The sequence below is a fragment of the Cricetulus griseus genome, chromosome 4 (genome assembly GCF_003668045.3).
Source record: "Cricetulus griseus strain 17A/GY chromosome 4, alternate assembly CriGri-PICRH-1.0, whole genome shotgun sequence".
NCBI lineage: Eukaryota > Metazoa > Chordata > Mammalia > Rodentia > Cricetidae > Cricetulus > Cricetulus griseus.
Genome location: NC_048597.1, coordinates 214,170,118 through 214,289,483, shown reverse-complemented (window position 1 = coordinate 214,289,483; position 119,366 = coordinate 214,170,118). Strand labels below are relative to the sequence as shown.

The 119,366-nt window shown below is 44.2% G+C and overlaps 1 protein-coding gene across 1 annotated transcript; it reads left to right on the top strand.

The window, feature by feature from the left end:
• Positions 1-1,761: 1,761 nt before the first annotated feature.
• Positions 1,762-96,702, top strand: LOC100770413 (collagen alpha-4(VI) chain). Its single transcript, XM_035444236.1, has 36 exons — positions 1,762-1,837; positions 5,201-5,800; positions 8,390-8,977; positions 10,408-11,013; positions 12,901-13,533; positions 16,206-16,751; positions 17,407-17,961; positions 23,281-23,615; positions 25,104-25,182; positions 29,243-29,388; positions 29,553-29,645; positions 32,245-32,298; positions 36,805-36,876; positions 38,383-38,409; positions 39,726-39,770; positions 42,567-42,620; positions 45,131-45,193; positions 45,643-45,708; positions 57,549-57,602; positions 57,737-57,772; positions 60,919-60,981; positions 62,662-62,724; positions 64,684-64,746; positions 65,472-65,534; positions 68,211-68,261; positions 71,737-71,772; positions 71,875-71,937; positions 73,976-74,038; positions 75,609-75,644; positions 76,560-76,596; positions 79,043-79,054; positions 79,140-79,633; positions 89,357-89,447; positions 91,225-91,908; positions 95,444-95,540; positions 96,456-96,702. Exons 1-36 carry the CDS (start codon positions 1,762-1,764, stop codon positions 96,700-96,702), a joined length of 6,891 nt encoding a protein of 2,296 aa, XP_035300127.1.
• Positions 96,703-119,366: the final 22,664 nt, after the last annotated feature.

Here is a 119,366-nt window from a genome sequence, read left to right as displayed (position 1 = left end):
ACCTTTATTAGCCCCTGTGTTAAACAATATTGAAGTGCAACCTTTATTTTCCTTCCTTCCTTCCTTCCTTCCTTCCTTCCTTCCTTCCTTCCTTCCTTCCACAGAATCTCAATCCATAGCCCAGGCTGTCCTGGAATTCACTGTATAGGCCACGCTAGACTTGAACTCATGACTATCTTCCTGCCTTAACAACACCTGGCTATTTATTTACTTATTTTGAGACAAGGTCTTGCTGTTAGCCCAGGCTGGCCTGGAACTCTGCTCCTTCTGCCCTAGCCTCCTGAGTACTGGGATTATAGTACATGTGCTACCATTCCCAGCTGAAATGTCATGCTATTATAACTGGGAGGCATGAATTTATTATGGCTTACTTTTTCTTGCCATTTTCATGGATAAAATGTTTTACAAGGATGGACTCGTTCAATTTTTATCACAGCACTATGAGGTAAATACTATTGCAGAAACTAAGGCACAGAGAAATGATGTAATTTGCCCCAGATGCACTATTTAGTGGATTTCTGATTCAAACAACCCACATTCCAGAGTTCTATGGCTGTCAGCTTGATGACCAAGATCATAAAGATGGGATGTCACCTGTTCCACTTGGAGACTCACTCTCAATGTGATCACTACACTGTTCCTACAGTTTTTACAAAAACAATTCAGACTTGATAATTTTCATGGACGCCTTCAGAAATAGGTTCAAGTTCAAGGGCAAGAGGTATTTTAGATTCCTTCCGGGGGAATATAAAATATGCTCAGGCTAAGCTGATCTTACTAGGCAAATGTGTTCCAAGACATTGGACTATTTCTAGATGCTGCAAATGTTTATCGGGTCATCTAACTCTTGTATAAAAGCACAAGCAAAATCACCCAGCAATGTTTATGTTCTACTAAATGAATTCAGTGTGTGAAGTTGGAGTTCTGTCCCCGGCTCCCATATGCTCTCCACCCACAAACCACATCTGCACAGATATCAACAGCAAGTCTGAGGTGTACACTCCAGTGTTTACAGAATTCCCCCAAGTCACACGAGTGGGACACTTTCCTAACATCATTGAAGCAGTGTGGCAAAGGTTATCATCATCATCATCATTTTACATGCATGAATGTGCCTTATATGTGTGGGTGGGTGTACTCACATATATAGGCACGTGTAGAGGCTAGAGATGATGTCAGGCTGTCTTGCTTAGTCATGTTTCCACGTTATTTCACTTACCTATTTACTGTGGATGCATTTATTTATTGTGTGTGTGTGTGTGTCTCTGTGTGTGTGTGTGTGTGTGTGTGTGTGTGTGTGTGTGTGTGTATACACATGTGCTATAGTACAGCTTTGGGGTCAGAGGGCAACTTGCAAGTGTTGGTTTTTCTCTTCTGTAATGTGGGTTTCGGGGATCGAGCTCAGGTTGCCAGGCTTGGGAGAAAGTAGCTTCACCCACCGAACCATTTTGCTGGCCCTTACCCTTTTTATTTTATTTTATTTCTTTGAGACAGGGTCTCTCATTGAACCCAGCACTTGCCATTTTGTCTAGACTGGCTTGGTCAATGAGCCCCCAGCATTAGTCTGTCTTCCTCCCTGACCCTGTGGTAGGGATGAGGTTGTAGGTTGCATGCTTATACTCAACTGCATGAGAACTTGTTTTCCAAATTTTTCAACATTACTGAAGTATAACTTATATACTACACTCTTTGAATAAAGACACAATGTTTAACCACAGGGTTTCCTTCTTTTCTTTTTTTCTCTCTAGGATCACATCAAGAATGGGGACTTGGAAGACATTTTGGTTGATCATCTTCCTTGCAACTAGTTTGGGCTTCATTAAATCACAAAAGACTGGTAATATATGGAATTCTTAAACTCCAAATGCTTGCTTTCTGGGGACCTGGTAGTAGTGGCAGTCTTAAAGGGAAATGAAATGGGAGCATCATAATTAATAAAACAAAAGAGATTCCTTGAAGGAGAATTTCCTTGGAATCTGGAAGCACTTGGTGAGGGATTTCTAAAAAATCCCTTGATTCTTAAAAAACCTAAATGGTAAGACAAATAGAATTGCCGTGCTTTTGAATGGATTACCAGGCTCTAAAAAGCCTGTGTTATAGGGCTTTGTAGGAGTTGTGTAGTCTGCTTTGTCTCCATGACAGAGCTGTTCTGATGGTAATTGTCCTCATGAGATGGGGTACTTTTGTCCAATGCTAGTGACACCTCTGCAGTTTTTGGTTAGTCTTTATATGTATAGCGTGTATGTGCATATGGTTATGTTCACATAGTAGACAAACAGGTATGTTCACATGTGTTTTTGGGTGCTTGTGCATACATGTGTGCATGTAGATGCTAGAGGTGTGACTTTTTCTTTTTCTTTTTCTTTTCTTTTTTTTTTTTTTTGGTTTTTAGAGACAGGGTTTCACTGTGGCTTTGGAGGCTGTCCTGGAACTCGCTCTTGTAGACCAGGCTGGTCTCAAACTCACAGAGATCCACCTGCCTCTGCCTCCTAAGTGCTGGGATTAAAGGCGTGCACCACCAATGCCCAGCGAGGTGTGACTTTTTCAATCACTTTCCACCTTATTTTTTTGAGGTAGGGGCTTTCACTGAACCTAGAGTTTGATTTGGATGGCCTGGATGACCAGTGAGCTCTCTAGTTCTGGGATTACAGATGTATGCTGCTGAACCAGCTTCTACATGGGGGCTGAGGATCTGAACTCAGGTCCTCATGATTGCATACACTTTGCCAAGTCATCTCCCTATTAAAATGACCCATTTGGCAGTCATTTTAATAGATTGTATGGACTTTCCAAGATGAAAGTCTTGTCAAGGAAACATTTTTTTTTGAGTGGCCTGAAGCCCCACTGAGACACTATTGAAGCCCCACTGAGACACTATTGAAGCTCCGCCCCATTGAGGTTTAAATACTCAAATGCACAGACTGTCATTTGTTGGTAGACAACCCTAAAGCTCTCTATCTTCCCCTTGGCTCTGTCTTCCTTTCCTGTGAACAGAGAGGTGATAGCAAGTCTTGTCATGTTTCAAATACTTTCTAAAACTACAAAGAACTAGGAGACAGTAGGATGGAAGCATGAGGTACTTCTGTGGCATCATCTCATGATAGAACCAATACTTGCTGGAAAAAAAATAGGCTACAGCTGGGAGTGGTTCTTTCAGCTTGAGAGGCCAGGGAGAACGCCATGGCTGTGTTTGCTCCTGTGAGAGGTGTGTATTAGTCAGTGTTCTCTAAAGGAACAACTGATAGAATGAACACACACACACACACACACACACACACACACACACACACACACACACACACACACTAAAAAGGGGAATGTGGAAGAGTGGCTTACAGGTCGTGGTCTCAGTAGTCCAACAATGCTGTCTCCTGATGGAAAGGCCAAGAATATGGTAGTTGTTCACTCCACAAGACTAGATGTTTCAGCACTCCCAATCTGGTGCTGGAGCCCTGGAGATTCCTAGAGAGCTCCTGGTCTTTGGTCTATTTTGGAATTCTGAAGAAGATTCTACATTCTAAATACCAGGGAGAAATGACTCAGCAACAGGACAGATGAACTTGCCAGTAAGAGTGAGGGCAAGCAGGCAAAAAGCCAAGCCTCCCTTTTCCATATCCTTTTATGTAGGCTGCCACAAGAAGGCATGGCCCAGATATGGGGTGGGTCTTCCCACCTCAAATGATCCAATCAAGAAAGTCCCTTCACAGGCATGCCCAGCTTCTTGGTTTTAGTTGATTCCAGATGTGGTTGGGTTGACAACCAAGATTAGCCATCACAAGGGCAGAAACCAATTAGCCATTTCTGGACTAGTCACCGAATTTTCTCTTCACAATGGATGAGTTCAAGAGCAACAGATTCTGTGTGTTACCTGTATGTCTTTCCTAGAGTTAGACTCCACTTGGCTTTATGGCCAAGGTCAGCCAAACTTCTTCGAGGCGGGTCCCAGGATTCCAGAAGAGAGACAAGGGTTTCACATCCCTGGCGTTTACCACGTTCCCCCAGCCCTTCTCTGTTTGCGCCTGTATTGGGTCTTCCCTTCATACAGCATGGGCTCATAATTTAACTTTTATGGGTTGGATGTTGGAAGATCTGGGCTCTGTCTAGCTCTTTGAAGGAATGTCTATGGGGTGCTATGCTGAGCAGTTTTATGGCAACATGACACAGGCTACAGTCATTTTGGAAGCAAGAACTCAGCTGAGAAAATGTCCCTCCCAGATTGGCCTGTGGGCAAGCCTGTGGTACATTTTCTTCATTGATGGCTAATGTGGGTGGGGCCATTCCACAGTGGTGGTGTCACCCTTGGGTGAATGAGGTATCTTATTTTATACATATATTTCCAATACAGTGGCTACTACCTGCCTGTGACTATTTGAGTAGTCTGTTTTTAGTCTACTGTGACTATTTGAGTATGAAAATGCTATAAGATCTATAAGTCCTGTTTCTCCTTCACACTAGCTATCTTTCAAGAGCTTGATGACCACAAGTGACTAGTGGCTACACTCCACAGGTGACAATGATTTCTCGATCTAAATTCAATTTCTTCCTTTGTTTTCATTATTGTTCAAGGGTTCCATCCCTGGTGCAGCAGGATGGCTCAATGGGTAAAGGCTTTTTGCCCCCTTGTGAGGCAAACCTGATGGCCAGAGTTTGATCCTCTGAACCTGTGTGAAGGTGGAAAGAGAACTGACTCTATGAAGTGGTTGTCCGACCTCCGCATGCTGTGGCACACACACACACACACACACACACACACACACACACACACACACACACACACACACAATATGATGATGATAGCAACAGTCACAGAGTTCCTTTCTTGTAAACGCTACCTTCTCTCTCCCCCTTCCTTTCTTCTTGACACAGAACTGTCAACTGGAGCCATTGTGGCAGCTAGGGAGAGCCAGTAAAAGAAATCTGAGTGTTTCTACTAGTAGGAAGTGGGTTTTCTTATTAAGGATGCAAGAGGTATGGAGAACCTAGGTTTGGGACCTAACTGAAGGGTCAAATGTCTGAGAAGAGGAAGGGAAGGTGGCAGATGAGCAAGCATGGCTGGTAAGCATGGGGCGGGGCAAAGGAAAGCACAGTGTGTCTGGGCTGTCTACCATCAGACATCTGTGCCAGCACACTGAATGAGGCTGGCTCTCCGCCAGAAGCTGTCCACTTGTACTTTTTAACTCAAGGTCATTCTCTTTCGAAGTCTGCAGGGAGGCCTCTGTGGGGGATGTCGTGTTTCTGGTCCACACCAGCATCAACCCCCAGCATGCCCGCAGCGTGCGGAACTTCTTGTATGCCTTGGCAAACAGCTTCCAAGTCGGCAGAGAGACCATCCGTGTGAGCCTGGCCCAGTACAGCGATACACCGGTTTCTGAATTCCTGCTTTCTACCTACTACCGCAAAGGTGATGTGTTGAGACACATCCACCGGCTTCAGTTTAAGCCTGGAGGCAACAAGATGGGCCGGTCTCTGCAATTCATTCTTGAGCATCACTTCCAGGAAGCAGCTGGGAGCCGGGCAAGCCAAGGGGTGCCTCAGATGGCGCTGGTGCTGAGCAGTGGCCCAGCGGAGGACAGCATCCGGGAACCTGCCGAAGCTCTCAGGAGAGCAGGAATCTTGCTATATGCTGTTGGTGTCCGAGAGGCAGCTCAGGCTGAGCTCAGGGAGATCGCAAGTAGTCCCAAGGATAAATTCACCTTTTTTGTTCCCAACTTCGCTGGCCTGCCTGGCCTTGCCCAGAAGCTGCGGCAAGAGCTCTGTAGTACTCTATTAGAGGCTCAACCCACTGAGCACCAGTCTCCAGGTACCCTTTCTTTCTTTCTCATCTGGATACCGAAGAACCCCAAACTTTGTCTTTCTTGTGTCCCTTTACTGCTCTCTCATATATATGTGGGCATATTTAAGTCAGAGATTAGAATTTTACCAGAGAAGGCGCATCTCTATTTCTCCAGCACCAAGACATCTCACTCATCCTGTGGGCCTTTTCAACCATACAATTTTGTCTAATGCTTCCAACTCTCTGAGACAAGTACTAACGTCCTAGGAAGAAAATTCAGATTCAGAGAGGTTAAATGGCTGTCCAAGATGATACCAGAAGTGAAAAACTAGGAAAAACTTGTGGTGGTGCCACACACTGGAGGAGCGTGAGTTCGTTTTTGAATGAAGAATTATCTGTTCCTAGAGTGATATTGTTATTCTGGGTTTAACTGTCCACCTTGCTTGGCCAAGGGGACACAGGAAGTGAGAGGACCAGGATGTCCCCAGGATGTTTGCTTGTTTCATTGTCGGCATGTTGGTTAAGATGACACATTTAAAGAAAAGACCTAGGCTTAGATCCTAGTTTTTCACTTCTGGTATCATCTTGGACAGCCATTTAACCTCTCTGAATCTGAATTTTCTTCCTAGGACGTTAGTACTTGTCTCAGAGAGTTGGAAGCATTAGACAAAATTGTATGGTTGAAAAGCCTGGCTCAGTGGCTACAAAACCAGAGGTACCCTTGTGCATTTCCTACTGTTTTGTCTGTTGGCACCTGTGAGAAGATGTACCTGTCTTCAACTGATGAAATTCTTCATGTTACTTAGCTTTATTAGAAAGCATGTACCTTTGCTTTTAAAAATCCTCTCAATGGCCAGCTCTGGTGGTGCAGGCTGGTAGGATTTGCTGGGGAGGCAGAGGCAGGCGGATCTCTGTGAATTTGAGGCCATCCTGGTCTCCAGAGCGAGTGCCAGGATAGGCTCCAAAGCTACACAGAGAAACCCTGTCTCGAAAAACAAAACAAATCCTCTCAATGTACTCATTTTAGATTTGTGGATACCTGAATTGAATTTCCTAAAGCATGAAACTTAAAGTAGAGAAAGAGACGATTGTGTATGGTCTCCATCAAAATCCACAGGAGGACAGACCTTCATTGTTTTGATATTTTCCTATGAGCATGTGAAGCAGAGAAAGTGCTAAAAGTTGATCCCTCAGTGTAGCAGTGTGTGGCATTCCTATGGACAAACAGATGTTATATACTTTTAAAACAGCACTTCAGGGTTTACAAAGACATCTTATGTATGTAATCATAACTACCATCTGCTGTTGATGTTCTAGAGCAGGGGTTCTCAACCTTCCTAATGCTGCCACCCTTTAGTATAGCTAGTTTCTCATGTTGTGGTGACCCCAACCATAAATTTGTTTTTGTTGCTGCTTTGTAACTGTAATTTTGCTACTGCTATGAATCGTAGTGTAAATACGTGTTTTCCTATGGTCTTAGGAGACCTCTATGAAAGGGTCATTTGACCCCCAAAGGGGTCTTGCCTCACAGGTTGAGAACTGCTGCTCTATAGTTTTCAAGCCTTGTTTACATTACTCATCAGGCTGCTACTATCTCAAATTTGTAAATAAGCAGGGTGATTAGTATCATGATTTTTAGATTTTTCAGATAAGGAAATCAAGGTTAAAGGTACCACAGGTATGTGGTAGAGTTAAAGATCTGGTTCCCAGGACTGTTGGACCCATTGGCTACAGGACACATGTTAGGGGGGGGGGGCAGTCAATAAGGCTATGCTGGACAGAGAGCAGAGGAAAGTAAGGACTATGCCAAAAATTTCCACAAAGGCTAGTGTTGTCCTGACCCTTTGTGGGAACTCAAGAGCAGATGTTATGTCTCTGGGTTGTCTTGACCTTGAATCTAGGTCCAGCAAGAAACTGGCTTTTGTAAAACTGAGAAAAAGGCAGTAGGTGGAGGGAAGTCTTCCAAAGAACAATGCTTAGAAATGGTCAAAAGGACGCAGCAGGATCTGGGCAGAGTAGTGGTGTCTGCTAAAGTAGATGATCCTCAAAACACCATGAGTGTGTAGGGACGGGTGTAAAGATGACAGCGGACAGAGAAGGAAAGTCTCAAAGAGGTGAGTGACAAATAGATCAGGGCTGCTAACTGATAGAAGGGCAGTGAGACCTACTACAGAAGATGTGACAGATTCCAGCTCTCCGACCCAGTAGTGCCGGCACATGCCTGGAGATGAGGTTTTCATCAGAAGAGGAGAGAGGTGGCTCACTCTGACTGGAGAGAAGGCCATCCCTCTTGCAGTATGCTGTTAACACTTTAAAAGGTTTAGCTTCTTGATGTGAGCCTAGGCATTGTCCAGTGGATTTCAAGGCTGGCGGTGGAAGCAGCAGTAGAGCAGTCCTGAAGCCTTGGAAGACAAGAGGGTGGAGGGAAGGGACACAGGTCTCTGAGCACACTGTCATTGTCCTTTCTTTCTGGTCACCATTCTGCTTTGCCAACTCTTTTTTTTTTTTTTGACTTTTTTTTTTAATTGAATTACAAACAAGATTGAATTACATGACAATTCCAGAGTGTTTAGAACAAAACCTCTGAGTCTCCATCCCTTGCCTTCTCTCTTGCAGTTTGCACAGAAGCATCCCTGGCTGACATTGTGTTTCTAGTGGACAGCTCAACCAGCATCGGACCCCAGAACTTCCAGAAAGTAAAGAATTTCCTTCATTCTGTCGTCTCGGGTCTTCTCATTGGCAGTGATCGGGTCCAAGTGGGACTAGTCCAGTATAGTGACAGCATCTACCCGGCCTTTCAGCTGAAACAGTCCTCTCTGAAGAGCACGGTCCTGGAACGGATCCGGAATCTATCCTATAGCACAGGAGGCACAAATACAGGAAGTGCCCTAGAGTTCATCAGGGCCAACTACTTGACTGAGATGAGTGGCAGCCGGGCCAAGGATGGGGTTCCTCAGATAGTTATCCTGGTGACAGATGGGGAGTCAAATGATGAGGTTCAGGATGCAGCTGACCAGCTGAAAAGAGATGGAGTCTTTGTGTACGTGGTAGGGATCAATGTTCAAGATGTCCAGGAGTTGCAAAAGATAGCCAGTGAGCCATTTGACAAGTTCCTCTTCAACATGGAAAACTTCAGCATCTTGCAGGAGTTCTCAGGGAGCCTCCTTCAGGTTCTGTGTTCAACACTGGAGAGACAGATGACAAGTAAGCCGTGTTCAGCTCACCACTCCAAATCTACCACTGGACTGCAATGTAGTGATGTGTTTCCAAGGGGGAAGGAAGGCCTACCATCATGGCAGCATCTGGGAATGCTTCCTGGAGGAGATGAAGTTTGAGCTGGGCTTGAAGGAGGAATAGTGTGTTCATGGTTAGGAACCGGGGGGGGGGGGCAGGATTTGCTGTTGTGCTGTTTAGAGGAAACAACATGGGGTTTGGAATCCAGAAGACATGCTTTTTAAATCTTGCATCTGCCACATTTTAGTTACTGTCAGATCCAAAGGAAACTCCAAACTCCAAAGGGCAGTCCATATATCCAGAATGAGTTCAACCTGCACTACAGGAGGACGTCTGGCAGTTAGATAAAAGCCAGTGTTCTCCAGGAACTTGTCAGCCCATTTCCACCTGCCCAAAGAAGTCATTTCCCTTATCTCCAACAGAAGGGACAGATGGCCAACTGTAGCGCCTATCAGCACATCAAAGGACACATTGGCCTCCAGACTCCCTTAGTAACACAAGTACCTGCTACATTTTTCAAAGTCCACGCTAGCATCAGCCTTCTCACCCCCTCTTCTACCTAAACTCCCCCCAGCTCACAGGCTCCCCTCCCACAGCTACTCATCCTCCTCATAGCCCAGCTATCCCCTTCTCTGGCTGTTCTCACTGTGCTCTCTCTATTCTCTATCTCTTGCTATCTCACTATCTCTGCTATTCAATCCTGCTCTCCTGCTTCCCTGGCCCTGGTCATGTCCAGGCTGCTGGCCATGTTCAGTCTACTTCTTTTTCTGTCTTCTCTGGACTCTTCTCTCCTAGATACCTCCGGATATTTGATCTCTCTTAAGTACAATAAAAAATAAACAACTCCTTCCCCTTAACCATACCATGCAACAGTCATCAGAAGTTATATGGTCACTGCAGCAGCTCCAATTCTCTTCAGTGCCTTCACTTGCAGGATGGGTAGATATCATGTAGAGCAATGGTTTATGATGGATAAAGTCTATAAAGAGCTGTGGCTCACAGAGGCCACTTGGCAGCGGTTAGTTTCTTGCCTTCTCCATTGGTGGAAGAAGACTATGAAGTAGACAGTAAAGAAGCAGGCCAGAGAGGAGGAGGAAGAGATGGAGAAGAAGAGGTGGAGGGAGATAGATTGATAGATAGGACAGAGAGACATAGAAAGAGAGAAACAGAGCGAGAGAGAGGAAGAGAGAGAGAGAGATACAGAGAGACAGCTAACCAGACAGACAGAGAGAATGCCTGTGTTAGAGTCCCAAGTAGCAAAGCGGCAAGTCTTAGGTGTACAATTTTGTGTCACTATATTACCTGTCCTTGTTATTGCCCACACCAAACCATCCTTGTACTCCTTTTTTTTCATAAGAACTTGATTTGATTTATGTTTTCCTTCCTTCTTTTACTTCTAGAGTCCACAAAGACCTATGCAGATGTGGTCTTTCTTCTTGACACCTCACAGGAAACATCACAGGCCAGTTTCCAGTGGATGCAGAACTTCATTTCTAGAATTATTGGTATCCTGGAGGTTGGCAAAGACAAGTACCAGGTTGGGCTGGCTCAGTACGGTGATGACGGTTATACTGAGTTTTTGTTTAATACCTACAAGACCCGGAATGAGATGATCACACACATCCAGGAGCACTTGGTGCTCCGAGGTGGCTCCAGGAAGACAGGCCGAGCCCTTCGGTTTCTTCACCAGACTTTTTTCCAGGAGGCAGCAGGAAGCCGGTTCTTACAGGGTGTCCCCCAGTATGCGGTGGTCATTACCTCAGGCAAATCTGAGGATGAGGTCCGAGATGCTGCACAGACCCTGAGGAAGAGAGGCGTGGACGTCATGTCTATGGGGGTGCAGGACTCTGACAGGACGGAACTGGAGGGGACAGGGCCTCTGGTGTTTGTGTCTGACCTGTGGGGAGAAGATGGAGTCAGACAGCTAATGCAGGATGTGAATGTGGTGATCCAGGGGACTGAACAGCCTGAGGTCAGGACTGAGGTTGCAAAGGATTCTGTAGGAGGTAAGCTACATGAGTTACCAGGAGGTCACAGTATATGAAGAAAATCTGGGGGCTTGGACGCGTAGTTCAGTTGGCGGAGTGCTTGCCTAGCAAGCATGAAGGTTTGGGTTTTATTCCCAGCACTGCACTCTAGGCATAGAGGCAGGAGGATCTGAAGTTTAAACTCATGCTTTGTTAGTTACATATTGAGATCCCCCCGTTTTTTTTTAAAGGAGGAAGAGAGGAAGAAAGTGTTGGGAAAAGACTTACTGAGGGCATTCCTCAGTGTTAGGTCACTTGTCCCTGTAGATAGGGGGAGAAAGGGGACATGGAGTGCCTCAGTTGTCATTGTGTAGCATCTCCGGTTGCCACTAACACGCTGCTGAGCAAACCATCTGCAGTTAGTGCTTGCAATAATGCTTTATCCTCACAGGTCTGGGTCGGCTGACCATGGGTGAGTACCACGGCATAGATTTGCTGCCCTTACCTGGGCTTGTTCACAGATCTGAGGTTTAAGCTGGGGCTGGCTAGCTAAGGATGGCTCTGCTTCTGAGGTCAATCCAGCTACTCTGACCAAATTCTCCCTGTGGTAATTGCAGAGATCCAAGAGAAAAATCCAATTGTATAAATGCTTTTCAGATCCCTACAGCACCTGCTGGTATACTGTTAGTCAAAGTAAGTCACATAACTGTCAGCATCAGTGGAGGAAGGAAGTATAGTGTTTGCATGGGCGTATGAGGGTCAGGGAGTAACTATTTCTAAATGTTAACCTAAGCTACCACATACCTTTCTAGGCTGGCCATTAGCCCCACCCCCCCAACTTAAAAAAAATTTATGTATAAGGGTGTTTTGCCTGTATGTATGTTTATATACCACATGTGTTCCTGGAGCCTGTGGAGGTCAAAAGAGGAAGTTGGATCCCCTAGGACTGGGGTTACAGATGGCTGAGGACCACCTGTGAGTGCTGGGAATCAAACTCAGATTTTCTAGAAGAGCAGCCAGTGCACCAAACTGCTGGGCCATCTTTCCACCATTTGTTTATTGTTTTTACATGCATGTGTGTGGGCTTGTGTGAGTTTGTGTGCACTACATACATGAAGGAGTTCCCAGAGGCCAGAAGAGAGCATCAGATCCCTGGATTTAGAGTCACAAGTGATTGTGAGCTGTCATGTGGATGCCTGGACCTGAGCCCAGGTCCTCTGTAAGAGCAGAAAGTGCTCTTAACCACCGAGCCATGTTTCCAGCTCTTCAATTTCTTTTTTGAGACACAGTCTCACTCAAGAGACCAAGCTGGTCTTTGAACTTGTGATCCTCTGCTTCAGCTTCCAAGGGCTGGGATAACAGGCATGCCTCATCCTGTCCACTTAGCCTAATATTTGGAAAAAGATGTTCACAAAGCTTTCAGAATTTCATGTTGTCTCTGTTGAAATGAGGAGGGGAGAAGTGATTAAATAAAGTGTTTCAGACCCATAAGGGGGATTTTGACCCAGAGTCTTCTTGAAGGTAGAAAATGAAGGAAAAAGCCAGCCAATACCCAGAACTTTTAAGATCATTACACAAACTGGAAGGTGATCTTGAGTGACTTTATAATGGGTGCCTGTAAACTGAAGGAGCTATGAATACTCGTGTGTGTGTGTGTGTGTGTGTGTGTGTGTGTGTGTGTGTGTGTGTATGTGTGTGTGTATTTTGGGATAGGCATGACCCTCTTGATGCTCTTTGACTATCATGTTAAAAAAAAGACTTCCTCTAAATTCTAAAGCATGCAAGTAAAGTTAGCATATTGTAACTTAGAACTGTAAGCACATTATTGTGGCAGGTAGACCATGTCACAATGATGACTTTACATATGAGTGTTTTCTTTATCCCTCTGTTCTCATGCTGAAATCCTTATGTCTTTTTGGTTTCCAGCATGTCCGACTGCTGTTCCAGCTGACTTGGTGTTCCTTGTTGAGGAATTTAGTAGGGCCGGGCAATCCAATTTCCAACAAGTTGTCCATTTCCTGAAGACCACTGTCCAATCTCTCAACATCCATCCTGATGCTGTGAGAATCAGCTTGGTCTTTTACAGTGAGGAACCACGGCTGGAGTTTTCCTTGGATACATTTCAAAATGATGGCCAAGTCTTACACCACTTAGACAAGTTGACCTTCCAAGGAAGAAGAGGAAGGACAAAGGCAGGTGCTGCTTTGGATTTCCTGAGGAATGAAGTTTTCATTCCAGAGAAGGGCAGCCGGTCCAAGCAAGGTGTGCAGCAGATAGCTGTGGTCATCATGGAAAGTCCCTCTCTAGACAACGTGTCTACACCTGCTTCTCACCTCCGCAGGGCTGGGGTCACTATCTATGCAGTGGGCATCCAGGCCACCTCTGAGAGTAAGGACCTGGAGAAGATTTCCACATACCCTCCCTGGAAGCATGCTATCCGCCTAGAGTCCTTTCTGCAACTCGCCATTGTGGGAAACAAACTTAAAAACAGGCTCTGCCCTGAGACTGTGAGCAGAATCTATCCTCAGAAAAGTTTTACCCCACAAAGAGCACAAGAAGGTAGGAGCGCTTGGTGCATTTGGTGTGTGTGTGTATGTGTGTGTGTCCTTCCTGTCCTTTACCCATCATGAAAAAAATTGGGGTCAACTCATTAAAAAGCAGAAACCTCAACTTAGAAAAATCTTAGTTGCTTGGTTCTGAACAGTCTAGAGGAAGTACAGTTAAGATACCTTTTGACCGTAAATAAATAAATAAATAAATAAAAAGCTGGGTGCTGGGACTACAGTCTTATATTACCACACCTTGCCTAATATGTGAAATTCACATCTGTTTGGCTGCTGTGAGAGCTTTTGTGTCTGCTTTTGTGTTTTTTTTCTCCCCTGCTAGTATTTCTTAGATTCAACCTAGAATAATAGATTTAAATTCAAATCACTGAAATATAGATAATTGACTTAGAAATTCAAGCCTGTGATTATATCTTCAGGGAAAAAATCACTGAGGTTTTATAAAAATACTAAGTGATTTTTATATTTTCTTGATTCCTTGTACTGAGGTCCAGAAATATGAATTACACAAACGAGTCTCAGCCTTTCCCTTTGACCTGTGTTTTTAGTCCCTCTTTCTGTTCTAGGAATGAGAAATTCGTTAAAAATGGCTTTCATTTCCTGGTCCATTCCCTGCTTATATCCTATTGGGCAGAAGGGGAGAAAAAGAGCCCAGCTAAGTCACAAGTGATTTAAAGAATCTGAGGGCTGACTCTGTGCCAGGGTGCACAATGGCTAAGAAGGGACTTGGAATCAGGAAAATTGTCCCAGAGTCTGGAGTGTACGGGAGGCTTAGACATTAATAGAAGCTTGAATGACTTCACCAGAATTCTGCCTGGATGATCATAATGATCAGAGTATCTATCCAGTTATTGACCAATTGTGTACACACACACACACACACACACACACACACACACACACACAAGCATGCATATATGAATGCATGCATATGTATGTGAGCCTTTTAAACATTTGGTGTGTACAATCCATGTGGGTAGGGACTCAGTAGCGGCCTGACTGTAAGGGATGTCTTCCTTGGACCTTCTCCTGAACCCTATATCAATTTGACAAGATTGGCAAGAGTGTGTGATACTAGGCAGTGTTTAGAGCCCTGGCCTCTGCAAGATCACATGAAGAGCCTGGGTAGTGGCTTAGCGTGTTAGTCTGCTGCTGTGTGAGCTGGATGCAGGCATTTCTTCCTGCACAGTGGTCCTTCTCTTAGACTTCAGGCGGCCTCTGCTTGTCACCTCCCGTAGGGACAGACTGTTCTTTCTGTAAACCATGTGTCAACACAAAACCAAAATTCTCACCTCAAAGGTGAGACAGTCTGTTCTGAAGTCAAATATGAGTAACGATGACACAGTGTCTTAGTTATTGTTCTATTGCTGTGAAGAGACACCATGACCAGAGCAATTCTTATAAAGGAAAGCATTTGGCTGGGGCCTTGCTTAGAGGTTCAGAGGCTTAGTCCATGGTCATTATGGCAAGTATCATGGTGGCACACAGGCAGGTGTGGTGCTGGAGCAGTAGCTGAGAGCTTTTACATCCTGATCAACAGGCAACTGGAAGAGAAATAGAGAGAGACATAGAGACACACAGAGAGACAGAAAGATGTACACAGAGACAGAGAGACACAGACAGATAGACAGAGACAGATAGAGACATTGGGCCTAGTGTGTGGTTTTGAAACCTTAAGGCTCCCTCCCAGTGATACATGTCCTCAAATAAGGCCACATCTACTCCAACAAGGCCACGCTTCCTAATCCTTCCCAACAATTACCAACTGGCAGCCAAGTATTCAAATATGTGAACCTATGGTGGTGGGGGCAATCTTATTCTAACCACCACATATAGGAACACAGATACCCAAACTCCATGATCAAACATGGTAATAGTCTGATGAAATTTTTATAATAACAGAACAAAGAAAATCATAATAATTTCAAATACAATGGTGGAAACATTAGGTAGATAGTTTAAAGCAAAGTATAGGCTATAAGCTCAGATGTTATCTGATGACACTCTTAGGCTTTTGGTTACTGGAAGCTAGTGGTCTGAAAAGTTAGTACATTTAAAAGGTTTTAACCTGGGGCCTGGAGAGATGGCTTGGAGGTGAAGAGCACTTGGATGCCAGTGGCTTGTTTTCATGGCTGACCTTGGGGGACACCGGGAGGGGAGTAGAGTTTGAGAGTGTAATAGAATATAGAAAGCAGGGGATGAGAGGTAACTTAAAGTTTGGCTACAAGAAAACTCACACCCAGTTATGCTGGAGCCTCAGGGAAGTTGTGGGGAACTCACCCAAGAGTTTTTTTTTTTTTTTTTTTTTTTTTTTTTTTTTTTTTTTTTTTTTTTTTTTTTTAGACAGGGTCTCAGTATACAGCCCTGGCTAGCCTGGAACCCACTATGTATACCAGACTGGCTTTGAACTCACAGATATCCTCCTGCCTCTGCCTCTTGCATGCTGGGATTAAGAGCTGCCGTATTTAACCAACCCAGCCAGCTGTTGGCCAGTGGCTGCTACTAGTCTTCTTCCTGGCATTGTGGTCTGCCCAGCGGCCAGGCTTATGATGCCAGGGGATCATGGGAGCTGAGGGAGTAGGGCAGAGATTGGGATCAGTGGCTTTGGGTACACACCTCCTCCTGACATTCTGTCCTAACGGGTCGTGGCTTCTTCTCATTGGCCAGATTGCGTGCATGTGGAGAGGGCGGATATTTACTTCCTTATCGATGGATCTGGCAGCATCGGACCACATGACTTCACTGAAATGAAGGTGTTCATGAAGGAGATGATAAAGATGTTCCACATTGGGCCTGACAGAGTACGATTTGGAGTCGTTCAGTACTCAGACACAATTATAAGCCAGTTTTTCCTCAGCCAGTATACCAGCATGGCAGATCTGAGGACAGCCATTGACAGCATCCAGCAGGGAGGAGGTGGCACCACAACCGGTGAAGCCTTGAGCAAAATGACCCTGGTCTTTGAAGACACTGCCAGAATCAGTGTTGCCCGATACCTCATAGTCATCACTGATGGTCAGTCTTCAGACCCTGTGGCTGAGGCTGCACAGCGATTGAGGGACACTGGAGTCAACATTTATGCCATTGGAGTAAGGGACGCTAATACGACTGAGCTCAAGCAAATAGCAAACAACAAGATGTTTTTCATATATGAGTTTGATTCCTTGACAGACATTCAACAGGAAGTCATTCGGGACATCTGCTCCTCAGAGAGTAAGAATTAAGAAAATAATCATATATTAATACATACATAGCAATTGGGTTTCATTATGAAATCTCATAATAATATATATATATATATATATATATATATATATATATATCATATTCTCCCCATTATTTTCTCTTGCTCCCTCCTATTTTCCTATTTCTGCTGATCCCCCTCTTCTTCCTAACTGTTCCCTTCTACTTTCATGTTTTTTTCTCCCTTCTTTTTTCTTTTCCTTTTCCTCTGTGTGTGACCCAGTGAGCTTCGTGAGAGTTGCTATGGGAACATGGGTGAGAGGTTGCTTACAGGAGCATGGGCATCTCACTAGAGGCTCTTCCACTGCTGGAGTAAGAATCTTCTAAAACCTGTTTAATGGATCTTTAATTACTCGAATGGTTCACTGGCTGGCGAGTGGGTTTTGAGGACAGAGTGACAGTAACCTGAAAGAATCCAAGCTGGTCAAATTTTATATCTTTATCCCACGGCTGTGTCTTATTTTGAGGCTAGTTTGTGCTGAGTTGCTGAAAGTTTATGACTGCCCTTCCATCCCTTTAAAAATATTTTTGATTGTCAGCTGCAAACTTGTAATCCGCTGGCTGCAGGCTCTGACCAGATGTCCTCTTGTGTTGTCCACCCCTCCCCTCCCCCACCTCCCTGCAGCCTGCAAAAGCAAGAGAGCTGATATCATCTTCTTGATTGATGGCTCAGAGTCCATTGCCCCTAAGGACTTTGAAAAGATGAAGGAATTCATGGAGAGGATGGTGAACCAGTCTAATATCGGTGCTGATGAAATTCGGATGGGCCTTCTGCAGTTCAGCTCCACTCCCCGGGAAGAATTCAGGCTCAACCAATACTCCTCCAAGGTGGACATGCGCAGAGCCATCTTGAATGTTGAACAAATGAACGATGGCACCCGTACTGGGAAAGGCTTGAATTTCACTCTGCCTTTTTTTGACAGTTCAAGAGGAGGGAGACCCAGTGTTCATCAGTATTTGATTGTGATCACTGATGGCATCTCCCAGGATAGTGTAGCCGCCCCAGCCAAAGCCCTCAGGGACAGAAACATAATTATTTTTGCCATTGGGGTCGGAGAGGCTCAAAGAGCCCAGCTTTTGGAGATTACTAATGACCAGGACAGGGTGTACCATGAAGAAAATTTTGAGTTCCTTCAGAACTTGGAAAAGGAAATTCTTTATGAAGTCTGCAGTTCCCAAGGTAAGTGAGAGAGAAGCTGTTGGGTCTGCAAGCTCTCAGAAGGACCCTATTTGCTGTCTCAGTAATGTAGGATGCTGACCCTACTGTCTGGGCATGAGGTGGATGGGAAGATCATCTGTTGGGTCCCAGCTCTTGACACTCTGGCTCAGGTTTCCCTGGAAACTCTTAGTTATTCCTGTGCTGTCACTTCCCTGGTCACCGGAGACCTACAATTTCTGACCATGCGTCCCTTGTAGCATAGACAAAGCCAGTTAGCAATGTGAGCACAGCTTCCTGCAGGTTTGTGACTATCAACAGGGAATGAGCAGAAAGTCCATCACCAAGACAGTCTCTTGTGAAGCAGAGCACAGTGTCTTCTCTGTGAAGCCCTTGTACAGAAGCTTGCTGCATGTTCTGTTCTGTTTCTAAAGGGTCAAAGTTGACTTTAATTCCTTTCTGCCTTACCCCATAAGCTTCTCCTCCTCATCCTCTGCCCAAGATGGTGAGGTTCAGAGACAGTCTAACCTCCTCCTGGCAGTCTGAACCTGCTCTTCTTTCCCTAAGACTTGACTTCCAGGGAGTGATGGAGACAGAAAAGTACCTTCATGAATGACTCTGCAGTAGGTGAGAGGCTGTCACAAACACCTTCATCGTCACAGTAGCTAACACATGCACAAGCAGACACACACAGATAAACACAGGTACACACATAGATACACACACACACACTTACACGCATGTATATACCCACACCCTAGCTTTCAGGAATCAGTACAGGGCTTGAGCATTCAAGGCAAAGTATTGTGTCCTTATGTTCCGTCTCAACCCCCTTGGATAGATTTTATTTTTTTCAAATATGTATTTTTTATTTTCTGAAAGTGAAAATATGTTTTGCTTGCATGTATGTCTGTGCACCACATGTGTGCAGCGCAGAGCCCACAGAGGCCAGAAGAGGGTGTTGGGTTCCCCATAGGACTGGAGTTACAGACTGCTGTGAGCCACCTTGTGAGTGCTGAGAATTGAACCCAGGTCTTCTACAAGAGCAGCCAGTGCTCTTAACCACTGAGCCATCTTTCCTTTCTCCAGACTGCCCCACCCCCCTCAGTATCCTCGAGGCTTTGTGAATGCTAAGAAAATTCTCTGCCACTAACCACATCCTCAAGGCAGCTGGTTCCACGGTCTGTGTGGCACACTTTGTTTGTTTATTTATGAGACAGGTTCTCTTTAGGTATCCCTAGATGGCCCTGAACTTGCTATTTAGACTAGGGTAGCCTTGATCTCCAGATATCACCTGCCTCTGCCTCTTGAGTGCTGGGATTAAAGGCGTGTGCCACCTTGCCCAGCCACTATTGAGCCTTTTGATGCAGTATAACATAGCCTGACAAGGTCTTAAAAACGTACACGTTTGGATCATCTTGGATCTGGTTAAAGTGAAAAATCTAAGGTCAGCGAAGGAGTCTGTATTTTAAAAATGAATCCACTAATTATACTTTGAAAATTTCATCCCTGTCTGTAACGCACATCAGCCATTTTTATACCCCCTATTCCCCTCCCACTTTCGATAAGCCCATTCTTCTTCCCAGCAAATCTCTCTCTCTCTCTCTCTCTCTCTCTCTCTCTCTCTCTCTCTCTCTCTCTCTCTCTCTCTGTGTGTGTGTGTATGAAACCCACTGAGTTTAATTAGGGTTGGCAACCTGTGCATGGATAGGGGTTGCTTACTGTACTATGAGCAAGAGTCTGTATATCTAACAAGGTACCAGGTACTACTAATCCTACAAGTCTGTGAACTATGATTTGAATAGGGGAAAGTGTAACAGAACACAGTGAGACATAATATAGTCATTGAATAGTATGGGGTAATTTATAATACACCATGGCATAGAATCACGTAAAGGATGGATAATGAAACCTTAAACTCTTAATATTCCTACAAAAGATGCTATGTGTATAGCAGATGATTTTGCTATTTTATCCCTGAACTATGTGTTTTTACATATACATGGTTATGTGAAATATCCATTTTTTTTGAGACAGGGCTAGCCTGGAACTCACTGTATAGCCTGGCAGGCATGGGAGTCATGGTAACTAACCTTAGCCTTGAGAGCTGAGATGACAGTGCCACCATGCAAGGCATTGTAGCTTTTTAGCACTTTGAGGCCGAAGGGACAAAGGGAAGAAAATCATGTCTTTTCCTTAGTTATGTGCCTATTAACAGGTCCTGTGACCTGTCAGCCTCAGCAGGAGGCAGAATATGGGCTCTGGACATTTACAAAGCCCTTGGGGTCTCAGAATGGGAGAGAACAAGCAGTACTTAAAAAAATCCACTCATCAGGATGCCTCCCCAGCGGAAGCACTTCCACACCTGTCTCAGGTGATGTGGCTGTCAGGGCGGGGTGACTCCTGGGGCACAGTCAACATTCTCTCTCTCAGGTTTCTCACTCTGTGTACAGTGCTGCTGTAGTATCCATTCATCTGGTGCCATTATTAGGATATTCAATTCCTAGGTGAGAAAAACAGGGCTGAGAGTGGCTGCAAACAAATGGGAAACAGTGGGGGCAGGGTTTGAATTGCCTAACAGTTTGGTGTCAAAAGACAGACCAAGCACTCCCTGGCATGATGGTGCATGCCTTTAATCCCAGCACTCCAGAGAAGGAGGAGGTCGAGGTGGAGGCCGAGAGGTAGGATCTGTGAATTCTAGGCCAGCCATGGTTATACAATGAGACCTTGCTTCTGCCCCCGAAAAAAAAAATGTCAGGTCAGGGTCATTTTGGTTCTAGGTCAGCCTCAGCTATATAGAGGGTACTAGGATAGCCTGGCTACATGTGACCCTGTCTTAAAAACAAACATGGAAAACAAACAAGCTGGGGAGTTGATGTTGTCAGTCAAGTGCCTGCTGTGAAAGCGTGAGGACCCAAGTTCAGATCCAAATACAAGCATGGTGGTATGTACCTGTAATCCCAGGGCTGGGGAGACAGAAACAGGAAGATCCTCGATGGTTGGCTGGTGAGTCCAGCTGAATCAGTGAGCTCTGGCTCATCCAGATACCTTTGAGTCTAGCTGAATCAGTGAGCCAAAGGGCTTGAGGGAGACACCCAGGGTAAATAAACCTCTGGCCCTCCCTCACCATGCACACAAGCACATGCATATATACATACAGACTCACATACATACTCTCACACACATGAACATGTACATAGACACACATGCAAACCAGTCCCCCCCCACAAACAACAACAAAAGCCCATAAAAACAATAACCCTTATATAAGCACACAGAGACTTTGTGAGCAACTGGGACCTAAGAGGTGCTGGGCTTTATTATGGAAGACTCATTGGGGCTCCCTGCATCCTAGCAAAGCTTTAAAGTCTGTTTTGATGAGGTATTAAATTAGTGTCAAGATGCCTGTTGCTTCACAGTAGCCCAGTGAGTTTAGAAATCATTTGAAACAAACACACAGATACAGCTATTTCAAAGATGGAGGCTGAGCTGTAACTCAGTGGTAGAGGACACTTGCCTAAAATAAACCAAACCAAACCAAAACAAAAAATCAAGGATCATGGAATTCCCTGCATGTCTTAGTTCAAAATCTCCAGATATCAAAGTCCTGTGCTTTCTTTCTCTGCAGGGGAACAGTGCCCACCTTCTCTTTCCACTCATTTTCTACCAGGTGGATTAAGATTCTTGCTCACTCAGATTCACCTTTAACTTTTTGATGAAATTGGGCTAGACACTTTAATAACAGCCAGGAACTAATTAATTACAGAATTCTAGAGTCACAAAGCTGAAAAAGACCTTGGAGGTTGCTTGCCAAGATCCAGCCCTTTCCATTAACAGGAAAGAAAATGGTTCCTTGCATTTGTCAATTACTGAACAAAGCCAGTTGAGAAGTTCTGGGGAAATGTAAATTAGCAATGCAATACTATGCCACACCGATAAAAAAAAAGTTCTCTTGTATGAAATTGGGTTTGACATAGAAATGGGATTTACATCTGTGAAACTGCTATTTTGTGAACTTGAACTAGACTTTTAAACAAAGCAAAATCCAGTTATTTTATATGAAAATGGGAGAAAGACATGCTAGTTTCAGGAACATACCAGCTAGTGTGAATATGATCGCCAGGGGGCTAACACCTCACGGCCCAACCCTGGGTCTCAGATCTTTGGGAAACATTTCTACATACTTATTCCTTCCCAAATTTTGTCAACTAACCTTCAGTTTTAATTTTTCTAATTTGGAGTTAAGTATTGCAATGTGTGTGTGTGTGTGTGTGTGTGTGTGTGTGTGTGTGTGTGTGTGTGTGTGTGTGTGTGTGGTCAGAGAACAACTTACAGCAGTTTGTTCTCTTTCCATTGTGTGGGTTCTTGAACTCAGATCCTCTGGCTTGACAGCAAGTGCTTTTACCCACTGAGCCATCCTGCCAGCCTACAATGTGTGAAGACTTAAGAAGGAAATGTCCATATTCTCAGCTTGCCTTGAGTACTTTTAAGCTATGCATTGCCCCTGCTGAAGTAATTAATAGTACTAGCTCTTCTGTGGTTGCTCAGTTATTCATTCATCTTTATTCTAAATGAGATGTTATCTGTGAGTATCAATTTTTCATTCTCAATGGAATTTTGTAAATGGGCTTATTATACATTAATTATAGCCTGAAATACCAGTGGACCTTCAAATTCTAGATTAAGTCTCCCCAGAGGGCCTTATAATTTTTCAAGCAGAAGAAACAAAAAGCAGAGGCTACCATTCAGCTCTCACCTTTTCTAATAGTCTGCCATACTCCCCCAAAAGGCTGATGTATGGGCAGTAGCCGAGGAAGAAAACCCCCAGGGTGGAAGGTGAGTCACAAGTCCTCCTGAAAGAGACTCAAGACTTACTTATAGGTCTTCCTCACCTGTCAGACATCCAATGTTGTCTATATCAGGTCATGGGAGGATAGGATAACATAGCACCCACTCTTAAGGAACCCCTGTTTAGTAGAGGAGAAGACTAAGTAAAACCTTGGTGGATACACAGGACGTTATGTACTTGATCAGAGGAGGTGCAGGTAAAAATTGGAGAATGCTCAGAGGAGGAGGCAGGGACTTGAACTGCTACTTAAAGGACTTGAATATGTCAACCAGCTACATAGAAAAGGACATTCTAGGCAGAAGGAAGAGACTAGGATCTGCAGTGACAAAGGCATGGCAGACCCTACTTTGTATCAGTTAGCTTTTGCCTCCAAACTTAACCCACCACTCTTTAGACTTGGATTTGTGGGAGTTGCCTGGGGGAGCGTTCTTTCTGGCTTGGTGCACTATCTTCTGCAGCTGCAGGAGGCTGACACTACTTTTCCACTTTAGAAGGATGCCGCATGGATCTGTCTGTCGGAATTGACATCTCAACTTCTTCAGTGCGGGCTCAGCAGGAACTTCAAAGGTTGCTTCCAGGGCTGATGCTACAGCTGGCCTTGCTTTCTAATATCAGCTGTGACACTCCTGGCCCGATGGACTCAAGGTTCCGCTACGCAATTCCAGGCTCCAGTGGTCAGCTTGTCTTTGACTCAGGCTTTGATAAATACAGTGATGAGACCATTCAGAAGTTCTTGGTGCATCAGGGTTCCGTGAACAACCATATGAATGCAGACTTTCTGCAGTCCCTGGGAGAGACTGCCATCCGTCTGTCTTTTGCTAAAGTGAAGGTAATACATGCCTATAACCCAGGCTATGGAGCCTCAGGGCAGGGTAGGATAAAAAGGCTTTTGTAACTGAAACCAACAGAACTGACAAAAGTTGGGCTTTCATTTAACTGGCATGTCTTTATCAAGCCCTGGAAGCTCTGTGCTAAACAATACTGGGAGGGATCACAGAGAATGGTCCTGCTTCCAACTGTCCACTGCTTAGTGATCCAAATCCTTCCATGGCATAATTCACCCTTTTGTTTGTTTGTGACAGGGTCTCTCTATGGAGCCCAAGCAGGCCTTGAACTCACAGAATTCTACCTGCCTCTGCCTTCCCAGTGCTGGGATTAAGGGATGTACCACCACACCCTACCTGCACAATTCTCTCCTAAGATGCTCAGAGGATGCTGTAAGGCTTCCTAGTCTTTATGTTCACATATAGCCATTCAGAGTTCAACTATTATTTTTGTAATCATCACCTTGAGCTAGTCAAAGCCCACCCATGAAGCTTCTCCCTTCCTGATGCCCCTTGAATGGTGTATTTCAGGCATAACTTACACTTAGTTTTTCCTCCATTCACAATCCAATGTCCCCTACCTGCCTTCTCTCCTCTTGTTAATGGCACTTTGGTATTTTTTTAATGGATAAAGATGGAAGAGACTATTTTCTTCTTCTTTTTTTTTATTAGTTCAAATTAGGAACAAGCTTGTTTCACATGTCAATCCCTTCTCCCTCTCCCTCCCCTCACCCTCACCCTCACCCCTCCTACCCCACCCCGACCTACCCCCAGCCCATCCACCCTCCACTCCCCAGGCAGGGTAGGGCCCTCAACGGGGGCTCCCCAAAGTCCACCACATCATCCTGGTTTGGGCCTAGGCCCTTCCCCATGTGTCCAGGGCAAGAGTGCATCCCTTCACATGGGATGGGCTCTCAAAGTCCCTTCTTACACCAGGGAAAAATATTAATCCACTACCAGGGGCCTCCTAGAGTGCAGAGGCCTCCTCATTGACATCCATGTTCAGGGGGCTGGATCAGTCCTGTACTGGCCTCCCAGACAGCATCTGGGGTCGATGTGTTCCCCCTTGTTCAGGCCAGCTGTTTCTGTGGGTTTCTCCAACCTGGTACCGACCCCTTCAATCTTCATTCCTCCCTGGAAGAGACAATTTTTAAATTATCTTGGAAAAAAAAAGAGTTTAAATAGACTAAGAGGCTGGGCATACACACACGAAATTCACTTGTACTTTTAAGAATTGTAGGCAGAGGCAGGTGGATCTTGGAGTTTGAGGCCAGCCTGGTCTACAGAGAGCATTCCAGGACAACCAGGGCTATACAAAGAAACCTTGTCTCAAAAAACAAACAAAAAATATCAAACAACAACAAAAAAGAAATAGAAAAAGAAAAAGAATGTGCAATTTTTAGAATGTATTTCTGCATTTTCTTTTTTTCTCCTCCTTTTGGTTCCTCCATTCTTCCTGCTCTTTTCCCCTCCCTCTCTTCCTCATCCCCCAGGTCCTCTTAGTGTTTACCGATGGACTTGATGAGGACTTAGAGAGACTGAGGAGAACCTCGGAGCTCCTTCACAGCAAAGGTAAGTGTGCAGGTGCCCTGCATGGACTGGCTCCTTTCACCAAGGCCCCCTCCCGGTAAGGCCCCTCCCACCAAGGCAGAACTCCTTCATGACTCAGGTGGGGATGGACTCCAGTAGGTAGAGAGCATGGTTCCAATGGGCTGAGGCCCAGTCTCCCTCGTTTAAGTCGGAGGTTGTGGAGGCATCTCTACCTCCTAGCATCCCAATGTCTCAGAGCTGCCTGAGTGGTTTTGCAGATGCCACTGTACTCCAGTAGTGTCATCTGGTATTTTAGGTTTCTTAGACTCTCAGTGTGTCTTTTCTACAACCGCAGTTAGCTGGAAGCTGAGCCTTGCTCTTAGCACCCCCCCCCATTGTTACCAATCTTTCCCTCTGTTCTCCTCCACTTTTAAGGGCCAGGTAGCTACTCCAGGTGGCATATTTGTGAAATTAGAAGATGCCCATTGCCCGGAGTGGATGCAGCCGCGTGCAGGCTGCTGGCTGTGTTTCAGAGCACACTTGCTGCTCTTCTGGATGTCCTAGTGTAGGACAATTGGTTCATCTGCATAAAGTGGTTTGGCTGTTCTCATTTTGTGTCACACGAAGCAAAAGTGGGATGAATATCTAGTCACACTGACTTGTTCAATCTCTCTTGGGGCAGCATAAAAAGGAAGGGAGAATTCTAGGGACTCCAGGACACAAGGGAGAGCCCCCACCCAGGAATCTTGTTGGGGCTTCTCACCCACAAAAGAGCACAACTGACAACTGCTTAAGGTTTTTCTCCCTCCACCGCTGTAAACCTACGATCTTCTGGGAATCTCACCAGAAACCCCATCTACAGGGAAAGGACACGTGCAACCCTAGTGGTTCTAGTTCTGTAGGATTTATCAGATTCTAATTCCATCTCTGGCATCACCAGAGCCCCTCCAGTTATTTATCTCACTTATCATAAGTGGCGGAGGAGGAAGATGTTTCTTAGCAACCTTTTGAGATGTAACTTGAGAGCCAGCAAAACATACATAATGCTAATTTTAGATAATTCATTTTTACTCTCTCAGAGAAGCCTGGACCCATACTTGGGTCCCTCCTGTTTCCTGCTACTCTTTGTTTGGGGAGCCACCCCATGGTGGACACATCTTTCTTCTGAGCACCTCTCTTTTAGCCTTCTCGATTAAACCTGTATTAAAATATCTTTATTAAAATCTCCAACTCTGCTTCACAAACAGGCTAGTCACTGTGTTGACAACATGAACCCTGGTTTAGCCTGGGCCAGGTCTCTAACAGTTTGGAGGAAGTCCCCAGGCTGCTGAGGAAGGCAGTGTGAAGCTTTGTGTCAGTCCCCTCCTGGGTGACACCTTTGCCCTTGTCCTTTGATGGAGTGTATTCAAAACATCCCTATTGGTGAAAGTTTTTATTTTATTTTATTTTTATTTTTTAAGTGACAGTTTGCTTCCAGATGAACTTACTTCATTGATTACCCTGGAAGTTTATATTGTCACACTTTTTTTTTCTTTTTTTCTGGAAGAAATTTTCTAGTGTGTGACAAGAGACTGCAAACTTTGCTCACTTGTTAGTTGCCAAGAACATATTTTTAAGACATAAATTGGGAATATGTACAAGATTGTCAGCAGCTTGTTCAGAAGCCAAAAGCCAACTGTGTATATACTGAGAGTTTACTGATCAAAATGTTAACAGTAGTATTTATTATGACAACAAACATGGTAATTTCTGATTGAATTTTTAAAACATCATGTCTATTTGGTCTCCCCATGTGAACAGACTCCACTGATATTTTAGTGCCTGCTTCATTAGCTAGGTTCTGCCTAAACTCATGTAACCCCCAAACCCTAGCAGCTTGAGGTAGCCAGAATGTATGCACTTTATGCTTCCTGCTCACCCATCAAACTCCCTGGCACTTTTTAACTGCTGTGGCCAGGGAAACCGGGTGGAATTGAACACACTTCTGAAGACGTGTTCCTGGGAGTGACACTTGTCACTTCTGTTCACATCTCATTGCCTGGAGCAACTATATTATCACTTTGAACTTAAAATATTTTTTCAGTATTAGCAATTGAGGCTTGCTGAAGCTATGGCCTTCTCTAAAAAGTGAGGTCCTGGTACTAGAAGGACGGCTCCATGGTCAAGAGCCTCTTACAGAGGATCTGGACTTGATTCCCAGCACCCATGTGGTGGCCCACAACTCTGAAACTCTATTCCGGGGAATCCTGGGGCTACCTCTTCTGATCTCCGAGGACACTTGGCATGTATTGGATACACAGACATATGTGTAGGCAGAACACTCATATATACAAAATAAAATAAATCTAAAACAAATATAGAAGTGTAGTCTTACCATGCACCCTCAAGAAGGAGACCAGAATATTCATTAAACAGCCACATGATTGCCATAATTTTCTCCCTCCTTTCCTTACCAGGGCCAGGGGTACATTAAGCAAGTGCTCTACCACTAAGCTACATTCATACCCCTGGCCATTATTTATTCATTTGTATATGTTCACATGTGTGTGCACTGTCAGGTCCCAAGGAAGTTGGTACAAGTCTCAATCAGTACCTGTGACTCCTCCTAGAACTTCTCACCCTGCCACCTACCCCTAAATCACCTCTCCAGCCCAGGGCAGGCTCCCTTCCCCTCCCTTCTGATTCCGATATAATGCAGTCATTTTGGCCACATGCTCCAGGCTCTCCTCCCTTGGCCCCACTCTTGGTTCCTCTCTTGGTCAGCTCACCCTCTCTCCTCTTTCTCTTCTCTCCCTCTCTTGCTTTCTCTCCCCCTTTCTCCTCTCATGGCCCTGTTCAATCTGGCCCCTTCCAGATGCCTCTGGCTGTTCATATCTATAATAATAACTTTCTCCTCAACCATGCCTCGGAATGGTCACGTCCTCATTTTCATTCACACACATGTATGCGTTTATGGGATGCACACTGTGGCACATATGTGAAGGTCAGAGAGCCACAGGCAGGAGTCCGTTTTCTCCTTCCACCATGTGGGCCGGGGGATTGAACTCAGGTTGTTAGATTTGGCAACGAGTGACTTTATTGACATCTTACTAGTCCCTGGACATAACTTCCAAGGATAAACTTCAAGTCAAATTTAAGGACAGGTTTAGAAAGATGTGATAATACAAGAAAGGCACTCTAGGGCCTGGGGAACTGGCTCCATGGCAAAGAGCCCTGATTGCTCTTCCAGATGGACTCTAGCTCAATTTCCCGTGCCCACATGGTGCCTTCCAACCACCTGCTACTCTAGTTCTGGGAGACCTGATACCACCTCTGGCCTCCTTGGGGCCTATGTATGGTACATGGACGTATACTCAGGCAAACACCCATAAACATGGAATAAAAATGCAATCTCAAAAATTAAAAAATGAAGCCGGGCATTGGTGGCACACACCTTTAATCCCAGCACTCGGGAGGCAGAGGCAGGTGGATCTCTGTAAGTTCGAGCCCAGCCTGGTCTCTAGAGCAAGTGCCAGCATAGGCTCCAAAGCTACACAGAGAAACCCTGTCTTGAAAAACAACAACAACAACAACAACAAAAACAACAACAACAAAAAAACAAAAAAAAATAAAAAATGAAGGCACTTGAAGGAGAAGCAGGATGACCTTTGCTAATTTGAGGTTAGCCTGGGCTTTCTTCAGAGCTATGGGCCAGCTAGGGCTACATAGGTAGATTCTGTATGAAAGAAAGAAACCCAAACCAAACAGCCAGCAACAGCAATGAAGGCTAGTGTGTATTTTCTTTTACTTTTTTTTTTTTTTTTTTTTTTTGAGTTAGAGTCTTCCTGTGTAGCTCAGTTTTGGCAGCCCATGCAGCCAGAGTGGGCCTTGAACTCCTGATCTTCCTGCCTCAGTTTGCATGTTCCAGGGCTGCAGATGTATGTAAACCTCCCCTCCTGGCCCAGGAACTTGTTTTAACACGAATGTAGCTTGAGATAAGGAAGTCTGAGGTTGTGGCAATGGTGGAATGATGGGTAACCACCTGGTCTGAGACAGAGACAGAGACAGAGGCAGATGGTTTGGAAGACAGGTGAGTAACCCCGCCCCCCTTGATACTGTGAAGGACTCTCTGGACTCCTGTTCATTGGCCTGGAAGGCGTGCAGAAGTTAGAAGAGCTGCAGGAGTTGGAGTTTGGCCGAGGGTTCGCATACCGGCAGCCTCTAAGCATCAGTCTGCAGTCCCTCCCGAGTATCTTACTGAAGCAACTTGTGAGTCCTCTTCCAAAGTGTCCTTCACTTGGTCCCAATGATGATAATGGCTTTGAAAAACTTTGCAGGGGGTGGGGGTTGGAAATTTTGCTTGTCTAGTGTGTAGTATGACCCAGGCTGATACAGAAGAAAAAACTATATATGACACAGGTTCTGTGTTTCAGGATCGAATTGTGGAGAGGACATGCTGTCACGTGTATGCCAAGTGCTACGGAGATGATGGGCTCAGAGGTGATCCTGGAAGTCTTGGGAGGGAGGTAAGAATTCCTGGTGAAGGGAGAGAGGTGACCCCCAGTACCCAATGCACACCAAGGCTGACATCCCCATAGCCCCATTCAATTTTACAGTCAAAACAAACCTTTGAGGACCTCATTATTTTACAGATGTGACCTTGAAGTTCTGAGCGTAGACAACACTCTCCCCAAACTATATAGTATGAAAAGGCATTTGAGAGTTGAACTCATTTGAGTGTTTACCTGACGTCACCGTTGTCTATTCTTTCTATCACACAATGCTGCCTTTATGTTGATTTAAAATTATTGTTATTTATTTATTTATTTATTTTTGGTTTTTCGAGACAGGGTTTCTCTGTGTAGCTTTGGAGCCTATCCTGGCACTCACTCTGGAAACCAGGCTGGCCTCGAACTCACAGAGATCCACCTGCCTCTGCCTCCCGAGTGCTGGGATTAAAGGCGTGTGCCACCAACACCCGGCGATTTAAAATTATTTTTAATTTAGTTCTTGTTGCATTTACTTGTGTGTATATGTATGTGCACGTGTGCAGGCTACGGTGTTCATGTGGAGGTCATAGGACAATCATTGAGAGTTGAGTCTCTTTTTCCATGACGTGGGTCCCAGGGATAAAATTCAGGTTATAAGGTTTTCTGGAGCTTACCAATTTTGCTAAGCCAGCAAGGTGCAGAGTCCTCCTATCTCCACCTTCCCAGGGGTTACAGGCACATGCTATCACTCCCAGCCATGTGGGTACTGTCACCTCCCATCCCCCCAGCTGTGTGGGTGCTGAGGCTCAACATCAGGACCTCATGCTTGTGGGGCCAGTACTTTATCTACTGAGCCATTGTTAAGCTCCTCCCCTCATGTATAATTGACAAATGCAGCTATAGATTCTATCTTTGCATAGGATCCTTCACTTACCAAATATTTACCTGACCCGCATTCCGCGCCCCCCCTGCACCCCCCCACCCAGCTGTAAACGCCTTTTCCCTCCTAATGTTCTTTGCACAGTATTAGACTTCGAGAAAAGATACAGTCGTTGGCTTCATGCAGCAGTTGATTTTCATCTTTGTTTTAACTCTGACTTAACTGACAGGAAAATTTGTACTTAACTCGTAGAAAGGTTCCTCAGGTACTCAGGGCTGGCCGGGTTCCCAGGGACACCCAGGAGCCAAAATTTTGTGGCATGTGTATAGCCTCAAATCCGAGTGTGAGGTTGAGCCAACCCCACTGATGTTGACACTGTCCTTGAACTTCCTAGGCAGCTAGGGCAACCTTGAGCTGAGGATAATTACGGGTGTGTGCCAGGTATGGTGGCATACACCCATAATTACCCTCAGCTCTGCACCTCGGCTGGAAGGAGTTCTTTTTTTTATTTAAAGATTTAATTGTATTTTTACTCGCCTGTGTGCACCCATGCCTATGTATGGGTACGTGCAAGCAAGTGCTGGTTCCTGTAGAGGAGAAGGCAGCCGATCCCATTTGTTGTGGGTGTTGGGAACTGAACTTGGGTCTTCATGAAGAGCAGCCTGCTCTCTTAACTGTGGAGGCCATCTCTCCAACCCCTGGCTTTGCAGATCAGTTCTGTCAATTTGAAACAGAGCGAAGTATGCAAAGACTTTTTTGCTTTTTGTTTTTTGAGATCAGGTCTCATGTGGCCTAGCCTGGCCTTGAACAGCTTATGGAGCTGATTATGACCACGATGTTTTGATCCTTCTGGCTTCAGTTCCCAATTAGTAGGATCAGAGGTGTGCACTTCCTTGCTTAATTTATGCAATGCTGGGGATTGAACTCAGGGTTCCATGCATGCAGACAAACACTCTGCCGACTGAGCTACATGCCTAGCCCTATAAAGATTTTGAGAAAGAAGTTGAAGTTAGGCCTCAGTGACAGGTTTGTCTCTCTCATGTTCTTTAATATTAGACTAGAGGATTGAGTTTGGGAACCCTTACCGTGTGCATGGCAATTGAGTGGCCATGTCTCAAACGCCAGCAATGGGAGGGCTAGAAAATGGTGACTCCCCAGTGCAGTTAGAATTGAGTAGTGCTTGGTTATATTGAATTTTACAAATAAAACATATCTCACTGATCCTATCAGTGGATTTTAGGCTAAATAAACAAATCTACCTTTCAAAGAGCAAGCCAACATTCCTTTGGATGATACAGTTTACAAACTTGAAATTGAAAAAAAAAAAAAAAGACTAAACAGTTGAGTAAGAAATAAATCCTTTCTCATGAGTAACTGAAGGCACGAACTTTGCAGATTGTTTTAAACGAGAGCAAAGACCTGTTTAGGAACAACACTTTTTTTTTTCTTTTAAACTTTAAACTAGAAACTGGTGTCAGTTTGAGTTTTCATGATAGAATGGCTTAAAAATGTTTTGGAATCAAAGCAATAATTTGATGAGCCAATAAATAAGTGTTCATATCCTCCCTGTAATTCAGGTGGAGAATCTCCATTTCTGAGCGTCTTCTCCAGTAGCTACTGGATCTTTCGATAACATATGGACCTAGTGAGACAAGGCTATCTTGTAGCAGCGATTAATTTGTTTTTTGCATAGATTTGAGAAATGATGAAGAATCCAGAGTCCAAGTTACTTATTTGAGTTTCTTGTCTTCTCAGGGAGAGAGGGGTTTGGACGGGCTTCCTGGCCATCCTGGTGAAGAGGGTGACTATGTGAGTACTGGATCTTTTCCCTTCTCTTCCCTTCCTTTCTCATCCCCTCTCCTACTTGATAACTATCAGCTAAATTGAGGTGATTTGTTATGATTTTTGAGCCATTCATGATCATGACGGATGTGACAAGGTAAGTGGAAGAGAATCCAAGTCCTTTCTTCATAATGCAATCGCTCAGCTTTCTTGGGTGGCAGTGAAGGTTCTGGAGTTGTGGCAAACCACTAAAGGTTTGCATAAAACCCTGGATACATCACCCCACCACACCCCAGGATGTGCTGTGTGAGAAGTATGCACCATTTGCTTATCAGCGAGACAAATGTATATTATAGAGAGAACTGTGAGGAAAGAGAGCAGAATGCAGTGGAGACCACCTTCATCTCACTACAGAAACACCAGGGGGCTTTAAGAACGGTTTTCAGGTGATTTTTAAACAGTCCTTTGTCCCACGAGCTGCTTTAAAGTTGATTTGCATGTGCACCACTGGTTCTCGAGCTTTCTGGTCTTAAGATTGTCCAGTGTCCTGTGTTGTGTGGGTCAGTTGAAGAAAGATGGTCACTCCAAGATGAATTTTAGGCTCTTTGTAGCATGGAGGAACAGTTTTGAGGAACTGAATTTCAAGTAATTGAACAGCCATGCAGAAACATATTGATTGAAAGCTACACAAAAGTTGTTTTATTTTAGGTAAAACAAGTTCCTCATACCAAAGCCCCTGATCCAATCCATATGTTTTCTGAAGGAAAACATCACACCCTTGCAACCTTAGTCCTTATTGTGTACTATTTGTAGTAACCAATGATTCAAGACACCCCAGGTGTGCCAGGATAGTCTCGTGACCAAAGTCAGGCAAAGGCTGTAAAGTTCCTTCAGAAAACCAGCTCTATAGATAACAGAAAACAATCACTATTTCCCACAGTCATTTCCTCAAGTCTAAGTACTTCCAGAAAACAAGTATTCATTCTGATGTTTACCCTAGATATAATGAGAACAACCATTTCATTCTGATGTTTACCCTAGATACGATTCTACTGTTCGTTTGTCTTACTCTTTGTCACTCCAGCTTTATTGAGATTTATTTGACAAGTGGATGGTGACATATATGTACATGTTGTAAGACCAACATACAGTCCAGGCTATTGGCAGGTTGGCTACTTTGTGGTCAGCATTTTTTTCTGGTGTGTGGTGAGAACATTTAGGATCCATCTCCTTAGAGAATTTTAAGCAGCTAGTGCTGTGCTGTTAACTGTAGCTGCCATACTGTGTGTTAGAGCCCCAGACTTACTCACTTAAAATTGAATTTATACCTTCTCATCAATGGCTCTCCATTCCCCCATCCTTCAGGCTTTATGCTCTTAACAATTATAGAGGCTCCCAAAGACAGACCTTTTGTGTGTGTGTGTGTGTGTGTGTGTGTGTGTGTGTGTGTGCGTGCGTGCGTGCGTGCGTGCGTGCGTGCGTGCGTGCGTGCGTGCGTGTGTGTGTGTGTGTGTGTGTGTGGTGTTGGGGATTGAACATAGGATTTTGTTCACAGGCAAGAATTCTACCCCTCAGTCTTTCCCAGCTTTGGGTTTTGTTCTTGTGATATCTACTCTATTATGAGTTAAAGCTAAGAGAATTTTATTTACTTATTCATAATGACAAAAACCCACTATGTGTTAATATACATGTTATATTACTTTATGAAAAATTGATATATATTTGACAAAACATGAAAAGAGCAATGTTTTCCATATTTAGTTTTTAGGAGGCATCAGAATTTGCATGCCTGCTTCTGTCTCTTGCCTGCTCTGGTACCTTATCCCTCTACCTCATACTTGGGAAAGAATGAGAATTAAAAACAGAAAGCAACATTGGAATGTTGTTACACCTAGCCTGTTGTGCACCACAAGGAAGGAGAGAGATAACACTTATGAATTCCAAAGATTTTAATAAACCACCACATAAGTGGCTCACTGATTGATCAGGGCTGCAGGACTAGGACTTGGGAGCCGTGTTTCTCCTGACAGCCCTGAGCAGGGGCAGAAGTGGGGTTTATAATCACAAAAATCACAAACAGTTGTTGCAAAGTTACAGTTACAGTTTCACCAGTCAGGAATCAAAGATTAGGGACTTTCCTTGTGTGTTCCATCTTTGTCAACCAACATGCAATGCAAGCAACCAGATTCATTTATTCTTTCTGTTGTTAGGAACAGCTTTAATGTTTCTAGAGAATTAAAGATGCTTAGCGACTGTTTCTATGGTTTGGGGAGGAGGTGGGTCAGCCATTGGAAAGTTCTTAGCTCCCATATGGCTTGGGAACCTGAACTTTGTTTCACCCTGCAGGTAAAATAGAGTCTGAAGTCAAAATGGCAGCACTTAGGTCAAGATGCTTTTGCCTGCTCCTTTCAGTGTAATTGGAAAAAAATAGCCCTTGTGAACTACACCATATACAAGTATAGATAGTTTCTTTGCTCCAACTGTTTTTTTAAAATTTATTTATTTATATCAGTGTTTTGGCTGCAGGTATGTCTGTATACTACATATGAGCCTGGTGCCCATAGAAGCCAGAAAAGAGTATCAGATCCCCTGGAACTGGAGTTACAGATAGTTGTGAGCTGTCATGTGGGTGTTGGGAACGGAACCTGGATCCTCTGGAAGAGCAGCCACTGAGCAATCCATCCTGCCTTCTAGCTATTATTCTGAACATCTAAACTGTCTGAATGTAGAAGATAAACAGAAATTAAAGAAAAAATATAGCTGCCAAGACATTGTAAACCATATATATGTTTTGCAGTTTTGGGAGAATTGATCAACCTCCCACTTCTCTCTCTCTCTCTCTCTCTCTCTCTCTGGGTCAATCAGCGAACATGTATGTGTCACATGGAGGTCACTTTCGGGAGTGGGTTCTCTTCTTCCATCTTGTTGTGGTAGGATCTTTCTTGTTTATGTGTTACATACTTAGGCCAACTGGCTTGGGAGCTTCGACAATTCTATCTCTGCCTCCTGTCTTGCTACACTGGGATCATACCACAGCCTCTGGCTTTTAACGTGGGTGCTGGGGACTCAGATCATCAGATTTACACATCAGGTTCTCTTGCCCACTGAGTCATCTCCCCGACCTTCTATGTTTAATGCAATTTCTTACAAGACAAGATGACTTCACTGTGTGCTGTCTTCTGAACAGCTCTTAATATTGTAACTTTTTGTCTAAAAATGGTCAGGTTTTCTTGCTTAGTGCCAGAGGTATCTCTGTGGGTGGAATGCCATCAAAGGTGCGAGCATACATTTGTAGGCTCAAGTGGAACATGTCTTCGGAGCAGGCAATTTCTTCTTCCAGGTGTCTCTGTTATACTGATCATACCTCTCCCAAGCCACCCTCCATCTCAATGGTGTAAGATAACATCCCAAGGTTGGGGGATGGCTCAGTGGGTAAAGCCCTTGCTGTGCAATCTTGAGGACCTGGGTCTGGATCCCACAACTCACGTAAAGCTGCATATAGTAGTGGTGCACGGCCGCTCTCACAGATAAGAACAGGAAATCCTGTGTCAACAAGGTTGAAGGCAAATTTGTCTTCTGGTTTCCACACCCAGCCATGGGTCAGATGAACTTCATTTACACATGAAAACAGACGCACAGTCACACAATTCAAAAGAATTGTTACGTTCATTGATTTTGTGGGTGAGAAAACCAAAAAGGGCTCAAAGGCCAGGAATGTTCCTCCATGTTTGGGGTCTCAGCTGGGCTGATGAGGACTTCTGGGGCCCTAGAGACTGAGACTGGAGGACTCACTGCTGGGTGGTGTCTTCCCTCTTGTGACTGGCATCTCTGCTGGGATGCTGGGTGGACACAAAACTCAAAATATAGCAGGAGATTCTAATATATTTTTAAAAGTGGGCTGGCAAGGTGACTCAGCTGCTGAAAGTGCTTGCCATGCAAGCCTGACAACCCGAGTTTAATTCTGGATCCATAGTAGAAAGAGAGAACTAATTCCTGCAAGGTGTCCCCTGACTTACACACATTTGCTGTAGTCCCTTGCACCTGTACACACACACACATACACACACGCACACGCACACGCACACATACACACACGTGCCAATAATAATAAATTGCAAAAAAATTAGAAAACATCTACCAGTCTTTGTGGTATGTACTTATAATCTCAGTCCTTGGGTAGTGAAGGCAGGAGCATCACAAGTTCAGTGTTAGCCTGGACTACACAGCAAGACCCTGTCTTAAACAAACAAACAAACAAACAAACCCAAAACCTAAGTAAGAGACAGGTAAAGTTGATTTCCCAAACACTATAAGGAAAATAAGGGGACAATTAGGTGATCTCAAGAGAAAAATTTGCTAAAGTGAGGAGGTGATAAACAGGGACCTTAGGGACACAGGAAGGGTGTTTGAAGATGTAAAATGCTAGGGACCGTCTGGTTCCAGTCCCTTTGCTGGGCATCACTCCTGGTTAGAATTGCTTTGGTAGGCATGGAGACAGCTTGCTTAGTTATCTTCCTGTGTTTTCCTTCACAGGGACAAAGAGGTCCCCGAGGTCTTCCTGGACTTCGAGGTGAGGAAGGATGCCCTGGTGTGAGAGGTCCTAAGGTGAGTATGTCCTTGAGTTTTGAGATTCTTTGCCTTTCATGATTTTTGTCCCTTGAGTTGGAGAAAAATCTTGATTCCTCACCACAGCTATAGAATCTTAACTCCTTAGACTGAAGGTTGCCTGCAAGTAAAACCTATAGAGTTTTCAGGGAGGTGATCCCAGGAGGCCCAGGAGCGAAGTAATGATGTAAGACAGAGGGAAAGTGACATAAAAAGACAACTGACAGTTAGATTCCACACTATGTATGGGTAGAGCAGGTCCATGACCCAGAACTCTGGTGTTGGTATTGAACACAAACCTGAGCCATGTCCACTTGATACAAGGGAACTGGGGATTCTACTCCAAATCCCACCAGGAAGGAGTTTGGGGCTGGTCTTAAGAAACATTAACTCCGTAGTACTTTAGCCTAGCCTGCATTTGGGGAGAGCAGGCTCCTGTCCCAGAAAAAAAACAAAACAAAACAAAACAAACCCTCAAGACGAGAGTTGAGCATGCTTGCCATTGAAGTTAGGCTTGGAATCCCGAATTTGAACAACTAAGGGGAGATGACAGAAAGCCCCCTTTTAAATGGTTGCCTTAGATGGCCCTGAAGCTTCCAGGGTTGGAGGATCTCCTTCAATAAGCTCAGGAGGAGTATCTAAAGTCCTAAAGAGAGCTTTCCCAGTCATACTGATTGGGTCCTCCATGTGCCACTAAGGTTTTCTTTCAAGTGACTCTGTCCAGTTGGCTTCTGCATGCTTGTGCCCCAGTGTATCCTCAGCTTTGTCATGATAAATATAAGTAGCAGGCCACTGCGGCTCCCAGTACCCCCACTATGCAAAGCGTTCCAAGGTGTTGTTTTCCCCAGGCATGGGGGTGGTGGTGGGGGAGGGTAGCGGGGGAGTGGGGGAGGGTAGTAGTCATTCTTTGAGACACATTCTATTTGTTGGACACACACACACACACACACACACACACACACACACACACACACCCTTCATTTTGATCAAATAATTATATTTTCTTCAAAGTGAAGTGACATGACTTTGTAAATGAATCAAGAGTTTAAAAATTTCATCAAGCTCAATGTTTCTTCTCTCTCTCTAGTATGTGGAGCTACATCTAGGGTCTCACATGAGCTAAGCCTGCTATCCCATTGTCTCCCCAACCTCTAGTGATCTGTAGTCCACATTAGGGTTGGCTTTTTATTTTTACTTTTAAAAACTATAAATGTGTTACTAGCCTTTTTGTGTCTAGCTTATTTCATTTAACACAAAGCCTTCCAGTTCCAAATGACAAAATGTTTCTTTTTTATAATGGTTGAATAACATCCCATTGTGTATCTATATCACATAAGAAAAAAATCCATTCCTCCACTGATGGGTATCTAAGCTGATTTCCTAGCTGGGCTAATGTGAATATTGCTATAGTAAACACAGGCATGCAAGTATGTTTTTGGCATGGTAACTTCACTCTTTTGGATCTATGTATGCAGACTAATGATTTTTATTTCTTCATAACTTCAGGGAGCAAGAGGATTTTCAGGAGAGAAGGTAGGACCATCTTCTCTTTTCTTACCCTGGGTGGTAATACAGTACTGAGTCCATGCCCTGTTCTATGGCTTGAGTGAAATGCCAAATTCTTAGATAAGGAATTAGACCTTCTCAATTGACTGCCTGACTGATGGGTGACATATTTAAGCTCAAAGATCATGGCAAATATTGTTATTTTCAACTCTGTAATAATTGAGCTACCATTATTTATCACATGATGGAATCAGAAGAGTTGGCCCTAGTCTAGAGTGTGGTGGGGAGAGTGGGGTCAGGTTGTGCACACGGGGGGGGGGGAGGTAAATTGAGGCTGTCATAAGAAATAAGTAACTTTGCATCCTGATTCAGGATCCAAGTATCTATTTGTTCACTTATTTGCTCCAGAAATACACAATGCACACCCTCTGTGTTCTCCTCATTACCACGGAGGGGCATTTAGAAAATGGTAAGATAGACCAGGGCTCCTGGGCTGATCTTACTTGCACATTCTAGAACCTTCCACCTCTTCCTGTGGCCTGTGGCAAAAGTGTCACATCAATTCCAATTCAAGAGTTTGCTAGATGTGATTATTGTCATATGCTAATTCAATTTTACTTGGGTTAAAAAAAGAACTCTTTTAAATTTGATTTTCTTGTGTGGACAATAGGATAACTCCACTCTTTCACAGGTGTGAAATGGGTTTCATTTGGCGTTTGAAATTCTGACAGTTTTTCTTCAAAAGATGCTGTCTGTCTGTCTGTCTGTCTGTCTCTCTCTCTCTGGCATGTTTTGAGACAGCATCTCACTCTATAGGACATCTCATTTCTATAGCCGAACTCCCAATTGTTCTGTTTCAGACTCCCGAGTGCCGGGATAACAGGTGTGAGCTAGCTACAAGGGCCAGTTTTAGAATGTGGCAGCCAATGGGAACATTTGATCCAGTTTGGCAAAGGGCTTGCTCATCTTCAGTGCTGTGTTACAAGAGTCTTTCTTACCTTTTCTTACCACACACATGTGTCTCCCTTCTCCACTGTTTTTATTTCTTACATGTCTTCCTCTTTCTCCTTCTCCCCCACTATCCTACCCGGCTCCCTCTCCACCCTCTCTTCTGTCTGGAAGCATCTGGGAAAGCAGTAAGGAAGAGTAAATTGTTATTTATTTATTTATTTATTTATTTATTTATTCATTCATTTTTTAACAATTGTGTGTGGTGTTAACATTGTTTCAGAAGCTCTGTATTTTTGTCAGCTGAAAAAGTAACACTAGCAGAGAAATTAACATATAACAAACACCCCATCCTGTGGTCTCTTGTCTCTAACTTCTGCCTTTTCTTCTGGCAGGGCAGCCCTGGTGAGGAGGGTGCTGTGGGCTTAGATGGAGAACAGGTATGGAACTATCTTGCTTTATATTTCCTGCCATCACTCTGGTATTTATTTATTTATTTATTTATTTATTTATTTATTTATTTATGCATGTTTGTGTACCATTGCACACATGTAGAGGCCAGAGGTCAGGTTGTGGGAATCGGTTCTCTCTTTTCATGAAAAATAATCTTTTATTTCACAGAGTTCATAGTATACCTTAAAAGAATTTTAATTTAGTATGATGAAATTATGGCATCTTTATACATAAATGCCCATATTCTTTGTTCTTATTCATCTCTCCTCCTACCCTCTCTTCCCCCTTCTTGCTTCCCTTTCTCCATCACAAATAGTCCCCTCTCTGCTCTCACATTGGTCTGGTGTATGTACTCTTACAGCCAGGGCAGCTTTTCCTGATTAGTCATTTTAACATGCAAACTCAGGCAGGGTTTAAACTGATCTATTTGTCCTCACCCTGACATCACCTTGACCACACCATGACGGGCACACTTGTAGCCAGCCCTTAGGAAGCATGGTTACGGTGTCTCCCTACAGTCATCCCCCTCCCAGATTGCCTGTTACTGTCCCAAATTCATTTCCATCTTCAGTTTGTTACATTCCAGCAGCCAGACATGGTTTTTCTTTTAAAGATTTATTCTTGTGTGTATGTGTGAACATATGCCCTTGTGGGAAGGCACTTGTGGAGGCCAGAGGAGGGTGTTGCATTCCTGATAGCTGGAGTTAAAGGCTGTGGTGAGCCACCATGTGGGTCCTAGGAACCAAACCCGGATCCTATAGAAGAGCAGCAAGTTCTCTTAACCACCAAGCCATCTCTCCAGCCCCAGACTTTATTTTTAATATTGTTTTAAATAGCTGATATTCTTTCTCTTAGCTTTGCCCCCATATTTATAAACATCTCAGATAGATTCCTTTTAATAGCTGATACAAAACAAAACAAAAACAAAAACAAAAACAAGAAATTGTCTTGTTTCTTTTGCCTAAGGTACATCTTGCAGACTTTCCTTTAATTAGGGTCAGGCTCACTGTAAAGTCTCTTGGCTTTTGTTTCTCTAAAATCTCTTTGTTTCATGTTTGCTTTTTCCACAAAGGATTGTTGAGTGAGTAAACAATTCTGTTCTGAGAGTTATCCCTTCTTAGCGCTTGGAGAATGCCATTTCTTAGTCTCTGACTTCTTTTTGCCGTAGATCTTTCATTATTGCTATTTAGAAGCTATCTGTCAAAATAATTGTTTCTTAGCAAGCAACATTTCAAATATATATCAAGCTGCATAAAAATTCTCATTGCTGTTAGTTTTGACAGTTTCAATGTGATATATCCAGGTGTACATTTCTTTTTATTTATTGTCCTTGGAACTTGTTAAGCTTTTGGATCTATTTATTCCTTCCACAAATCCTAGAAAATCCTTAGAAAATTACCCTATTGAAATTTTTTAGCTTTGTGCTGTGGTCAGCTTCCCATCCCATATTGAAATACCCGAGATGATTTACATATAAAGAGAAAAGGCTAATTCTCATTCATGATTTTAAGAATCAAGTCCAGGACTGAGTAACCCCGTTCTTAAATCTCTGATGGGGGAGCCACAGAAGACAGTGGTGGGGAGCATGTACTGGAGAGCTCTGCTCACTTCATGACTGCGAGGAAGGAGAAAAAGAAGAAAGGACAGGAGTTCCAGGGTTCCCCTCAAGGGTTCAATCTAGTGGCCCGGGGACTCTCACCAGGTCCCACTCTTAAAGGGCGAATGCACAGCGTCTCCCAGCATTACCATACTGGGGCCAAGATGCAATATGTAGACTTTGGGGGACAGTCCTCTATTACAGTGGTTCTCAACCTGTGGGTAACGACCCCTTTGGGAGTTGACTGACCTTTTCACAGGGTTCATTAAGACCACCAGAAAACACACATACTTACATTGCAATTCATAACAGTAGCAAAATTACACTTATGAAGTAGCAACCAAAATAATTTTGTGGTTGGAGGGCACCACAACATGAAGAACTGTTTTAAAGGGTTGCAGCATCAGGAAGGTTGAGAGCCACTGCTCAACTAGAAATGTATGAGAACGTCCCATTTTGTTCTCAACTCTCTCAGTCACCTTCTCATTCTGGATGATTCTTCTTCTTCTTCTTCTTCTTCTTCTTCTTCTTCTTCTTCTTCTTCTTCTTCTTCTTCTTCTTCTTCTTCTTCTTCTCCTCCACCACCTCCTCCTCCTCCTCCTTTCCTCCTCCTCCTTCTTCTCCTCTCTCTCTCTCTCTCCTCTCTCTCTCTCTCTCTCTCTCTCTCTTTCTCTCTGCAGAGTCTCACTATATAGGCCTGACTGGCCTGCAACTTGCAATAAAGACCAGGCTGGCCCTGAATTCATAGAAATTGCCTGCTTTTGCTTTCCCGGTGCTGAGATTAGCAGTGGGAGCCACCACTCAAGCTTTGGTTCCTATTTTTTCTTCATTCACTTCTGTTTTTTTTCTGCTATTAACATATCATTGAATTTTGAATTCACTTATATTTTTTCCCCTTAAGGAATTCTGTGATTCTCCTAAAATCCTACCTGTATCCTGCTTTTTCTTCATTGAGAATCCTAGGAAATTCTTATTTGTCATCTTATTATTGTACCTAAGAATTGTTTTAATTGATCTGATACTTGAAATTGTTTTTGGTGCAAGGGTTACTCAGAGCCTCTGACTTGTCCTGTTGTTGAAAGTGCTAAAGCACATTCCTACTCGTGGCTGGAGTGTAAAACCACATGAAGAAAGCTTCCAGAGTGACCAATAGGATAAAGATTCCTTGCATATTTATTTCTCCTAGGGTGATCGTGGAGCTGCAGGATCATCTGGAGAGAAAGGGAGCAGAGGCAATAGGGTAAAGTATGGGCGCGTTCTTACTCTCTGTCATATTGCTAACTCGGGTAAAGAATGGGCACGTTCTTACTCTCTGTCATATTGCAAACATGGGTAAAGTATGGGCACGTTCTTACTCTCTGTTATATTGCTAACTCGGGTAAAGTATGGGCACGTTCTTACTCTCTGTCATATTGCTAACTCGGGTAAAGTATGGGCACGTTCTTACTCTCTGTCATATTGCTAACATGGGTAAAGTATGGGCGCGTTCTTACTCTCTGTCATATTGCTGGCACACAAACAGACACCAGCAGTTTAAGCTGTTGGACGGAATCGTCTGGTGGTTTTATTTGACACAGAGAGGAAGGCAGCTCATGTTACATGACTGTTTGAAGACTTTACTCGGGACCTGAAGGGCAGAGAGGAAAAGAAGTTGCGTGAATCTGGGACCCAACCCATGTGCTTTGTACTCTGAGCTCGTCACTCTGTGGCTCAGGTTTTTCATGGGTCCCTGGCACTGATGACCCTTCAGTCTCAGTTCAGAAGTGTCCCTCCCAGCCAAACCACATTTCCCACATGCTTGCCTGCCCCTGTCACTTTGCCCATGCTGGGTATCACCCCCACTGCATGCTTTTGCCATGATTGTATCCCATTTGAATACTAACTTGTTTTTAACTGTCTAGTTCCCTTTCCTTCTTTTCATGGTGGTTTCCTTGATGTGATGCGTGACTTTACAGGGTAGATGTGAGCCAATGTCTCCTTACCCCAGATGCAAACCAAGGACAGACGAAAGTAATGGTTCTCCCAAAGTCCAGCTCGGTTGAAATGATGAGTTCCTTGGGGTTACTTACAAGTGTCTGGGTGAAGAGTTATTTATGGGGTATGCATGACCCAAAAGAAACTGTATTAGTAAAAAGCCCACCAGAAGCTGCAACCCTGGAACTCCACCCATGGCTGCCAGACAGCTGGACAGGTCAGGTTACAGAGAGTCTCCTCAGGTAGTTGGCTAGAGCATTCCCTCTCCCCACTGCTCTTTACTACTTCCATAACCTTGGGGGAGGCTTTGTGAGTCTTAGATATTCCAGGAACTTCCCGAGACTTGTGAGTAGCTTGTGTCCTGAATCTAAGGTAGCCTTCCTCCAGCATAAAATGCTTCAGTTAGGAGTAGTTGCTACATAATACTCCACTATTCCACTTTGTAGGGATCTCTCTTCTCTATGTCTTTGATAGTGATTACTTACTGTCTCCTGTCCTAGTTTTAGTTCTATATAGAGGAAGAGAGATATCTTCTGCATGCACTTCAGTGCTCCTATTCTGTGTCCATGGCAGACATTACTAATTGAGCATAGATCAGACTTGGCTGGAGGAGCCATCTCAACAGAGATTTAGAGTTGGTATCTGTTGATTGCTAGGTTTACACAGGAGGTTAATTTTATTTACTTGTCATTGTTTGTACTCCTTGTGGATTAAAGTATTTTATTTAATAAATAAAAAAATAAAGCTTTTACTTCTGGGGTGCAGAATCAGTGGTGTGGACCAGCTTCCTGAGAAGTGAAAGAGAAGGGAGAGACTCAAAAGGTGCATATCTTTAGTAAGGTTTACTTTCCAATTAGAAAGTCTAACTAAACACTAGAAGTTTGTAGGTCAGAGTTTGGAGACAGTGGAGGGCGCTCTGCTTCCACAACACCAAAAGGTTTAAGTTTCAGTTAAATTGAGATGAATGCAATAAAGGTGACTTTTACTCATGGGACATTTTGCTCTCCTCAGGGAGTGGTTCAAAGATAAGTAAGTTATGGCTCTGCCCAACACAAGGCTATTAACCTGTATAGGAAATACAGTTTGTACAAGGACTGCAGTACGAGATACACCACGCAAAGGATGTGGAATAATGCAGATGAAGAATTACTGGGACACAGCTGAGGAAAACAAATAGGGTCTCTCTCCTTCATTTGATCAGTATCAGTTGAGCGTCTATTGGAATCCAGACATAATTTAGAGCAGGTGAGCCTGGCTGGTGCATTTGGGAAGGCTTTCTCTGTGAAGACGTAATGAAGCATAAAGGATGAATAACTAAGAGGCCAAGATGGCTACCATTAGCTCTGAGGCCCTTGGGCATTTGAGCAGAGACTGAGGGATAGAGGGGCTCCAGCATTCTGGGGACCACAGATAATCATGGTATTTTTATCCAGACCTCAGAGAGAGGGGATTCCAGTCAGGAGACTATCACAAGGAAAAGCATAGAGTTGGGAAACTTCGGGGGGGGGGGGGGGGATGAGGATGCAGCAAGAGAGGACGGACCAGAAAGAGAGCAGGAGGGATGTCCTGAGAGTCAAGCTGAGGTCAATTCAATGCCTTTTTTCGTGACTTCTAAAAAAACTAACTAACTAACTAACTAACTAACTAACTAACTAACTAACTAACTAATTCTTCTCTCATCCTTCCTGAAGTTTCCCCTCCCTCCTCTCCTTCTTTGTAAATATGCAGTGATTTTATGACATGATTCACTTTTCTTTTTTCTCTTTGTGATTTAAGGGCTTGACAGGGCTGCCTGGACAAGCTGGACGTCGTGGGGAGCCCGGGCTGAGGGGAGATCCCGTGAGTGATGGCTGCGGTTTTCTTCTGCTTTAATTCTGCAGTCATGAGAACTGTGCAGAGGCAAAGAGGACCTAGTGTTGGTTAATGAGGCGTCAGCTCAGTCTGTCTTTACCGTATTGTGACAGGCTAGAGATTTGAGAGGCCACCGTCTCAGAGAAGATCCCGCTGTGTGAAGGGGGGTGTTATTTGGATCAGGGGTCTGCAATTATTGAGTAAACAGGTCTGGACAATGGAAGGGTCCTCCTTGACTCCCCTCTTTCCTCTTGTCCTCCTCTTTTTCCTTCTCCCTTCTCACCTAGTGTTACAAATAGAACCCAGAGCCTTGCGCAAGCTCTGTGGTTACTCTACCTCTAAGTCAGTCCTTCCTGCCCTCCCTAAAACCATTCTTCCTGTTGTCTATTTTCTTTTTTTGCTGTCCATTTGAGGAAGGCCATTTTGTGTTTCCTCAGGGTGATCCTGGGATTGATAATTTCATCCAAGGCCCCAAGGGAGAAAAAGGAAGGCGTGGACATCAGGTAAGATGGAGGAGGTTTGCTTGTGGGGACTGACACACACAGGAATGACTATGTGGTCTTTCAGAACACTGGGGCACTGGTTGAATCTAACAGGAGGTTGAATCTAACAAAGTCACAGGATCCCATTTTCCTGGAGACAGGAGTCCTGCCTGTCCCCTTCCCTTACTTCCTTGTCCTTGAGGTCTTGTCTAACCATTTCTTCCCCGCAAACAAGTACAAGTCCCTGCCCCCTCACTATATGCTAACAACATGCTTTTTTTGTTTTTGTTTTTGTTTTTTTTTTTTTTTTTGAGACAGGGTTTCTCTGGTTAATAACGTCTTTATTATTATTATTATTTTTTTAATAGTTCAAACTAGAAACAAGCCTGCTTTACATGTCAATACCTTCTCCCTCTCCCTCCCCTCCCCCTCCACTCCCCACCCCTCACCAGCCTCCTACTTCATCCACCCTCTGCTCCCCAGGGAGGGTAAGGCCCTCCACGGGGTATCCCCAAAGTCTGTCATATCATCCTGGGCAGGGCCTAGGCCCTCCCCAATGTGTTCAGGCTGAGAGAGCATCCCTCCACATGGAATGGGCTTGAAAAGTTCTTTCTTACACCAGGGATAAATACTGATCCACTACCAGAGGCCCCATAGAGTGCTGAGGCCTCCTCATTGACATCCACATTCAGGGGTCTAAATCAGTCCATGCTGGCCTCCCAGACATCAGTCTGGGGTCCATGCTTCCCTCTTGTTCAGGTCAGCTGATTCTGTGGGTTTCACCAGTCTGGTCTTGACCTCTTTGCTCTTCACTCCTCCCTCTCTGCAACTGAGTTCCAGAGTCCAGTTCAGTGTTTAGCTGTGGGTGTCTGCCTCTGCTTACCTCAGCCACTGGATGAAGGCTCTAGGATGGCATATAAGTTAGTCATCAATCTCATTATAGGGGAAGGGCATTTAAGGCAGCCTCTCCACTACTGCTTAGATTGTCCAGTTGGTGTCATCCTTGTTGATCTCTGGAAATCTCCCTAGTGCCCAATCTCTCCTCGAACCTATAATGGCTCCATCTCTTATGGTATCTCCCATTCTGCTCTATTCTTTGCCCGACTCAACCTTCCTGCTCCCCCATTTCCTGCTCCCCCTCTCATTCTCCCATCTCCCTCTCCCCTGCCTTCATGCTCCCAATTAGCTCATGAGATTCAGTGCCTTTCCCCTTCTCAGGGGTCCATGAATTCTTCTTGTAGAGTCCTCCTTGTTTCCTAGTTCCTTTGGTGATGTGGATTGTAGGCTGGTAATCCTTTGTTCTATGTCTAAAATTCATATATGAGTGAGTACATACCATGTTTGTCTTTTTGTGACTGAGTTACCTCATTCAGGATGGTTTCTTCTAGTTCTATCCATTTGCCTTCGAATTTCAAGATTCCATTGCTTTTTTTCCACTGAGTAGTACTCGATTGTGTAAATGTACCACATTTTCTCTATCAGTTGAGGGGCATCTAGGTTGCTTCCAGGTTCTGGCTATTACAAACAACACTGCTATGAACATATGTGCTTGTTGTATGAATGTGCATTCTTTGGGTATATGCCCAAGACAGGAATTGCTGGATCTTGAGGTAGACCGATTCCCATTTTCCTGAGAAACTGCCATACTGATTTCCAAAGTGGTCTTACAAGTTTGCACTCCCACCAGCAATGGAGGAGTGTTCCTCTTTCTCCACATCCTCTCCAGCATAGACTGTCATTGGTGTTTTTCATTTTAGCCATTCTGGCAGGTGTAGGCTAATAACCTCTTAAAGGTGGTCTTAAACCTCTTTAGTCTTCAGTTTCTTTCCTAAAATGAAAGCATTAGATTCAGGGAGGTCTAGATTGTTCTCTGTTTTGAATTTCCCTGCTCTTGGAAGACTGCATTGATTTAAACATCATTATGCAACTTCTTCCTTCCTGTCCTAGCCAGAGCTGACTGGTGTGAACTGGGCAGTAGATAGTTGTAAGGATGGTATGCCCGTCTCATTCTGAAGACTGGAACCATCATGACAGAGACATTACAGATGGAAAAGGGGCCTGTCTGCCTGACGGATGCTAATGTCTTAGAAGCCAGCTTTAGATTCTTATGTCTCAGACATTAAAATGCATGATTCTGAAAAATGGCTAAGATCATGAGGGTCTCAGTCCTCATATCTCATCTTTCCTACTCTCTGGCCATGAGGTCTGCATAGCAAATATTTGCAATTGGAGGGGACCCTTTACTTATACACAATTATAACCTGTGATCCTTTGCTAAACTGTAGGGAATTGGTTCTCTTCCTTAGATTGTGGTTAGCTAGAACCCATGATATGATGTCCTAGTGAAATGCATCTTGGGAAAAAGTTGTTTTTACATTGCTGTGTGGGAAAACTGTTTCATCCTGCCAATAATTACAGTTGTATTGAACAAACAACACTGAGTTGTTTTCCTCAGTGAGTTGAGATCAGAGACCCCTGTGAGTGGCCACTTCCTGGAATTGAGCTAAGCACACAGTGGGGAATCAATCTTTAATTGCTGGGTCTCTGGAGCCTCATCTGGAAGATGGGAAGGAACCATCAGTTTCTGTGAGTCATTGGTTGTCATGGTAAGAAACGCCATGAATTGCAGCATGGAATGCTCATGGCTAGCTGTCAGGAAGGAACCCAGGCTTCCGAACACACTGTTTAGGGTGGTGGCCATCACAGTACCACAGCTGTGGTGAGAGCCTCAAGACCACAGATCCCAAAGGTCTCCATCCCTGACTTTGGCCTATTAACCTTGACTCCATCCTGTATTGTGTGTGGAGCAGACAGTGTAACTGAGATAGTGCCGTGTTCGATTGGCTTTTGTGTTTCCTGCGATTTCTCCTCCTATGCTGGGCTCAATGAAGGGTGTTAATGAAATATTCTTTGAACAGATTAAGGATGAGAAAATTATGCCTTTGCACAAGCGGTGCTTGCTGGCCTTACATTCTGCCTGCGATTAGAAGATAGACCTCTAGGGGGCAGTCTTTCCTTGCTATATTTCTGAGAGACCCTGGGATCAGTGTTACGATGGGAAAATTCCTCCATGAAACAGTGTTTCTAACCAAGCAGAGAAATTATGTTATATACCTAGAATGGGGAAGGAGTGGAGAATCATCCGTGCAGGTCAGGAGTGTGAAGGCAATCTCTCTCTCTCTCTCTCTCTCTCTCTCTCTCTCTCTCTCTCTTTCTCTTTGTCTCGTGTCTCTCTCTCTCTCTGTGTAGAATGCATGTAGAAGTCAGGGGTTGACATTGGCTATCTTCCTCAAAGCTGATCATGGATCAATAGCAAGACTTAGCCCCAATTATGATCACTACAGTGCTTTTTAAAATAATAAAAAAATGGGGATGTGGCTCAGCCAGTAGAGTGTTTGCCTAGCATGCACATAGTCCTGTGCTTGAACCCTAACATGCATAAACTGGCATGGTGGTGCATGCCTGTAAGCCTAGCACTTTGGAGGTATAGGCAGGAGGATCGGATGTTGAAGTTCATGCTTGACTACGTAGTGAGAGTTCTAGATCGCCCAGGTTATACATATGAGACCCTGTCTTAAAAAAAAATAAAAGATTGAAATATTCAATCTCTCTCTCATATATATGTATATATAATATATCACTTATATATACAATGTTACTTTCACATGGTACAGTAGTGTTAGGCAATGAAACAACAAAGAGAACTATTTATTTTTGTTGTTCGTTTTTGAGACAGTCTTACTATGTGGCCCAGGTTAGCCTCAAACTCATTGGCTACTTTCCTGCCCTAGCCTTCTAAGTTCTGGAATTGTAGCGATGAGCCACCACACTTGGTTTTCTGCAAGGGGTCCAGCCTTGTGCAGGTCAGAGAGACTGGGGAGGAGATGCAGAGTCATTGAGAAAAGCACAGACTTCTCTTCTGAGGTATAAAAGCGTCTTCTTATTTTTTTTCTGTTGCTTGTTCTGCTCTATTCTTTTACTCTTCCATTCTTCTGCCCCTTCTTTCTCTTTCCTGATGTCTTCCTTCTAACTACTTCCTGATGTCTTCCTTTTAACCACTCTATTTTTCCCTTACAGATTATATACCCTAGAATTATATTAAGCAATATAAAAAGTACAATGTGGTTATGTTCTATTTTTAAGTGAATGATTACAATAAATACAATTCAAACACGTTTCCCATTTTCCTTACATGATTAAACATTTTCGTATTACAGGTGAAAACCAAATTGCTCCCCGAGAACCCACATACATTAAATTTTTATCTTTTAGACTTTTCATAGATCAGGAGCCTTTCAGCCATAACTGTTTACATAGGCAGTAATTTTTATAATTGCCAGAAAAACAAGTTACTGGTTTCACTTTTCATATTTCAGAGACCTGTCCAATTATCTTAACTAACCATCCAGTTCTTTGTTTCCTAGTTACATGAAAACAACTGTTTAAAGCTTTGTTTTAGCTATGATGCCCCAAGCCCATGAACACATTTCCCAATATCAAAAAGAACTTGAGCTAACTCCTGGGGCTCAATTGTTTTCCTTAATAATTAACCTAAACCATAGTCTATACAGCTCCTCAACAGAGACTCAAAAGTCCTAACTGTGTGACATTTCCTTGTTCTTATTTTTTTATCTTCTGCAGTCCTTGCTTTGTCAGGGATGGGGCAACACTTTATCCTAGCTTTAATTTTCCTTCTAAACTAACTTCTATCATAATCCTTTACTACATTTGTTAAAAACTCTTAATCATCAAAATTCCATTAAACACGATTATTGTATAAAATCATTACTTCAGTTAAACAAAACAGCTTAAGAGGAAATCATCTTCAAAATAATCCACAGATAAAAATGCCCAGTAGAAGGATGCGAGGGAGAAGGGAACTGGGATTGTCATGTAAATCAATCTTGTCTCTAATTCAAATAAAAAAATGATAAAAAAATAAACAACTTTCTACAGACCCCATTAAAAAAAAAAAGACAGATTCACACACACGAAAAAAAAAACTCTAAACGGGTTATAGTATGTTTAAAAAATATACATTGGTAGACCCCTGAAAACTCAAGTATCTGGGGTCCCAGGCCACGTTCGCGGTCACCCCAATCACTAGGCGGATTCGAGAGCTTGCTGCAAACTGCACGAGGCTTTATTGTAATTTAACGAGCTAACCCCATGTTAGCTCGGGTCTTTCACCCACCCGCCATGGCGGATGGCTAGAAAAGACGGCTCCTAGGGGCTCCCAAAAGATCTTATAGGGCAGCGTAAGGGGAGTGTCTAGGGGTACGCACAGGCTCACGATTGGTGTGCCTCCAGCCTTGGAGGGCTTGCCCTGTGTTGATTGGTCAACTGGTTGTTATGGCCCACAGGCCCTCCCAGAGTGGTTGCTATGCTCTCTACGTCATTGCTGTGCGCTAGTCCGTAAAGCACACCCAGGGTCGTAAAGCATAGCGCCACCAGCTAACTTCTGATTGGTTCCTTGTCACGAGACAGGCATCTGACTTTCTAGTGACTAAGGTTCCTTGTCACGAGACAGGCATCTGACCTCTAAGTGACCAAGGCAGGTTTATGGCAAGCACGTGTTTGGCTGTTATGGCTGCCGAAAGGGAAGCTGGTTCCTTCAACATAGGCTTGGGAGAGAAAAAGGAAAGGTATAGATAGTCATAAAAAAGAAATATAAAGTTTTAAAATAATAAAATAAAGTCCTTAAAAGGGGGATAAAGTAATATGAAATAAAGATGGAAAATACAAGGGAAAAAATGTCCGGTAGAACAGGATGTTTCCTTGAGATAATCGCACTATATAAAAGACAGTGGGGATCCCCCCCCATACCATTCATATCCTGCCAGAGAAAACCAGCGGTGGCAAACATGTAAAGACACAGCAGTAGCCAGAGACATTCTGGAGGTGTGCACTCTGGGCCTGGCCTATCTGAGATGCACCCTTCAGTGCCTTGCACTCTGCTGGGCCAATCCCCTAAAGCCATTTGCGGCCTGCTGATCCTCTGAAATGGCCACCAGCCGTTTTCTACCTATTTTCCTTTCTTCTCCCCCTTTCCTCCCTTTCTCCTTCCTCTCTCCCCTCTTTTCTTTCTACTGGGAATTGAACTAGGACCTTGTGATGTTAAGCAAGTACTCAACCAGTGAGCTACATCTTCAGCCCGACAGCTATTTCTCCATATGGAAAACACCATTGTATAGAAGTTAGGGAAAACACCAGGTTTAAAAGAGGCTTGTCAACTCAAGACCAATTTGCGGCAAAAAATTCCCTACCCATATTACCAGAATGTGTGCATTTCTTTCTCTCTTCGTTCTGAGTTATTGGAATAATCTGTGAAAAAGCCTCTATTACTTTTTTATTTTGAAAATTCCAGATCTACAGGAAAAAAAGTTGTAGTTACCATATTTGCTTTATGTCCATGTGTATGAGCAAGTGTGTGTGAGTGTGTGTGTGTGTGTGTGTGTGATCTTTTTGAGATACTTGAAGAATAATTAAAAGCATTATAACACATTACCCATAGATATTCAATAGGTATAGTTTTAAAAAACAGAAACCACTCTAGAGCCCTCATACTAAGAATCTTATGTATACATTATTTTCTTGTTAAAAGTTTTAAAAATTGGAATAGAATTACATCACTTTCCCCATCTCTTCCCCCCCTCCAGCCCCTCCCAGGTACCCTCCCTGAAACCCTCCCATGCCCCTCCCCCTCTCAAGCTGATAGCCTTTCTGTGATTATATTTGTTACATTCATATATATATATATATGTATATATATATATATATGTACACAAATCTATACATATATACACACAGACAGACACACAACTTGCTGAGTTCATTTTTGTTGTTTGCACCACACATAAACAGTATTCTTTTTTGTTTTTTGTTTTTTGTTTTTTTTTTTTTGGTTTTTCGAGACAGGGTTTCTCTGTGTAGCTTTGGAGCCTATCCTGGCCCTCGCTCTAGAGACCAGGCTGGCCTGAAACTCACAGAGATCCGCCTGCCTCCTGAGTGCTGGGATTAAAGGCGTGCGCCACCAACGCCTGGCTAACAGTATTCTTTTCTATACAGTCCTTGCTCACATTTTCCTACTGTTCCCATGTCTTGGATTGCAATACTGAACAGAACACAGTAGACAGGTTGTATTAAACAACACTTATTTTCACGCCAGGCACTGGAAGACTTGGAGTGTGATGAGGGCCCAGTTGCTGCTTCAAACATTGCCTTCATGGCTGTCACTCTGCAGACAGAGGGCTGGGTGCACCAGTCCCACCCCCAGGACCCGGCTCACCTCCCAGAGACCCTATGACCTGATCCCTTCACACTGGGAATTAAATTTCAATGTGTTTTCTTTAGGGGGAGCACACTGGTGGTTAGCTTTCATAGTGACAGAAGGTACCGTGCGGACTGTTGGGGAGAAAGTTTGTCAACGGTATTGCATAGAGCCGACTCCTGAATTCTGCAATACCAGCTTGCCAAGTGAGATGTGCTCACTGGTGCAAGATGGGCATGAAGTCTAATATTGGAACTGTCACTCCTGGAATGTTCTTTAAGCCTGTTTTTGTTGTCAGGGCATCTTGACTTTTTGGTTTTCTTTAATCACAGCAGTCAGCCCATTGCTCATTTGCTTCTATGACATTGACATTCCTGGGCAATTCTTTTGCCAAACATCCCCCAATCAGCACTTGTCTGATCATTTCTCCATAGCTAGAGACAGACTAATTATTCCTTTTCAACAGATGACTTAGTAATGCTATTCAGGAGTTTGGCTTGTTTTTGGTGTTTGTGGCCCCTTCATTAAACTTTAAACCCATGCTCACCAGCTTTCTCTACTGTGAGTACATTTTCCCTCCCCTCTAATGAATAAATAAGTTGAGGAATGACACTTCAGGACTGTAGCAATCTTTTACCCAGTGGCTCTAGCTTCTGTTCCAGCAATCACTTCACTATGCTGGCAGCAAAGTGCCGTCTGCTATTGGAGTGAGATGATAAATCTTTTAGGAAAGACTCTTTATTACACCCAGATCTATTATGAGAGGCTTTATCTATAGCCGTCTCCCATGTACAATCCACTGCAAAAAGAAGTTCATATAAACATTTACTACAAAATGTGAGGACATGGAAAAGGTGTAGAAGAAAACATTATCAATATTTCCCATAGCCAAGAACTTTCCTAACATTCAATAGCAATCACTCACCAGAGGAAGTCAGATAAGATCCAGGGGCTTGTTAAAAATGTTTTTGTGTGTGTGTGTGTGTGTGTAGCATATGCATGTGTATATGTTTATGTGTGTGTGTACCTGTGTGTGTGTGTGTGTGTGTGTGTGTGTGTGTGTAGCATGTGCATGTGTATATATTTATGTGTATGTGTGTGTGTGTGTGTGTGTGTGTGTGTGTGTGTAGCATGTGCATGTGTATATATTTATGTGTATGTGTGTGTGTGTGTGTGTGTGTGTGTGTAGCATGTGCATGTACCATGGTATACAAGTAGAGATCGGAGTACAACTTGTGGGAGTTGGTTCTCTCTACCTACCATGTGGGTTCTGGGGATTGAACTCAGGTTGTCAGCAAACACCCTTACCCCCTGAGCCATCTTGCCAGCAGTCCACCTTAGTTTTTGAGACAGGGTCTCTTTGGTGGTCCTAGAACTCCCTGAATTACTAAGCTGGCTGGCTAGTGAGCTCTGGGGAATCCATTTGTCTCTGTCTCTTCAGCACTGGGGTCACAGATGTGTGCCATGAAGAGACACCAAGACCAAAGCAATGCTTGTAAGAGGAAGCATTTAACTGGGGCTTGCTTGCAGTTTCAAAGGGTAATGGCAGGAAGCAGATAGGCACAGTCTTGGAGCAGTAGCTGAGAGCTACCTCCTGATACACAAACAGCAGGCAGAGAGAGACCCTGGGCTTGGAGTGGGCTTTTAAACTCTCAAAGGCCACTCCCAGTGACACACCTCCTCTAACAAGGCCACTCCTACTCCAACAAGGCCACACCTCTAATCCTTCCAAATAGTTCACCAAGTGGGGACTAAGCATTTAAATATATGAGCCTATGGGTGTCAGTCTCATTCAAACTGCCATACTATCATAGAAGAATGAGTTTAAGATTTTCTTTCTAAGTTTGTAGACTTTAATTTTTATGCAGTGTTTGCTTCTTCATGTGTTTGTGTGTATTCTGTGTGTGCATGTATGTATGTGTGTTTCCATGCCTGTGGGCACATGCATGTGCATATGAGCGTGGAAGGCCCAAGGCTGACATCCGGGATATTCCCTGATTGCTCTTCACATTCGTCATTGGAGCAGATTCTGCACCCAGAGCTCCTCAGTGCAACTAGTCTAGCTAGTCAGGTTTCTTGCTCTGGGGATCCTCTCTCTCTGCTTCTGAACCCTAGAATTACAGGAGAACACCACACCCACCTGGAATTTAGTTGGGTGCTGATGATCTGAACTCCTGTCCTCAAGTTTTCCTGGCAAGCAGCTTACACATAGGGTCGTCTCCCCTGCCCCACAGTGTGCATTGTTTTTTTAATCATGACATATTTAATTCCTTAAAAAACAAATATTTAAAAATCAACATTAGAATCCTGAAGAATATGATAAGGATTTGGCCATCCTGGAAATGCAATTCAGAATAGAAAAGCCAAACTGAACAGGGTTTCCAAACCAAAGCACGCAGAGAACTCAGTCAGTGGACAGTGGATGCTTTGGCACGTCTTTTAGATGGTTTCCTCTCACAATGCTGCCATCTCAAGAATGTGGACACCACTTTCATTTGTATATTTTTAGCATCATATGACCTTAAACCAAAATCAGTACCCACTTAAATATTGAAAATGCATCAATATTTAAAGTCCTTGAAATATTTAATGTCCTATGGAAAGATACAATGAGCTGGCATGGTGGCTCACACCTGTAACTCAACACTCAGGAGCCGGAGGCATGAGGATTGTGGGATCTCTGTTAGTCTGGGTTAGTATGAGTTTCTGTGCCAATAATAAAAACAAAAACTGGGTGTAATAGCACATGCCAGTAATCCAATTACCTGGTTGGCTGGAGGATCTAGAGTTCAAGGCCACCCTTAGCTACATAGTGAGTTCAAAGCCAGCTTGAGCTACATGAGACCCAGAGAGAGAGAGAGAGAGAGAGAGAGAGAGAGAGAGAGAGAGAGAGAGAGAGAGACAGACAGACAGACAGACAGAGATTATTATCACAACTATCAATAATGGGTCTACTCAAGTACATCCTGCCCTTCTCATGCAGCTCTGTCTTGAATTTTCCACCCTTTTTGTGCTTTGATAAGTATTTAAAAATTATTGCATGTTTCAACAAATGTATCATATTTAACTAACAATATACTAGTGTTGTGGGCAAATTGTTTCAGAATTTAGTCTTTCATAAACAATAGAGAAACAGGAGATGTTTTTGCTTCAGTATTGCACTCTGTATCCTCTTCCCACTGAGGAGCAGGGCTACTGAATGGTTATCTGTGGGATTCCTGCTTGGGATACTATGGTGTTTCCATTTCTCCCGAGAGGCAGGCTCCTTCACTGGACTCTACTCACTTCCTCACCACCCCTACATACACTGTGTGCTGGTCCCTCCATGTTCAGAGACATAACTTCCCTCCTCCTCCTCCTCCTCCCTGCCATTCAGGACCCTGCATGGCATCTGTATGAAAGGAAATGTCAATGTTTAGATGCCAACCATGGCTTGTTGAAGAATATTTGATTTGCTGTCACAGCATAGTGATCTTTGTGCTGTTACCAAAGGGACACAGGGAAAGATGATGAGTATATCAATATTCAGAAACATGAGAATCAAATGCCATTTACTTCTTTGTGTGTGTACATATGTTCCTGTGTGTGTGTGTGTGTGTGTGTGTGTGTGTGTGTGTAGGTGTAGGCTGGAAGTCTGTGTTGGGTATCTTCCTCAATTGCTCTTTCTATCTTATTTTTTTGAGGCAGGGTCTCTTACTGTTTCTGCTGAACCATCTGGCCAGCGCTGGGGTTACAGGCACAATACCTCTGTGCTCAGCTTATTTGTGGGTGCTGGGGATCCGAACTCAGTTCCTCATGTTTTCACAATAAGCACTTAACCCACTGAGCTGGAGTTTGGTTCTTGAGCAGTGCTGACTAACAGATACACTGTCTCCATACTTCCCAATGTGATAGCTATTAGCCCTATGCACTTGTTGAACCCTTGGGATGTAGCTAGGACTGACTTTTAATTTTATTTCAGTTAAGTCAAATCATCACATACTGCCAGCAGCTTTGGCGCTGGGCAATACAAGTCTACAGAATAAAACCAGGACTCTGTTGTTCTTTTTCCATCAGCTTTAATCTACTGCTGTTTCAGCCAATAATCTTGTCTCTGCAGTTCCTGGTCTGCTTCTCGGGCATTGGCTTGGCCACTCAGGCCATGGCCTGATGGGAATTTTGTTCCTGCAGGCACCGGCTATGTTGCTGCCTCCAAATGCAGCTTTTAATTAAGTCTCTGCTGTTCTATTTATCAATAACATTTGGGAGTCAAAGGCTGGGCTAAAAACCTGCTAACTCAAAGAGGCTTAGTAGCTACTAGCTAACCTCTCTTTGCTGGCATCTCTGAAAGACAGTGTCCTCCCACTCCACCAAACAAAATAAACGCATGCCACACAAAGTCCCTCCCTACTACTTCCTGTGCATTGTCTATTGTCTTCCAGATCTCCCTCTGATGCTCTGTGATTACCCTCTGTCAACTAACTCAGCCTTCTGACCCACAGTTGATTTTATTTAATTAATGCAAATACAAACTTGGAGTACACAGTGTGATTGAATATCCCACAACACTCTAGCGTTTTAACAGATCTTCCTTCTATCTCTTCCTTTTCAGGGAAGTTCTGGTTTCCATGGACCTCTTGGGGAAGCAGGCGGCGTGGGACCTCGGGTAGGTGTGACTGCTGGAGGGGGTGGGGGGGACTCCTGCCTTTGCAGGAGAGTGGGGCTGTGGAAGAGGTGTCTAGGCTGCCACGTGATTGGCTTGTTTCCTGTCTGAGATCTTTTCTTTCTGTTTTCTCTTAGGGGTCACATGGAAGACGTGGCCTGCCAGGGTTAAAGGTCAGTATTTTTGGAGAGTTCTCTTTGTTTCACAAGTAAGGCTACTTTCATGGTTTTCTCTGTGGTCAAGGGGAGTGCTGGTTGGCTGTTGAGGTGGCATTTCTGATAAAATGACATTTCTGGGTGGAGGCCGGGGCCTTCCTGTGTGTGCACGAGCTAGTGCTCACTGTGGAAACGAAGGAAAAGGTCTGAGGCCATGGAGTCTCCAGAGGAGAGCCGGTGCAGTTCGATAGTGGGCTGGGGATTATTCCTGGGGGGAGTCTTGTTTTACCCAGGTGGCACATTAGATGCTTGTCCATGTCATGTCATGGACATCCTCCCATAGCTCCTGTTCCATAGGGTCAGGAGAATGATCTACAATAGCCGTGCTTTTGGTTTAGAATGAGCAAGTTATGAAGTACAAAGCAAGTCAACACATAAGAATAAACAGCAAGAGAGACCTAGAGAACAAACCGTCATCAAATTGTGTGCTCAGAACATGCAGGGGCAAGCTGGATTTCCTGATAGACAGAGTCCCAGGCAGAGCAGAGTGTTCCCCCCAGGAGAGGGCTCTAGGTAAGGAACAGATAGCAACAGATAGGCATGGAATCTTTAAATCCGGCCTTTGCAGCATCCAGCAGACTCCTGCAGGGGAAGCTTAGGCAGTGACCTGGTTTTCCCAATGAAGCTTAGTCTCCACGGGTGAGCTTCCTGTGGCTGGACTTTTGACTGCCCCTCCCCCACTGCAGACAATTTTATGTCATGGGATAAACAGCAGTAACCTCTGTTGGAAAGGTTAACCATCTAACTGTTTCCAAGATAAAATGCTTTGCTCTTGGGTTGTTTTGCTTTCCTCTTTTCCTCCTCACAGAGTTGGGAGTTGGCAGTCCATCCTCAGACGTCATGTATGTTACGCTCCCCCAGCCCCCAGAGGATGGTAACTTTAAGGCTTGTCTGAGCTTTTACAGACTGAGTTCAGGGCAACTTAGTGAGACAGTGTTTCAAAGTGAAAAGTAGAAACTGGCTCTGCCTAAGAGTGCTTGCCTAGCCGATGGGCTTGGAAAAGAGAAGGAACTTGCCAGAGACCCCACTGCTGACATATTCAAACCTAGTGCCCCCATCAAAGACTACTATGCTCTTTGAAAACTTTGTACAAAATCAGCTTAATGCCTGTGGCCTTCTCTCGGACATAGTCTGACCACACTCTGCTCACGTTTGGAGACAGGAGACCAGCTTGCTATAGATTTTTCTTTCACCCGTCTGCCGCCTTCTCCATCTACTCCCTGCCAGGTCCTTGTCCTGCATTTATTTGTTCACTCTGGTCAAATTAATTGAGTGTCCACAGCTTTATGATTTTGTTTTCTGTGAACCCCCTTTCCCTATTTATTCTATGTTCTGTGAGCCCCCTGTTAACCACACAGCTTCCTAATAGAAGCAATGCAACAGTCAGTCACGTGAGGGTTTCTTTTCTGTTGCTCCTACCTCCTCATCCCTCCGTCTTCTTACTCCAACCCAGGCTTTTTACCCTGTTGGCTTCTGTAATGTTTTGTTGGGACAGATTTTGTAGTAGAGTCCTTTAATCTGGAACAGGGATGAACTTACAAAAACTATGGGATGTAATTGGATGCTTCCTATAGTGGCTTGCTTATATTTCTATTCAAATTTTATGAATGGATAATGGAAAATTGGTACACAAACAATACAATTTAGCTCTCAAGAAAAACGAAATTACAAAATTGGTAGAAAAATGGAGGGACTTAGAATGTATAATATTAGGCGAGGTCACATAATCTCAGAAAGAAAAAAACCAGAGTATTCTCCTTCATTTGTGGTTCCTAGCATATATATATATATATATATATATATATATATATGTGTGTGTGTGTGTGTGTGTGTGTGTGTGTGTGTGTGTGTGTACATATATGCATATATATGTACAGTATAGCATGTAGAAAGGAGAATAAAAAATGGGGGTGGGGTGAGGTCTAAGAAGTTCAAGAACAGTTTGGCCAACATAGAAGGACCACAGTCCCCATCCTCAAGTGAGGCCTTGTTCCTGACTGCCATGTGTAGTCAACATTCTGTTTCCATGTGTAAGATAAAGATCCTTAGGGTGTTTATTGCTGTGATAAATGCCACCTCCAAAAGCAAATCCGTGAGAGAAAGGCTCACTTTAGCTTATAGTTCCATATAACAGTCCATCACCGAGGGAAGTCAGGGCAGGAACTGAAGTAGAGACCGTGAAAGAACGCTGCTCACTGATTGCTCTCCCTAGCTGGTTTAGTTTGCTTCCTTCTATACCCCAGGATTACCTGCCCAGGGTTGGCACCACCCACACTGGTCTGGGCCCTCACATGCCAATCACTAATCACAAAAATACCCACAGGCTTGCTCACAGGTCAGTCTGGTGGGGGCATTTTCTCAACTGAAGTTCCCTCTTTCCAAGTGACTCCAGTTTGTGTCAAGTTGACATAAAACTAGACAGCACATGAGAATTGAGTCCATATATCTTAAATAGAGGGTGGAGGGGCTGGAGAGATGGCTCAGTTGCTAAAATGCTTGCTATACAAATGTAGGGGCCTGAGTCCATCCCCAGAACCATAGGGAAAAGGTCAGTCGTGGTGGTGATGTAATCTCACTACCAGGGAGGCAGAAGCAGGGAGAGTCTGAGGCTCCCTGGCCAGCTGGCTTTCCTAATTGGTGAGACCAATGTCCTAGTAAGTGACCTTGTCTTAAAAAAATAAGGTTGGTAGCCCTTGAAGCAGATCCCCCAAGACTGACCTCTGATTTACACACACACACACACACACACACACACACACTATAGTTCTTACAGTTCTTATGCACAACAGGAGTTTGGTTATTTAAATAAAGGATTTCTGTCCCATCACTGGCCAAGCTTCTGGAAAGGGATGTATGAATATGGTTGAAGACTGGGGAAGAAAGGCAGTTAACAGTCAGCCCCTGCATTTCCCCAGTCAAAGGGGCAACTCCTCAGATATCTTCTCCAACAAGGATCCATCTCTGGGAGAATTGAACATAACCAGTCCAATCTTTTTTCTGTGACTTATCCTTGGGGCTTTTAAGGGACAGCTTTCAGGGAAGGCTATCTTTACTGGAACACTTGCTGTGCCTGGGAGCTCACTGAGTTTTTTTCATTTCTGCAGGGTGTGCCTGGAGGTGCTGGTGAGCTGGGTTCCCAAGGACAGCCCGGGTATCCAGGCCCACAGGTTGTATCGGGAACTGGGTTTTAATTTAAGGATATGTGTTTGAAACCTTTTCTTTGTGTGATAGATATTTGAGTCAGAATGACCCTAAGGAAGCTTCCTGGGCCTTCCAAAGCAGATTGCATAGCCCCTCTTTTGGGAAGGCTGGACCATAACAGCTAGTATTGATTAGATTCCACTTTCTTGCTACTAACATGGCTCTTAACACTAATTCACTCAATCCACCCTTGGGGGGTTGAGTTGGTTTATTAGTCTGCTTCACAGGGACAAAATAGAGAGGGGATGAAGAAGGTAGGCAAATTGGCCAAAGTGACACTGCTAGTGAGTGATAGAATTGGAATTCGAACTTAAAGTTGGTGCTTTTAATAAATGCCTCTGGAGCTATGACTTGAGTTGTTCCAAAGTAGAATTTGCTTCATTGAAATTGTATTCCATCAGCAAAGTGCTTACTGGGTGTCTGTTATGCATGGGCTCCCTCCTAGTAGTCCTTGGGATGCTTAGACCAGCCCAGTGAGGAAGGAATTGTCAACTATGAACTGACAAATAGAAGCTCGAATTTCCAAGCAGCTCTTTTGGAATTCTCAAAAAAGAAACCAAGCCTACCATTTTCTAGTCCTTCAAACTTTCTTTCATAAAGCAAATTATTTCCAAGTTCACCACAGTGGGAGAACTTTAAACTGACTGCAAACTTTCCTCGCCTCGACTCCTCTCTCCATCATTAAAAATCCCGAGAGAGTGTCAGAGGATAATTTGAGAAGCTGTCTGCTGGTTCAGGTGACAAAGACACTCACAAAAGAAAAGAGCAATCAAAGTGTAATTAGAGTGTGTTTACTTTATGATGGAAAAATGGCATCAGGAGGAAATGATGAAGAAACCTGTTTTTTTCCCCCATTTTCTCTTTGATCACTGGCTTATTTCAAATTTGGACCCCCTGCTACTGTCATGTCCTTGCTTTCTCTTCTTTAGAACTGGATTCTGCCCTTTGAAAGGGCTGCACGCTGTGCTGAGAGCCATAAGGGGGATAATCAATAGGACCCGTCCTTCATTCTCACATTCCCACTGGGTTGCTGGGGGTGATGGTCTATTTAAATAGATGATTGTCAATACCTCACCTGGGAGAGCAGAAACCGAGATCAATGCTTCTATTGGGAAAGTATTTCTCAGAAAATCCAGAGAAAAATTCAAGTGTCAAAATCAATAGACAGAGGGAAAACAAGCAGGTATTGCCTTTAGCGATGAAGATTGAGCCGCTTCAGTGCACCTCTGGTTCTTGAGAGAGTAACAGCTGTGACCTGCCCTGTGCAAATAAAAGGTTCATTTCCAAATGATAGGGACACCCTTGCTGCTACTCTCAGTCCACTCTGTTGATTTCAAATTAGTTGGGTGGATGAAGATATGAAAACACTTTTGAACTTCATTCAGTGCTTGGCAGATCCACCTGGAAAGATTGCTAAGAGCATGGAAGCCAAGTCCTATGCCCTCCATTGCAGATGGGGCAAGCGTGGAGCGGGAGTTCCACGACACTTCAGCAGTAGATACGGCCTGATTCAGCCTGGTAGAGACGAGGCAGGGATGGGTCCCGGCACCTTCATTCATTGGACACGGACATCTGAGATGACTTTGCACTTACATGGGATATAAATGGTTCTGTAAAAATTGAATTTTAATTCTTTTCTGAAACAGGGACCCAGAGGAAGGCAAGGACCACCGGGAGTTTTTGGCCAAAAAGGGGGTCTGGGTTCCCAGGTAGGTTTGCAAAACTTATAGCTACAGTATAGCTGCTGACAGCAGTGGCTGATTCTTGCCTCCAAGGATTCATTCATAGGGTGAACCACTTGTTCTGGGATCTGAGTACCAAAGACTTCCAGGACATCTAGTTTGAAGAAGTTGGCATTGGTGTCAGTTCTGTACCTCCTTCATTCTGGGCACACAGTGACCAGTAAGTTCAGGGTTTGAACCTCAGGGATACGGGTCACAGCGCAATGTTTATTCCTAGTGCAAGACCAAATGATAGCGCCATACAGGAGGCATGCTTAAATTGTCCATTCCTTATGTGTATAAAGGGGCATCCTTGACTGCAAAGGTAAGGCCACAGAGGCTGAGGGAGAGCCAATGACTTGTTCAGATAGTAAGTGGTCAAATGGGCCTCCAACTTGGGTCTTCCTAGTACCTGTTCCGCTGGCCACCTAATGGCTTCCCAAGGGCAGGGGCACAGCTTAGACTCTCGAGAAGCAGGATTTGAGTCAGGTCTGTGGTCTCCATCCACTCAAAATGGCAGCTCTAGGATGGCCAAAGCCATAATTCTGTCCTCAGTCTCTCCCTGGGTAACAAAGTCTAGCTTGCTGCTTTTAAAGCACAGATTCCTTCTCTCTCTCTCTCTCTCTCTCTCTCTCTCTCTCTCTCTCTCTCTCTCTCTCTCCCTCTCTCTGTCTCTCTTTGTTTCTTTCTATCATATGTCTGTCTGTCATCTATCATCTATATGAATGTCTGTATCTATCATCTGTCTGTCATCTATCTATCTATCTATCTATCTATCTATCTATCTATCTATCTTCTATCTATCATCTATATCATATGTATGTATGTATGTATGTATCATCTATCTATTGAGGCAGGGTCTCATAATACAGTTCTAACTGGTCTGGAACCCATAGAGATCTCTCTGCCTCTGCCTCCATAGTGCCGTGATTAAAGGTGTATGTCATAAATCCTGGCTAAGCTGTTATTTAAAAAAATCTCATGGTGGGGACTGGAGATATGGCTCAGTGGTTAAGAGCACTGGCTGCTCTTTCAGAGGAACTGGATTCAATTCCCAGCACCCACATGGTGGCTTACAGCTGTCTGCGGCTCCAGTTCCAGGGGATCTGACACTCACACACCAATGTACATAAAATAAAGTTAAATTAAAAAAATCTCAATCTTAAGTGTCCTTTGAACATGTTTCCAGTTTGGAGTAGATAACCAGGCTTTGGTTTTCTTGATCTTTTGATCAAGTCACTTTTCCCAGCTAGTTTATAGATAATTTCTATAGTTCTCAGTGTTTCATAGATTTGATTCTCACATAGTAGACTTTGAGCTTCTTCTGAGACATCCCTTGCCTAGAGTTTACCTACATCTGATATGCATTTTGCATGTTGGAAGATAACAGAGCTTACATTTTCATGCCAATGCTCTTGTTCCCTGTGAATATACAGGCAAATGTTCTGTTTCTGTAAATAATGTCACAGAGGTTCAGGGAGATCCAGACTTGCCACCCAGATAGAAAGTGGTCGGATTGGCCTCTGTCTTGGGTCTTGAGGTGGTGATTCATGAGCACACTGACAATTCTAGACCATTTTAGTAATACACATGCTTTCGACTCATAGTGGGATGAAATCTCAATGAAGCCACCCGTAGCTGAGAATGTCATGGCCAACCAACATTGTAGCTTAGCAATACAGCTCTGGAGAGTACCAGTCATTGACTCCTGTGGCTTCATGGTGGTGGCTCACTGTTAGTACCCAACATCACAAGATAGTCTTGTATCAAGTATGGTTAGCCCAGGAAAAGGTCAAAACTTCAAAATTTGAAGTATGGATTTTACTAAATACATATGATTTTTTCTCTCTGTTATAAAGCAAAAAACAAAAAAATATTAGTCAAATGACTGTAAGCCAGGGGCCATCTGTAGTAAGAGTCATGATCTTGGTCATGATGTCATTGCAGGGGAACCCTGGGCCTCCAGGGCCAAATGGCTCAAAAGGACCAGCTGGACCCAGAGGAATGAAGGTGAGTGTCAGAGAACACACTCTTGGGTATGACTTTAGGAGCTCTTTGGGCTTTCTTAGGCAAATCTCTCCCCGCCATGTGATCATTTCCAGCATGTTTCTGATGTTGGTGATGCTATTAACTGCTTTTTTCTTAGCTGATAGCTGGATCATGCATACAAAGATGGAAATGATATAAACTCCACCTGTGGAGAAGTGGCTCACATATATCAGGAGGCAAAAAACACACTAACAGCGGGACACATGGACTCACTGCAAGCACATGTTCTCACACACATACCTGGGAAAGCCATAGTAATAAAACCTCTCTAATTTAAGATGTGCATCTAATCTCATCGTCAGTGCAAAGACCACTGGTATATTTACAATTGGCTTCATTGAACATGCATACATAGAAACACATAATTTTAAATCTAGCGTCTGCATCTGAGAAGAACCATGCGGATTTGTAAGTGTGGCTTATTTCCCTTAACATAATGAGTTACCCATTATGCACAATAGTTGCACCCATTTTTCCTGCAGCTATTGTGTTTTTTCTTTACAGCTGTATCCAATTCCACTGTGCATTTGTATTTCATTTCCAGACAAGCCTTAACAAGCCCATCAACTGAATAGTGATGCTAACAGGACTTGAACAGTCTAACCAAACAATCTCTAATGAAAATGGCACAAAGATGCATAAACTCATGGGAGAAAATTAATTTCATCCTTCCCCTCTATTAAAAGGGAGAGCTCGGCCTTGCAGGAGAGAGAGGCCCACAGGGTCAGCGAGGACCAAGAGGGCAGCCTGTAAGTCTAAGCCTGGTTGAATTCGTTGCATTTTTCTTATTTGGTATATGTTCTTGTTTCACATAAAAAAATAAGACCCTCGATGATTAAACTTGGGGTTACCAATATAACATAATGGCTTGAGCTGTTGAGGTTTTAGTCAAAGGTTCATAAGTCCCACACAAATAAAGAATCCAAAAATGTGTTGGGATTTCTTTTGTCTTTTCATTATTGAATAGGGAAGTGTCTGTGAGCCTCTTCTGTTTGCTAAGGAAGTTTCTCAAGTATTTGAGTCTTTGGGTACTAATGAGATGCTCAGATAAACTTTAAAAAATCTCTCTCTCTTTCTCTCTCTCTCTCTCTCTGTGTGTGTGTATGTGTAAGACAGACAGACAGATGGGAGAGAGAGAGAGAGAGAGAGAGAGAGAGAGAGAGAGAGAGAGAGAACATGTACATGTGCTGTATGTGTGTGTAAGTATGTTCATACCATGGCAAGTGTGTGGAGGTCAACCTTGGGTGGTGGTGGTCTTCATTTTTGGCCTTTAGAAAAAGATTTACTTTATATGTATAGTTGTTTTGTTTGTGTACCACATGATTGCCTGGTGCCTGTGAAGGCTAGAAGGGAGTGTTGGATTTGCTGGAACGGGAGTGACAGATGGCTGTGAGCCACTGTGTGGATGCTGGAGATTGAAGCCAGGTCCTCTCTGGAAGAGCAGCCAACACTCTTACACTCTGAACCATTTATCCAGCCCCCCACCTTGTCTGAGACAGGGTCCTTTTGTTTCCTATTCCTGTGTGAGGCAGCCCAGATAGCCAGTGGGCTCTACTTCCCTTTGGGGGCTCTGGGATTGAAGATGTGTGCTACCATATCTAGCCTTATTTGAGTTCTAGGGATTCAAACTGAGATCCTCTAGCTTGTTCAGCAGCTGCTTTCCTTACAGAGCCATCTCCTTCAGCATAGAGACACATCTTTCTAGATATCACAAATAAGATACCCAGTTAGAATTGTTAACTTTCCAGAGTATGAGTTTAATTATCCAGAGCATAGGAATAATGTTGGATACCAATAATCATGAAAGATTTCTTCCTACAGATGAGACTTTCGAAGGCAGGGCTCTGTCTGCATTTTTATCTTATTCACTGATCTGAATACAAGTGCAAATTAGTTATTTTATATCACTATTTTAGGCTCACCACTTTCCTGCAGTTTGCTTTATCATAAGAGCAATGCTGTCTTCTGGAGATTTCTTCCAGCAACAGTTAGGAAGGGCCTATAAGGGTTCCCCCTCTTTAGCACTGACATTACATTTTCTGGGAAGGAGAAAAAGCTAAAGCAGACCCAGTAAATGTAAACTAAAATGTTCAAGGAAAAGAGGAAGAGGCTTCTGTGGACTGAGGCAAACAGTACCCCATGACTATACTCTGAAAAGGTAGGTAGTGAAATTAATATTTTGTTTGCTTTTTATTCAACTCTCTTGGTTGAAAATAGCACACAGAGCTTATGCCCCTGTCTCTATTTCTCTGTCTCTTTCTTTCTTCCTTTCTTCCTTTCTTCCTTCCTTCCTTCCTTCCTTCCTTCCTTCCTTCCTTCTTCCCTTCTTCTTCTCTCTCTCTCTCTCTCTCTCTCTCTCTCTCTCTCTCTGAATGCTGGGGAAAGATATTATCGGAGGTGATATCTTAGGACCACATAAGCCTGAGGACCTAAATTTGAGTCCCTGGAACTCAGGTGAAGATAGACATGGTCGCAGACATCTTTAACTTCAGCACTCCCACAGTGGACAGCTTCCAAATGGAGGCCTTGCTCTCTCCCTGTAGCCACAGGCATGGATGCCCTGTGAGTCTTTAGGAGAAGGAAGACAGAGTAACAACCAACAAATGGCACTTTTCTCCACACAGAGAGTTCAGTCCCCACCCCACTTCCCTTATTTTGTTTTCTTTTGTACTTTGCGTTTTTCCTAATTAGAAGACAGGAACAGTCTTCAGGTCTTCAGCTTCATTGTTTGCCCTCCCTGTTGATCGACTTGATCTAGAAACAGTTTCTTTTCATTCCCCCCAAAAGCTATTGCAAGTTTCTGAGTTTGCTCCTTATAAGAGACACTTCTTATCTGCACATACAGGTGTTCAGATCAATAATACACAGATCACACCTGTGTGTGTGCATGCATGTATGTGTATGCATGTGTGTGTGTTGAGATAGGTTTTCACTGTGTAGCACAGGCTGGCTTAGACTTTCACTCAGTCTTCTTGCTTTGGCTCCCAAGAACTGGAAACAATATCAACATGTTTACTAGACAGTGAGCATGTTGTGGAATAATCCTTTACACTGTGTGAAGGTATGCCACTGGGATTGGCTAGCTAAAAACAAGCTTAAGCTATTGGCTGAGCTTTCATAATTAATAAGAAGTCTCCATGTGGTTGTTTGAGAGCTGGCATGTGGGACACAGAAATCTGCCCACAGAGCACATCCATGCAAATTTGCCATATTCTTCCCAACAACCATGCAGATGACACTGTCTTGGTCTTTAAAGGTTTTACGTCTTATTTCCTCCAATGTTGAGTGTTTATGCTGTGAGGTGTTTCTCATCCTCCACCAAGCCCCAGGCTTTTCTCCAGCTTCTTACATTGTTGGCTTATGCAAAGGCTTGGCTCTTGTTATGTGCAACTCTACAGTCAATTAATCTTGTGTCCTTTTCTTAGGGTCGTCTTGGTCAAGATGGTTACGGTCATCCAGGAAGAAAAGGCAAGAAGGTGAGGCTTGTGTAAAGAGTATTTGGATATTCAATCAGTTTTTATTTTACTTTACTAGAATGTGATTATTTTTAAAGATGTGTTTCCCCCAACATGTCACAGCTTGACAGAGTTCCCTCCCTGAGAAGTTAAAGTCTGATTTAGTTCCCCACTTATTGAAAAGCCACCCCTCTAGCCTTGTCTTCCAGCTTTACTAGGTATTTCTACCCCATTCTGATCTGGAGACATGAACCCTTTCCCAACTCCTTGTCTCTGTAAATGATACAGAATGTTGTTTCCATTCTCCTTCCCTTGGACAACTGTAACTCATTTTCTAGGATGAACTCAAACATTAACTTATTCTTGAAGTTCTTGGACTTCTCCAGACAGAATTTGTTGTCCTATGCTCTGTGCTTTTAAAGCATCAGGCCCCCTCCCCCTGTGATCTCCAGTTTACTCTTCTAATTTAGACCAACACCCAACTCCACAGATACTCCTGTTTTTCATCCATCAGACAACTTAAGATCAGCACATCTTCCAACAATAACTTCTTCCATTTTCTTCCATTTTATTTATTTTTATATTTTAATTCATCTCTCTCTGTCCCTCCCACCCCTGTGTGTGTGTGTGTGTGTGTGTGTGTGTGTGTGTGTGTGTGTGTGTGTGTGTGTAGCAATATGAATATGAAAGTTAGAGGACAACTATTTTTGGGAATAACTCTTCTCTCTCCAGCACGTCAATTCTGGGAACTAAGCACAGATAGTTAGGCTTGGCAGTAGGTGCCTTTAACCACTGAGCCATCTTGCTGACCCCAAGTTCTTATCTTAGAAAACATGTGGATGGACAGGTTGGAATATTGTCATATATATACCCATCACCTTGATTCATCAATGGCAACCTTAGGGCCAATTATGTTTTACCTTACTCAAAGTCTCACTCACTTTTCCCTCCTCATGGAAATTATTTTTAAGAACATCCCAGAAATCATATATTTCATAAAAACATTTTATTTTGCTTATAATTATAATCAGATACCATTATCATACCTAAGAATTAACAATTATCCTTTAACATCATTCAACATCCCATTAGTCAAAACTGATGCTCTGGACAAAGTTGTCTCCTCTTCTTCTTTTCTGTCTCAAGGACAGAGCCTGTCCTTCTGATCTTATTCTCTGGTTGCTAGGACAAGAGATTATAGCCATCTTTGTGAGGCTTCTTTCCTTCACACTCTACATTTAATCCAACAAATAAATGCAAGTCTAGCAGCAAAGTATATTTAGCATTTTGTCATCTTTCCAAAAGGGTTTGCTGATTTATTTGTGAGGTGTGTGTGTGTGTGTGTGTGTGTGTGTGTGTGTGTGTGTGTGTGTGTGTGTGTCTGTGTGTCTGTGTGTCTGTGTGCGTGTGCATATGGGTGCATGTGCCGATGGAGGTCAGAGGTCCATCAACCTTGGCTGTTGTTCCTCAGGGGCCATCTTCCTTGTTTATCTGTCCCAGAGCTCATTAATTAGGCTCCGCTAGATGGCCAGAAAACCTTTCGTGTCTGTCTGTCCCCAGCCCCGCCCTGTGCTGGGATTACCAGTGTGTGCCACCACTCCTGTCTCTATTGCTGCGTCACACCCCAGTCAAGCATTTTACCACTTCTCATTGTTATTGCTTTTATCTAGGCTCATCTAGACTCAACATGGCTTTCTACTTTGATTCCTTCAGAAGTCACCTAAATGGTCTCCCTGCTTCTGCCTCTGCCTCTGCCATGTATAGTTAGGCCTTCAAAAGGCAGCCAGAGCCATCTTTTAAAAGATTAGTGAGATCATGACCATGACCCAAAGCCTACCATGGCTTCCCATGGCACTGAGAAGAAAATCCTTGTTCCCATGGCCTGTGAGGTTTGACACTCTTGGCCTGTGTGTGAACTCTTAGGCTTTCTCTCCTGATCTCCTCTCTCCCCAGTTCTGCCTCATTTTCCTCTTGCAGTAAGATCTCTTCAGGTCCTTTCTCATCTGCCTGGATGCTCCCCCACCCCTACCCCACCCCCCACTTGCCTGCCAGATCCCTCCAAAGTCACTTCTTCAGTTCATGCTGGTCTTTGCCTAAATGACGATTTTGCAAAAAGACTGTCTGGCCACCATCCGTGGAAGGACTCCCGCTCTACTCCTTCACACACACTCTACCAGGGAGTTGACTGTGCTTAGATTTTGGCATCTCTGGAGGATACTGGAATCAACCTTCAGGAGATATTGAAAGACAACTCTAATTATTTAAAAAATGCATAATATTTTTACTTTTTCTTTGAGAATTCCATATATGTATGCAGTATATTCTGATCGTGTTCACTCCCCCATTTCCCCACTCCAGCTCCTCCCAGATCTCCTGGCAACATTAACCCCTTTTCTTTCAAGTCTTTTAAACTTGCTAAGTCTAATTATCCTTGCCCATATGTCCACGGGAGTGGGACCATCTACTGGAGAATGGTCAACCTCCCAGGGGCTGTACACCTAAAACCAACAACAATGTCAACAACAAAAGTCTAAACCTGACTTTCCTTCTAGCAGCCATCAACTGTGAATAACTCCTCAGCTAGGGGTGGGAACTCAGGTCCCTCCCTAGCCATGGCTGTAATATCTATCTATCTATCTATCTATCTATCTATCTATCTATCTATCTATCTATTTATCTATCGACTGTCCATCTGTCTGTGTCTGTAAGAACACATGTGCCATGACGTGTGTGTAGGTGAAAGACAGCTTGGTAGAACTGGTTCTCTTTACCAGCTTGAGTCCCAAGGGTTGAACTCAGGGTCAGGCTTGGCGGCAAGTGTTTATTCCTTTCTGGACCATCTCACCAGCCCATTTTTTGACTTTTTTGTTTTGTTTTGTTTCATTTTTGAGACAGGGGTTCCCTTTGTAGCCCTGGCTGTCCTGGAATTCACTCTGTAGAGCAGGCTGCCCTCAAACTCACAAAGAATCACCCTCCTCTTCCTCCCAAGTGCTGGTATTAAAGGCATGCACCACCACTGTCTGGCTCTATTTTTTGATTTCTTAATCCCCTCTCTGGAATGCTATTCTCTCTGAGATGCTATCTATCTATTTCTTTGCTCACTTGCTTCTTCCAGAATGTAAGTTCCGTGGGAGTCTTGTTTTTGTTCACTGCCCAGTCCCAGAGTTAAATAAATACCTGTGGGATGGATGACTGTTTTGAAGCATGCCTGAGGCTCTGACAACACACTCCTACTTCCCAACACTCAGGTGGATGCCTTCCCTTTGCTTTCTATTGTTGAAAATCTCAAGGGCTTTAAACAGAAATAAATGCCTGAGAAGGAAATTTTGACAGGCCCTGCATCAAAAAGGGAGAAAGTTGTAAAACCTATTTACAAATTGTTGACCTCCAGGAGTGAAATGTGGCCATGTGATGAGTTTCTTCTTTCCTGGTGGAATGTTGAGGAAAAACTTAATTACTTGGCACTGATTGTCATCTTGTCTCATTCTGACCATAGGGTGAACCTGGATTCCCTGGCTATCCTGGTGTGCAAGTAAGAAGGACTGTCTGTCGGCCTGGCAACTGGTGTGCAGTGTCTGTCATGGGTTCTCACATCTTTCTTGGCATTCAGAACTCTGCTTTTGTCTTTGTTAAGGGAGAAGATGGTGACCCAGGCTGGGGAGGAGAGAAGGGGGCCAAGGGAGTCCGAGGGAAGAGGGTAAGAACCAGAGGGTCATCCGTCATCATCACAGGCATGGAGGGCGGTAGCCTATCCCCGCTCAGTCAGTACACACTGCACACCCTGCCCCATCCCTTCTCATTTACAATCAGGGTGGAAATGCAGCTTCCGGTAACAATAAACGGTAACAACAGAGCGTGCAGGCTGGAGTTGCAGCTCTGCGCTACCAATTGCTCAAGACGATCTGAGGGCAACTCTGCTTTGGTGGCTCTAGGGAAAATTTGGAAGGACATTGCCAAGGACAATGCTTTTGACCAAGTGTGGGTCGTCTGGGCAGGCATCCCTAAGCTTCTTAGGGACTAGAGTCCTAAGAGCATGGCTTCTGTTTTGGTGGACGTTGAGTCTACTGTGCTTCCTTTCTACTATGTCTCCCATTAAGAACTCATTCCTTCAGGTTCAGCAGATTGTGTATGCTTTTATTTTCTTTTTTTAAGATTATTCTCATATAGCCCATGCTGGCTGTGAATTTGTTATGTGAGTAAGGCTTGCCTTAGATCCCTGGTCTTTATTCCTGTACTTCACAACTGTGCCATCATGGCCAGCTGTGGAGACTGGATCTTGAGGAGCCACAGTCAACATCAACTCTTTCGAAAAGAGTAACTGTGGATATTAGGATCCAGATAGTGTTCAGATGATAGACATCAGAAAGCAAGCCTTGGGCTGGAGAGATGGCTCAGGGGATGTTCTAGTTTCTGTTGCTGTGATAAACACCATGACCAAAAGCAACTTGGGAGGGAAAGGGTTTATTTGGCTTACACTACATGCCACAGTCTGTCACTGAGGAAAGTCAGGCAGGAACTGAAGCAGAAGTTGTAGAGAAATGCTGCTCAGGGGCTTGCCCTTCATGGCGTGCTCAGTTTGCTTTTTTGTTTGTTTTTCAAGACAGGGTTTCTCTGTGTAGCTTTGGAGCCTGCCCTGGAACTCACTTTGTAGATCAGGCTGGTTTTGAACCCACAGAGATCCACCCGACTCTGTCTCCTGAGTGCTGGGATTAAAGGTGTGCACCACCACTGCCCGGCCTCAGTTTGCTTTCTTATACATCCCAGGACCACCTGCCCGGGGATAGCATGCCCACACCAGTCATTAATAAAGACAAAATGTGTCACTAGCCTGTGGGCCAATCTAATAGGGACATATTCTCAGTTGAAGATCTCTGAGCTTATATCAAGGTGACAAAGAACTAACCAGCACAGTGGGTAAAGACAGTTGCCACCAAGTCTGACAACCTGAATTTGAACCCCAGAATCCACCTGGTGAAAGGAGAGAAGAAGCTCCCATAAGTTGTCATTTGGTGTCCACATGTGCACCATGGCATACACATACACCCACCCACAAATTACATAAATGTAACTAAAAATGTTTAAAGTAAAGCCTCTGGGGACAAGACAGGGACTTGTGTTCAGAGCGAAGGTAGGAAAGGCAGGAGAATGTGTGTCTTCCTGGGACTCAGTAATTGGTGTTTTCATCTCCTGTCAAGCTCATAAAGACAGTCAGGTTCACGCTCCTCGGCTGGCTGCTGCTTATGGTTGCTCTCATCTGTTATCTTTCTACTTCCAAATACAAAAGAAAAACCATTGATTAAATCTAGATAATCAGTGTGCTGTGTTACTTCACATACCTAGAATGAGCATCGAGCTCCTGGCTGGCTACCCAGAACCTTTCCTGAGACACCGAGGCCCAGAAAGGGTTGTGGGTATTTTTCCTTTCCTCATGTCAGGCCCCCAGTGCAGGTCTCATGCACTATGTTTCCCACACACCCTTGAGACTTGACTGAGGGTTAGGTCTTCTTTTAAGGCTCTGCATGGAAATGTATTTGTGTGTATCACCCATGGGTCAGCTGGGGTTAGACAGGTGGGCTTGAAGGGGGATGTCTCGTCCCCATAAAGCCTCCCCATCTTTCCATGGATGCATTGTTCACAGAGACTCATGGATCATAGCTATGAAGCACTTTGATGTTTTGGGAGTGTCAGTTCTTGTAGCCAACATGGAAGCTTATTCCTTTGGTTTTCACTTTTAGGGTAATTCTGGCTTTCCTGGGTTTGCTGGAACTCCAGGTGACCAAGGCCCACCAGGAAAAATGGTAACAAGTACCCTTTCTTTTTTCATTTTCAATCTTGTGCCAAGATGAGTAAGAGTTTGATAAGAGGCACCACTGAAGAAGAAAGAAACCGGTCAAGGGCACAGGCGAATTGCTCAGAGAGTATTAACTTCAGGCCTATACAGTGTATTCCATGTGTAGTTTTCCTTTGAATATAGAGGTGATCTCAGAGTGGCTAGAGCTTTATAGATCTTCCTACATACATAAGCCAATACATAAAATGTACAGGAAAAGTGCTTACCAAAGCAAACATGATAACCAACACACACCAGAAGGAAATCCTCATGTAATATTCCAACAACCATGCAATCTTTTTTTTTTTTTTTTTTTTTTTTTTTTTTTTTTAAGATAGGGTTTCTCTGTGTAGCCCTAACTGTCCTGGAACTCACTCTGTAGACCAGGATGGCCTTGAACTCGAAGAAATCTTTCTGCCTCTGCCTCTTGAAAGCTGGGATAAAATGCGTGTGCTACCACCACCCAATCCAACCATACAATTTTAACTGAACTGATAATGTTGCAAGACTAGAAGAAATTTAAGAATTCCCTGGGGCATGGAAAGACACTGAGATTCTGCCTTATGCCCTGTTTTAGAGACTGGGTAATACAGTTTGCTTCTTGGTTGTTGTGAGAAAACACTGGCCAAAAGCCACTGTGGGAGGAATGGGTTTATTTGGCTTACAGGTTACAAGCTATCATTGAGGGAAGTCAAAGCAGGGACTCAAGGCAGGGAGGAGCTTGGTGGCTGGCACTGCTGCTTACTGGCTACCTGGGATGGTGGTCCATCTGTTTAGGGGTGGTACTGCCCACAGTTGCCTGGGACCTTCTGTATCAGTTGGCAATCAAGAAAATGCCTCATAGGCATGCCCAAAGGCCAGTCTGAGACAATTTTTCAGTTGGGATTCATTCTTCCAAGGTATGTCTAGGTTTGTATCAAGTTGACAAGAACTAACCAGTGAACGGGGCTGTCATTCTATGAGGGATAGCATATTCATCAGCCAGGGTGGGGAGGGGGACAGGGACATGCTGGGCCCACTGAAGCTCAAAATTTTTACTGGAGAAGAGCAACTAAGTCAGAAAACCGAACACCACAGAGGTAGTTCATGGCCAGTTGATGGTGGAATACAGATTTTGAGTGGGGTTTCAGTACAGTGGCCTGTCCAAGGCTACAAGGTACCCCTTGTAGTCTAAACAAAGACAAAGACTCTAGGCTCCTAGAAGGGCTGGGATCGGACAGCGGAAGTTGGAAGGCTTCAGGGAGGGTTCCTCTACTATGATGGCAGAGACAGGGTGGGGATGAGAGGCCTGAAGGTCAGGAACAGGAGAGAGATTTTTGGAGTAGCTTGTGGTAGTTCCTGGGATCTTGAATGACCTGGAACTTGAACTATGGATTGGTCTCAAAACTACCTAGTCTTCCAAGTGTCTGTGTCCTGTCTACCTGGGCTTCCTGGACTCCGAGGTGTGGGATGTGCCTGTCCAGGCACAGCTGGTTGTGGAGTAGGAAGTGTTGGCAATCAGAATGTTGCATTTTGAACCTCGTTTCTATTCTTTCCAGGGCATCAAGGGCCCAAAAGGTTTGGCAGATAAGACGGTAGGTGAAGACTCCTAATTCAAAATTTCATTCATTTCAGAACCTAAATTTTTCTATATCCATAAAGTGAGATTTGTTAATCTTAAAGGGCCTTTATTGTAATAAATTCTGTTAATACTGTAAGTGTACAGAGTTTTCTCAGGAATACCACTATAAAAATAGTAGAATATTATTTTAAACACTAAGTGACACAAAGGAAAATATTTGGAAGCTACCACCTTCCTGCAGTATGCTCTTCTATAAAGCTAAAAACACTGCCTATAAAGCTATACATTTTTAATAAACCAATTCACAGAACGGTATAGTCTTTTGTGTCTTCTGGGATGCTTTAAAAACAATCTCAGAAATTATGGTAAGTGCTTCTCTTCCAAGTACACACAGACTGTTATGTTAGGCAGGGACTGAAGGGTGTGGGAACATCTGAAGAACAGGAAGGGAAGGGGTCTGAGGTTGAGAAGAACAGAACACAGAGGAAGGGATAAAAGGAAAGATGCAGAGTTATGGGGTTGGGGGACAGAGGGGACACTTGTCTTTGCAGTCCTTCTAAAGAACAGTTCTAGCAAACACCACTATAAAACTGCATATGTAGGCAGCAGTCCCCAGTGCTCTCTGCTAAGATTCCTGGATTTCAACTTCAAAGTCAGATTTGATCCCATTGATTTGTGAGGCAGATTACAACGTAAAAAATTACTCCTTACCCACCCATCTCAACACACTATTAAAATCCTTTAAGTGTTTTAAATTAGCTACTGGATTGTTAGGTATCACCTGTGACAATTTTGTGGTTTTCTGTTACATAGTTCAACGTTTCAGATAGGTACTGGTAATGTGCACATGGCATTTCAAGTCATGACAGTGAAATTCACTTTGCATTAAATGCTTATTTCCGCCCTGTCTTTCCCTATCTCTCTGCAGCCTTGTGAAATTGTTGATTTCATTCGAGAAAACTGCCGTAAGTTGTTTGGGAGACACTCAGATGGAGCCAGTGGTGTGGATGGAGGGTGGGGGATCAGGCACTAAGGGCAGAAGCCAGTGGTGTGGAGGGGTGGTATTAAGGACTAAGGAATAAGTCACTGAGGATTTGACTGAGGCTCGGGAAGTGACTTGCCCATCCTAAAAAGATCTTACAAATTGACAGATTAGACCCAATCTCTCTTTGAGTATGTCACCTTTCCCTAAATGGGCTCCAAAATCAAGTATTTGAAAGAAAAACTCCATCATATAATGCTGGGTCCCCCCAAATATAACCACACTCACACAGCTGCATGCTTCATCTTGGTGCAGGAAACAGAGCATGGGAAGTACTGTTCTTTTTATTTCAACAAGCAGGATCCATGATGGGTGTTTTTGGAAAGAAATCTGCCCCATTTGGTTGTCATTTCTGTTGCAGAAATGGAACTGTGAACCAGTAGGTCTTAGGTACTGCTTTGTCATAGAACGAGTTGACATCTACACACTCTCTTAAAAACAAAAAACAAAAACCAAAAACCATCATGAGCTCTTCTATCTACAGAGAGCACACTTCTCCCCTTTCTGGTGACAGGGAGAGCAATTAGTGTGGAAGTTTGGGTTCTACCCACAATCACCTGCCTTCTTGTTCAACCCTCTGGCTTCCGCCCACTCCCAGCTGCTGTTCAAGGAGATTCTGGGATCCGTTTTCATGGGAGTCACACAGAGTAATGCTATCGCATTTGAGATAGATAGAAGCAACAGACTCAAGTAGAGGGTTCACTGTGCTTGCCATGTCAAGATAAAAACTGATGCTGCATAATCATTTTATCTACAAACATAGACATTTTTGGACAGCTAAATTTCAATGTTTAAAGAAACTTTTGAATTGAAAATAGGCAAAAGACATTAAAGGAGAGTCAGAAGAAAAAATTAACAGTGTACCTGTGAGACTATTCACCCTAGATGGAAATTAAAGATTATTAATTAAAATAATAATAAGCTCTTTTTGGTTCTCAAACTGGAAATATATACACAATTGCTACGTATTCTTACACATATATGCATATTTATATAGTTTTGGTCTTTAGAGATAGGATCTAGGTAACTAACGCTACCTGGCCTGGAACCCCTAATTTGGGGAATGTATGGAAGCACATGTGACTTGTGGGACTATAAACAGCTTTCTAAAGAGCCATTGGATTGTCCGTATAAAGATCCATAATTAGTGTGATAGACTCAGACTGTAATTGGACAAATAGGAACAGATACTTGTATGCGTCTGATTTTCCTGAGAGACACTGGCTGAAGAAATCAAAGGACATCTACATAGTAGTGATGGCACTTGGCATTTACTGATAAAAAATGTCATACCAGGTGGAACATGATTCAGACTCAAACATACTTTAAGCCCCAAGTTTTATCAAATAGGATGAAAATACTTTTATGTATGGATACACTGTGAACTGAGAACAGCCATAATTTTTTAATAATTGCGTGTTGCTCATATATATGCACATATATACACATATACTTTATACAAGTCATATATACACACATTGCATATGATTTATATTTTATGACTATGTATGTATGAGATACATGTAAAATACAGCTTCAGAATAGTGTTTCAGTTGGATTTAATTTTAGTTGAATGTAACCAAAGCCCTCTTTAACAATGGGGAAATGAGTCTCTCAAATCAAAGCTTGGACAACATCAGTCTGGGTTGATATGGAGTCCTGGGGGTTGGGGGTGTTCCAGGGGTTCTAAGATAGAGTTTCCTCGTATCTTCTTCATCTTCATTATTACCATCATCTCTTCTCTCTCTCTCTCTCTCTCTCTCTCTCTCTCTCTCTCTCTCTCTCCTTCTCTCTCTCTGTGAGTGCTTTATTTCCCGCATTATCTCATGCTTCGAGCAGTTAATCAAGCTTCAGTTATTGTATCTGCATTTCCGCTAGCCTGGGAGGGAAGGGAGAGCAGAGGCAGAGGGCAAAGGGTGCCCTTGCTTCTTTCTTTTGGCTTAGCAAGTAATTAGGGTATAATGATGCATTTGCAAAGTCTTACCATTTTCATTATCCTATTATCCAGAATGTAGTAAGCCAGCTAGTTCAATGAGAGTGTGGCCTTGTTTTTCAGGCAGCCATGTACCCAGGTGGAAACTGGTGCCCCAATATAATGGGAAAAATGAGATAGTGGGTACTGGGCAAACAGTAGCGGCCCTTGCCGTATTGGGGAGGGGTGTCTAGACGGTCATTTGAATTTCTCAGAAGAGAGGGTTTTTCAAAGTGGACATGGTTGGAAAATCCCAGAACGTGGGAGGCTGAGGCAGGAGGATTTTTACGTTCAAGGTCAGCTTGAGTGACAGAAAAACTGTCAAATCAAAAGAGTGCATTTTATATTGAAATACAAACTGCCCAATACACTAATAGGGTTTTCTTTTCCCTTCCAGCTTGCTCAAAAGGTAAATAATGCTCACTGTTTAGATAAGCTCTCAGCCATCTAGAGGCCGCACAGATGTCTCAAGTCCTGTGTTTCCCTGTGTCAAGGTATTTCCAGGTGCCCAGTGTTCCCAACAGAAGTGGTCTTTGCCTTGGACATGTCCAATGATGTCTCCCAGTTGGACTTTGAAAGGATGAGAAGCATTTTGTTATCTCTGTTGATGAAGATGGAAATGAGTGAGAGCAACTGCCCCATGGGGGCCCGAGTGGCCATTGTTTCCTATAACACGAGGACAGATTATCTAGTGCGCTTCTCAGACCACCGAGGACAAGCTGCCCTACTACAGGCTGTCAGGAAAATCCCCCTTGAACAGTCATCTGGGTCCCGGAACCTTGGGGCCACCATGCGGTTTGTGGCAAGACATGTATTCAAGCGTGTGCGCTCAGGCCTTCTGGTAAGGAAGGTGGCCGTGTTCTTCCAGGTGGGTAGTAACTATGACACAGCCTCTGTCAACACAGCCTTGCTGGAGCTCCATGCAGCGGACATTGTCACAGCAGTTGTAACCTTCACAGAGGAGCACAACTTCCCGGACACCCTGCTGGTACGTGAGGAGTGGGGAAGGGCCGATGGGAAGAGGTACTGGAGCTGGCCTTGTTCTCACCCCTCCACCAGGGATGGCTGAGTGATGAGTGTGGCTCAGAATTCTCAGACATTGCCGAATATGGGAGAGGTGAGGTGTCTCAGAACGGGCACTGTTGACAGAGCTACTGGAGAGGAACTGGCTCTTCTTGAGCACACATTCTGTGCTGAGGGCCTCACAGATGTTGTGTTATGTAATGTCCCCAAAGCTCTATTAGTTAGGCCTTGTTGGTTTTCTCTGCTTCAGGAATGAAAAAGCAGACTTAGGGAGGGCAAGTAACTAGTTGAGGGTGACGTAACTAGTTAGTGGCAGATGCTATTTGATGTCACACATGTTCATAGCACTGTACTAAATTACCAGAGACTGGAAACTGACTTTCTTCCTCCTTCTCTCCCTCCTTCCTTTTCCTGGTATATAATCCTATGGACTCATTTTCCAGCATAGAAAAATGCAGTGCTTCTGAAGCACACACATGAATGGATTTGGTGTGTATGTGTGTGCACACGCACATGCATGTTCACAGAGACGTGTATGTGAAGGTTAGAGCTCAACCCTGGCTGTCATTCCTTAGGGGCTGTTTACCTTGTGTTTTGAAACAGGGTGTGTCTCCCTGACTTGGAGCTTGCTAAGTAGGCTAGGCTGGCTGGCCAGCAAGTTCCATACTCTCCTGTCTCCACCTCCCCAGAGGTAGGATTACAGGTTTGCACCATCATATCGGCTTTTTACCTGGATGCTGGGGTCTGAACCCAGGCCTTCACACTTGTGTGGCCTTGTTGACGAGCCTGCTCGTCAGCTCCATACAGATTCCTGTATATTTTATTCTTCTGTGACCAGAATGTGATTTAAGGCTCAGAACACATTTGGCATTTGTAAGTTCTCTCCCTGTTCCTTAACCAAGCCATATAGTCTAGCCCAACTACTCCTCTGACTTTGATTACAAGCTGTTCTGTGTCTTGATATAAATGGAATTTTTCAACATCTGGTCTTCTGTATCTGACTTCTTCCAGTTAACATGCCTGGTCTTGGTCATCCATGCTGTGTGCATGTGTAAGTTGTTCCTTGTTATTGCAGTGTGGCATTTCAATATGTGTAGAAACGAGGAGTTATTCACATGTCTAGTCTTTGAAGTTTACTCTTCTAACTAAAACCTATGCATTTCGTACTCACAGAATTTCTGAGACAATTTATCAATGTGAAGGTCGATTTTCTTCCATTGTGTGTGAATGCTAGATTTAGCCCTGTGACATTACCAGCATTTGACCATTTCTGACCTGGAAAAATGGAAATGTCATATGGTTCTACTTAGTAACTAATGGACCCAGCTGTGCCAGACCACTTCATTTTCTCTTGAGATAGAGTCGTGCAGCAGAAGTGCCAGGTGAGAAATTTGGTTGACACACAGTGCATTAGACTGAGAATCAATGGATAAGCTTGTGACAGCTTGCAAACTACCAGCAGGATGGGTAGCCATCTCAGGTTGAAAAACAGAGAAAATGAAGAGAGGGAGTTCTTTACTGTTCTCGCTACATCCCCCTTGCCTAGCAGGATGTCTGGACAGGGCAGGCTGGTGGTGGAGGTCTGCCCTGACATTTAGAGAGTGATACCATGGTGCAACCACGTCTCTGTGAATGCACCCCGGTGCTGGTCTCTGATGGGCTGCTGGACACTCAGTGTTTGCTTCTGATTTGTAGATACACCCCCGGTCATAGCCTGCTGGCCCTCCTTGTCTCGGGGTTCAGAGTGAAAGGATGAGATGGGGTGTGAGGAGACGTCGCCGGCTAGAATAGACTCTGCACTCTGTGTTATCATTTTTAGCTGCTCTCCTCTCCGTTGTGTGGGCATGTTCTTGCCCCAGGGTTCTGGGAGACAGCTCGGCATCTTGAAAATTTAACGGTTTAGAAAAGATGTTAAATGATGCTTGTCAGCTCAGATGTAACAAATGACCTTGCTGCTGGTACACTGGCAAGGAGAGAAACTGTCATAATGATAGCCCCATCTTCAGGGTCTCTCAGAAACCCTTGCCCTTCTCTGGTTGGCTCACTGTTGCCTTCCCCTACTCTTCCTTACACGAGGGCAATCTAGTGAAGACTGGGTTTATCGTGTGGTTTGCCTTCTGAATTCATTACCTAAAGACTCTCTCACTCTGTGTGAGGCTTTTGTCTTTCAACTCCATGTTACTATAATTTTCAGAACAGCCCCTCACATACTTCTTCTGGGCAAATGATGGTAGCTCAAATTGAACGGATTATACAAACAGATATCCTAACTTCTCAGTTCATTTAAATGCACTTGGAGACCGCCACACCTATTGAAAACCTTTTGTACGCTATCCACGGAATTGTTTCAGCCCTAAATAAAACAGCATTATCGAATTTGGGCTCCTGGTGTCTAATCCCATCATTAAGAACCGTCTTATGCCTGAAAACACAAGGCTTCATTAGATCATTTTTTTAAAGCAAAGAAGCAGAGCATTAGAGGGAAATGCAGCTTGCATGCCAGATTTTAGATTTTGTTTTTCTTTCTAAAAAGCCTCACACAGATTCCCTTGCAACAACGCCTAGGAAAATAGCTCATGTTTATTGATCCGGCCACCATCCTTAGCTTCTATTGATTCACTTAACCCTCAGAACCCAATGAGACAGGCAGCGCGATGAGCCTATTCGAAACATAACGATACTGAGACCCAGAGCAGTTAAGAGAGTGTTCAAAGTCTGGAGCTCTCATGAGCTCCGAGGCTTTGCATTCAAAAGTCTAAAACAGTAAAGCAAACTAGAGACCTTCCAAGTTCTCAGTCTTTCCCTTCTTTTAAGGCATTTTATCTTTATAATAATATTAGGAGGTATGCCTGCAAACTGGTCCCACTTTTACTCCTTAGCAAATCCAAAGAATAGAAGGCTGGCTGTCATAGAAATCTCCTCCCTTCGTGCAACATGAGCTTTAGAAGATAAGAAACTGGCACGTGTGAATTTTGATGTAATTTTGGAATTTATGAAAGTTGCATAAAGAAATACTCTGTGTGTGTGCTCAAGTATGTGGGTGGGTGTGCTCGCACATGGAGTCCAGCTGTCAATCTTGGCTGTAGTCCCTTGGGAACTGCCTACCTTGTTTTTTTCATACATGGTCCCTCACTGGGAACTATTGCTCTGCTATTAGGGGAGGCTGGCTGGCTACGGAGCCCGAGGAATCCACATGTTCTGTTCTTTCTAGCCCCAAGACTCAAACTCACACTCACACCACCATGGACAGCCTTTTATATGGGTGTCGGGGATCAAACATTCCAAGCTTGTGTTGCAAGTATTTTATCAACTGAGCTATGCCCCTAGCTCAAGATATTATTTTCTTTAAAGAAAGAATGACCCGATGATGACACCTGGAGATGTCATGTTCCCTATTAGCTTTGTAATGTCCTATGGCAACTTAGGGAAGAAATTAGACTTCAAACCATGGTTTTGTCCCTTAAATTACTGCACCCACTTGAGAAACAGAAGATTGCTAAGCAATGAAGGTTGGATTAAGTCTTATTTGTTGTTGGCTGAGAGCAGGCTCATGCCCAAAAGGACTGTCAACTCTGAAGTGAGGCACACAATCCCATCACACCAAGGGCAGGCCAGATAACAGGTTTCCAAAGTCAGCTCAGTGGATTAAAACAACTTATTTTATGTTGTAAAATGATGGATCTCCTTAGGCTGTGGGTGCTGCTGTCTGAGAATGTTCTGCTCGGCAAGATGTGGTTAGTTGGGGTGGTGTGGGGGCTGGGAACATGAAGCATGAGATGGAGTTATCTAAAATTAGAATACAATGGAGTCACTTTGGGCAGTTCAAAATAACTAGATTGTGGTTTTAGGCTTATAAGTTTATTGTGGAAATTATAAGACTTACCACTTGCTAGGACATCTGTTACCCTCTGTGTGATAATCAGCATGGGTGTATTATACCTTGTGGCCTAATAGCTGCCATTGAGCAAGCACCTACATAGTTCTAGGTGCCACACTTCACTGCCAAATTGTAGCCTGGGGACGGGCAACAAAGGCATCACCAGACAGGGTGGAATGCTACACACTTCAAGCCTTGATTGATCTGACCCATCTGAGCATGCATTTATATGTCACGATCCTTGGATACTTTGTGTGGATGTCAAGGTTTGAGGAGTGTTCTCATTTCATTTCTGCTACTGTGATTAAATGTGACAAGAAGGAACTTAAGTCAGAGGGGGCTTAGTGCATCTTATAATTCCAGGCTATAGTCCATCGTTGTGACGAGGTTGAGGCAGGAACTTCAAACAGCTAGTCACATCACCTCACAGCCAAGAGCAGACACATGTGCTTACATGCCTGCTTGCTCATGTTCCATTTTCCTACTCTTATCCATTTCAGGGCCCGCTGAGTAGGGAATGGTGCCACTCATGTCCACAGTGGGCTGGATCTTAACACATCAATTAACCTAAGATACTTCTCCACAGACTTGCCTGCAGTCAGACTCAAAGCAGACAGTTCTCCACTGAGATTCTCTTCCCAGGTGACTATAGGCTATGTAAGGTTGTCAGTGAAGTCTAAGCATCACAAGCAGTGTCTAAACCTCGTGACTATCCTGCCCATTAACAATGATAACCTTCATTTCCCAGGTGAAATGAGCAAAGGGAAGAGGGGGAAGTGATTTGTTCTAAGCCACATAGTCCAGGAATTCGTGTTCAGTCATGGCATGTTCCTAAGTCTCTCTTTCTCACTGTACACGCTTAACCCAGTTCTGACCTCCAGTGTTTCTGGGGAGTACAGAGAGCATGGTTTGCTTGGTTGACTTTAGTGGCACTATGGTAATTTAGAGGAGCTGAAACTCTACTCAAGCTCCTTGGCCAGCCACAGGTCAGGTGATGACTTTGCACTTTGTCCTTCCTCTGTCCTCCTACCTCCCCCATATTGCATAGTTTCTTTTTGTTTTTTGAGCCATCACCCCAACTTGGTGCCAGATAGTTTGAAAACTCCGTAGAGTCTCATTAGCTCTAACTCCCTCCAAGGTAAACCTTCCCCCCTAGGGCTTGCTTCCTTCCTCCCTCTCTGCTTTGGTTTTCCCAAGCCAAGAGCCTCCCCAGCTCAGTCCCAGGAATGGATAACCTCTCTTGGCTTCTGGCAGCTGAGTACAACAGCTGAAGCCTCAAGTTCAAGCCCGGGGGCCTCTCCAGAACAAGGGTTCATGGGAAGTTCTTTAGCATGGGGGTAGGGTGGGTGAGGGTTGAGCGTGGCTGTTGTATCATTTGGCCTATTAATCAGAAAAGGATGTCAATGAGAACCCATGGTATATGCATTTTCTCTCTGTCTTACTGTACCACTGAGGTACAAGCCCCTCACCCTGGATCTAGTTTGCCTTTCCTACAGAGTGAGCATCAGGAAACTTAACACCACTGATCCAACTGAATGTGCTTACAGAAATAATGTGTGTGTGCTTTTCTAAAATAAGATATCTCAAACAAGAACATCAAAATGGATGGTTAAACTATGCCTCCTTGGGGCCAGAATGTTTGCAATCTTGAGTTCACCCTATCAGCATCTCTCTCTTATCCCTAAATCTTTTTACGTGCGTGCGTGCGTGCGTGCGTGCGTGCGTGCGTGCGCGCGTGCGTGCGTGTGTGTGTGTGTGTGTGTGTGTGTGTGTGTGTGTGTGTGGCTTCCCTGAGCCTTTTACATGCTTGTTGGGTCCTCATGCTTGCACAGAAGTGCTCTTACCTATTGAGCCATCTCCCTAGTCCCTTATTCCTAAATCTTAAACAGTACACCTCACCCCATGAAACCACCTTACAATTTCATCCACAAAAAGAAATTCTTTTGTGTGTGTGTGTGTGTGTGTGTGTGTGTGTGTGTGTGTGTGTGTGTGTGTGCATTTGTGTGTGTTCACATGTATGAGGGTGGCCTGTGGAGGTCAGAGGACAACCTTGGCTTTTCCTCAGATGCCAGTCACCTTTTCTTGTGAGGTAGGGTCTTCATTGGCTTGGAACTTGCAAGTAGCTGTTCCAAGGATTGAGCCCCAGGGATCTGCTTGTCTCTGCACCTCCCCCCCCCACCGTGGGTTCTGGGGACTCAGACTCCATTCTCATGCTTACAGGGCAAATACTTTATGACTGCGCTATCTTCTAGACCACAAAAGGAAAATCTCCAAGATAAGAAAAACAAGTAAATCAGCTTAAATAGATTTTAAATCTTACTTAAATTTTAAGCTTTGCGCAATGTTTACACTTAGTCTTAGCCACAAGTCTGAGGAAGGATCATTTGGATTAATCTTTAATTCTTGTTGTAAAACTATATCCTGAGAGGAATGTATACAGTTCTCTACAGAGTAAAGACACCAAGCCCCCTCTCTCTCAAGAAGCCCACATCCATGCCTTAGGACTATATCTATTCCTTTCCTTTAGATTCTGCTAAATACTTAATCAGCCACTAACTTTGCCTCATTCTAGCTTGTCCTGAAATTCTTTTCTGTGGCATAGTCAAGAACCCCACTTCACTGGGGTGGAGATTCCTGAGGGGGCAGTTGGCTCTGTTGTGTTGTGACTTCCACAGCTGCAAATACTACTGGACATTTAGAACCAAAGTTGGTTGGAAGAATGTCAAAGGTGCAGGTTCTAATGAAAGTTGCGTTTTGGTTTGTGTTCGAGGTCTTCTAGTTTTGGTTCTCTACTCTGATGTGGATGCAGTCCTCAGTAGGAATCAATGGGCCAGTGTTCTCTGCTCACACCAACTCTCCTTCCCACACTTTCTCTCTGCTTGAGTTTTCTCAGGAAATCTTTCTTCTACTTTATCACTGACAATGACTATGCTGACAAGTCCAAAGTCAAAATCATGGAATATTATTAATCAAATCCCATACAGATGTATCTATACTGAACCATAGCTTCCCTGTGGACTTCCACTGCATTTTTAGTCTTTGTTACCACAATCATTTGGCAAGAACAGTACAAATGTTAAGTGGAATTTAAAAATTATTGTTTCTAAGAAAAGTTAAAAGTGAAACTTGTGTCTCTGATCAAATTCGGTTGAATTTGACAACTTTCCAATGAGTTGAACAAAACTTGGAAGAGTTATGGGCTCTGAGATGCTCAGTGCAGAAGAGCTCATATGTTGTCCTGAACAGAAGCAGGCACAGTAACCTAGGACTAGATGATGCTGGCACAGAAGAACCCAGCAGCATTAGGTTTCACTCTAAAACTGTACCCAAGGAAACCAAAGGCAGATGCCTCTCTCTGGCCACATAGCCACATCTGGCAGATAAAGGACTACAACCCAAATTCCTGTCATCTAGTCTGCTGGCTTAGAACTTTCCCCTTGAGCCATCTCTAAGTTAGAAGAACAAGAATTTGCATAGATATAGGATGAATATCTACATTTATCTGAAGTATTTCATTACCTCAAATCTTCACTTAAAATTTGCATTTTATAGCTTCAGCCATACTTCCTGTGTCTTAAAATGGTTGTATATCAACTTAGCATCTTCCTACAAGGCTTGGACAAAGCTCTTGGGTTATCCCAGCTTTTTATTTCTCCTGGTTCATTGCCATGGATCCTTGTCCCAGAAGCCTCCCAATTTCCTTCTGTGATTTCCAGTAAAATAATGCCGTGTCACATTCCTGTCTACACTGTTTTAATCTGGAGTGATTAATCTGCATCCATTTCGCTAGTCCATGCTTAGATCTGATGGTCATTTGGAGATCTGCATGATGAAGACCAGCAACTCTACTCAAGAAGACTCAGTGTTAATGTCCTCCATGTGTCAGGGAGCCTCATGGCTCAGATGTACTGCACACTGGAGGTGGCATTATCTAATATATAGGAAATGGGGCAGAGTTCAGATGAGTACCCACTGTCCCGCTCTGGACCTTTGTGCATGTCATTCTTCACACTAGATGACCACCACCACTGCTTTGCCCCTTAAATTTCTTTCCTTGCTCTCTTAAAAGTGTCAAATGGTATCATTTCATCAACTCCTTTCCTTGCAATGCCTCTCCTCTTCCCATGTTCCCAAAACATAACCTTGGAGCCTGTTCTTTCTGGAAGATCCTTTGTCTCTTTTTCCACGAGAGAAGGCTTGTCCATGCCACCTTTCTGTCCTCTACATGGCTTTCGAGGAGGACTTTTGGTAGTAGCTACTGATCAGCCTGAGTACAATTTAATGTTCTTTTGCAATATTCAGAGAGGAGGTTTTTTTTGTTTGTTTGTTTGCTTTTTGCCTTTCTTAGATTTTTGTCTGATTTTGTTTTGGTGTGTGTATAACATTAATATAAATATCAATTCTTTATATTTCTTTCCTGATTAGGATGTTTCCTTCAAGTGAGCTTGTTTTGAAAGGCAGTGCTGCAGGTCTGCTAGAGCATGAAGTAGAAAGATTAAAGGGCTCTGTAAAGAATCTGGGGCACAGCAAGTTCTTTTCCAGAGTAACTCTTGACTCTCTGTCTTCTTGAGAGCTAGCATAACGTCTTCATGGCCTAGGCAACCTATGACCTAGAGGAGGGCTCAGAGTGGGCTTGTTTCTGGCCATGTCCATGAAGTGAGAGGAGCAGCCCCACAGTGGGGCTCCATCTTACATGCTTTGACAGAGAGTGGGTACCAAGATGAACGTGGTTAGCTTGGACATCTGCAGCTTTGCAGACCTCACCTCAGCCCCTGGGAGGAAGGATTGGAGAACATTACTAGCTTTCATTGTGAGGTGGAAGTCTCAGGAACAATACTAGTCAGGGCTGGCTAACTGCGGAACCATTCAGGAACCACCTGAATGCCATGATGTTTTCTGTTGAGTGAATGTAGTCCTTATGGAAGAGTGTGGGGGCAGGGCACTTTCTACTGCATGTAGCCACGTCAGAACCTGTGCTTTTTCTGTCAGTGGCTTCATTATATTTTAGGGCATCAAACCCATTTCTTCTCCATCCTTTAAACCTAGCTGGCAAATGAAGGATAGGGAGCAAGTAACTACAGTGCATGCACTAGAGTGACACACTTTTACCTACATCCCATTAGCCAAACCCCAGTCATATTTAGGAACTTATTGCAAAGGAGGCTGGGAAATGTAGTCTGACTGTGCCCCTAGGAAGAAGGCATGGGATTATTGATCTGCTTTCAAGGTGTGCCAGGGACCGTGCTGGGTTTATTGTTATTATTCACATTTTATTTATTTATTTATTTATTTATTTATTTATTTATTTATTTATTTATTTGGAGTCAGGGTTTCTCTGAGTAACAGCCCTGGCTGTCCTGGTACATTTTATTTTTAAATTTATACTTGTTGTTGGTTATTAAACTAATCATGACCAGAAGGATACATGAAAGAGATAAGCAGATTTTCCCATCTCTCTTCCAAGCTTTCCTCATTCCTCTCATAGTACCTTCTAGTTGTACTATGTCCTAGCCCTGAACACATGGAATATTCTACAGCTGCTTCCTTCAAAGTATCTACCTCAATCCCTTTGGATGTTACAGGACTGACTGCTTATTATATACTGTGAGTCCTGTTAGAGCTAGGGCTCTATATGATTACAAGTGTGTTACATAATGTCAAATTATTTGTAAGCGTTTATGTAATTATATATTTCTTAGGAACTACACTAATATCTTTTTCATCTGAGTTAGGGAAAAAAAGCCACAAAGACCATGACCTGGAATTTAACCCAGCCGATCGTGAATTTGTGTGTGTGTATGTTTGAAATAGGTGGACGGACTTAGTGGATTCCACTTGTTTACATGGGAGACAGAGCGCCAGCAGGATGTGGAACGCCTGGCCAGCTGTACTCTCTGCTATGGTAAGAGCTAAGACAATGCTTCTGCTCAGACTGGTGGTTTGAGAGTAGATGGATAAGCTGCTGGCCACAGGCTAGATCTGTGCCACAGATGTGCGTTTGCTCAGCATGTGCAGGGCTTTAGAATCCGGGAATTTTTATGTCATCTGGATTTTCAGTTTTTCCTAGGAAGTCAGAGTTGGCACAAACACTGCACAGACAAGAGAACGCCTGACTCCTTGTGGGTCGAGCGACTATTGTGTCCCACAGTCCCCTCTGGCATATTCCTGATACATTCTGTTCACTTATCTTCTTCAAAGTCCCCATATGTGTCTGGGCATGAGAGTCATCCTTTAGTGGCACCTTGTGTGATGGGCAGACTGCTGACTAAGAGTCAAGAGTCTAGGGTTCTAGATAATGGATCTATTCTGGTAGGTAGTGAGATCCACAGCCTCCACCGCTATATCGCACACTGCTCACTAGCTTGTTCCTGAGGGAGCTGTCTGCAGAAGCCCAGGCATGCCTGCATATAAGATGTTCCCAGCCACACCCACTTTGCCCAGGCCAGAGCAGTTGAACTCCTGAGGTGATATAGTATTTATGATTTAGTAAAGCTTGCCTGAGGATGCAACAAGCAAATCTAGCCACAAGCCACAGAGTCAGGCAGTGGTGATACACATCTTTAATGCCAGCAGCCATACTAGTTAGCAATAGAGCCAGGCAGTGGTGGCACACACCTTTAATCCCAGGACTCAGAAGACAGGCAGAGGGATCTCTATTAGTTCAAGGCCACATTGGACTACATGATATCGATCCAGTCCTAAAGAGAAACAGCTCACACAAAGCTGATCTCAGCACTTGGGATCACATGCCTTTAATCCCAGGATTTGAGAGGTATAAAAGGAAGAAGCAAAATCAGTCTTAAAGATTTATTCTCCAGGCACACTGAGGAGAGGACAGCCCTTTCAGCCTGAGGTAGAGGTGAGAGCTAGTGGCCGGCTGCTTTGATTTTCTGATCTTCAGCTTGAAGCTTGAATATCAACCTCTGGGTTTTTATTATTCGTGTAACAAAGTCCAAAGAGGATGTCATCATGCACTGCCATATGAGAGAAGGCAGGTCAGGAATGGCATGTGTGCACTATGCCATGGCTGAGAAGCTGTGTTCTCCCACATCAGCTTAGGTGACACATGGTTTCTCTTTGAGCCCCAGTTTTTCTTCTGTGGAAACCTAACTTCATGTTCCTTGAGATCTTACTGTACATTAGGCTTTGTTCTGAGCATTTACATATATGAACTCAATTTTAAAAATGTAAACAAAAATGACCTCATTTTTATTTTTAAATTAAGTGTGTGTGTGTGTGTGTGTGTGTGTGTGTGTGTGTGTGTTTTCTTAAACATCAGCATGACATTCATGGACTTGTTTAAACAGTTCGTCACTAATTCTTTTTTATGGAGAGGAAGAGACACTAAGTCAGAGATTAGGAAGCCAGAGGCCTAACACACATGTCCAACCTGGGTCCCACAGGCACTGTGCATCCCAGGAGAGCTATAGATGTGACCCCACACACTTGTAGACCCCAATATGCTTTTGCAGTGTCAATAGTCTTGACACCCCTGGCAGTTGGAGAACATTAGATATGTAGTCGGTTTCAGTTTTGTCTTCTGAAAAATGGATACCTGTTTTTAAACTGTCAGATCACTGTGCCAACCCAATTCCTCTGGGGCAGCACTCAGGACAGCACTTCTGAGTGTAGAAGTGTGTTCTGCATGGAAACAAAGGATGCCTGTATTTCCTTGCTAGATAAGTGCCGGCCAGCCTCGGAATGCCGGCCGGAAGCTCCCAGGCCCCAGGAGTTGGACATGGACTTGGTGTTCCTGGTGGACAGCTCCCAGGGCGTCAGCACTGATGTATACCGGGGGGCTTTGCGGCTAGTGGATTCCGTGCTTCAGGACCTGGAGGTGGCTGCACAGCCCGGCACATCCTGGCATGGGGCACGTGCAGCGCTGGTGACACACACGACTCCAGGCTTTTGGCCTGGCGTGGGTCGAGCCCCAGTGCTTGAGTACTTTCACTTGACCTCTCACGGCCACCGGGCACAGATGCAAAGGCAGGTTCAGAAGGCTGCCGGTCATCTGCTATGGGGAGCCCCTGCCCTGGGCCACGCCTTGGAGTGGACGCTGGAGAAAGTGCTTCTGGCAGCCCCGCTGCCGCGGAGGTCACAGGTCCTCTTTGCCATCGTGGCCAGTGAGACAAGCAGCTGGGACAGAGAGAAGCTAAGGACTCTGTCTCAAGAGGCCAAGTGCAAGGGCATCACACTGTTGGTGCTGGCCGTGGGCCCGCGAGTGGGAGCCCAGGAGCTTGCTGAACTGGCTGCAGTGGCCAGTGCACCCTTGGAGCAGCACTTGTTACACCTGGAGGGCGTCTCGGAGGAGGAGGTAGCCTATGCCAGCAGATTCACACAGGCCTTCCTGAGCCTTCTAAAAAGTGAGTGGCAACAGGGGTGGGGGTGGGAGTGTAGGTGGGTGGGTGGGGCATTGGTGTGGGGGGTGGGTAGGGACTGGGTTATCCTAGGCATAGTTGGCCACAGGAACTTACAGATGTTTGTGTTTTTTTTTTTTTTTAAACAGCTTATTTTATTTTTTTACTGTTATTTTATTTGGTAGTTGAAAATTTTTGTATTTTACATTCATCGGTAATTTCATACAGGAAAAATAATGTATTTACATTACATCACTCCTCTTGCTTCAACTCTTCCTGAACTTTCCCCACGTCTTCCTCCCAACGTTGTCATTTCCTCCTTCCTCTTCCGCCTCCTCCTCTCCCCCCCTCCTCTTCTTCACTGAGTGTGTTTAATGGTATCAATTGGCCATTGGTTGAGGGCCATTTACTTCAGGAACATGGGCACACCACCGAAGACAACTGACTGTCCCTGCCCCAGCAGCCGTCACCCGTGTAAGGCAGTTTTTCAAGATACCAGTTGCCAGCAATCTGCTGCGAGTACCTTGCCCCTCCCTCCTCACCTGGTGGCTTGGAGGCCCCAGGCTTCCATGTAGCTTCTCAATTTTCTCAGTTACTAAAATGAGAATTTTGATCTGTCTGTTCATGAAGCCAGATGCTCACGGAGGGACCCTGAACTGTCACTGCTGTGCAAATACGTGGCTGCCGCTGCCACCGCCACGCTACTTTCTGGGGTAGATGGCCACGCTTCTCAGACTTATGTATTTTTATTTCTTGTGCTTGGGTGCTTGTCTGCATGTATGCCTGTGTGAGGGGTCAGAAGTCCTAGAACTGCAGTTACAAGCAGTGGGGAGCTGCCACATGGGGGCTGGGAATTGAACTCTGGGCCCTCTGAAGAGGAGTCCGTGCTCTTAACTGCTGAGCCATCTGTCTCTCCAGCCCCACTCCCCTGGTGGGCAGGGGAATCTTGATCAGGTGTGGATCTAGTCCAGCAGATCTGGGCTGGGGTCTGAGATTCTGGATTCCTCATCAGCTTGAGAATGATGCTGTTGGCCCATGGACCACAGGTTATGTTTGTTGTTGAAGACAGAGTCTTGCTGTACAGTCCAAGATGGCCGTGAACTGGCTACAGTCCCCCTGTCTCACCCTCTCAATGACTGGGATTAAGGACATATGCTACCATCTCACACTCCATGGACTGCATTTTAAGTAACAGGGATACAGACCTTTATTTTTCTTCTCTTTTCTTATTAAGTTAGCTCTCAAAGCATTGAGTTTAATGGCATTTTCATATATATATATGTGTGTGTGTGTGTGTGTGTGTGTGTGTGTGTATGTGTGTGTGTGTGTGTGTATGTGTGTATCTGTGTGTGTCTGTGTGTGTGTGTGTGTGTGTGTGTGTGTGATTACTTTGTTCTCATTCACTACCACCCTTCCCTGTTGCCCCTCTTAAGGCATCTCGGCTCCCTGTGGCTGATTTCTCCCCAGACAGCCCTTTTGCTTCACACCACACAAACTCCATTACCCTCTCTTGCCTCCCCTCTATGATACTCTTTCTAGTTTCATGATCTACACATACATACATACACACACACACACACACACACACACACACACACACACACACACACGCACGCACGTGTACATACACAATTTTAGATATAAGTTCTGTACGTTAGAGAAAGAAGAAAGTGTTTCGTACTCTTATTTTCAAGTGCAGGTTGAGTTGGCAGAGTGAGGTCAGAAGCCCTTAGAGACCTTCCAGAAAGTGAGAGTGGGGTCAAGAGCCTGGGGTCTCCCTCTTCAAGCTGGGTGGATTAGCTACCAGTGAAGATTTAAGGGTGGGGGCTGTGTCAGTGGATCCTGGCTGGAATTCTCCCCTACTTCCCTGCCCCAGCAGCCTGACCTCCCATTAGATCCGGATGAACCTAATTCACAATCAGTAAGGACCAAAGTGTACCCAACATAATAGTGGAAACAGCTGGGGTGTGGGAGGTATTAGCCTGGCCAAGTCCAGATGCTTGTCTTGCAGTAAGTAATTTAAAAAGAAACCAACATGTTCAGGGTGTGCTGTGAGCTATGGGTGATGCCCCTTATCCTCCATCCTGGGAGACCTGAGTTCCTCAGTGGGTGTGACACTGAGGGGGGGGGAGGGGCGTCTTGAAGGACATCTGCACCTTCATTACAAAGGAGATGAAGGGATTCTGATGCACGTCTTAAAGTACTGGCATGGCATTTGTGCCCTGCCATTTGACAGATAGAAACATCAGTGGGTTACTTCTAGTCCTAGCTTTGTTACTTGTGAACTGTGTGGTAATAGGAAAAGCCAGAGGCTTTCTCTGAGCTTTGGATTCCTGGTCTTCACAGGAAATAGTGAAGACGGGGGCTTATAGCTCGGGAGAAGCAGGCTGAAAAACAATTGCTTTTCTCATCTGTTTAATGTAATTTTGCTTTATTTTTGAGGTTTTATTAGATTGCATTTCATATTTTGCTATATTCTTTTATGTTGGGATATTATTTATCTAACAGAATGCACTTTATATTTTTGTTTTGCTTGCTTTTGATTTGACTTTTATGGTTTTATTTGCATTTATTTTTATATTTGTTTTACTCTTTGTTCAAATCCCTTTTATGATCCTTTGATTTTTACATCATGGACTGTTTTTCTCCTTATTGTTCAATTTGGCCTTTATCTTCACATTTTAATTTTTTTCATTTTAGATTTTGCTTTGATTTTATGGCTTTTAAATTTGATGTATTCTGGTGGTGATTTTAGTAGTGTTTTGTTTTATTTTTATGCTTTAGCTTTATTATTTAAAAATACATTTTTCTGAGACAGGGTTTCTCTGTATAGCCCTGGTTGTGCTGGAAACTCTAGATGAGGCAGGTTGTCCTCAAACTTAGAGATCCACCTACCTCTGCCTCCTGAGTGCTGATGTACCACCATCACCTGGCTTTGAATATAATATTTTCATTCTCTGAGAATTTTATGCAATGTATTTTGATCATAGTCACACCCACTTCTCCCCCTAACTCCTCCCAGATCCACCCTGACCTCTGTGCCCCTCCCGGGCTTCAGGTCGTCTCTAGACTCTAACCCAACCTGTGCTGTCTGTCTGTCTATTCATAACTGTGAGGCCATCTGGGGAACACGGTTGACCCACCAGAGGCCACACCTTTAAAGAAAACCGATTTTGCCCCTCCTAGAAGCCATCAACCGTCAGGGTCTCCTCAGATGGGGTGGGGGCTAGGGAGCCTCTTTCCCCTCCATGCTAGAGTGTTGACTGGCTTCTTTCCTGCAGGCTGGGGACAAGCAGCCACACCTGCTGTGAGTTCCTGAGTGCTATCACATTTGGATGACACTGTTTCTCGCCCTGGTGGTCCCTGACCTCTGGCTTTTACTATTGGTGTCTCCTCTTCCTCGGAGGTCCCAGAGTCTTACGGGGTGCAGAGTGGCGACTAGACGGCCCGTTCATTCTGAGTTCTCCGTTGATACTTATTCTTTCCACTTAGATTATTTTTACATTCTATATGATTTGATTGAAAAATGTTTCACTTTCAGGTGGGATGAACCGGTATCCACCCCCAGAGCTCACTGAGGAGTGTGGAGGCCCAAACCGTGGGGATACCTTGCTGCAATTAGATGCTCCTACCAAGAGGTGAGCGGGGATACCTTGCTGCAATTAGATGCTCCTACCAAGAGGTGAGCTCACGGTGAGGCTGACCCGGGGAGGATGCTGTCTGTCTCCCTACAGGCAGTCCCAGTCCTCAACTTGACCCAAACTGTTTGGGAAGCTCCTGGGATTGACAGATCTGATGGTGTTTAGTGTTCCTTTTGTAATTTTTAGAGAAAGGTGTCAGTGTGTAGCTTAGGCAGTTTGACTATATGATTCTCTTGCCTCCTGAGGGCTGGGGTTCCAGGTGCAATACCATGCCAGGCTTTCTTTTCTGATATTTTTAATGTTAGAAGTAAGACTGGACCTTGAGCTGGAGAGATGGCTCACAGTTAGGAGCACTTGCTGCTCTTGTTCTCAGCATCCATACACACAGTTCTCAATGGTCTGTACCTCCAGCTCCAGGGGGTCTAATGCCCTCTCTGGCTTCTGGGGAACCAGGCATGTACATGGCACACATAATTACACATAAGGCAAACACTCAATATAAAGACAATAAAAAGCAATATAGGACCAGTATCCAAAAACATTCAAAGAGCACATGGGGGCATAAAAGTACAAAATGAGACACCCCATCCCACGATAGTGCCCACCCTCCAGCCTCAAGTTTCAGAGGCAAAGTTGGGGATGTTACATGCCCATTGCTGCCCCTGGTGCAGCCAGAGAGCAGTGTGAATCCCCAGCTCGAAGTCACAACAGCAATATCCACCAAGGGTGGGACCTCTGGGTTTGGTCATGTGACATGGGCTTTCGAGGGTGGGGGTGGGGGGTGGGGTGGGGGTGTGTCTCCTGTGATTTTGGAGGTTGAACCTAGGGCCTTACCCATGTAGGCAGGTTTCTATCACTGAACTACATCCCCAGCCCAAGTCACACAGTGTGACAAAGATTGCCTTCCTACAGGTTGTCTAAGCGCCAGATTGGCACATCTGTCTTTGGTTATGACTCAGACGCTCTCAAATCATCAGACATTTTTCTAGAAGAAAAGAGAAAACTCAAGACGACATCTGTATCTCAGCAAGAAGCAGTGGGAAATTATGAAATGCACAAGTCGGACACCAATGAAAATGATCAAGAAACAGTAGCGAAGCAAAGACGTTTGGGTTCTGCCTACAGCGAGACACCAAACCATGGCTTCCTTGCTCTCTAGGTTGGATGCACTTTTTAAATCTTTATCTTTAAAATAAAATTTCTGTGTACTGTGTTCATGTGCTTTCTGAACCTGCCTTTCTTTATTCAAAAAGTCATTCACACAGCTGTAGAAATGAAGACGTCAAAAAGAGCCCACTTTCACTTCCGTGGAATGCATTTCAGGGCATGTTAAGCCATCATCTCTCCAGGAAGTGAGGATCCCAGATCACAAAGAGCCAAGGGTCTATTACAGTGGTTCTCAAGCTTCCTCATGCCTAGATCCTGTGATCCAATTGTGGTGACCCCAGCCATAAAATAAATTCTGTTCTACTTCCTAACTGTCATTTTGCTACTGTTATGAATCATAATGTAAATACCTGACATGCAGGATATCTGATATGCGACCCCTGTGAAAGGGTGGTTCCGCCCCCAAAGGGGCTGCAACCCACAGGCTGAGAACTGCTGGTCTAGTACAAACAACCCACCAACCAAATGGACATCTCTTGACCTTGAACTGAACTCCCTGGTAGACAGAATTCTTGGCTTGTGGATGTCCACCGTGGTGTATTCTCATCAATTTAAGGAACATTTTAAAACAACTGTATGTTGGTTTTGGATCACAACACTGGAGAAATGTTCTGTCTTTTCTGTGATCGACCGATTTAGCTGAACAGCAAACACATTATTGAGGGACATGGGTGGGGATTTTACTGTAATATTTTCTAAAGAATTACTTTTTTTTTTCTTCTCTGTATGGATCTTGCCTGCATGAATGTCTGTGCTCTACATGGGTGCAATGCCCTTGAAGACCAGAAAAGGGCTCCAGATCCTTAGGAACTGGGGTGATAGACAATTGTGGCCTGCTATGTGGATGGTGGGAACTGAACACAGGTTTCCTAGAAGAGGAGCCAGTGCTCTTAACCACATCTCCAGATTCTAACCTTGACACCATCAAAAGTTATTCGAGAAAGCCGAAAGAATTTCTAATGAGCCATTATCCCTATTTGGATAAAAGGACAGTTGCTGAAGGTTCCTACGTGGCTCAGACACTTAGGGCTGTTGGCTAGGTGGCCACAGGAGCGATGCCATTTTTGTGTGGCTCACTGTTCTGATCTATAAGGTGGGAATTAGATGAGTGCTTTTCTTTTAGGGTTGTTTTGAGGATAAAGCTTGTATTTTGTGTTCAGCACCTGCTAAGCACATAGCTCCTTTAGCTGTTGAGAAGTGGATGCTGTGTGTAGTTAGTCACCTGTTAGATTCCAAAGCAACACACATCCAAGAGAAATAACAGAACCAGGCAACACAGGAATAGAAGCTCCCAACAGTAACTTCCCCTCCTTGGGTAAAAATGAACATTGGAAGTACTTGCACATAGATTATGTTGTTTTCAGTACAGAATATCCTCAGCTAACCTTAGGTGATGATTTTTAGTCCTGGATATACTTTGGAATATTTTCTTACTAATCAAACTTGTTCTTTGACAATTTTACACATGTATATAATGCATTCTGTTTATTCTCAACCCCACCCTCAGTTATTTCCCTCCCACCCCCCATCAGCCTTCCTCCCCATCCCACAAATCCCTTTTTCACATTCTGTGACCCACCAAGTTTAGCATGGCCATCTGTGTGAATGATGGGTTTGGATCAATCCGTTTGAACCTGGTGGGCTCAGCAGTAGGTATATAACTGAAGAGCGTCAGCTTCCAAAAGCTCAGTAAGGAGGGTAGGCTCTTCCTCATCTGTGATGTTGACAGGGTTTGTCTTGTGAAGATTCAGTTCTGGTAATCGCCATTCATGCTTGCAATGGCTATGCTGAATCCAGAAGATAGCATTTCATAGACTTCCTCTCTACTGGCTCTTACATTCTCTCCACCCTTTCTGGAGCCTTTGAGGTGGTGGTGTAAATATCTGATTTAGGACTGAGTCTTCAACCGCCACTTATCACGTGGGAGCCTTGGAAAATTCTCCCCAGGTCAGTTCAATCACTGGTTATTATCCAGGGCAATCAAGCGCTTACAGGTTATTCTCCAGGGCAATCAACTATGACAATCACTGCCCTGAGGCATCCTTTATCAAGATCAAAGAGATGGAAGACTGATGTCTGGCTTTCTTACCCAGTGCCATCCATAAAACTGGCACCCCCAGTACTCCTCAGCCATCCCCTGCTTGGCTCGCTGTGTGGCTCTGCCAGGCTCTGCCTGGCTCTCTAGCCTTCATTGCAACTTCAAGCTCCTTCCTCCAGTTTTTCCACCCACAGTTGCTCTATTTTATTACTTTTCAAAAGAAATAAAGGCAAATAAGCCAAACCTGCAATTTCCTTTACCTTTGCCCCACCCTTCCTATGCTCTCCCATAGGAGAAAAGTGCTGGCTGGCCCCCGTCTTATTTTGAACTGTAGAGAAAGACCAAAGCACTTTTTCAGACCTCATTGCTTTGAGTTTCTTGGAGGCTTAGCCTTTGTTGACTGTCACCTTCCTTTTCAAACCCCTTCTTCCTTTGACTTGGGAATAGCAATTTGCATTCAAGTGGACTGCAGTTGTTTTTGTTTTTTACTCTTTGGGGGCCTGCCACCCAGATCCCAAATAAATAACATGGAGTCTTATTTACTTATGGATGCCTGGCCTTAGCTTGGCTTGTTTCTAGTCAGCTTTTCTTAAATTATCCAGTCCTCTTCTTGCCTCTGGGCTTTTACCTTTCTCTCCTCTATATTCCTTTTTTTGGTTTTGTTTTGTTTTGTTTTGGTTTTTCGAGACAGGGTTTCTCTGTGTAGCTTTGGAGCCTATCCTTGCACTTGCTCTGGAGACCAGGCTGGCCTCAAACTCACAGAGATCTGCCTGCCTCTGCTTCCCGAGTCCTTTTTTTTTTTTAAAGATTTTATTTATTTATTATGTATACAACATTCTGCTTCCATGTATTATCTGCACACCAGAAGAGGGCACAAGATCTCATAATGGATGGTTGTGAGCTACCATGTGGTTGCTGGGAATTGAACTCAGGACCAGTAGAAGAGCAGTCAATGCTCTTAACCTCTGAGCCACCTTTCCAGCCCTCTATATTCCTTTCTTTCCTTCTTACTCATGGCTGGTGTGTAGCTGGGTGGCTGGCCCCTGGTGTCCTCCTCTCTTTCTCCTTTTTTTTTTCCGATCCTCTTTCTTTGTTCTTCTAGTTATACTCTCTGCCTGCCAGCTCCTCCTATCCTTTCTCCTGCCTTGCTATTGGTCATTCAACTCGTTATTAGACCAACCAGGTGTTTTAGGTAGGCAATGTAACACAGCTTCACAGAGTTAAACAAATGCAACATAAAGGAATGCAACACATCTTTGCATCATTAAAACAAACATTCCACAGCATAAACAAATATGACACATCTTAAACTAATATTCCACAACATTGGACAACCATTATTGGGCCAGACTTGGAAAGTCACACATTCCTGTGGTCACACCCTCATCTTCCTGCTATTCCCCCCCCCCCATCAGCCCTCTGCTATCTTTTTTCTCATCCTTACCTCCGTAAACCTCATTCTGAACACCTGCATAAATGCAGATCAGGTCACCTCATTTCTTAGGACAGAGCCCTGGGTAAGGAACAAAGGTCCTTAGGGTTGACCCATGTCCTGAGTCTGTGGAGCCTTGGTGCCTGCTGTGTTCCTATATATCATGTTTACATGAGTCACAGTTGGCCCTTGGGTCCTGCTATTTGTTCCGAGCCTCCACGGTCCAGTTCATTCTCACCTTGCTAACTCTATCTACAATATCTGGTCATCCATTACTTTTGGGCTCAGGTTTACCCCTCCTCAGGGTCCTCTCTGTGGTATTATGAAGTTTTCAGAGCTTCCTCTGTGCCCCCATATTGTAGTGGTGCTCTGCCATAACACCTACAACCTGCTATTGCACCTGCTTGTGAGGACTTTAGACAAGTGTTATCAAGTGTCATCTCTTTTCACACAAGCCACGATGATCTTGACATATTGCCAATTTTGGTGTTGTCTTCCAAACATGCTGAGTCCCCCCCCTCCGTCCCCTCCCCCTGCCTCCAAGTAGGGTTATATTGTAAAACATCAATACTGGGCGCTAGAAGAAGCCTAGGACACAGTGAAATTGTAATTTCCTTGTAGCTGCTCTGACACCCACAAGCACTCTCCCTCCCACACATCCTTGCCTTTTGTCACTAGATTCCATGAACGTGAGTAAAATCTTATCTGGCTGCAGTGTCTGCCAGGAAGGCAAAAGTTAATGTTCATGGGAAAACAGTGGCTAATATGAAATTAGGGGGTTCCAGTAATTGCTTGAGTAAGAGCTTATTATTCTCCAATGCTGTATCATACTAACACAGAAGGCTCAAGACTGTGAGGAATACTGAGTGTTAGGCTTCAAGTGATAGCTTAGGGCTGCTTAGCTGAAAGCGCTGAGGACCGCCCCATAGTTCTGACCAATATGGTAGCCACCGGTCACATTGGCTGTTTAAGTGGAGATATTTTGGAATTCATTAAATTGAAGTTCCAGTGTCTTGGTGGACCCAGACACACTTCAAAGGTTCAGCAGCCACATAGAGGGTGTGTGTGTGTGCTGATCAGCACAGATTTCTCATTGATTCTGATGCTCACATCATTGTAGAAAGTTCTGCTGGACAACGCTATTCTAGACTCATCACCTAGGACCAGGCAAAGTAGGGCTTCCAAAGATGAGGGTCCTTAGAAAGAGCCTGAGTTGATGTGACAAGTTTTTGGTTTGTGGATAGATTTGCTTGGGCAGAGGCAGGGACAGCTGGTTGCTGAGCTCAAGTCTCTCAGTTAAGTCAAGACAGAACAGCTGGCTGCTCACCTTTGCAGTGTTTCTCTGTTGGCTTCCACAAGGCTTTGGAGGTTTGTTCTTCCTTTTCCTGACATCCCCCGGAAGGGGGTGACACATGACAAATCCAAATGTGTCTGCCCCAGGCACAGCACAATCTTAGGAGCAGGTCCTTATGGATCAAGCGTTCCCATCCCCCTGGGTGCGGCACATAGCCTAGAAAACCAGCAGGTGTTGATTGTACTAATGAGCAGTTGGTTTGTTTGTGCTTCCTCCTCCCTGTATGATGTCTTCTTTATTTGCAGTCCTCTGGAGTTCCAGAGGGAACTGCTGAGGAAATGCCAGCCAGCATGCTATGCTTCAGGGTTGGCCCAGGAAAAACACACTGCTCTATGATATAAGGTATCTCTAAAGACATGTGGAAGGATGGGGTGTCACACAGCTGGGAAACCAGCACCTGACTGAAAACCCAGGAGATCCCAACTATTGTCTCATTGTAATCTGCTGATTTCCAGCGCCATTTTAAAAATCTTCAAGGCATGCCATGTTCTTTTGTTTTTCCTGGTTACCTTAAGTTGTTGAGCAAAAATCAGGATGCTATAAATGATAAATAAGCTGGATTTGTGTAGGTGACCAGGAGGCTGGTCATGTTTGGGATTGAACAAAGGAGATATTTTGCAAAAGGAAAAGAAGCAAGCGAGGGATCTCAGTATCATAAAACTTCATTCTCAGGTCTATGTTGTGTATAATGTATCTTTATTCCATGGATATGAAAAATGATAATTATATCTACATGCACATTGCATATGTTGTAACATACGGCTTATTACACCACACTTGTGATATTAGGCTTAAAAGTCTTGTCACTGTGACTGAGGAAGTTGAGGCCCACACAGGATCACCATCTTGCCCATGGTCTCGTAGCCCATGGCGAGGTGTGGGTTTCAGTGTCTGAGACATCAGACCCATCATACTTGAGCCTGGCTCTGTCTCCATTTGTTTGCTTGTAGGTCCTTGTTCCATGGATCCCAAGGAAGGTGAGTGCCAGGGTTATAGTCCTGAAATGGGACTAGAGTAAGGAAGAATGAGCTTGCCCACTCTTCTGGGTTGGGAACTGGGGGGCAATGCCAACCAGTTTGCAAACAATGAAACCAGAGAAGAATGGACACATGGTGTACTCCCAACTTGGCTGAGCCTTGAAATGGGTGCCCTTCTTTTAACAGTTAGACTCATGAGACTGGCATTACTCTTGCTGAGGCAGGCTACCCAGCTCATGACTGACAAAGTCCACTCCACAGCCCTGCATGTGATACTATAACTCCCTCTATTGTTTCCTGCCAGTGAAGGCTTAGACACACTAGATAATCTGTAACCGAGGACTAAATTGTATTTTTCCCTTCATTTTAAAATTAGTTCCTGGAGAATTTTATACAAGGTGCTTTGGTCATATTTAGTCATACTCCAGCTCCTCCAAGACCCACTCCTTTTCTCCTGCCTATCCAACTTTGGACCATTTGTCTCCTTTTAAAAACCCATCAAGTCCAGTTTACGCTGTCCACATGTGTGGCCTTCCACTGAAGCATGGTCCTACCGGGAGCTACACTGTAAGGAAAACTGACTCTGCTCCTCCAGGAAGGTACCGATTGCTCCTTAGCCTGGCATGTGACTGGGTGCCTAGCTTCCCTCTCCGTGCTGGGACTTTACTTGGCTTGATCCTGCACAAGCCTTATGTATGCTGTCACAACAATTTGAGTTCCTATGTGCAACTTTCCCGCTGTTTCCTTACAGTCACCCATCACCTCCAGCCCTTATACTCTTTCCACCCCTCTCCCACCATGATCTCTGAGCCTTGGAGGAGGGGCCACAATACAGATGTTTCACTGAGGGTTGATTACTCTGCAGTCTCTAACTCTCTGCGCCTTGAACAGCCGTGGGTCTGTGCTTTCTCTGATGAGAGTAGAATGATGTATTCATGTATATATGGAAGGAGATGTCCTTGGGAAGGACCAAATTTTAAGTTTTAATTATAGTAACCAAACCTTTCCTGAACATTAAATGAATTGGGAGTAAGTAGAAAAGCAACTTGAATTTGACCTCTCCCATTGTTTTAAAAATGCTGGGAGCCGCATAAGCATAAGAAAAATCAGTGGAAGGAGTAACCAGAACTTCAGAAATGAGTTGGAAATTTATTTTTCTCTATTAGAGATCAAGGAAATGTAAGTCAAAGAGGGAGCCTAGAAGAGAACATGGAATGTAAAATTCATCTTTACTACTTGACGTGAATGATGAACAAATAAAGGTATTCTTTATTCTTTGGTGTAAGGTTATAGGTGATTATTTCTCTACTCTGTGACATGGCAATAGTGAGAGGAGACAGAAGTAACTTCTATGGGCCCAGTCCTCTTCCACCAATGGCACTCATCATAGACTTCCCTTCTTGAGGGTGGACTGACTCAACAGTTAAATCCATGCTGTCAATGCAGAGATGCAATGAGAGGCTCGGGCTCACCATGAATGTTTGTTGCCTTTGCATTGCTGCGAGAAAACTATCCAAGATAGCAAATTAAGGAAAGTTTGTTCTGACTCAAGTCTCAGAGGTTTTAGTCGATAGCCCTTGTCTGTTGAACCCAGGCCTGGGGTGAGGCAGAGCAGCATGCTGTAGGAGACCGACCAGGAGACTGCTTACCTTGTAATTGTCAGGGAGAAGGAAGTAAGCCTGGACTGGGGACCTGGCCTGACCTTCCAAGTCACACTCCTCATGATTTCCACCAGGAAGGCCCCAGCTCTTAAAGTTTCCAGTGCTATCCTTCTAGAGAGTGAGCATTCCACACATGAACGTATTGTGGGACATGCCATGCTCACACCCTACCCCCAGTGGATGAAACATTTTGCAGGGTGGTGGCTGGAGAGACTGCTCAGCAGTTAACAGAGCTTACTGCCTTTATGGAGGGCTGGAGTTCAGTTCCCCACACCCATGTCCCTCATCGTACAGCCATTTGCGACTCCACACACAGAAACATAGATACATACACAGATGGACAGACATACAGAAACAGACACACAGAGACACACAGGCACACACACAGAGACGCAGACAAAGAGACAGAGACAGACAGATGCATGTCGTTGGTTTTGTTGTTGTTGTTGTTGTTGTTTACTCTTTACTCTTTCGGAGGTCTTCCACCCAGCTCTCAGATAAACACACAGAGGCTTATTACTACTTATAAATGCCAGGCCTTAGCTTGCCTTATTTCTAGCCAGCTGTCCTTAACTAAAATTATCCCATCTACTTTTGCTTCTGTGCTTTTTTCCTTCGCTTACTCCTTGGCTGGCTGTGTGGCTGGGAGCCTAGTTTCTTCTATTATTGCTCCTTGATCTCTCTTGCTTCCCAATCCCTATTTTTCTCCTGCTATTTATTCTTTCTGCCTGCCAGCCCCTCCTATCCTTTCTCCTGCCTTGCTGTTGGCCATTCAGCTGTTTATTAGACCAATCAGGTGTTTTAGGCAGGCAAAGTAGCACAGTTTCACAGAGTTAAACAAATGCAACATAAAGGAATACAGCACATCTTTGCATCATTGAAACAAATGTTCCACAGAATAAACAAACATAACATATCTTAAAATAATATTCCACAACAGATACATGCACAAATACACACACACACACACACACACACACACACAAGTCAGTCATGCAGATACTCACACACATCATCCCCCCCCCAACTCACCCCCAGCTTCCATCAAGCACTGAGGAGAACTCTGGGAAACTTAGGGAGTTTGCCTTGGGGTCTCTGAGATCATGTATTATTCATCTTGGGTTTCCCTAAGGAAACATCACAGAATGGGTATCCTAAGCAACAGAAGTTTACTTCTCAGAGCTCTGCCTAGAAATCTGAGCTCATTGTGCCAGCCTGCTCGGTTTCCTTGGTGAGAGCCGTCTTCCCGGCTTGCAGATGGTCACTTCTTTGTGTCCTTACATGGCCTCATTGGGCCTTTTCTCTCACATGCTCATCATGGAGGGAGGGAGAGAGGGAGGGAATAAGGTGGCAATGAGACCCTCTGGTGTCTTCTAAGCAATAATCATATTTTATTAGGGTCTCATCCTTCTGCATATTTAATCAAAAGGCTCTAAATGCAAATGCAATCAGATCTGGGATTAGCACTGTCATGTGAATTTGGGGAGATGCAAACCTACCAGGCAAAGAGCTGATGGTTTCATGATTCCCACCCACACCAGGGCACAGTGGAGTTTGCTTCCTGGCATGTTCCTGACACAGACACTGTCTTGCTTTAAGTTTTAGTTGTCTTAAAATTTTATTTTATGTGTTTTGCCTGCATATATGTCTGTGCGTCTCATTCATGCCTGGTGCCCATGGAGGATGCCTGGTGCCCGTTGAGGTCAGAAGAGGGTGTCAGATCCTCTGGAACTAGAGTTGCAGACTGCTGTGAGTTGTCACGTGGATGCAGGGATTCAAACTGGGCCTGGGGCAAGAGCAACAGGTGCTCTCAATGGCTGAGTCATCTCTCCAGCCCCAGAAACTAGGGCTTTTAGATTTGTTTATGCTTCCCCACAGTCTGGTGACATTGATGATATTTCAGAGGAAATGGGAATCAACCTAAAGATAAAACACCTTAAATTTTACTTATATATTTTCCATGTGTGTGGGTGTTTTGCCTGCATGTATGTCTGTGCACCATGTGTGTGGCTGGTGTCTGCAGAGGCCAAAAGAGGGCATCAGGTCCCCTGGGACTGGAGTTGCAGGTGGTTGGAACTGATGTGTGGGTGCTGTGAGCTGAATTCAAGTCCTCTGGAAGAGCAGCCAGGCTCTTCGAAACCATCTCCCCAATCCTGGGAACCAGCTCTACGTGGAGTGCTCAAAGAAAGAAAAATTTCATTCTATTTTTACAATGATCATTTTTTCTCATCACAGAGAGATGACTGCAGCAGTGTTCACTGCAACAAACCTGCCCAGCTCAGAAAGACACACAAGATGATGAGAGACCTATGTAAACTTTCCTCCCAACCATTTGTGTTACGTTTGCTTAACACCTGGAGGCCCTATCTTTTTCTATTTTCTGCAGTAACCTAGGTATTATGTTTCTGATTTGGGATCCGGTGTTTCTAATGAAGGGAACGAAACAGCAGATGTTCCAGCTCATTGGCAAAGCAGCTGACTGCACAGGTGCCTGTCTCTTTTAGCCCCAGTCCTGGCTGCCTGGGCAGAGGAGGCATGCTTCTCTATCCAGAGGATGGTATTCAAGTTGTGATACATTGATGCTTCTGACTCCTTCTCTGCCCTTCTTGACTCCAGGAACTGGCAAGGATTCAGGGGTAAGGGAAAGCAGTATTAATTTCCTTCCTCCCGACAGCTGAGGTCTAGCTGCAGTTCTCCTTGGGGTTCCTAGATGGCAGCACAGCCCTTCCACTCAGCTTCTCTGGTGCCTCCAAAGAACTGCGGAGGTGCAGCCACAGTCATCTGCTGTTTCAAACCCGGGTCCTACTTAGTGTATATGGTTTGAATACACAGTGACTACACAGGCTTTCTTCATTCTCTTATGTACTTGCTCACTCCCAACACTGACTCTTGGATGACACTGAATGTCATTTCTGAGATGAGGAAACTGTCTCGGAAGGGAAGTCGCTTGACCTAAATACAAGACAAAATTGGCTTTGAATTCCCTTTATCTGAGGGTACGGTTCTTGTTGCTCCATTATATTTGTTCCTGTTATCTCCCACAAGAGGGTTCTTAAAGTTAGAGTCACAGGGGTATGGTGGGGTGTGGTGAGGTGTAGTGTGTGTGTGTGTGTGTGTGTGTGTGTGTGTGTGTGTGTGTATTCACTCCCTTGGTTCAATTCCTCTAGTTTAGTGGTTCCTTCCTAATGCTGTGACCCTTAAATACAGTTCCTCATGCTGTAGTGACCCCCAACCATAAAATTATTTGCATTGCTACTTCATAACTGTAATCTCCTACTGTTATGAATTGTAATGTAAATATCTGATATTCAACCCCCCAAAGGGTTTCAACACACAGGTTGAGAACCACTGCTCTAGAATCCTAACCACTGTGAGCCTTGTAGCTGAGAACCCCTTGCTTAGCCCAGAGTCAGGCACGTCTCAATTTAGTTAGGATTTAACTCTCTAGGAATGTCCCATAGTGGCCCCTGTTAAAGACTTAGCTACCAGACTGTGGTGTTATTGGGAATGTGGTGGAACCTTTAAGAGGTGGGACCCTGGCAAAGGAAGTTAGGTCATTGTGTGGGGGGTGCCCTTGAATGGTCCTTTGTGTCTCATTCTCTTTGCTTCTTGACCGCTATGAGTTGAGTCTGTCTCATGTCCCTATTGTAATGTCTCTACTGGCTGCAGACTCAAAACAAATGGGTTGAGTGACCATAGACTGAAAGCTCAGAATCACGAGTCCAAATCAATCAGCTTTTCTTCCCACTAAGTTGATTTATTTCATTACTTAGCAGCTTTCAAAGACTATTAGGGATGCCCCAGACACCCTCAACACTTGCATCCTTCTGTATCTCTTGTTCTAGAAAGAGCACTTTATAGATTCTGCATATGGATATGCACGAGTGTTTTGTCTGCACCACATGCTTGCTCATTCCTTCAGAGGTCAGAAGAGGGCATCAGATCCCCTAAAACTGGAATTATGGGTTGTTGTGAGTAACAGTATGGGTGATAGGAATCTAACTCAGGCCCTCTGTAAGAGCCACAAGTACTTAAAACCACTGAACCATCTCTCAGTCCCTTGGTCTTTGTTTTTATTTTGTGTTTATTTCAAACTCCAAGGCTCTTTATACCCTATCACCCCCGGAAAAGCTTCATGCATTTTGAAGTTCTCTTTTGGATTTGTTGTCTCATTAATTATCACCTTGTATTGCTTTGGGGATATTAATTCTTACGATGAAATTAAGTCAGAGGAAGGTCAAGTGACATCAAGCTTCACGTACTGAATCAGTTGGCCGAAAATTAGAATGAAATGAGTTTTGAACTATCTTGGCATCTGTTTGGTTCACTTTGCAAAACTGAAGCATTTTAATCATTAGGTGATTCAATTGCATGGTGCTTTTAAACATAGCGTGCATTTCATTGATTTATGAAATTGGAGGGCTTAGGATGCTGGGCTCAGAATTTGGTTCCCCACTGTGTTTAAAAGTGCAGAAATCAATATGAGATCCAGGTGTGGTGGAGCCAGACATAATCCCAGGTCATCCTCTGAAACACAGTGAGTGAGGCCAGCTTAGGCTATGTGAGACCCCGACACAAATGAACAATTCCCCCCCAACAAACAAAAGCAAAATGAAACAAATAGAAAGGCTAGGAATATACTTCACAGATGCAGTGCTTTTAAGTCTGATCACCAAGCATGCACATGTGTGGACACACACACACACACACACACACACACACACACACACACACAGAGAGAGAGAGAGAGAGAGAGAGAGAGAGAGAGAGAGAGAGAGAGAGAGAGAGAGAGAGAGAGAGAGAGAGGTTAGGTTGAAGTAGAAAGATCAGAGAGTTCAAGCTCCATGACTGGCTACATAGTGATATCTTGTCCAATAAAACAAAATGAATTATTGTGACTCATATAAGTAAGCCAAGAGGATCAGGAACTCAAGGTATCCTCAGCTACAAAGTGAGTTCAAGGCCAGCCTGGGCTAGAGGAGACTATGATTTGGGTGCTGGTTTTTCCTGAAGTTTTGTCATCCTGTAATAGACCATTCCTTGGCTTTTAAAATAGGGTCTAAGGGTCTAAATCTTCCAGGTGAGTAGGCTAGAGAAAGCGTTTAGGAGCAGATGACAATCGGATCCATTGTTCCTGAGCCTGCGGTCATTATGCAGCAGCTGGCTATAATTGACAACAAGCTGTCCAATGGGCTGAGAAGGAAATCTTTGTTGTCAAGAGTCACTGAGATGAGCGGTTGCCATACCATTTCCAAAGCTGTCCCTAGCGATGCCCACAGCAAACCACAGGGACTCCCAAACAGGACTACAAAAATCAGAAAGCGGTTTTGGTGTTTTCTAGTGAAATTAAAAATTCAAATACATTTAGTGGGCACCTAGCTATTTCATTGCCAAGCATGCAACCTGGGAACTCACTAAGACACGTGCACACCCTGTCCATACCCTATTCACAGCAGCCTTGTTTCAAAAACTCCAGTTGTGAACAACCCTCATGTGCTATAATAATAAAAAGAGTGGCCACTGGGTGGTGCTTTGAAACAAAATAAACAGGGCTGGTGAGATGGCTCAGTGGGTAAGGACATCTGATGTCCCTGGTAAGATGGCTCAGTGGGTAAGGACACTAGATGTCAAACCTGACAGCTTGAGTTTGATCCCCAGGACCCATATGGTGGAAGGAGAGAACTGGCCCCTGCCAGGTTATCTTCTGACTTTCACATGCATGCTGCAGTAAACACACACACACACACACACACACACACACACACACACACACACACACACTGTAATTTAAAAACAGGATAAGCAAGGATGAAAATAAATGATCACAGCTGAATTGAGATTCAGCAACCAGAATAGATCTGAAAAGATACATTTTGAAAGCAAGATGAAGACACAAAAGTATATTGCACATATTCAGCAGCTGGGCCCACAACCACAAAGGTTTCTTCTTCAGCCATCTTAGCTGCGGCAGGATACTGCAGGCTTGGGGCTGATGGAGCAGGATTTATTTGTGACGTTGCTGTCTTAGCATTTTTTATTTCTCCAGATAGATATTCATATTATCTACAAATGCATAATCCTGGATTTTTTTCCCATTTGCAGTCCTTTTTCTTTACAATTCCTTTCTCAATGTTTTCTCTAAGCTTCAAAACAGACAACAATTAAACCATGTTGACTCTTATGTGGTCAAAGAAGAAAAAAAAAATGAAGATGTGGTTGCCATGCAATCCAGGATGTCAATATGATCCGGGCTCTGATGTTCGAGCCCCCAATCTCCACCCCACCCAGGGAGGGGAGAACTTGTCTGTCCAGCTGCTGTGCAGCTCCTGGCAGGCTCTAGATGAGACATCAGGAGGATTTCACCAGTTGAAGGATTCCTTTCAGGGCGGTGTGTCCAGTAGCTGGTCAAGGCTGAGTTAGGAATATCCACCTCACCTTGTGAGACACCTCACCTTGTGAGACAGGTCAAACCCCGAGGTGCTTGAGGTTTGACTGTGGCCTGCATCCTAACTTGGCTCAGCTTCTCTCTGTGCAGTGCTTCCTTCCTTCCGCAACCACAGATATTGCTCTTCAGGTAATTCTGTATAAACATCCTTCATGCTACCTCCATCAGGGACTGCTTCCTGGGAACTCCACTCTGCGTTCCTTTTGTGGAAGGAAGAGCCTAGAAGCAGGAAGTAGAACATGGATGTTGACATTCTCTGGTCTCCCTTCTGGAGTTGTGTAGTCACTGGGTGTGGTGGTTTGAATAGGGATGCCCCCTGCCCCAGACTCATGTGTTTGAATTCTTGGCCCATAGGGAGTGGCACTATTAGGAGGTGTGGACTTGTTAGAGTAGGTGTGGCCTTGGAGGAAGTGTGTCACTGTGGAGGTGGGCTTTAAGAACTTATATATGCTCAAGCGGTCAAGACCATGCTGGAGAAACCTACAGAAACGGCTGACCTGACCTAGTGAGAGCACACGGACACCAGTCATAAAACTGGGGAACCAGCATTGGACCAAACCAAGCCTTCTGAATGTGGGTATTAGTTAGGAGACCTCGGTAGTCTATGGGACCTCTGACAGTGGAACCAGTATTTATCCCTAGTTCACAAATGGACTTTGAGAGACCATTCCTCATGGAGGGATTCTCTCTCAGCCTAGATACCTGGGGGAGGGCCCTCCTCCAAATGATATGACAGACTTTGATGATCCCCCATGGAAGGCCTCACCCTTCCTGGGGAGTGGATGGGGGGTGATAGGAGGGGTTGGTGGGGGGCATGGGAGGATGGGAGGGAGCAGGAACTGGGATTGATATATAAAATTAGATTGTTTCTAAATAAAAAACAAGAACTTCTATATGCTCAAGCTACGTCCAGTGTGGCACACAGTCTCTCCTGCTGCCGATGGATCAAGGTGTAGAGCACTCAGCTCCTTTTCGAGTACCATGTCTACCTGCTTGCTACCATGCTTCGTGCCATGACAATAATGGACTCAACCTCTGAAAATGTAAGCCAGCCCCAGTTAAATGTTTTCCTTCATAAGAGTTGCCATGGTCATGGTGTCTCTTCACAGCAGTAAAACCCTAACTAAGACATTGGGTGTTTGTTTACCTGGTATCTATGCATTAAGGGACACATTCATGTCTTATGCACCACAGTAATTTAGAAAGTTCCCGGAAGCACATATCTAGGACGAGTGAGCTGATGCCATTTTCATACGATGCTTGATTCAGGATAACAAGAGGCATTCCATGTTGGTGCAAGTCCATCTTGGTTTTTGGAAGTGACCAGGGTTCTTCATCATGTTGACCATCAGGGAACAGTAACAATGTTAGAATTCCTTAGGTTAGGAAAAGAAAATTGCACATCAGTTCTAGGTCTTGGTTTCTTGATCACTTTAGGGAAAATTAAAACAGCAACAGAATGTTTGGCCTTATTTCAATCCCCTGGTTCTATAAAAATAGTTTGTTCTGATTAATAGAACTGCATGGATAGTAGAGTATGGTGGTTCATGACTGTGTTCCCAGCACTCAGGAGATAGAGGCAGGCAGATCTCTGTGAGTTCAAGGTCAGTGTGGTCTACAGAGTGAGTTCCCAGTCAACCGTGAGTGAGACCCTGTCTCAAAAAACCAAGAAGGAGGAAGAGGAGGAGAACAGTGATGAGGAAAATGATGATGACCACGATGAAGAAACTGGACAGGGCTTAGAGAAAAACTTCCAAGAAGTAAAAGGCATTTGCTCCTTACATAAATATGCACTGAGCACACACACACATGTGCTAACAATTCTTCCAGGAATATCCTAGGAATATCCCATTCCTAGGATGCATCTGTGAAGCATACAAACAAACAAACAAACAAACAAAAACATCATTTTTTCCTTTTCTGGGGGAGTTTACTGGTTTTTATAGCCTGCTCTCATCTGCTGTCCTCTCTGCTTCCTGTCTGCAGAGGTGATGTGACCAGTCTCCTCCTGCTCCTGCTCCATGTGACCAGCCTTCACCTGCTCCTGCTCCATGTGACCAGCCTTCGCCTGCTCCTGCTCCATGTGACCAGCCTTCGCCTGCTCCTGCTCCATGCCTTCCCTGCTATGATCAACTGTATTAAACCTTGAGCCAAAGGCACCCTTCCTTCCTTAATTTGCTTTTGCTAGGTGTTTTGTCACAGCACCCGGAAAAGTAACTAATACAGTGGCCACGCTGAATATGGCCTTTCAGGAAACTGTTTCAGTTACTTATTTTATCTATTGCTGTGTAACAAATTATCCCACCCTTAATAGCTTAAAAAAACCCTTTCTAGTGCACAGGTCTCCCCCCCACCCTCTCTGTGTACTTGAGTGTATTCATGTGTGGGAGTGCAGGCACTCATGAGTCATGGTGCACTTGTGGAAGTCAGGAGCCAACCTTGGGCACCAGTCCTTGCCTTCTGCCCTCTTTACTGCTGCACATTCCAGGCTAGTGGGTCTCTGAGCTTCTGGGGATGCTTTTGCCTCTACTTCTCGTTGCACTGTAGAAGGGCTGGACTTACAGATGAAACATATAAAATGTATCTTTCATTCACCAAGCTGTGATCGGAGGAGGGGAGCAGTTCTTTGTTCCTACCTCATCCTTAGAGCCTCCATCTACCACACTGTCTATGTTTTAACCATTCCAGCTCAGCCTGGTTTCCCAGATGCTACTGTGGCTAGAGAAAGCATCCAACCAAGTGCTGGTGGGAGTGGTTTGAAGGGACACAGTCACTCATGTCAGGGAAAGCAAGAACAGGAAGTGGCTGGCTGTACTGTGTTCCCAGTCAGGGAGCAAAGAGATGAATGCTAGCACCCAGCTCACTTTCTCCTTTTCTCTTTTCATCCAGTGTGAGAACAGACACTGGAGGTGTGTCTCTCAGGTGATTCCAAATTCCAGTCAATTTGACAGTGAAGATGAGCCATCACAGGGGTATGCCTTGGTCACCTGTTATGTACAAACAAAATGTTTACAAACATTTTTCAAGCTAACGTCTCCTGTAGCCCATGTTAGCAACCACCACAACTCCAGCTTATTCACAGGAACCCCCAACTCCTTTAAATGTCTAGTTCACATGTGGGAAAGCCCCCATCGGTATGTGTATGTGTCTGAGTACATGCCACATGAGTACAGGTGCCTGTGTAGGTCAGGGAGGGCGTTGGATTCCTTCTTCTGGAGCTGGAATTGCAGGCAGCTGTGAGTTGGACATGAATGCTGGGAGTCGAACTCAGGTCTTCTGGAAGAGCAGCAAGTGTTCTTGATTGCTGAGTCACTTCTCACAGCCCTCTGTTTTTACCTTTAATTCAATTTCTCTAAGTTGGTTGGTCAGTTTCAGTTTTTTTTAGATCAGTTATCTTCAAGAGTCTTGAACAAACATCACAACATTTTCCAACTAAACCACTGAAAATAAGAGTCAAAGGGCTGGGCACTTCCTCCTAGAGCATCAGATGTCACCCAAATTACCCCACTAAAGAGCATCCTCTTTGACACCTGCACTTGGACAATGGCAAGCATGCTACCTTGGTTGCCCAATCCCACTTCTGGTTTCCTGTCAGAAAGATTTCCACTTTCTGGTTGATACTGACAGAGGGTAGCTTATATATTGAGGTATTAGGAGTGTATCTTATATGCCTACGCACAGCCATGCCCTCTAGCTGTTGTTAGACTTCTAGGTAGGGGCAAGGAAGTTTTCTTCTCCTAAGTGCTGCCCCTACCACCCTGTTTCAGATGATGCAAGAATGAACTTTCCTAGGGAAAACCGAGGAGAAAAATGAAACCATTTTTCATAAACTAACTAACACACAACAGAACTGGCCAGAGGATGCGGATTTTGGATTCAGATTTGAGTGAGGATGGGAAAAAATGGTTGGGTTTTAAGTATTTTCCCACCATTTATATATACAAAATGAGGCCCAAGTAGAGAAATACAAGGGAATGTTACAGTCTAAGCTGCTGTAACTCCCAAAATGAGTGCTTTAACACAAAACAAGGTGCTTATGTCTACTTAAGTACAGCAGAACCAAGGAAAACCAACTTCATTCTCAATGAAGGTACAAGGAGACAGCAGAGCGTTGGTGTGAAGGGGAAATCTCAAACCACCGTTTATGAGATGTCGCCACAAACGTGGTGGAATCCAGAGCATCCTGTTTTCAGTTGTAGCATGCTTAATGTACTACTACTCCTGATCCCTTTTTATGTTTCTCCCCACAGGTGTTTATCACTTTTCATCATACTATAGACTTTCTGGTATTTCTGTATTGCTGTCAGCTACCCTTCTGTCAGGCCCTGACAGTGCAAGTCCCACAAGGGTACATGTTGACCCTGTGGAGTCACTGATATGGAACAGGCTTTATCCACAGTTCTGATGGCTTCAGATTCAGTTGTCTTTGGCTGGTGGTGATTGAAAAATAGTAAATGGCTGCTGGTGGTGGTGGCACTGCACCTTTTTTTTTAAACCTCAGCACCGGGGAGGCAGCCACAGGCATATTCAAGTTCAGGGCCAGCTTGGTCTACATGGTGAGTTCCAGGACAGCCGGGGCTATGCAGAGAAACCTTGTCTCAAAAAACAAACAAACAAAAAGACACAAGAAATAGTCAATGGAAAATTCCATGAACAATGTTAAGCTAAGCTCATTGTTGCCAGTGGCACGGTAGGCTCTCATACCATCCTGCCTCATGTGGATTTTCCCTTGATCCAACATAGCTGCACAGTACATGTCACCAAATAGACACAGAGCAGCCATCAGAGTGATCAGGGGACACTGCAGTGCTCGTGTCTGAGTGAGAAGGACAGTAGATGCTAACACTTCATTTCATATAACCATTGTATCATTTCACAATATCACGAGAAATATGATATTCAAAGAGAGAGAGAGAGAGAGACAGAGACAGAGACAGAGACAGAGAGACAGAGACAGACACATCACATACTCTAATTACTATATATCATAATTGTTATTTTTATTGTTAATTATAATTTCTAATTTTCAGTATACCCAATTTATAAATTAAACTTTACCACAGCTGTGCATATAGGGGAACAAACACAGCATATGTAAGGTTTGGTTCTGTATCTTGTTTCAATCATCTATTGGGGGTGGGGCTTGGAATGCATCATCCATGGATAAAGGGAGGCTGATGGAGTTTCAAAAGCTTAAAATAGTTCCTGGAATTTGGTGATTACTCAATAACTGTTTTGGAATGAATGAAGTTGCTTCTGCACACCCCAGTAGCACACAGGCCTCCCCATCAGTAGGTGTCAATGAGGAGAACACACTGTTGGTCTCTGGCCTTTGAACAGACAGCTCTCTGGGAAGTTCCTGAGCCCCATTTTATTACAAAGTAAAGTGCAAACTCAAAGAATAGTGGACATATTGTCTCATGAGAAGCAAGTTGCTGAAGAAGTTGATGGAGGAGAAATGTTGAGGGGTGAGGAGACTTACAGAGAAATAAGTACAAAGCCCAAGCAGAATTCATGCTTTTGGCTTCAATGAGTGCCATGTGCAGGTCTTGATTGCTGAGACAAGAGTGCCAAAGTAGGAACTTGGAGGAAGCATGCTTCCAAGCGGTAGATATAGATCCTGCCTGCCAGCTAGCCCTGCACACCCAGACTGACGCAACATGCTCTTCCTTTGTGTCAATTTCCACACGTGTTTTCTGGGCAGGGGAAAGTTACTATAAGGAATGCTAAATGCTATGCATGCTAGTTTCTTTGACACAACAATGTCAAAGAGAACAACTTACAGGAGGGATGAGAGCTTTAGGTTCCAGAGGGTTTAATCTGCAGTTACTTGGCTCTGTACTTGTGCAGGTGGTCATGACAGCAGGAGTGTGCTGCACAGGAGCTCTGTGTGCTTGATGAATGACCAGCAGAGGCAGGTAGGAATCAGCAAGGGGACCCAAGGACCACCCCCACCATCTTCCTCCATCTGGGCCCTGCCTCCCAAAGCTTCCAGGACCTCCTCAAATAGCACCTCCATCTGGACACCAACTGTTCATGGTCTTAATAGTTCAAATGTTGATCAAAAGTCCAAATTTAAGTTCCCACCCAAGATTCAAGGCAACCCCTTAGCTGTGAGACCCTTTAAAAAATACATACTCCTAATATTCAATGCACAGTGTAAGCATACCCATCCCAAAAGGAGGTGTGAGAGAATAGCAAGAAGAGATAGGACCAAAGACTGAAATCCATTATGGAAAACAATCTTCAGCCCTATACCAGACATTAGAACACATGGTGTCCCAATGTGAATCCCAACAGCGTTGGGTAGCCCTACAACTCTGGCCTTGCCATTTGCAGTCCACATGGCCACATGGCAACTCTCTTCTGGCTGCCTCCACCCATTGCCACCAGCCTTCCTCGGCAGGTGTTCTATGTTCCTAGCATCTTCAGCTGCCTGGGGGATCCTTTGGAGCTTTAACTTCATCCTCACAGATTTGTGAATAATCCTTTTGGGGGTCCCTGCTGGGAATCTGACCCTGCTCACCAAGACAAGAGGTAAAAATTGGCTAGGTAGTTTGGGGGCAAGGACCTGGGAAGAATTCCATTATTACTCTTGGCCAGAGGCAGGGGGTTATTTGATTCTCATCAGAAGGGAGAGGCTACATCTTATCTCCTAAGTGATGAGTCCTGGAGCAGCCTGGAGGGTGCATGCGAGGGTCATGCTGGAACCCCTGTCCAGATTTGAATCCTTTCTGCTGAATGGGCAGCTTTTGAATTGCATCTCTAGAGGTTCATGGTAAAATGAGTTATATCTGCTTCCCAATTCTAGCCCATGCCATAAGTTATTCTTGGGTTCCCTTCTAAGAAGGGGAATATTATATTAGCCTTGATCAGGTCTCAGTTGAGGTCCATTGTGGGAAAACTGTTTCCTCCTGATCAAAATAATGAAAACGACTCTGGTCCAGAGTGGAGACATGAGATTCTGTTCTGCATTAAAGACTACATTATATTGCACTGTTTACTCACTTACAGAAATCCAGCTGGGCCTATCAGTCACCTGGTCAAGAGAATACCCTTCACAAGGCTGATTCACCTTAAGCTATGCTAAGAAGATGGGAGATGGGAGGAATAATTAGCCTTTTAATGAGATAATGCACTTTTCCTGTCCAGAAACCCTGCCCTTGGTGCTGTTGCTTGCAGAACTGCCACCATGCATCTTGGCTGAGCCTGCCCACTTTTCTGAATTATGCATAAAAGCAGTTGGGGCAACCAGCCTTGCCTGCAGAAGTGAAAAAATGTGGCTTATTATCTTACATGCACTTCTGTCTTAGGACTTCTCTTGCTGAGAAGAGAAGAGACACCATGATCACAGCAACTCTTATAAAGGAAAACCTTTTATCAGGGCTGGCTTCCAGTTCAGAGGTTTAGCCCATTGTCATCATGGCAGGAAGCATGGTGTTAGACATGGTTCTGGAGAAAGAGCCAACTTGATCAGCAGGCAGCAGGAAGGGAGAATACCACTCTGGGCCTGGCTTGAGCATCTAAGACCTCAAAGCCTGCCCGAGTGGACACACCTCCTTAAACAACAACACCTACTCCAACAAGGAGATAGATACCTGCTAATAGTGCCACTCCCTACCAGACTATGGGGACCATTTTCTTTCAGACCACTACATTTCACTCCCTGGCCCCTACAGGCTTATAGCCTATAGTGCATAATGCAGATATGCACTAAGTCCAACTTTAAAAGTCCCCAGAGTCTATAACAGTCTCAACCCTATAAAAGGCCGAAGTCCAAGGTCTTTTCTGAGACTCATGGCAATCTCTAACTGTAATAAATCAAACCAAAATCATATCACATACTTCCAACATATGATGACACAGGATATACATTACCATTCCAGAAGGGAGAAAAGGGAGCAAAGTGAGGAACTATTGGACTAAAATAAGACCGAAAACCATCTGGACAAACTCCAAACTCTGGATCTCCATGTCTGATGCCAAAACGCTCTTCAGCTCTCCAGCTCCTTTCAGCTTTGTTGACTGTAACACACTTCTTTCTCTTGGGCTGGTTCCTTTTATCACTCTCCTGGGCAGGTATCCCACGGCTCTGGGCTCAGCTCACATACTTAGATGCTCCTACAGCCGTGACCCAAAGAGTCCAGGATATGCTTAAGCTAATGGCAGGCCTTGGTGTGATCGAAAGGGACTGTTGGACTGGTAGGCAGAAGACAAGTGCTGAGGGCCATGGAAACTTCGATCGTCTGTATTTACAAGGGTGATCCAGGAAGTTGGACAAAGTGTTACCAGGGAAATGGGGTTCCTCTTTGGGTTCTTAGATTCATTATAAAATGCCTATATAGTTTTTGCTAATTGTTTCTTGCCGCAATTAGTTGCGCTAGTTTCATTTTAGGGGACCAAGGCTGCAACAGCCCAGAAATGTCAGGTGTATGCAGCTGGAACAACCACAGTGAGCACTGATGAAGGCCGTCCTGATAATATATGACTTGCTCATGGAATAGAGCTAGTGTGGAGAACATGAAAGTCCTCTCCTTTAATGTCCTTTAGAGACATCTTTACACAACTATGCTTATGCCTGACGGATGTTTGTTGATTCAGGAATAAATAATGGCAAATTCAAATATGTAAACATAGACAGAGTTACTCAATAAGTCACACAGAGAATACGTTTCCCATGAGAACCAAGGACAAAAGCAGAAAAGGATCCAGAGCTTTTGGTATTTCTTTTAATGAATATGTATGGACC

Coding starts and splice junctions, on each gene's coding strand:
- LOC100770413 (XM_035444236.1), top strand. CDS start 1,762: ATGGGGACTTGGAAGACATTTTGGTTGATCATCTTCCTTGCAACTAGT. Junction 23,616..25,103: donor TGTCTTTTGCTAAAGTGAAG/GTAATACATGCC, acceptor CTCATCCCCCAG/GTCCTCTTAGTGTTTACCGA. Junction 65,535..68,210: donor GAGGACCAAGAGGGCAGCCT/GTAAGTCTAAGC, acceptor TCCTTTTCTTAG/GGTCGTCTTGGTCAAGATGG.